Source organism: Magnolia sinica, chromosome 11, assembly GCF_029962835.1.
Source record: "Magnolia sinica isolate HGM2019 chromosome 11, MsV1, whole genome shotgun sequence".
Classification (NCBI taxonomy): domain Eukaryota; kingdom Viridiplantae; phylum Streptophyta; class Magnoliopsida; order Magnoliales; family Magnoliaceae; genus Magnolia; species Magnolia sinica.
In genome coordinates, this window is record NC_080583.1 from 11,475,170 (window position 1) to 11,581,154 (window position 105,985).

A 105,985-nucleotide genomic window follows, 5' to 3' on the forward strand; every position below is an offset into this window, starting at 1 on the left:
TACTTTGTAACTTTGGTGGATGATGAAATGAACTGTATATTGTTCCACTGTATTTTCAGTTTGTCTCGCTCAATTTCCAGTTTGGCCTACTCAATTTTCAGTTTTTCCCGCTCAATTTTTAGTTTGTCCCGCTCAATGTCCAGTTTGGGCCGCTCAATTTCCAATTTGGCCTGCTCAATTTCCAGTTTGTCCCGCTCAATTTCCAGTTTCGCTCGCTCAATTTCCAGTTTGTCCCGCTCAATTTCCAGTTTGTCTCACTCAATGTCCAGTTTGGCCCGATCAATTTCCAGCTTGGCCCGCTCAATTTCCAGTTTTGCCCGCTCAATTTCCAGTTTGTCCCGTTCAAGTTGCAGTTTGTCCCGCTCAATTTCCAGTGTGTCCTGCTCAAGTTACAGTTTGTCCCGCTCAATTTCCAGTTTGTCCCGCTCAAGTTGCAGTTTGTCCCGCTCAATTTCCAGTTTGTCCCAGTTAATTTGCAGTTTGGCCCGCTCAATTTCCAGTTTGGCCCGCTCAATTTCCAGTTTAGCCCGATCAATTTCATGCTTGCCCCCCTCAATTTTTACTTTCTGAAATTCCTCCATGCTACAAGTTCTCCAGATGCAAATAACTGAAAAATGATGAAAACATGTCATTTGACATAAATTGCTATTCATGCTTCAAAAAATCAGTACAGTGCAAGGTTTCTCTTTACATAAATCACTATGAAGGCCAGGTATTGTTGTCGGTCGCAGAATTTGGTCAGGTGTTGTCTTTATCTACTACTTTAAAGATTTTCTTTTCTTTTTTCATATTCTTTTTAGGTGTGGACATGAGCTGTCGGTCCTTCATTATTTAATCGAGTTTTGTCATATGGCATGGTTCCATTGATTTACGATTCACTGATAATGAGTTATTATATTGGTTTTCAGATAATGGTTGCAAGAATCATGTGCTCTTTTGGCGGGGACTTAAAATTTGAAAACAAGCGATACTCGTACACCGGTGAAACATCAAAACAAATGACGCTACGTCTCGAGACTACGTACGAGGAGCTTCGATCTAGAATTTACAAGATTATTAAGAGCAGACCAGAAGTGTAAAACCCATATTCTAACCGTACTGTTCCGTAAGCCTCCACGGTCTTCCCGATCGAATTTCGGTGACCCGCGATCTATTATCGGCGTTTGCGCGCGATCGTGAGTCATGTCCCATATATCAGAGTCGGATCGACTCAAAACTTATACCCTTGCGACCGCGCCGTCGCCGCGGTTCTGACGCCGCATATTACGCGCCAAGGCGAGACCCGGTCCAGGAGATGTCGGCCTGCGTTCAGTTGGAGGAAAAACGCCGCACGTTGCAATACCGATAGATCTCTACAATAGGTCAAATCAATCAAGTACATGTCACTTACCCAAAAAGCCGCCCAAAGTCAATTCTCCCTCCTCCACCCATCCCTTTTCAAGTACACCCATCACTCACCCCATCACTCATCCATCCCTCTCTTTCTTACATCCTCTCTCTCTCTCTCTCATCTCTCTCTCATTTTTCTCTCCCAAGCACCATGAGAGCACCCCACGTCCATGGCTCTCCATGGGAGGAGCTTTGTGTGGCCCACTCCCTATCATCTAATTCAATCCTTAAAAGCCGATCTCAACCGTTGAATCACACCCATTCGAGCTCTAGATCGCATTGGCGGAAGAAGGAAGAGGAGATCTTAGGTGGGTGAATCTTCATTGTTTTTTTTTTGTGGGTGTTTTCTAGGAATTAAATTGTGTGATTTTAATGGTTTGAGGGACCACATATGGTGGGACCCATTTTGATGCATGCATCCGATTTCTCTCTCTCTCTCTCTCTCTCTCTCTCTCTCTCTCTCTCTCTCTCCTTTCTTGTCGGGGTGGCCCACCTATTATGTGCATGCATGATTCAGACCGTCCAGACAATGGGCCAACCCCGCTGCCCGATCTAGATGAAGGGAAATCACAAATATCAGCTTGATCCCGGCTCGATGGGCCACCACGTGGACCCACCAGATTGTATTTAGTTTATTCGCAGAGTTCATTAACGTGGGACGCACCATGATGTGGTGTATCACTACCATCCACCACAGGCAGGTGGAACCCGCCATGATTTTTATCGACTCTGCCCATCTGTTAGATGAGCAGCAGATTGCTGCCGTACTGACGCCAGCAAGTACCGGGTCCCACCTTGAAGTATGAGTATATCCATGCCGTCCATCCATTTTGCCCAAACATGGGGCCACCTGGACAAGGCACCACCCAGACCGTCCGTCAAATGGACGTCCAGGCTTGGACAGTGGGCCTGCAACCCTCCTAGCTGCTGGATTGACGCTGCAATTTATGCAGGTCCATCACGAGATATGTGTTTGGTACGCACCCCGTCCATCTGTTAGGGTGTGGCCCACCCCACATGTGTGGGTGGGATCCACCTTGATGCATGTATTTTTTTAAATCCCCACCGTCCAGAGATGTCTGGACGGTGCAGTGGCTATAGACGGTGTAGTGGAAACCCCCACCATGATGTGTGCTGATGCGCACCGTCCAATTGTAGAGCCTCACACGTGAGGTGAGTGTTTTATCTATGCTGTCTAACAGCGTAGGCTCTACACACGTGGAAACCACGTGATGCATGTGATGGGGCGTGTGGACCCCACCTTGACGTTTGTACAATATCCAGGCCGTCCGTCAGTGCTCCTGGACGCTGGACTTATACAATATTTTATTTTATATATATATTTTTTATAATATTATGGTGGGCCCTGATGTACGTGGGACCCACCTCATATGAAAGCAGATTGGCTACTGTAACTCACACTAGCTGCATGGCTGATGTTTTGACATCAGCAGGCCAGTGGGACCCACCCACAGTGAGAGATGATTGGCTGGTCTGCCACCATTCCAGCACTTAGCTTATGTGTTTACCTCAGCTAGTGGCTCAAATCTCCACCATCCATCTATTAAATCCAAACTGTCCGTCCATTTGTTCTTCATCCAGATAGACGGTGGGCTGGTACCCGCAGCAAATAGTTGTTGTACTTGCGTCAGCAAATTCTGTGGGTCCTGCTTGGGATATTTGCTTCATCCTGGCCGTCCATTTGGATGGGACCCACCATGAAATGTGTGATAGATCCAGCCATCCATCAGGTGGACCACACTGTAGAAATTGGTGGGGATTGATCATACACCATTGAAACTTCATGGGAGTATAGAAGTTTTGGATCAATGATATTTTTTTTCCTCCTTAAACAGGTCTTTGTGACCATATGGTAGGATTGGATGGAAAATAGACATTATGGTGGGGGCCCACCTTGCCGTATGTATTTTGTATCCCCACTATCCATATCTGGACGGTGCTGATGAGGCCCCACCTGGATTTTTGTGTCTTATCTATGCCATCCAACGTGGCCCACCTTGATGTATTTATTCTATATCCACTCTGCCATCGGTCCACATGGGACGTGGGACCCACGTGATGTATGAATCTCCACCGTCCAGTCCTTGGACGGTGGGACTTACCTTGATGCATGTGTGGGAAACGGATTGGCTGGAGTACCCTTGCACCAGCTACATACCTGTTATGATGTAGCCCACTTGATGTGTATAAGGCCCATTAGTGCGGCCCATTGATGAAGCCCACTTGATGTATGTAAGGCCCATGTGTAGGGCTCACCTATTGTGGATTTGAGGCCCATAGGCGGGGTCTATTGTGACGTATTCATGGCCTATGGGCAAGGCCTATTGTGATGTATTCGAGGCCCATGGTTGAGGCCCAATGCGAGGTATGTATGGTCATTGCGTTGTGTGTGGATCCTTTGTATGGGCCACTCCTTGGGAGCAATGTTAATTGAATGTCCACCTTGATAGGCAATGACGGTTAGATGTCCTCATTATGACCTTCCCTTAGGCTTTGTTAGGTCGATTATCGTGATCGATTTGCCGACTCTGATTATCGATCGATCCCGATTGTCGTGACCGATTTGTCAATTCTGATTATCGATCGATCTCGATTGTCGTGACCGATTTTTTGATTCTGAGTATCGATCGATTTTAATTCTGATTGTGTGTGGATCCTTTGTATGGGCCACTCCTTGGGAGTAATGTTGGTTGAATGTCCACCTTGATAGGTAATGACGGTTAGATGTCCTCATTGTGACCTTCCCTTAGACCTTGTTAGGCCGATTGTCGTGACCGATTTGTCGATTCTAATTTCGATTGATTCCGATTGTCGAGGTCGAGTATCGACTCCGATTTGTCGAGGCCAATTATATAGGCTGATTCTGATTGTCAAGGCCGATTGTATAGGTCGATTCCGATTGTTGAGGCCGATTTCAATGGCCGAGGCCGATTGTCAAGACCTATATGAGGCCCATCGTGATCTATGTTAGGCCCATGTGAAAGACCCACTATGATGAGTATTAAGCTCTTGAGTGGGGCCTATGATGTTGTATATTTGGCCCTTGTGTGGCCATGAGTCCACTATACGTTGGACTATATGTGGGCCATTCCTTAGGGATAATGTTGGTTAAATGTCCATATTGTCGAGGTCAATTGTCGATGTCGATATTGATACCGATTATGAGTATGTGACCGCATAGCATCATGACACATGCCCAAACGCAGCATCTGCATGTTTGTTATGAGATGTGATTGACCATTGCATATGTCATTGGGCAGGTTGTTATGAGACTCCCTGATAGGCAGAGATTGTCTCACCTAAGCGCACGGTATGCGCAGGATTGATGCATGATTGGACTGTGTGACTCATGCATCTTGCATTTATGTGACATGACCACCGTACGCCCTAGCGACATCAGGGCTGTAGCCTCCACAGGTATCTCATGGATGGCTAGATGGGACACCGAAAATTTGTTCTACATGGGGTGCTATAGATATCTCTGGATGAAAGTCCCTAAACCCTCTTGGTTTCAGAGGTTGCTCCAACGTCTAGACTGAGTAGATACATGAGCGCATGACTCTGATTACTCTGATATTGGTTATTGGGCACTTACCTTGTGCACATACTTTCACCACCCACTAAACTTTCTATAAGCTTATGCACGATAGATGCGTGCAGGTGATGTTAGGTTGCAACAGCATTGAGCTTGGAGCGTGCAGCAGTCTTTCGGAGCTTTGATTTATTTTATATATGTATTTCCCTTTCAGTATTGTACTCAAATGATTATATTAGTGGATATGTGATGATGATGTTGCTTTTGTGATTTGGGTAATCTTGTGGTTATGCTCATTACGAGATAAATGTACGTTGAAAAATCCTCCTTGTAGGATCCCAGGATCGAAATCTGGCGTATATACGCTGGGAGCCGAGAATGGGGTACTACGGAGGCTGTCAACACCGGATTCAGTGATCGAAAATTTTGTGAGCCCGGTTTCCGAGTTTGGGGCGTGACAAGAAGATTGTGATATTAGAATAAAAGTATTGAATCCTTGCACTAACGAATCAATGCCTTCAATCGAAATCGAAGATGACGATGACATCAAAGACTTCTTGTCTTACCAGTTTGAGCATTCGGATAAATTCATCCCGTTAGTCATTGAAACAATGCAACACATCAATACCACAATATATGTAGACAATGTGGCTGAGGAGTATGGTGTGGAATTCAATAACAATCCTTCTCCATTACAAGTGGTAGTAAGCAATGATCAATTACCCGAGCCACCGCAAACATCAAACGTTGTGACTAGCCAAGTCAGTGGTGCACTTGACATTAACAGTAATTATGAATACAAGACACCGCCGTTAGCATCAACAGCAGATTTTCCATCATCATCCACCATCCCATCTGTGCATGTAAGCCACATTCTGCTTCGAGACCTTTCCGAAACATCAAACCTCATGACTCGTCAAGTTCTCGTGTCGTTTGATGATGATGCACTCACCAATGCAAAAATGCTGGAATCTACCGATTTGTTATGTGAACCGACTGATATAGCTGTTGGGCAAACATTTAAGGACAAGAGTCGGTGCCAGTATGTTTTGAGCCAATTTGCACTTCAAAATAATTTCCAGTATAGAGTAATATACTCAAATTCGAGCAGATTTACTGCGGTGTGCTTCGAAGATGCATGCGAATGAAGAGTTTATGCATCTCGGGTGAATGATACGGGTATATTCAAAATACAGAGTTATACATCAAAACACACGTGCGGCATGGCATGGATGAAGAGTGTTCACTGGCAAGCCAGCAGTAAGCTAGCATGTGATCTGGTTATTAGTCGCATTGAACAACGCATAGGGTTGAGGCCACGTGATATTATCTTCGCCATGCAAGAGAAATATAATATTCGTATTAGTTATTGGAAGGCATGGAAAGCTAGGGAGCTTGCAATTAATCACGTGATGGGGTCTTATGAAGACTCTTACAATCAACTCCCTTTGTATTTGCATGAGTTGAGGAGGCCCAACCCAGGGACAGTTACTGTCGTTGTTAATCAACAGACTTACAAGTTCGAGAGATGTTTTCTAGCAATCATTGCGGAGGGTATTGGCTATTGACGGGACACACTTAAAGGGCAAATACAAGGGTGTTCTATTCATCGCTACGGCCTTAGATGGGGACAATCATATATTTCTAGTTGCGTTTGGCATCGGGAAATCGGAGAACAACAATAGTTGGAATTGGTTCCTTACCCACCTTAACAATGTGTTAGGGTCTATGGAGGGTCTTGTCATTATATCCGACTGACATAAAGGTCTAATGAAAGAGGTTCCCCAAGTCCTCCTATGTGCAATCCATGGGTATTGCGCGTACCACATCTACAGAAACTTGGTGGACACTTTTAAGGACAAGTCGTTGGAGATGTATTACTGGATGGCTGTGAAGACTTGTAGGAGGGCCGAATTTGAAAAAATAATGCATGATATCGAAATGGCCAATCCCCCAGTATATGCATGGCTAACAGAAATTGGGTACGAGAGATGGACATCTTTGCACTTTCCAGGAAGAAGATTCAACTTGGTCACAACAAACATTTCTGAGTGCGTTAATGCCCTTTTCAAAGAAGCACGCGAATACCCTGTTACGAAATTGATAGAGGCTGTAATATTAAAGATACAAGAATTGTTTTACAAGGGACGAGAATTTGCGGCATCATTTGTGGGTCCATTGACACAATGGGCAGAGAAACAGTTAAAGGATATCGTGCAGAAGGCGCGGGATGTTCGCTGCCATGCTATTTCTCGATATGAGTACTATGTCGTTGGAGATTATTGTAAGTGTCATAGTTTATAGCCCTGTGTGTTGTTAAATTTGTGGTGCCAAAGACACTACTATGAAGCTTGCATATATGAAGAACAATGCTCTACTCAAGATCAATTTCGATTAACAATCACTGTTCACAAGTCAAGACTCGAGAAAGTGAGATTGTTATCAAGATCTCAAGATGCATTCAAGTTCTACCTTAAGATCTTAAGAAGCTTTCAAGTTTGAGCTCCATCAAGACTTCAAGCTTTACTACTTTCAAAGATCACTTATCTCTTATATTCAGTGTCCTTACTTCACTCTTGAGGTATGACTGACCTTAGGTTGACCTTTAGAGTAGGTCATTTTGGATACATAATTCATATATTTTCTATAAGTGAGTTTTGGTCTATTCTAAGACTAGTCTTAGACTTTGTTCGACTAGTCCTAGCACTGCTTCGACCTGTCTAAGAAATTCCTGGATCAGTCATAAGTTTGTTAAAAAAATTGAAAATTTTCTGTTAGGCTTCGACTAGTCCTAGGGACTGTTCGACCAGTCGTAGGTACAGTGTCGACTGCATCTTCGACCTGTTGTAGATGACTCAAAGAACAGCGTTCAAATTAGACAACCTATGACCAGTCGAAGGGATCCTACGACCAGTCGAAGGAGACCTACGACCAGTCGTAAAACTGCCAAATTTTATCGCGCCCAAATTTTTCAAATATCTGTTGGTTCTACGATCAGTCGTAGAAGTCCTTAGACCGGTGGAAGGTGTGATTTGCTCACCTATAAATAGAGCACGAATCTCAGAATAAAACATGAACTTTAAGCTAAATTAATTCGGTCTTCTGAGAGATAAGTCGGTGCTCCATATAAGCTAAGTGTGCATATTTAATATTCTCTTTCTTTAGCTTTGTTAATTGATTTTGTTTCTTGCATTCCAATCTAATCTGAAAAAGAGGAATTGTTGTTTTCCTTTTTCTGGAATCAAAATCAATTAGAGCTAGCCCTTTTGTTTTAATTTAAAATCTATTAGAACCTAGAACCATTATAAAGTGAGTATTGGACATTGAACTTTGACATTCAAATCTCTACTCCGACTTGGTTCTTCTGGGCTGCTACAACGAAGGAGAAAATCAGGTATTTTACAATTTGTGTAATTTATATTATTTGGTTTTGTTTGAGGTTAAGCCAGAAAAATCTCAAAGTTGTTGGTTATCTGAGGAGAGCCAGAAAACTCAAAAGTGAGGTTTTTGAATTGTATAAGCCCTTTGAAAAAGACACAATTGTAAAGGTTTTGGGTGAACCTGTGAAAACCTATTTGATAGTGAACGCTAATATCCCCTATGTGAGGATATTAGGAGTGGAGTAGCATTCTTGTGGCTGTTGTTTAACAGTTGGTGAACACACAGGCGAACCACTATAATTCTTTATGTTGTGGATGTGTGATTTATATTTCCTATCTTTTATCATTCAGAATTGTGGAATGTATGTGTGGATGTGAATATTGTAAATTTTACATTTCAAGCACAGTGGAGAATGTTGTAATAATTTAGATTTACATTACAGCATTATATTTTTGCTATCTCTTTATTACGTTGTGCTTCTATTTCTCTATTTGTTCTAGAAATAAGGTTGTCCTATCATAAACTTTGGTTTTTGGTGTAAGGTTGTCCTTAGAACAATTTGTGTTTCTATTTCTCTATTTTAGGTTGCTTTTCATTCATATTCTGTGATTGCTATCTATTCTTTATTTTATATTCCGTTGTATTTATTTTTAATTTGGCATAGTCCTATTCACCCCCCCTCTAGGACATATAGCTTGGCTATTTCAATTATAACGATATGGTGAAGCTCAGTGAGTTTTCATGTACATGTCGTGAGTTTGGCGTTATGCATGTCCTGTCAGCCTGCATAAACTACAATATGGATCACTATTCATACTGCTCCTCATTCTACACGGTGCATAATTACCTGGCCATGTTGTAATGACCCGAAAAATTTTGTGCCAAGACCTGAGTATTACCTCTATTTTCCTTAGAAGGTATAGCGAATCGGTGTATCCAGTACGCAACAATAGCGAGTGAAAAATTTCAACGAGGATGAAAGAATATTGTGCGCAGATTAAACCCCCAAGACAGGAGGTTAGCTGGAAGACCCAAAAAGCTTAGAATTCCATCGCATGGAGAGGAATTGAAAACAGTAAGTATGGGTGATGCAAACAAACCGGGCATAATCGTTGATCGTGCAAGTTTTCAATACCCGGTGTATAGCATATCGTGTAATTTATGTAATTTATATACTTTGGATGATACATAGTTTGTAATTATGCCACATATTCAATTTATGAGTAATTTCTAACAACCTGTGTACCAAAGTACCTGTAGCTATGGCAGCTTACTCGATAAAGCAATAGAAGTTGTCCAACGAGTAGCAAATAAAACAGGTATCATAATAAAAGAAAGGAAGGTGAAAAGGGGTTTCCATCATCAACAAACTCAACATTTCATAGTGATTGCAATGAACACAGACTTACCGAGATCATTTTAAAAGACATCCTTCAAAGATTAAAGTTGCTAAGGTGGAGAAATCCGTTGGAGATGAAGTGGAGGGAACGTTATAGAAGGAGTGTAAAGAAATGGGTATGGAGGGTAATAAAGGATGGTTGGTGAAAGTAGTTAATGCAGGTTTTTATTCAAAACTGATATTTGTCGATAATATCGACAAGTGACATATCGATAATATCGATAAATTGACAATTATAACCGTAGTTATAGTCGTATTCCTGTGCAATTTTTTTACTTGTAAAACTTTAATCGCTACGGTTATAATCTGTAGCCATAGATCGGGGGTGGAATCGTGGAATTTGCGATTGATTGCTGATTGGAACAGTGACTTGCAGTGGAATCGCGGGATCCGCGATTGATCGCCGAATTACTGTTATCTATGGCTACGGATTATACCCGTAGCTATAGCCGTATCCCTATACAATTGTTTTTTCTTTTTTTACATGTAAAATTTTATTCTACCTACACTTTTTCTCTAACACATATTTTATATAAATATGTATATATAAGCATATAAAAATTTTTTATCTCTTTTTTTTATGGGCCCCCCTTCTGAAAATGGTCGGTCCAGCGAAGAAAGCACGCACCAGAGGTATATTTTAAACTCAGTTGGGCCCACATTGAATGTATAAGTATAGGAAATGGATTGGCTACTCCCCCTGACACTAGCCCCGTGGCTGGTGGTCGGTGCTCTGTGGGCCCCACCATGATGTATATGTTTCATCCATTCCGTCCATCCATTTTTAAAGTTCATCCATTTTTAAAGTTCATTTCAAGGCTTTATCCTAAAAATAAGAGGGATATAAATCTTAGATGTACCACAATACAGGAAAACAATAGTGATTGGATATCCATCATTTAAATCCTCTTGAGGCCGACTGTACTATTTATCTGAAATCCAATCTGTTTATTACGTCATAAAGACCCAGATGAAGGCTAAAACAAAGATCAGCTTAATCCAATACGTTTATGGCCACCAAAAAGTTTTTAATGGTCGATGTTCATTAAACATTGTTTCCTGTAATGTGGTCCAATTGAGATCAGGATATACCTCATTTTTTGTATAATATCATAAAATGATATATAAAAAAAGATGGACGGCATGGTTGAAACACACACATCATGATTGGGCCCATAGAGCACCGAACACCAGCCATTGGCTGGTGGCAGGGGGAGTAGTCAATCTGTTTCATGTAATATATCCATGCTGTCGATCTGTTTTTCTATCTAATTTAAGGGGTTGAGCCCCAAATTGAAGCATATCAAAATATCAAGTGGATCATATCACAGGAAACAGTGGGCATAATGATTTTCTAGTTTGCCCCGCTGATTTCATGTGTCCCCCGCTCAATTTCCAGTTTGTCCCGCTCAATTTCCAGTTTGTCCCGCTCAAATGAATATTCCCAGGACTACTAGTTGAGTACTAAAATAAATCCCCAACTAAAATGAGTAATATGCATGTGAAAGAATCTATTTTTTACATGAAAAAATAAACCATGCCTACATAAAGAAAACATAACAACTTGCAGTTTCCCCATCAGTTATGGTAACAGACCCACTGGCTTGTCTTCCAATAAGACTTATCTCAACCACTATCTGCAATAATGAATAGGCGCCACGTTTACATGCTTGGAATGCGCATCTGATAATGATATGGACCAGCAGTAACGATTGAGGAATTCTAGTAATTATATACTTTCTTGATTTTCCAGCAATAAAAACATAAGATAAGCTTACCAGAAATAGATAAAGGTTTCCAAAAAGTCAATCAAGTTTCATGGCAATTGCTTGAAGATATCTAGCTCTAGACTCTTTTGATTAGTGCTTTTTGCAATTTTGCAGATATCATGGGGAAATAAAACCAACTTTTCATAGGAATCCATGATGAAGAGCTTGAGGACCCCACTTTTCAGATATCATGAGGAAATAAAACCAACTTTACTTAGGTGTATTTTATGTAAATTGCATATTTTGTTTGATAAATACAGTCACTAGTCTTTCCTTTCTTTTAAAGCTTTTCTACTTACATAGAAAATGGGAACCTTTTAATGAACATCCAACCCCGCTCAATTTCCAGTTTGGCCCGCTCAATTTCCAGTTTGGCCCTGCTCAATTTCTAGTTTGGCACTCTCATTTTCCAGTTTAGCCCGTTCATTTTCCAGTTTGTCCTGCTCAATTTTCAGTTTGTCCTGCTCAATTTCTAGTTTGTCCTGCTCATTTTCCAGTTTGGCCTGCTCAATTCCAGTTTGTCCCGCTCAATTTCCAGTTTGGCCTGCTCAATTTTCAGCTTGTCTCGCTCAATTTCTAGTTTGGCCCGCTCAATTTCTAGTTTGGCCCGTAGTATATCCACGCCGTCCATCCATTTTTCCATCTAATTTAAGCGGTTTAGCCCCAAATTGAAGCATATCAAAAGATCAAGTGGATCATACCATGGGAAACAGTGGGCATAATGATTTCCACCGTTGAAACCATAGTTGGAAGGATTTCATCTTTCAAAATTCCCTGATAGCTGGTACTTTTGGAGAGATGCAGTTGATCATATCATACAAAAATGTTGATTTATTATGGGCCCTATTGTCGATGGAGCATAAATATAAAATCATACTGATTGATCAATCTTTGTTATCTAATCAATCTTCTTCTTTGTTGTCTATGATTTTTCTAAGATTATGTTTTCTACAAGTTTTGGTTTCAGTTGATTGTGGCCTTTTTTGGGTCTTTTCTTATTTTTATATTTTTAGAGATTCAATTGTGTTTTTAATAGCTATTGGTTGAGCTAATCTAGTATGCTTCTCTCTCTTGTGGATCTTTAGCCAAACATGGGGCTGACTTAATATGAGATAATATGACAAATATTAATATGATATAGTGATTTAGCTATATGGGATTGAATTCTATTTTTGGGGTTTTTTTTCTTTTTCTTTTTTTCCTTGTAAAGGATTGAAAATTTTTTTTTTTGGTTATCTTGAAATGCATAACATTTTTTGGAGTTTGAATATCGTGTTCTTAATATCTTGCATTACTGTAACTGTTGTGGGCTTTGTTTGGTTTCTATAGATTATAATTGAGTTGTGAAGAATATGATTTTTTTTTTTTTGTCTTTCTCAATTTTGATTTGTGGAAACGTTGCTAATGTGATCTTTGGCTTGTTTGGGTTGATTCCCATGTTTTGATGTTTGAAGAATGTCATTTTTATTTTATTTTTGTATCTTTGGCTTGTTTGTGTTGATACCCTTTTTTTTACTTTTGAAAAATGTATATGTTCTCATAATATTTAGCTTGTTTGTGTTGATTCCCACATTTTGATTTTTGAAGAATGTGTATGTGCATGTGTTTACATCTTTGGCTTATTTGTGTTCATGTCCATGTTTTGATTTTTGAAGAATGTGTGGTGTTGGGTATATTTGGCTGTTTGGCATGTTCTGTTATGCCATGTTCTGGTTTTTGAAGTATTTATTAAAGCTTATACAACATACCATTCAGGTTTTAAGGAGTTCTACATGTGGGGGCCATTGTTCAGTTATCCAAACTGTTAATGGTTGCCTTTAGGACCCACGAAAGAGCTTAAGATTCCTTAATTGCGGCCCTTCTATTTGTTGACCACCCACAAAAATGTTTGGAATTTAAAGCTTGTACAACATACATTTCGGGTTGTAAAGCTTGTACAACATACCATTCAGTTTGTACAACATACCATTCCTTAATATTTGTACAGAATACCATTCAAGTTTTAAAGCTTGTACAACATACCATTCCTTAACATACCAGTTTGTGGGATTTCACATAACCGTAGCCAAGATGAAAAATGGCAAATGTAGATTAATGATATCTAGATGGATATCTAGATGCTTCACAGAGATTTCAGTCAGAAAAATGAGAAGAAAACCCTTCATACTTCAGTTCTTCGTTCCAAGAGAGTGTAGGGTTGGAAGCACCTGTTTTTTCGTTAAGGGGAGTGAAAGCAACGCTGAAAGCAATGCAATGAAAAGAGTGAAAAAAATAAGGGTATTTTCATCCTAAAATTCGGTCTCCGCACGTGCAGGTCTAAGTTCCAAGACTAAATTTGTAGTGTTTCATAAAAACAGCTGGATAAAAGGTGGGGTCCACCGTCCCAAATTTCTCAAATATTTTCCGTTTCCAGCTCATTTTCCAGTTTGGCCCGCTCAATTTCCAGTTTGTCCCGCTCAATTTTTAGTTTGGCCTGATCATTTTCCAGTTTGGCCCGCTCATTTTCCAGTTTGTCCTGCTCATTTTCCAGTTTGGCCCGCTTAATTTTCAGTTTGTCCCACTCAATTTCCAATTTGTCCCGCTCATTTTCCAGTTTGGCCTGCTCATTTTCCAATTTGTTCCGCTCAATTTTTGGTCAATTTGCTTCACTTGACGGTCATTTCCATGCATTTCACGGTCATTCCCGGCAATTCCGTGTTGATTCATGGTCATTTTCGTGCATTTCATGGTCAATTCCCTTCACTTCACGGTCATTTCCACGCATTTCACGGTCAATTCGCTCCACTTCACGGTCAATCCCGGCGATTCCGTGTTGATTCACCGTCATTGCCCTTCACTTCACGGTCATTTCCATGCATTTCACAGTCAATTCCAGTGATTCTGTTTCATTTCACGCTCAATTTTCAGTTTGGCCAGCTCATTTTCCAGTTTGGCCCGCTCAATTTTCAGTTTGTCCCGCTCAATTTTCAGTTTGTCCTGCTCATTTTCCAGTTTGGCCCGCTCATTTTCCAGTTTGTCCTGCTCAATTTTCAGTTTGTCCCGCTCAATTTTCAGTTTGTCCCGCTCATTTTTCAGTTTGGCCTGCTCATTTTCCAATTTGTCCCGCTCAATTTCCGGTCAATTCGCTTCACTTGATGGTCATTTTCATGCATTTCACGGTCATTCCCGGCGATTCCGTGTTGATTCATAGTTATTTCCGTGCATTTCATGGTCAATTCCCTTCACTTCACGGTCATTTCCACGCATTTCACGGTCAATTCGCTCCACTTCACGGTCATTTCTATGCATTTCACGGTCAATCCCGGCAATTCCATGTTGATTCACGGTCATTTCCCTTCACTTCACGGTCATTTCCATGCATTTCACGGTCAATTCCAGTGATTCTATTTCATTTCACAGTCAATTCTCTTCACTTCACCATCATTTCCATGCATTTTTTTCTTTAAAAAAAAAAAAGCTAAAATATAGGACTACTCCATTAAAAGTCGTATTTTGTATCAAGCAATTTATTTCGGAGAGGAAAATCCAGCATATCTTGTTAGCTTGAGGGGAGGCATTGGAATTTCCTTTGCCTTCAACACAAATGATTTGCACTCAATTATAATTAATTTATAAAGAACTTATATATTAATCGAGTTCGTGTTGGGTCAGGCAACCCAAGACCTTAATCCTAGCTCAACCCAAGTTTTATCAGGTTGGTGTTTGTATGGCCCAACCCCAAAACCAAACTCGATACATCCTGCCCAAGCCCAACCTAATGTCAAGTTGGCCACAGGTTGGTCGGGTTGAGCCTGCCCAAATTTTAGCTCTAAAATCATATATGGTACGTCAAGTAACTAATTTTGGTTTAGAAGATATTTTTGTTATATGAATAAAGAAAGAAATGAAAAAAAGAGATAAAAAAATTTTATATGCTTATATATACATATTTATATGAATATGTGTTAGGGAAAAATGTAGGTAGAATAAAATTCTCCATGTAAAAATAAAAAATAATAATAATAATAATAATAATAAAAAGAAAAAGAGAGAGAGAAAGAAATAAAGGATATGGATACGGTTGTTGCTACGGTTATAATCTGTAGCCATAGATTGGGGGTTGATGACCGCCGATTGGGACAACGACTTGCGGTGGAATCGCGGGTGCAGTGATTGATTGCGGAGCAACCTCTATAGCAACGGTTATAATCCATAGCTATAGGTTCCCATTTTTTTGTTTTTTATTTTGTTGTTTTGTGGGTCCCATCATGAGGTCTGTGTTATATCCAAACCGTCCATATATTTTGTGACCTCATATTAAGGTTTGAGACGAAAAATAAGATAGATCTAACTATCAAGTAGACCACACTGTAAAAGGCATTGGGGAATTGAACATCTACCATTGAAACTCTTTTAGGGGTTATAGAAGTTTTGGATCATTATGAAATTTGTTTTTCTTCTTCACCCAGGTCTTTGTGACCCTATGAATGAAGTTAGACGGGGAGGATTTCTCACAGACATCACAGTGGGCCCCCAGAAAGTTTTTAATGGTCGACACTCATTCGGCACTTTTCCCTGTAATGTGGTACACTTGAGATTTGGATATACTCATTTTTGGTCCATATTATAAAATGATGTGGAAAAATATATGGACGGCATGGATGAAAAGAATACATCATGGTGGGCCCACAGACCACCGACAATCCGCCATTGGCTGGTGGCAGGGGAGTACCCTATCCGTTTATGTGAAAGGAGAGGTATTTTCATCCTGAAATACGTAATCCGCACGTGCAGGTCTAAGTTGCAAAACGAAGTTTGCCTTCTTGCATAAAACGCAGCTGGATAAAAGGTGGGTCCACAGTCCTAAATTTCTCAACGCGGCTTACTTGAAGAGAACGAGAATTCTACAACTGTTGTACAGAGCCCCGTGCAATAGAATGTTACGTGGGGCCCACTATGATGTCAGTGTGATATCCGGTCCCTTCATCATCTGTGCCAGGTGTTTTTAATATGTCAACTGAAAAATAAGGCTAATCCAAAACTCAAGTGGGCATACACAATATAACAATGGATATAAGGACTCCCACCATTGAAACCATTACAGGGCTCATTTTGATGTTTTTATGCCATCCAATACGTTACTAAGGTGATTTCAACCAGGATGGAAATGAAAAACCAAACATCAACCTGATCCAAACTTTGGTGGGCTTAAAAAAGGCTTAAATGGTATGTGACAGTATTTCGCATTTGTCTGTGGTGTGGCCCACTTAATTATTAAGTGGGACTTTTTTTTATTGTGTTGTATGAACTAAAGAACATGATAGATGGAGTGGATGTCATTGAAATATCATGATGGGCCCTTAAAAAATTTTGTTGCACGGCTCCCTTGAATAGTTGATTCGCATGGTCTGGACGACCTCAACATGGCCGAATCAAGCTGTTTCCAAGCTAGGCCCGCATAGTCTGGACCTGGCCTGGGCCGTAATGTTAATATGGAGCCCGACCAGAGCTCGGCGAGGCCCAAGATGGTTGGTGTTTAAAGGAGCCAATTACGTGTGGCCCTTACGGCCCACTTTGATGTATTCATTCTACATATACGCCGTTCATTTATTTTTCCAGATCATTTTAGAACATGGCTAAAAATTAAAGTAGATCCAAATCTCAAGTGGATCAGATCATAGGAAAACGTCATGATTGACTATTAAAAACTTCTTGTGGGCCACAAAAGTTTTGGATCAACCTGATATTTATTTTTTTGAGTTTATCCAGTTTTGTGTGACATTATCAACAGGTTGGATGGATAATAAACATTACGGTGGACCCTAGAACTTGTTTTTATAGTGGGACATTCAATCAACATTGTTTCCAACCAGTTGAGATGTACTTCATTTTTGGGCTCATTCCCTAAAATGATCCATCACAACGGATGGACGGTGTGGATGTAGAATAAATTTATCAAAGTGGACCCCAAAGTAAGGATCGCACTTAGGTTAGGCCTAGGAGGTACCTAATGTGGTTCCTTATTTAAATTTTTCTAGAAAAATTTAAAAAAACCAAAGTAAACTCTTAATTTTTTGAGCCACATTGGGATGCGTACGTAAGATCTACTCTGACCGTTTGATGTGTATTCTAAAATATGCTAATGATTAAAAAATTAGACTAATCCGTGATTAAGGTGGACTATGTAAAAAAGAAAAAGGTTGCCCGAAAGATGTCCACACTTGATTCTGATAAGTACCACCATGATGATTATATAAAATCCACTCTAATTATTAAATGCCACACCACTATTTAGACACATGGCCCAAAAATTACATATATCCATGATTCAAGTGGACCACACTAAGTGAAACAGTTTGGAGGGTGTGCATTGTCTAATATGCTATTTGTAATTGTGTGGCCCACTTGAATTACTGATGGCTAGATTTTTTGGTCATGGGCCTATCATGGTGTGATACACGTTATGGTCGGGGTGGATTTCACATTAACACCAACGTACTCTCCTTGAACTGCATTGTTTACCTTGCCATGTATTTGAGATTCACCCAAATCATTGCATGTGTAATCCTATGTTATGCCTATGCTAAAAAAAAAACTCGAGATGATCTGTGATTAAGTGGGCCACACTAAGGAAAATAGTTAGGAAAGAGATGTCTATCCATGATATTTACAGGCCTACGAGATGCCTATATAATGTGAAATAGTTAGGAGGGTGATTGTTGCCCTACATATTATTTTTAATAATGTGGTCCACCTGGAACACAAATGTGGCTGATTTTTGGGCATTGGGCCTAATGTCGGGTAACACACCTGATTTTTCGCATAAACACCATAGTGGGGCCCACCTTAGGCGGCAACCCTTATACTTACATAAAATAACTTTTCCATCGTAAGACTTTAAAATTGAAATTTCAAATTCCTCTTTCAAAATTAACTCTGGGTGGGCCAGGCGGGCCAATGGGCTCTTGGACATCTTACTCTAAGATCGACATGATCTAGAAAACTGGCAGTAGATTTAAGCCCTCGGGCCAGATATTCAAGTTCAAGCCCGGCCCAGGTAAGCAGGCCTGAAAGGCGAAAAGCTCAGCGGGACCAACCCGGCCCATTGATACCCCTAAGCCTGGTCCTTTAGCTCATGGACTGGGTTGAGTTGGACTCACCTTCCTAGCTCATGGACTGGACGCTTCGACATGCTTTGGTCTGACCCACTTGCCTCCCTAGGACAAGCTGCTATTGAGGCCCGGTAGATGAATGGCCCAGATCTCCTGCCCATTTGCCACTTTTGGCACATTTGGAAAGATGAAGGATTGGGAAATAATTTCTCTTAAAACATAGAGAAAAATGCTTCAGTGCTCTCACTGTAAGTTATGGTGCTTCTAGTTTCATCAGTTCACTTGGACAGTCCAATCGAATGATCTGAACGGTCCATTAAGTTCAAAACACATTCACTGATGGGATGGTTACGATTGCCTACTTAAAGTGACTCTTTATAATCATAAGCAATCCATGATGGTCCCTAACAAATAGATGGATCAAATTGTTGTTTAGACCTTTTTAGTGTAAATGATCTTGACCGTCCATATCTAAGGGCATTGATGAAATAGTTAATATTTAACAAATTAGTGTGATATTTTTACTATGGTCAATGAAATGTGGCTGGACCTAATGATGAACGGTTTAGATGAATCAATTGGACTATCTAAGTGTCCCAATGCAATTACGAGTACTAGGAGCATTTCTCCAATATAGATTAATGGAAAATTAAAACAAAATCTCTATTAACTTTCGATGCATCGATGATGTATCAACGATACAAACCAATGCAAATGACGAAATGCGGTAGTGTCCTGATCTCCCAGTATGGTACATCCCATTTATATCTTTGTACATGTGAAACGTGTACAATGTCTGTACCGTTATCTTCTGGGCTTGTTGTAACTTGTTTCTTGATGCTATCACAGTGGCCCATTTTATGTGGACCACTGCTTGGACCTTTTCCAACCATCCATTTTTTTTATCGCAAAGTTCTCTGATTGGGAGCTAGAGTAATCCCATCTGGATGATTTATTGGGTACAACGCTTAAGGTGCAAAAGCTGAACGGTTCAGATCATACATACGTGGGCCACAATTAGGGAGATAGGATGTTAAATCACGACCCAGATATGTGCAGGGATGCAATGGGCTGAGATGTTGGGCCTATGATCGAATCTTCCATGTACTGGGCCCATGTGCAATAAGATTTTTATTAGACCCGGTCGAGACGCGGACAAGGAATGGGTCCCAATGAGAGCACTGTTGATAGGTAGATTTGTACGCCGAGTCCAGTTTAGCCCAGCTTGGCTCAACCAAAAGGCTACCCAACTCGAACTCCTCAAACTTGATTGGTCAGCTCGGACTCAACTAGATCAGCAGCTCAAGCTAGCTTGGGCCGAGCTTTAGCTCATCTTTCAAGTCGAGTTCAAGTTCAAACCCACAAGCTGAGTTCAAGTTTAAGTTTTAAGGTTTTTAATATATATAATATCCAATATATGTTATAATATATAATATTATACACACACACACACACATTAAGTAAACTCAGTCTAAATCGAATCGATTCGAACCGAGTCGAGTCAAGTCTGATTTAGCTCAGACTTGGCTCGAAATATTTTGGAGCTTAAAAAATCAGCCCAACGTGGCTCGTACTTAATTTTGGGCCAAGATATTTTGAGTCGGGTTGAGTCGAGCCGAGCAAGTTAACCTAGCTAATTCAGTTCGTGTACAACTCCACTTATAAGTCTATCAATGGACTTGCTGGTCCATTGGGCTTTCGAGCTTGCCCGCTTCAAGTTGGATTTGGGCTTAAATAATATGCCCAAGGGCCACACGAAGTCCTAAGTTTTAAGCCATTTATGAACCGTGCCAGGCTTGGGCTAGCCCATCAGCCTGTTTGTGGTCTCAGCAGATTTTTGTCCATATCATGCATGATCGGCGTGCCAAATGAACGGCCTGGATCTTGCACAAAAGAGGGCGGCTGGGCACGCTCTTGGGCCGGACTCTACCTGGGCTATGCATAATCATCACAGCCTGTGCTCGGGCCTTCATCTGTCCTCGGCCTAGACGGATGGCCGGGCTTGGACAGACCTCGGCCCGGCCCAACCTACAGTCCTTCAAATGGGCTCCCTAAAGGTAAAAGCTTTGATACTCAGGAAGTGTGGTTCTTGATACACATGCACTCCAGAATTAGATACCTGGTGTAAATTTAACTCAAATTAAACCACCCAAATCGTGGGTCCCACTTTAGATGGATCATTATTTACGAAGTGGTCTAAACCGATTCACGAGTAGCAATTTTTTTTAGCATCTGATGGACGGTTTAAAACCGTACCTTCTCATCTGTGAGGTGAGAAGAAAGTTTGATACTCCGGCGGAGTATGATACTTCCAACACATGCACTCTGAAAATAGTATACAATTACATACTGCAAGATCGGTGTGTGTCTGCTGCATATTTTTTTGGCATCTACTGGACAGTTTAAATGATAATTCAACTGTCCAAATCAGATTTTTTTTTAAAAAAAAAAAAACCAGAAATACATAACCGTCCAATCAATCTGATTTAGTTCCAAAGGACGGTAGATGGCTTCAGTGGATCCGTGACTGTGGGGCCACTGTAATGTCTGTTTATTAAATCCATTCTATCCATCCGTTTTAATAGATCATTTTATGGCATAATCCAAAAAATGAAGCCAATCTAAAACTTAGGTGGTCCACACCACAGGAAACAGTGGTGATTGAATAAGCACCATTAAAAACTTCCAAGTGATCACTGGAATTTTTATTAACCATCCAACCTGTTGATAAGGTTACAAAGACCTTGATGAAGGTGCGACACAAATATCAGCTTGATCCAAAAATTTTGCGGCCCACAAGAAGTTTTTAATGGTCAGTCACCACTGTTTCCTGTGGTTTGGCCCAAATGAGATTTAGATCTGCTTCATTTTTGGGATCAAGCCCTAAAATAATCTTTATAAACGGATGGACGGCTCGGATGTAAGTCAAATAATCACGCTGGGACCCGCAGTCAGGGATCCACTAACCTCGAGTGGATCCGGATCCATCGAAGCGGCGCGCCTTCGTCAACCCCGAATCTTTTCATTTCTCATATTTCACTTCTTTCGGACGTTCCCAATCAACCGGGCGGAGTAGAATCCGGTACATCGCGGGTGTATGTAAGCTCCCCACTCCCCTTTCTGTCTCTCTCCGTTGACATTTTTCCAGCATTGTTTCTTTCATGGATAGTTAGATTCTGTTTGAAATCTTCATATCTTTATTGGGTTTCTGGTAGATTTCATCTTCTCACTTATTTCCATGATTGGATCTTGATTTTCTCTGTGTTTGCTTCAAACCCATCAGAGAAAGGGAATCCAAAAGAGACCTGTTTGGATTGGAAAATAGGAAAAAAGAAGAAGAAATGAAGCTTCTTGGATGGTGGTTAATGCTCGTTGGCTCGCTCCGTCTTGCCGCTGTTTGGTTCGGCTTCTTTGACATTTGGGCGTTGCGGCTCGCCGTCTTCTCCAATTCCCAAAGTGGGTTTGCAATTTCAATCGATTCTCCTTCAGCTTTGTGGTTTGAGATTGTTGTCGTTGTTCTGCATTCTAATTATTCGAGATATTGTCACTAAGAATGCTTTCTGGTTAGAGTTACGTGGTCTTTGGATCTTGATTCTTCACAAGTAAGGTCCACCATTCAGTGTTTTGGACCATTGATATATGCCATCATCCTCTCAAGAAAGTGACGATGCAAGGGTGTTGAATTGAAGAAGAAGATAATAAGAACGAAGGAAGAGAGTATGAGTGATGAGAGGGTGATCTCTTCGTTCGGAGATTGACCCACCTTAGACAAACTTAATAGAGCCTGGATCCAATACAAAGCTTTGTATGTGTACAATGTGCGTATAACCACCCGGCGAAAGTGCGTCTAAGTGAATTGAAGTGCATTTGAGTGCGTCTTAGTGCATCCAAGTATATTGCACTCAAATGAACTTAAACATCCAATACAAAGCTTTGTACATTTACAATGCGTGTCTAAGCTTGCTTAAGTATATATATAAGGTCATGTAAGTGTTTCTGAGTGTGTCTTAGTGCATCTAAGTATATTGCGGTTAGATGAAAAATATCCAATACGAAACTTTGTATGTGTACACTGTGCATCTAACCTTGCTTATGTGTGTTTGACTTTGGTCTAACTGCATCTAAGTATATTGCACTTAGATGAACTTAAACGCACTTACAAATGCTCTTAGACAATGCTCAAACATGCTTAAATGCACTTAGGCACACTCAAGCACACTTAGACTCACATACATGTATAGAGCTTTGTATTGGATATAGGCTCAAAGTAATATTCTTCTTATTGCTTTCCTCCTTGGTTTACATATTTAAATAGAGAGAAGTCTGCCAATGCATCAAATTTTGTCTAATTCCAGCTTTTACATTATTTAAATCAAACCAATTCCTATAAAATCTATGTGACTTGCTTTATTTGAAAAACTTCCTCTCCCCTTAAACAATTCTTATCCTTAAGGCCATGTTTGGGATTGGGATCAAGGAGATAAGAATGTGAATTTGGTAAATCCGTGAACTTTTCAAATTCATGGATTTTGGATTTGGCAGACTCTAAAGTCCATGGGTTCGGAATCAAATTATAAATCCATGGATTTGGTAAACATTTATTGCAAAGGAAATACTTCAAAAAAAAAAAAAAAAAAACTTTCACCAGAGTTTCGCATTTTGACAATTTGCAAAGTCTTTAGTTTTTTCTTCTAGGGTTTTGGATTCGCCCCAAATTGATGGACTTATGGAGGTGCTGATTTGGGAATCCATGGATATGGCAAATCCCCAACAAAAAACGAATAGGGGAGATTTGCAATCCATGGATTTCACAAATCCTTGCCCAAAATCTGATGCAAGACATGAAAATTTAGATATGTTATGCAAGAGTTTAAGCTTTAGATCATACTAGTTCAAAAACAATCACACAAAATTCCACATCCCACAAAAAGTCAAGCATTCAACAAGGGGAATCTATGCGGGTCTAGGCCTACACATGCTAGGGCTGGATCAATTAAAAATATAGACCAAACAATGATCAAAGGCGAGTAGATTCATCAACACATGTAAAAGATTAATTCCCCAATCTAAGGGATTCACATGTTTCAATTCAAAAAAACCTAGGGTTAAAAAAGGGCATAGAAATTGGGATTTAGGACAATCAAGGGTTAGGGTTAGGGAAATTAGGTGAGAGAGGACTGAAGGAGAGGAGAGAGAGCACCCATGATTGGCCCGCACAAGTGGACAGCAAATCGGCCTAACGCACGTGCGTGGATGGTGGCCCGCACATGTGTAGGGCCCACGAATCTGGGATCGGCTAGCTAGGCCTGGTCGGCCAGGGAAGGGCCACCTTCCCTCCAAATTTCAGGTCAAACGGATGATCAGTTTGAACACGGTGCTCCGTCGAAGTTTCAACCCTTCTGTAGGGCCAGATTCTGGAAATCTGTTGTAGGAGAAAGATTAGCTGCAAACGTGAGTGGATTTGATGATGGGATGGCTGTAAGAGATGAAGAATATGGATGGTAGGAGATGGGAGCAATTTGGGATCGATGTGGCTTCGTACCACGGTAGTTAGCCCTTCGAAGAAGGGAGGATTTCGTACCCAATTAGGCTTCACAACTTAGAGAGGATCAGGAAAACGGAGAAATTTTATTCAATCTTCAATGAGAAAAAAGACTACAAGGGGTGCCTATTTATAATAAAATTCTATACCCCAAAACTCACACCATGTGCGCAATCTATTACTTAGAGATGAAGTAACCACAATTAACAACTAATCAAAATAATCTAAACCGTCCATGATGTTCCTAATAACAATAATAACCAAAACTCAAACTACTAGATCGTTTGAAATAGTGGGCCATGATCATGAGAACCCATGGTGGGATTCATATGATGATCAGGTCCACTCCAAGGAACCAAAACGTAGTCCTCTAACTAGGGGGTCCTCCCTGGACATCGTCATCGATCCAGATCGATGATGAGGCTCTCCTCCTCCTTGCGTACGTGCGTGAGGGGTGGGGGGTGCATGTGCGCAAGATGTCGCATCAAAATCCCTCACCCTAAACAGCCCCGAAGGCTTGATTGTATTGTGCCTTGGATTCTTCGCCGTTGTACCCTTACAAGACTCCCCCACCCTTTTCTTGTCTCTCCATTAATGTAATTATATTAGCATAAAAATAAACCATAAAGAACCAAAATTTGAAGTATTAGATGATAAAAGGGAGGAAAATTGATGTAGGATGTGGATCAAGCACGTTCCTGGCATGCACAAATGGACTAGAAGAATTACAAAAGGAATTCAACAAAATTCAGCATAGTTTAGTTGATTGAGGTTGATTAAGTCGACCGATCGATTGATCTGGGTTGATCGATTGGAACTCACATAATTTTTTAGTTTTAGTCTTTGGACGTTTTTGGGCCATTCCAATCGATTGATCGATGGATGGCGGAAACTTCCGCATTTTTCATATTTTATTTCCTTATTTGTTTAGGTCTCTGCTAATTGTGTCTTAGGATTTGTTTAGAGTTATTTAAGTATGCAAACTCGTTTATTTTAGGGAGCTATAAATAAAATTCTCAAAAATTTTCTTATTTCTCTCGTGGATTCGAGAAATTTCTCGTGAATTCAAGAGGGCCTTGTGGATTCAGGGTGTTATCGCTCGAGGAAGACGGTTATCATCCTCATCGTGCCCTTCCCTACATCAAAAACTAATTTGAATTACAAGATGGTAACCACCTATTTTCAAATACAAGATGATGAAAGATAGGAGAGTGTTTTGAAACATGTTAGTTGACTATCCCTAGTTGAAGTCCATGTTCTATTCCACTAATGGTATGACTTATGAGGATAGCTAATCCACGGAAGATGGGATTTGATGGGAGTTCAATTGCTTTGATTGTTATGGTACCATTTCATCACCGTCATCACCATTTTCGTTGGAAAACCATTTTCAATCACGAACCCATCCACAAAACTGTTGTCCATTACTTCCATCGTTGGAAATCACTAGATCATCAGCTGACCTCAGCCATTGCTGGTCTACCATAGCCATCTTGAGACACACCGTCCCCTCCTCTAACAACCATTATTTCCATCGTGGCGTTGCACATCATCACCCTCAGCTTGCATTAGTGTCACAACATCACCCTCGACCCACACTGGAAACCCAGGAAATCATCACCCATCACTGGCCATTACCACTGTGAACCGGCTACCCATCACCTTATGTTCCCATCCTAACCATTCTCCAATCACCTTAGATCTCCATTTCACCACCTCTACTTGAACCCGTATCGGCCGATACGGGCCCGTTACGGGGTGTAACGGCCGTAACGGGCCCATAACGGTAACTTTTTTTTTTCATTTTTAGCTCATTTTTTGATGTTTTTTGAAATCTCTTGCTTCTAAACTATTTTTCACTCCTTCTACTACTAATTTCGACCAACCTTAGCTAGGTATTTGAGATGAAAACACATTATATCATAGATTTTTTTGAATCAAAGCTCGGTGGGCCATTTTTCAGAAATTCGTCAAAAATAGGTATTTATACTTTTTTTAATATGTTTTGCTGTTTTAATCATGTCATATGATGTGTTAATCATAGTAGAACATGTTAATGTACATTTTACAGATTTGGGGTGCCATTTAATAATTTTTTAATATTTTTTTCTATTTACGCATGAATTTTGGCCCCTTTTTTTAAAATTCGAAAAATCAAATTTTAATGGTTGTTTTGCTGTTTTAATCATGCCATTTGATGTGTTAATCATAGTAGAACATGTTAATGTGCATTTTACAGATTTGGGGTGCCATTTTATATTTTTTAATATTTTTTTCTATTTACGCATTTATTTTGGCCCTTTTTTGAAAATTCGAAAATCATTTTTTAATGATTCTTTTGCTGTTTTAATGACATCATATGATGTGTTAATCATAGTAGAACATGTTAATGTGCATTTTACAGATTTGGGGTGACATTTTATATTTTTATAATATTTTTTTCTATTTACGCATTTATTTTGGCCCATTATTTGAAAAGTCGAAAAATCAATTTTTAATGATTCTTTTGCTGTTTTATTGAAAACATATGATGTGTTGATATTATTAGAAAATGTTAATGTGCATTTTACAGATTTGGGGTGCCATTTTATATATTTTTATATTTTTTCTATTTACGCATTTATTTCGGCCCTTTTTTTGAAAATTCGAAAAATCATTTTTAATGATTCTTTTGCTGTTTTAATGACATCATATGATGTGTTAATCATAGTAGAACATGTTAATGTGCATTTTACAGATTTGGGGTGCCATTTTATATTTTTTAATATTTTTTTCTATTTACGCATTTATTTCGGCCCTTTTTTGAAAATTCGAAAAATCATTTTTAATGATTCTTTTGCTGTTTTAATGATGTCATATGATGTGTTAATCATAGTAGAACATGTTAATGTGCAATTTACATATTTGGGGTGCCATTTTATATTTTTTTATATTTTTTTCTATTTACGCATTTATTTCGGCCCGTTTTTTGAAAATTCAAAAAATCATTTTTAATGATTCTTTTGCTGTTTTAATGATGTCATATGATGTGTTAATCATAGTAGAACATGTTAATGTGCATTTTACATATTTGGGGTGCCATTTTATATTTTTTTATATATTTTTTCTATTTACGCATGAATTTTGGCCCTCAAAAATAATTGCAAACACCTAAATGTAAGATATTTTCATATTACATTCATTCTAATATATCTATCATTGATAGTAGATAGTTAGAAAATTAAATATATGAATTTTGTAGTCAAATTCAGGTTATCCGGTTGATAAATTCATCCGATAGTCCGATACAACTTCTCACCAAAGAGTGGACCGTTACACCACCATAAACATGTTCCAATTTATAAATGAATGCATATTTGGAATGCTTAGAATATTCCGGATTTAATCCATATTTTTTCATATTTTTGACAAAAAATTTTTTTGCCGTTACGGGCCATCACCCTCAGCTTGCATTAGTGTCACAACATCACCCTCGACCCACACTGGAAACCCAGGAAATCATCACCCATCACTGGCCATTACCACTGTGAACCGGCTACCCATCACCTTATGTTCCCATCCTAACCATTCTCCAATCACCTTAGATCTCCATTTCACCACCTCTACTTGAACCAACATCTCTCAATTTCAGTTTATGTGTTGCTGTCGTCTCCTCCATTCAGATTCGACATTGCTATTGTCTTCTCCTTCAATTCAACATCACAACCACCATCGCTGGTTGTGGCGTTGCACAGGCTACTCCACCACCATCGCTAGTTGCAACATTGCGTAGGCTACTCCACCACCTACAACCCCTTTGCCAGTGCATGTTTGCCATTCGGATCTGAAACCCACTTTTGCATCGTATCAACCAATGGAATCAACATCCGTTTCAACCAATTGAATTTGCTTCGTCCAATTGACTTGGTGTATCCCAGAAGCCGATCGAATCATTTTCGAAGGACCGATAAAGTCAAATTCTTGAAAACCAGTTCGCAAGAAAACCAGATCACCTCTCTTCTTCCTTGTTGCCGTTGAATCCATCACACATTGCCGTCGTTTCTAGCATCGCCGCTGTATCCAGCATCTCCAACATATCATCAAATCCATTAACGCAACTACATAAACTGCCTCCAGCAGCCTACTGCAATTGCCACCACCATCTTCTACTACACTCGCCGTCAGCCACCTTGCTAGCAACCCAAAATAGACCACCGCCACTCTCTTCCTGCTACCGATTCACACCTGAAATTGGCTCAGATTGGCAATCCATTGCCCCTTTTACACCACTTGGAAGCAACCAGATCTGACCACCACCATCAATCTCTACCTTAATTAGTTTCCAGCCCTTCCAATCTTCTAGTCTTCTCCAAGATCGAGACTTTGATCATCTTCAATACTTATCATACTCTCTCCAGCAATCACCCCTTGATGTTTAGCATAAAGGTTGCACCACCCATCTCTTAATTCTTTCATATGTGCGCCCAAGTTCGTGCATCTTCTGCTGAGGACATCAGACCCTTCAAAGTTTATTAAAGACGAAGGCGGCCCTGACGAATACATCTTTATTGCTCGATGATAGTTCATGTCACAACCAAGGAGGATTTTGAAGACCTTATACGTGTCTCTGGATTAATTGAAGGCCCCATATTAGGAGGACACACGTGTAAGATAGGTTAGAAGACTAATATGTTACGCATGATTTTTATTTTTTTTAAAGAAAGCTTTGTTTTGCACGTTTTCTTCTTTTGTTATAGGGGTAGTTTAGTTATTTTCTTTTAAATCTGAATTTTATAAATAAGGCGCTTTCTACCCTAAACCTAATAATGTTTTTTTAATGAAAGCTTGGAGCCTCCTTCCCCTTTCTCTTTGTGGTAAGTTCTTCTCTTCCCCTAATCTTTTCTCTTCTTCTGAATTCTATTTCTAGCCCTCCAACCTTCTTCTTCTCTTTCTATGCCTAGTATTTTTTTTATTGCTATTGACCCTGAAAATCCGAGAATTGATCCCAACCCTCTCGCAGATTTTATTGCCGTCCATATTCTAGAAATTCTTTGATTTCCTAAACTAGAGAAGCTACATGGATTGTTGGATTGAAACCATGCAAGATCGGGAGGTCCCATCCCTCGCCGAATCCAATCCACTCATGATTTGAATACAGTACCATAGGATTGTGATGATGGTCTGCAACCATTGCATGTTTCCTTTGTTATTATCTTTACTATGATGTGGAATGTGAATATTTCAATTGATTTGCTTAGTTTATTTCGCTGGATAATTTCTGTGCTCACACATGCATTCTAGTTTAGATTGTCCTACATCAAATTTGGTATCAAAGCCAAGTTTTGCATGGTTTTTGTTAGATTGAGTTATCTAAACTTAGGATCATCTGCTTTCTTATTTAGGATTTTCTAGATAATTCCAAATCTACATCCCGCAGAAATTGTGAACCCGAATTTTCAAATTCACAGTCCTATGAGATACAAATCTGAATTTCCATATTTGAGTTTTCATTCTAGTTAAATCTGAAAATCTACAGCGTTCATACATCGTATAGAAATAGGATCATACATTCATATTGAGGTCTGTTCAAACCTTAAAGTTGGGCTTAGGAAAATCGAGTTCGAGTTTTTGGTGTATGCCCACTAGAAGTGGTAAGGGTTTTGGCCAACACCCCATCATGAGTAACAAGCAATTAAGCGATCACCTCGCTCAATTACTCCAAAAGATAACTGCTATATAGACATCCAACAAAAATATCGAACGAAAACTGACCGCCACAAAAGTTAGACTTGAGCGATTAGAGGCATCCCAGAGGAAGAACCCCACTATTGGGGGAGATGTGCAGTCGCAGGCAAGTGGTGTTGGTGAGGAGCCAACCCTTAGACAAGCCCCCCCACCAACGGCAGGCATGTGAGTAGAGAACAGGCATATCAGAACCGCTTTGATCCTAATGAGAGAGTCATGAAGAATGTCATGATTGATGCCCCGAGCTTTGATGGTCGCTTTGATCCCAAGGCATTCCTTGATTGGTTAGCTAACCTGGACCACTATTTTTGAGTGGCATGAGATGTCAGAGAACCGACAAGTGCAGTTTGCCAAAATGAAGCTTGTGAGGCAAGCGAAGATGTATTGGACCAATAAAGAGCGCAGGATCGAATGGGTGGGAGGAGCTCCCGTTACCCAATGGAGGGAGATGAAAACTATGCTAAGAGAGAAGTATCTCCCTCTCTCTTATCGCCAGAAGCTCCTAGAACAATGGCAATCTTTACGCCAAGGATCCATGCCTGTCACGGAATACATTGCAAAATTTGAGGAATCAATGATGCGGTGTGACATTGAGGAAGACCCTCTAGTAACGCTCACGTGTTTCAAGATGGGCCTTCGATCAAATCTTCAGCGTAAGCTTTGGGATCATCCCGTGACATATTTGGACGAGATGTACCAAGTGGTGCAGGAATTAAAGCAATATCTGAAGACTCTTGTCACAAGACGGTCCCGAGACTCTAATGTTAGGATTGGTTCTTAGGGAACTAGATCCAACATTGGTAATCAACCCAGGGCACAGGCGAATGTTCCGCCTAGGCAATACGGTACCATAGGATTGTGATGATGGTTTGCAACCATTGCATGTTTCCTTTGTTATTATCTTTACTATGATGTGGACTGTGAATTTTTCAATTGATTTGCTTAGTTTATTTCGCTGGATAATTTTCGTGCTCACACATGCATTCTAGTTTAGACCGTTCTCCATCACCTTTAGTTTAATTTAAGCGATCATTTGATAGCATTGTCTTCTTTTTGCTCCATACACCTTCGACAATGTATCTTTCCCATAGCATACCTTTTGATAAGATGTGTTTTTCGTTTGTGTCGGCCATTTGAACCAGACTCGTTAATGTGTCGAGCATTTGGACCGGACTTCTTATTGTGCCAAGCATTATGGAGTGAACCCTTTTTCTTTTATTTTCTTTGTTGTTAGAACATCTAGAGGCATTGGAAATGTGTATCCACCAAAAAGCAATGCTTGAAATCCTAGCCACCTGGAGTGTGTATCCACCAAAGAGCAACGGTTAAACTCACAGTCACTGGAGGTGTGTATCCATTGGAAGAGCAATGGTTGAAATCTAGGCCACCAGAAGTGCCGCTAGATCATTCGTCAGTTGTTAGAAGTGCTAGATATCCCATAAGTCATCAAAAGTGCATGCTCGCTTAATGTTACTCCTTGTTTCATCATCGCACGCTACTCGTTGTTCGACACCATGTTACCGTTGAATTTTTCTTTTGCTCTGAATAAATTTTCACTGTAGTTTCAAACTCAAGTTACTCTTTTTAGAGCACCTTGAGTTTGAAGGAGAATAAGAGTATAGGATACTTATCATATATAGCTATTTAGAGGGATTCGTGCTATCTATTAAAATTGCTACTAATTTCTCATAGATCTTCCACCTCTTTTATATAGTTATTCTCATTAAAATAAATAAGTTATAGTTTCTACGATGTGGTCTTGTGGTTTAATAAGTGGCAAGGATTTTGAAGGATTTGGATACTAGAGGAATCAAAATCCCCCAAGCCTTTTGCATTCCTACCTCAAAGCCAATTTGCAATATCCACTCGATTTCACAGGATTTAAAATCCATGCTGCCAAAGGAGACATGAAAGAACTTTAGCCTGGAAAATAAAATATTTGTACTACTTGGCTGAGTCGTATCAAGAATGTATTTGTTTCTTATTGCTTCATCAAGTAATTTTCATTAATCCTTCATGTAAAATGCATCTTCCAGGGTAAGCATTATGCAATGTTCAACCTGACAATACACGCATTTAGTTCTGGTTTTTAGTTTGTACATGAGGGATCCAAGGTACAGTGATCCAATCTGTTGATATGATGGGCCCCATCTGGATGACCTAACAAAAATTCTCTCCATTGGAAAGATACTAAACTTCAAATGGGTGGGAACAGATAGATTGGTAAGAAAGAAAATTTGGAAATGGTCCCCATTCATCTGAGAAAAGGCCAAACATTCGATGATCAGGATCTTCCAACTTGAGAGATTTTCAGCACACGGGGTATGGTGGTGCCCACGCACTGATAATTGGGATCAATGAACCATGGCCCCCACTTGTACAAATTGAAAAAACCTGTGCAAACTGTACATATTCTCGGGCCGAGCATTGTCTCTCAGCACATGATGAGCCTATTGTAGAAACGGATTTTGATTTTCTTGTTAGAGCCAATAATGTCCCATCATCCATCATGTGTTTGCTTGTTTAAATGGATTCCTCTCAGTTCGTTTGTGGGCATATTGCATTTTATGAGGTTAGTTTTCCTAACCAATGGCATGGGATTTTCTTATAGTGACTGAAGTTCATGGAAGAACATTTGGAATTTGGACGCTTCTGACATGCACTCTCTGCTTCCTTTGTGCCTTCAACCTTGAGAACAAGCCACTTTATATTGCAACCTTTCTATCATTCATCTATGCCTTTGGTCATTTCTTGACTGAATACTTGATATATCGGACAATGGTCCTTGCCAATCTGACGACTGTTGGCATCTTTGCAGGTATTAATGTTCTTCCTATAACTTTACATGTTGTTTTGAGGTTAATTTATGTTGCTACTCAACTCCTTTGTGTGTGTGTGTGTGTGTGTGTGTGTGTGTGTCTCTATATATATATATATATATAGACACACACACACACACACACACACAAACACTTTCTATGATGAATGGTGTTTCTCATTCCATATAATTATGACATTTGAATTTCAATACCTAATTGGGAGGAGATCCAGTCCACTAGGGAGGGTATATTTTGTCTTCCCAAGTGTATACCATACATGGCATATGTCTATCATGATCCAAATAGTTCATTGTTAGCCTCCACAAATGGACCATACAGCAAAAGTCACGATCATCAAGTGCCAACCATGTAAAAATGTCATCGCAAAGTCACAGATCAGCAAGGTCTTGAATATGAGTTTCAGGTTCAGGCGTATTGTATTGACTGGTTTGGACCTGTATCAGCCCCCTTTCTTGGCCCAATGTTTTTGAAAATTTTACCAGAAAAATAGGGAAAACGTAAAACACTAGAGTCGGTCCTCTTTCTTCTTTTTTTGTCCTTTTAAAAAAAAAAAAAAAAAGGTGTTCCGTGGTGTATCAGACTTTTCTTTGATAACAATATTGTCTGTTCGCATGACCTGCCCAAAGTCAACTAAATATGCTCTTATCAAACACAAATCCAACAAGATTTGATGGATTATGGCCCATTACATTGAAATATAAAATTTTGAAAAAATAAAAAATAAATAAAAAATGAAAAAACTGAAGAAGGTGATGTTTACTCCTTTTTCCATTTTTTGCCAAAATGACCCATTCTTGTATTTTGATTCCCAAAATGGGCCTAGATCTAGTTTGAAATGAGTTTCTATGCTTACTCTAGGGTTGAAATGAGGAAACAGTGGAAAATAATCGAAAAATTGAAAAAACAAAGGGGACCTTTATGGCCGTATTGACCCCATATTGAACTGGATATTCTCATTTGGGTGAATACAGGGAAATTTTATTTTATGCGGACTGGATGTTTAGATGTCCTACCTACTAAGAAGTGGTAAGATTTGGGATCGTGCCAAAATGCTTGTAGGTGGTGTAAACTGAAAACAATATTTGTAACATCCCTAAATATACTCAGAACTTGGTCTCGGATCCAGCTGAATAGATTTATAGATGCCTAACACCAAAGACGATCTTCTACCACTACATTAGATGTGCCACCTAAGGTTGTGACTTGGGTTGGGGTCAACCAGAACCCCATTGACCCAACCCGATAATGCAAGGGCATTTTCACATCGGGCTCGAGTGGGGTAGCCCGTGGGATGCGAGGACACACTCAGGGTGGGTGACCTATGTAATTTGGGGCACACGGGGGAGATCTTGTATTCGAGACTCCTCACCGGAGGTGATTAATGCGCATTTCACACTGGGCTCGAGTAAGGTAGCCCATGGGATGCGGGGACACGCTCGGGGTGGGTGGCCCATGTGATTTGGGGCCCACGAGGGGGGTTCGGCCGAGGTCCTAACCCATGAGATGTGGGGCCTGGGCTATGAGATAAAGGGATTAATTCGTCATGCTCTAACAGTTCGAGCTTTTAGAGCAAGTGGTTAATTGTCCTACATCAAATTGGTATTAGAGCGGGAGGTCTCGTGTTCGAGACTCCTCACCGAGGGTGATTAATATAGGGGCATTTTCACACCGGGCTCGAGTGGGGTAGCCCGTGGGATGCAGGGACACACTCAGGGTGGGTGACTCATGTGATTTGGGGCCCACGGGGGAGATCTCCTGTTCGAGACTCCTCACCGAGGGTAATTAATTCGCATTTCACACCGGGCTCGAGTGGGGTAGCCCGTGGGATGCAAGGACACACTCGGGGTGGGCGGCCCATGTGATTTGGGGCCCACGAGGGGGGTTCGGTCGAGGTCCTAACCCATGAGATGTGGGGCTTGGGCTATGAGATAAAGGGATTAATTTGCCATGCTCTAATAGTTCGAGCTTTTAGAGCAAGTGGTTAATTGTGCTGCATCACCCGAGTTCCATTCAGGTTGGGTCGGGTTATCAAGTTTCTCGGGTCGGGTTCAGGTTGGAAAATGCTAACTCGATTTGAATTGGGGTTGAGAAAATTCGGGTTGAGTTAGGTCCGGTTGGGAATAATCATGTGAATTTGGGTTAGGTGGATGAAGTATAAGCTTCAGGTTGGGTTCAGGTTGGGGACCTTAGGTTGGAATTCGGGTCAGGTTGGCTTGTGCGTTTAGGTCCTCATGAGCTCGGGTTGACCCAATCCAACCTCCCTGAGTTGCACCCCCAATGCCACCAGTTTTCATGCCACCAATGTCTAGACCCCATATTGAGAATATGGGTGTTCTTATCAATCTACATCTTCTAAACACTTGCAAATTAACAGTTTGAAAGAGCTTGAGCTTTATCCATATTTATGAGCTTCCTCCATCCTTCACAATAATCGTGAGCAATGTTTTCCGTATCGCTATCGATAGATGCATTGCACTCCTAGGATTTAGAACCCATATTGAGCATATGGATGTCTCGATACATTGGGAAACATTGGTCGAATTTTTTGTTGAAACAGGAGATGTTAAAAGAGACATCATTGCACTTAGAAATAGAAAAATCACAAAAAAGAAGTGCACATAATAAGCTTCCTTTTATAGGGTCGTAAACTATGCGCTATCTAATAGAAGTGATGTGACTATATTCAAAATTAATTCATATAATTTATAAATGAATAGAAGAAATGAATGAAGGCACAATCAATTAATTATTTTTAAATTTTGCACATATGGCATACAAGTAATTGAAATTAAGTTGTCTAAATCATGTCTCATAATCCAAAAATTAGGTTTATTTCCTCGTCCAAATGAGATTGGTGGACATTTATTGGACAATTAAAATGAAAAATATCCAATGGTCCTGTTTCAACAAACAAATGTCCATGAACGAAATGTCAGGATCGTTTAAACAATTTGATTTTGGGACCGTGACCTAGCCACAATAGGTTCCACAATTAATTTGAGTGCTGTCATATGTGATTGCACAAGCATTTATGCCATTGCATATGCCATTTTGGACTAGTGGACCGCTCATATGCGGTTATTGTGCTGTTAAGGCTTATGCAGTCACACAGAGAAGTATGCACTTATGCGGTTATACCATCGTGTACACAATATGTGATGGCATAACCTCCCAATGGTTACTTTTTTTCCTTCATTTTCTTTCATTTTTTGCCTATAAATAGTCACTTCCACCCCTCTATTATTCTCTTACTCTCTCTTGCTCACACTAATACTCTCTTCTCTCAATCTCTCTAGTCTCTCAACTCTCTTACTCTCTCTCAGACTATTACTCTCACTCTCACTTAAAATGACGTCAATAATATTTATATGTTGTTTTATCAAATGTATATATGCATTCATTTAAGTAGTTGTCAGTTGAGTTGATAGAGTTTAATAGTCTAATAAAACTATAAAAACAATTCCCTTCACTTAAAGTAATTTTACATAGGTCTTTTTTTCTTTTTCTTTTTTTTTCCACGAAAAAATTTGGGGGGCTATGCATCACATAAGCACACAGCCCCCTTGGGTCGCATAGGATCGCTTATGCCATTTGATAACATTGGAGTTAGTATATGCTACATGTACAATTTCATAGTGCATGCACATCAGTGTCATGCGTGTTAGTATTGTCCAAGTTGGGAAAGTTAGTGAGAAAGGGGTTGTTGCTCAAGTGGGCCCTGCCATGATGTTTATGTGAAATCCACCCTGACCACTGGGTGCGCCACCCAATGTTAGGCTCATGACCCTAAAATCAGCCCGATCCATGATTCAGGTGGACCACACAATTGAAAATAGTGCACAGGGCAACACACCCTCCAGACTCTTTCCCTTGGTGTGGTCCACCTGAATTGCGTTTGGGCCTGATTTTTAGGCCACACCCCAAAATTTTGTTTTGGCATCTAATGGTTGGAGTGGATTTCATATAAACATCATGGTAGCCCTGTAAAAATAAAGGGTAGACGTCTCTCTCCAAATTGTTTCCTTTGGCGTGGCCCAACTGAATCACAGGCCAACCTGAATTTTTGGCCCTAGGCCTAATGTGAGATTGCACATCTAATGGTCGGAGTGGATCTAGACGCAAATTCCAATTCAAAAGTATGGGGTGGAGGGCTTGGGGTGGTGGCCATTAGATGTGCAATCTCAACAATGGTTTCTAGAGAAGGGTGGCCTTGAAATCCTCCTGTGTTGTTGTGAAATTGATATTGGGAATTCACCACACCAAGCTAGCAGGGGAAAAGTTCCTTAACTGGCCTGTTTTGGCCCACTCAACATTTATGTGCGGAGGGAGGGATTATTTGATTGGAATTCATGTGTTTGGTGAATGTTCTTTGCCAAAGAACTTGGTTCTCTGACTTCTGTTGTGGTTGTTGTTTTTGAATGGTTTGTCTCAATGAATTTGTGGTTATAACAACCTATAAATCTTTAGGTGTCTTGGCTTTCGTCTCACGAAATTGCATTTTGGTTTTAATTAGGCACATCGATCATTTGGATGCTGCTGCAGTGGAATGCTCATGGACCTCAAGCATCCTCAAAACAGGACTGAAACCTTTGGCATTTTTCTTTTTTCTTTTTCCCTAATACTGATGCTAATCTCCACAGTGACGTTTTGGGCCCGTTTGGATACCACCAAAAAAGTTCCTTTTTCTACTTGAGATAAATAACTCATCTTAAAACATGAGTAACTTACAATCCAAACGCTCCCTTTATGTAACTCCATCTTACCTTTCTACTCCATGGCTAGTTGATTTTCTCCCAAGCTGTTATTATCATGTTCCTAGCATGGTTGGACCAAAAGAAGGCGAACTGTAAGTTGGCCATAACTTTTGATCCGAGTATCGTTAATTGGCAGATAACCATTCAATCTTTATTGAAATGGGCCATCCGAGGTGAACCAACCCACAACGTGGGTTGCGTCTGTCCATTTCGTCAAAAAAATGCACGCTTTCAGCTAAAAAATGAATTTTTAGGAAAAATTACTATTTTTAGTAATTCCAAAATTTTTAATATTTTTGGAGCTTTAGATTTTCTTTCCTTTTAGAAATAACTTTTAGTTATACTAGGACTCTTCTAGAGAAAGTTTATTTGCAATTTTTATTTTTAGAAATTAGGTTTTATAAGAGTTTTATTAGAATTAGGATTTTTATTAGAGTTAGAATTTTGCTATTTTTAGTAATTACGAATTTTAGTTTATTTTTTTCCTATATTAATGGTGTAAGGAGACACATTAGGGAATTATCAATTATTCATCAATCAATTTCGAATTTATTAGAATTTATTTCTATTTTCGCTTTCTTTCTCGTGGATTCGAGAAGTCTCGTGAGGAGTCTAGAGAAACTTTGTGGATTCGAATAGTTATCCTCTTGAGGAAGATGGTGCTCGACCTCACATCCTCTCTTGCGTCGGTTTGGTATCAAAGTGAGGTTTTTCCTGGATTGATGGCTTCTAACGACGGGTCGGCAACAATCCCATGGGCGTTGTTCCAGAATTTACCTTTAACGGCGGCGACTTTCAAAGCATGGCGAGAGAATCGGCAAGCCATGCAAGGGCTGCAGGCTTCCATCGATCGCATGGCGGATCGTTTGGCGGAGGCCCTAGGGCAACTCCGTGTTCATGGTGGTGATCCACCATCAACAATTGCTAGAATTCGTAATCATATTGATCGTAGGGCGACGTTATCAGTGAACCACAGGATCACTCCTGATAAAGTGAGATCTAGCGACATGATTTTACAGCATCCTAGACGAGCCATTGATCAGATGGATCGGATGGACCAAGAATTCAAGATGAAAGTCGATCTTCCTAATTTTAATGGTCAACTCTACTTCAAGGACTTCCTCGATTGGTTGCTTAAAGTCGAACATTTCTTCGACTACATGAACATAATGGAAGAAAAGAAAGTTAAACTCGTGGCCTACAAGTTGACGGGCAGAGCTTCAGATTGGTGGGAGCAACTTCAACTCGAGCGAATGAAACGGATGAAGGTGCCAATCCGCATGTGGTCGCGGATGAAGAAGTTATTGTGCATGCGATTCTTCCCTACCAATTACGATCAGGTATTATTCCAACAAAATCAAAATTATTGGCAAGATAACCAATCATTAAAGGGTTATGCAGAGAAATCCTATTATTTGTCGGCGAGAGGTGACCAAGTCAAAACGAAGTTACAACAAACCACAGGATTCATCAGTGGAAAACATGTGACCCCTATGGGAACGAAGAACCAACCCAAGACTTCTAAAGTGGAGAGATAATATCTTATAACTGAACAAGCCTTTGTTAAATAATCTGAGGAAACGAGAGATATATATTCATTAGTTGAAAAGAAAAAATATATGGAGCCTGTGAATATCCCAGTGGATTTGGAACCAGTATTGCAGGAGTTCAAGGAGGTTGTACTCGATGAACTCCCTAATAGATTACCTCCCACACGAGATATACAAAATTACATTAATCCTATCTCAGGGGCAAGTCCGCCTAATTGCTCACATTATCAGAAAGAATATAAGATCTTGAAGGCAGAAGTGAAGGAACTGATTGATATTAGTCAAGTCAAGGAAAGCATGAGTACATGTATTGTGTTAGCTTAAGAGCTTAATGCCAAGTACAAAAAAAAGTCTAATGAACATCGGCATCATAAGTAATTCAGACTCATGTGCCAAGTCTCTTGCGTAACTCGAGGACGAGTTTTTTTTTTTCAAGTGGAGGGGTCTGATGTAGAACCTGTCACAGACACGTTCCTAGCATGGTTGAGCCAAAAGAAGATGGACCGTGAATTGACTATAACTTTTGATCCGGTATTGTTATGGGGTATGCAACCTATCAATCTTTCTTGAAATGGGCCATCCGAGGTGAACCACCCCACAAAGTAGGTCGCATCTGTCCGTTTCGTCAAAAGGCTTTCAGATCAAAAACGAATTTTTAGGAAAATTTTACTATTTTTAGTAATTCCGATTTTTATATATTTTTAGAGTTTTAGATTTTCTTTCCTTTTAGAAATAACTTTTAGTTATACTAGGACTCTTCTAGAGAAAGTTTATTTATAATTTTTATTTATAGAAATTAGGCCTTAGAAGAGTTTTATTAGAATTAGGATTTTTATTAGAGTTAGAATTTTGCTATTTTTAGTAATTACGAATTTTAGTTTATTTTTTTCCTATATTAATGGTGTAAGGAGACATATTAGGGAATTATCAATTATTCATTAATCAATTTCGAATTTATTAGAATTTATTTCTATTTTCTCGCTTTCTTTCCTCATGGATTCGAGAAGTCTCAATGAGAGTCAGAGAAGTTCCGTCCATCTTACCTTTCTACTCCATGGCTAGTTGATTTTCTCCCAAGCTGTTATTATCATGTTTGTAGACCTTTGATTTACAGATGTATGCTGTCAGCCTATCCATCAGATGTGTTACCTCATATTACACCTAGGTGCCAAAAATCAGCCCGATCCGATGCTCAGGTGGGCCATGACACAGGGAACAGTGTTAAAGAGGACACTCACCTTTGATTTGCACAGGGGGCCTACCTAAATTGCAAAACAGCCTGGCTTTTGACCCGATCTTTCATCCAGGGTCAGAACAGCCTAAATTCCATGTACACAAGTGTGGCCCACCTGATTCATGGATCAGCCTGATCTTCGGATTTTTTAGGGTAACATGTGCTGATGCATCTGACGGATGGGTTGGATTTCATTCCTGCATCACGTAGGGCCGTCATCTCTTTGGTATTAGGAACTATACATTTAAAGATGGTAGAATGTGGATCAACCATCTCTACCATCTTCAGTACACATGCACTCTTGGATGGGGCAGTAATACCCCAAGAATTATAGACGGCATGAGATCCTAACCATTCAATCTTTAGATTCGCAACAAAATCGCCAAGAACAGTTTTCCATCATGTGTTAAATGCCCTAAATGTGCCACATGTGTGGCCATCCGTGTTCAAGCTCATTTTGTATCCAAAATATAGATTTGCATCCAAACAGACCCTTAATTTGGATAAGATCATCCAATTGGTGTAATCTTAGGCTATGGCTTCTCCACCTGTGAGATGAACGGTCTGGATCATGCTCATTGCATGCGGGGGACAGGCATTTAAACCATTTGGAAATTGACATCCGGTGGATTGTTAGAACGAAAAATAGTCAATGGTCCAAAATTCAGCAAATAAATGTCCATTAATCTGCAGTCAGGATCATCCAGGCAATCTGATTTTTGGGTTACAACTTATATCTGTAGTAGTTGATTTAGACGGTTCAGATGAGTTGTATAGATGTCATGTTTTAATTTTTGATCAGGAAAGTATCAAATAACAATTCATGTTACCAGTGATTCACAAAACACCTTTTACTCTTTCATCCCTAGGAAGAACTCACTTGATGAAATGTGGCAAGCCTTTAACCGATCTAGACCGTCCATTCCATAACCAACATCATTTTTGAACCTCAGGGGTGTTTGACGCAGGAATTAGATGGTTTAAGTGGGATGGAATTGTTTTTTTGCAATAAATGCACTTGTGGGCGGATTCTCTTAATGTCATGGGACTGAGCTATTCACTTTGATGTTTGGATCATGTAGGATGTATAGCTTAAATACATGGTTCAATTCATGTAGTGATTGGTTATCTCGAAAATCGTGTTTGAAAACTACAATGAGAAGTAAGGTAGGGCCCACCTTGATGTTTGTGAGTAATTCATCCTATCCATATATTTTGTGAGATTATTTGAAGACATGCTACCAAAAGTCAAGTAGATCCAAAACTCAAGTGGGCCATATGAGAGGAAAGATTGGGGAAAGAATTTCCTACCGTTGAAACCTTCCCCAGCGCCACCTTGATGTTTATATGTCATTCCAACCGTTTACAAGTTCATTCCCGTTGGGATGAACTACAACACAGAAAACTTTATCGTTATACAAAACTTTTGTGACCATATGAATGTTTCAATGGTGGTCATTCAATCCCCACTGTTTTTTTTTGTGTGGCCCACTCGAGTTTTAAATCTACCTCATTTTTTGGTCGCTTACCTTAAAATGATCTTGCAAAACAGATGGGTAGAGTGAATTCCTCACAAATATCAAGGTGGGCCCCACATCCCTTTCCCCGCGTGAGAACTTCCTAGCTAAGTTTTCAGGTGGATTTGTAAAAACCTAGTTAAACCTAGGAAAGCCCTCCCTGATCCTCTCTACTCCGTACACGGTATCCAATATTGGAAACCTATAATGAACGAAACACGATGATTTTTCAAACCAATGGATTTTTGATAATATATCCACACCGTCCATCCGTTTTTCCAGATCATTTAAGGAAATGAGCCAAAAATGAAGCAGATCTAATTCTTAGGTGGGCCATACCATTGGAAATAGTATTGATTGACGATTAACGGGACACGATAATTTTAGATCAAGCTGATATTTGTTTCTGCCCTTCATCCATATTTATGTGACCTTATCAACAGGTTGGATGGTAAATAAACATTACCGAAACATTACAGTGGTCCTAGAATTTTGTAATGGTAGGGCATTCATTCATCACTTGTTTCCTATGGTAGTCCACCTGATAATTGGATTTCTTCAGTTTTGGGCTCATGCCCTATAGTCCACCTGGAAAAGCGGATGAACGGTGTGGATATAGAATAAATACGTTAAGATGGGCCCCACTGTAAAGCTGCACCGTCTTGGGTGAGGACGGGGCAGCATCTAATCTGCTCCCGTGGTCCGTGGGGTGCCCTAGCCTGATCATCTGGTTCGCCACAGAAAAATTGGGCTGATCTTTCTTAGCCGTCCATTTTGGATTGTACCGCTTGGCAGGTGGATGGGGCTTGATTCTTAAATGGACCATCTGCATTGCGGGCCCTTCACGTGGATGCCTCCGATCACGCACGTGTGCGACGTCAGCACGCTTATGTGGTGGAGAATTAGAAATTCTGCGACTATGCCACGCAGCTTCTGCGACGGACTCATCGTGCAGGTGCATTCTTGGAGATTTTCTCCGATGCATCTCGACGGATTGTAATACGATACGTCGGGAATTTAACCCTCTGAATTCGGTGCGGGGCTTTGGTAGATCCCCGGATCCATCATCGTGAGTGGAGCCCAGACCTTGGGGGCCACATTTATATATATATTACTTACATCCACACCGTCCATCCTTTTTTACAGATCATTTTATGTGATGATCTAAAAAATGAAGTAGATTAAAATCTCAGGTCGAACACACCACATGAAACAGTGGTGATTGACTATTAAAAAGTTCCTGTGCGCCAACAAAGTATTGGATCAAGATGATATTTATGTGGTCCTTTTATTCAGGTCTCTTTTGACCTTATCAACAGGTTGGATGGAAAATAAAATTTTCGGTGGCCCTAGAGAAGTTTGTAATAGTGGGTATTCAATCACTCTGTTTGTGGTGTGGTCTACTTAAGATTTGGATTTGGTTCATTTTTAATATCATGATCTAAAATGAGTTTTCAAAATTGATGGACAACGTGGATGTAAAGAACATACATCAAGGTGGGCCCAATAGTCAGGGATCCACATGAATATGAGTCATCTTCCTCCGAAGAAGATACAAACCGTTTACATGACGACACCCAGATCCATAGCTCAACTAGCAGACTAAGTGGAGATACCTCGATTCAACACTTGAGGTCATGGTATCGATCGATCCCTAGTCGGGGTGGCTAACATGGAGAAAGATCACACCGTCTCCCTTAATTGATTGAAACCTTGAATTCACGAGGTATTTTCTAGAATCCGCAAGAAGAAGAAGAAAATTCAGAATTTTATTAATCAATAATTGTCTAAGGTGTATGTGTCTCAATTATACCATTAATAAATAAACTAAAATTCGTAATTACCAAAAATAGCAAATCTCTTATTCTAATAAAAGTCCTAATTCTAGTAAGACTCTTTTAAAGCCTAATTTTTAAGAATAAAACTTTCAAATAATCTTTTTGCTAGAAGAGTCCTAGCATGATTACAAGTTATTTCTAAAAAAAGAAGAAAATCTAAAACTCTAATTTTTTTTAAACAAAAATCGGAATTACTAAAAATAGTAATTTCCCCCTAAAATTTTGTTTTTGAGCTGAAAGCACGCATTTTTGGCAAAACAGATAGACACAACCCATGTTGTGGGTCGGTTCACCACGTATGGTCTATTACATTAAAGATCGATAGGCTGTGCGCCCTGTAACGATACCAGGATCAAAAGTTATGGCCAATTTACGATTCACCTTCTTTTGGTCCAACCATGCTAGGAATGTATCTGTGCCACGTCCTACATCCGCAGGGGGGGAGGGAGGGGCACATGGCCTAAAGCGGAAGCGCGATGCACAGTCCAAGGGTTGCATCTCACTTCCTGTTGATCAAGGTGCCTTCAATCTGGTGAAATTCATGGTCTTCGATCGATCGATAGCCTAGTCAATTGATCGAGAAAATCCTGAATAAATCACCTTAGTCTCTGGACAGTTTTGGACATGTTCGTTCGATCAAACATCGGGGCTCAATCGATCGAGATAATTCAAAAAAACCAAGTTAGGTCTCTAGACACTTTTGTCCATGTTTGATTAGATCGATCATGTGGCATCGATCAATCGAAGATCCATCGATCGAAGGATTAATCGACAGTGTACGCAACTTCTGCGTAGGTGTGCAGTTTTGTTTCTAATTTTGGATCTGGGTTATATAAACACTGTTATACGTGAGATTAGAGTAAAGGAAAACATTGTGCCAGAGAGAACTAGGGTTTTGAAAGGTTCTGAGAAGGGGAATTCATCTTGAAAGACGAGAGTTTCAAATCTATAAGTTGTCCATCTCTTGTAATTCTGATTTCATAGTGGATTTGTTTGTCGCTTGGTGCCGTGGTTTTTTTCCCGCAAGGGTTTTTTCACGTAAAATCGTTTTTTTTAAAAAAAAAATTAATTAATTTACACATGCACCCACCACACACCCACACACACCATAGTGGGATTTCACCACCTATGGGTTTCGAACCCAAGACCTCGTGTTGAAACTCCTCAGTGTCTACCACTCGGTTGTGTTTCTCTGTGATTGCTCGATTTTTATTTCTCTATTTCCGTGTTTGATTCGTTCTAAGGTTGATTCTGCACCTAATGTGTGGTGGCTACGCACAACACTTCCAATGCAAATATCAAGAAACATCATGATATTTTTGCACCAAATTAGACTGACTAATCATGAAATTCATGAAATTTGTTGCAACCAAGCACAACCTTAGATTTTAGACAATTCAGTTGAAAGTAAGCTCATTTTATCGACATGAGTGAAGCATGGAATTCTTACAAGATGGCCTGATATTGTCTTATTAGCTCTTCAATGGTTGTTGGTCTATGTCCTTACATAGTCTTTTCCATACCATGTTATAGTTCTTTGATGAAACGAACACCATAATATATCTACTAAATTTATAGTTTACAGACTGACTAGAATTTCAAGCCAAGGGGATTGGTGATTATGGACTAATGGCATTATGGAATCTCCTATTGCAAATGGTTTTTCTGATGGTGATTGTATTGTTTCTTTTGCCTAGATGTGTACCTCTTGCTTCCCATTAGAAATGCCAGACATATGTTCAAAGATATCCCATCTTGAAGAAATCCCTTACTGAAATCACAATTATCAAACCGTGCTGATGAAGTTCATGTCATAATTCAAAATAGAACTGATGTCCTACAACTGGAGGCAGGCTGCAACCCTTTTTCCTCGTGCCTTCTGAAATTTCCACTTTTTCCTTAAACATATCAGATATTTTCAGGGGTAAAATGCTTGTAAAATGGGCGTGTAACAGTTGTAGGTGATCAGTTCTAATTCAAATAAAGTGTGGGCGAGCAAATTGGAAGAAAAGCTTGTTGGAAGGGCCAATTTCTCGTTTTAAGACACCAGTGTGATTAGTCACACCTTGTTAGAGAACATATCGTGAGTGGGGATCTCGGTGTTATCTTCATGTGCACCAAAGAACAACTGGCTGACATCTTCACAAAAGAACTTCCCTGTCAGAGTTTCATTCTATTACATGACAAGCTGATTCAAGACTGACCCGTATCATCTTGAGGGGTAGTATTAAGGGACAAGTGTTGTAGATTGAGACACTCAATCAGTTGTAACAAACCTTGTAAAGGGGATAAGGCTAAGCTCATTTTTAAAATTCCTGTAAAGTCTTTTACGCGCGTGCACACACACATGGTACTTGAGGAAGAAACTAGAGAAAACCCATTTATTTATCTCTCCCTCTCTATCTCTATATTGTGGAATATATTCACTATACCCATTTGATGTTGTCATGGCATGAAATGTGGACACTATATGCCGTGCTCTTATAACTAGTTTATAGATTTGTACTATACATCTATATCGTGTATGTGCATGCGATGAATTGTCTAACTAGGGAAATTGTTTTATGCTGCGGGATATACCACATAAACCCCACCAAGTCAACTGTTTAAATCGAGCAAAGTGGAGTGCACATGAAGGATAGGGATGTAGGGTTTGCATGCATAACTCTTCTAGTTTGTACATGTGCAGATTGCCACTATCTAACAATGATGTCATTCCATGCCCTTTGGGTCCACCTCAGTACCATCATTTATAAATCGACACTTGTTATATCAACAAAGTTCTACACTTTTCTGTACTCATTGAAATTTTTTGCTTGAAATTCTCCGGTCCTAGATATGCATTTCCATAGAATTACGGCAGCCTTCCTGATACATTACAATACAATATCCATGCAGGTCCCAGGAAAGTCTGCACAAGAATGCTTCAACCGAGTGCATGCCAACCTTTTAACTCCTCAACTTCAACCTCATTCTAGGACATACAGATCGAATTCATCTCCCCTGTGCCATTGCACACTATCCAGTAGCAAACTGCTTCAGAATATAAATCCAGATGTTAAAAGGCCAAGGAAGATCAAACAGAAAAGTCTACTTGCACAAAAAACAGTGAGAAACATGCTGAGGAAGCATCATATAATGGACCAAGGCTTTGAAGCAGATCTATTTTCAGTCCTGGAAACTACCACAAACATATCCACTCAAGATCTTTTACAGGCCAAAATGCCCTCGACACCAGATTGTTTATTGAAGCCTCTCAGGTTTCTCCAAAAATGCCAGGAGCAGTCGTCATCGGCTCATAAAAAGAACCTCTCGAAGTTCTCAACCGCAAGTCGGGCAAATCTTGTAATTCCCCCGGTTCTGAAGCAGGTAAAGAACATGGCCTTGCATGAGAAGTACATTGACCAGCTTCATAGTAGAGAGGCAAGGCAAAAGAGGACAGCATCTGCTCCGATTGCAGATAACACAAAGGGGAGCAGAACGGATGTGAAAGCTGCAAGGACTGCTCTTGTTTCTGATGCAGTAGATGTTATCTGGCAATTTCAAGGCATGCAAAGTATTGATACAAGTGACTATCAATATTTTGAATATGATGATGATGGTGGAGATGATGACTATGAGGATGGTCCTTGAGTATGTCGACTTGGTACTTTGTATCGTATCTGAAGTCTCGTGAGGTTGGATGCATTTTTGTAGTGACTAGAAAAGAAGCTTCTGTTGCGGTAGGTTTCTCCATTAACCCATTTCCTGGAAATGTCATGTTAGATTCATAATTTGTTGAATTTCTCCAATCCTAGTACTCTTCTCTGTATATGTTATCACTTTGTTGATTGATTTTCAATTTGTTCCATATTCATTGGGGTCTCTTATTTCATCTATGAGAACCACACACATCTATGGCTATCCAGACAATCCAAATTGCAGGTCATGTTGTGGGTGGAGCTTAGCTTGAAAATCAGACTGATTGCGCAATCCGAACCACCCAATTGGTGGCTGTCAAATGGATAGTTAAGAGCAAAATAGTGAGTGGTACAATATAATAGAAAAATTCGGATGGTTTTTTTTTAATGAACAGGCAAATTCAGATAGTTTTCATCATCTGCTCAGTGTAGTAGTTGTGTAATGCTCCATCCACAATTGGTTCTGTGATTTAGTTGTTCTGGATCAACTCATCCACATGGTAGCCCACCAGATCAACAATCCTAATCACCACACGCGATGTGCACCTTCAAGATGGAAGTAGGACTTCTATTGTAACGACCTTGGAATTTTTGTGCTAATCTTTCCTTAAGTAGTTGTTTTTGGGGTAATTAGCCCTACTTGATTGCTTGTGAAATTCGCATCAATCACTTTAAATTGTATCTGCATGGCTCTAAACGTGTAGATTAGTGAGCGCTACGTTACTCTGAAATCTGGGATCCATCGCTAAATCCAGTTGTTCTGGGGAATTTTTGGAAGATCTGGATCGGACCTAGACCGCGCGTCGAAAGTCCGATGGCGATGATCTTAGGCTGTTGCGGTCACTGAGTTGGGCTTGGTCTTCACCTCGAAAATCAAGTCGATCTGATGTTCTGGGTCGATTTGGTTGAGTTCGGAGTGAAGAGTGTGAGAACGGTTGGAATTTAATAAGCTTTTTATGAAATCTGAGTCGTGCTTGCGCGACGATTTTAAGCTATCTGACCGTTGGATTCTGACCCAATTTCACCCTCTGATCAGGATGGTTGGCCCAGGCATATCCTAGTGCTTGTGGACCTGATCGAGATTCCGTGACCGTTGATTTGAGTGTGGTCCGCCACGGCTGATCTGAAGAGCCGGTCGGTACGAAAACTCAGCCTGACCTAGATCCATGGTCAGTGAGCTTAAGTCCGACCTTTCGTGGTTATAGGCCCACCAGAAGTGCTTCGTTGGATCGAGAAAGGCGTACTTTGGTTATAACCTAAGTATACCTTGACCCTGGGGTTATTTCCATCATTTTAAGGCCTATATATAGTCCTTAAACCCTAGCTCTCATTTCCATACGAATTTTCTCTAACCCTAGCTTGGAGAGAGAGTGGAAAAGAGAGAGTTAGTGAGAGAGATTGGTTGGTGAATCATCTTGATTCTTCCTTGTTCTTCTTCACCTTTGAACCTTTGCTTTGAATCGTTCCTCTGACGATTCTGAGTTCCTTTGGGGTAAGTTAACCTAACCCTAACCTGTGTTAGAGCTTAGATTAGACTTGGTGTTGTTGTATCTCATTTCTATCCTTATTTTAGGGTATTCTTGCGCCGTTGACGAAGACAACTCGTCTAAATCAATTCGGCTATTCTTTCCTCGCTTAAGGTGCGGACTTTAAGTGTATAGGTTATGGTTTTCAAGGCTTTCAATCCCAGGATAGTGATTTATTCTTGTTATGGATGAGATTTCACATGTCAAATGTTATGTTTACATTGCTTTCCTGATATGCATGTGCTATGTTGAGATTTGTGTATTCTAAGTGTATTTATAAAGTACCGTATACGTATAAAATACGCACCTATGTTTGCCATGATTTTTGGTCATGTATGTATGCTAGATGCATGTATGACAACTCCTTGGAAGAAGGAATTGTCTAAGTGCATGTATTTCAACATGCGTCATGTATGTTGTTCCATGGATGCTAAGTGTTTGTAGAGATGCATGAATGACCTACGTGTAACTGATTACACTAAATGCAGGCGTTGAGAAGTGGTTCTCAATACTTCTATGGATGCGCATGATTTCCCTTATGCATTTACATTCCAAGTTATTTAAATTCAAGCATTCCTATGCTTACATTTATGTTAAGTTGATATTCTTCAGATGTGTATGCACCATGATTTGAGTGGTTGTTCCATTACTGTTTTACATTCCATATGAATATCTGTCGTAGTGTAGGATGTTTGGGACTATGCCTTAGTCCAGGAAATCGGTAATTGACCCTTTGGTCGTGGTTGAGATTGCTTTCGCCACGTGAGACGCATTAGACGAACCCAAGTCGTATTAGAGTTGGCGGCAGTGGTTTGGCCACGCGGAGTGTTTGCGCACTCTATGTCGTTCAATTCAACGTGCGCTCGTGCTAGTCGAGTTCGTCAACTAACCCGATTGTCCGGTGTATGTTAACCATGTATGGACGCTCTTGCTTGAATCTAGGGTACCGAACTTACCAGTGAAATCCTAATAACCATGGTACTTGATCCGCTAAGACTCATGAGCCGGACATGGTGGTATGGGACACCGTGGTCGAGCCTTGGCCACGCTGGGTGACGAGCCTCCCGTAGTGACCAAAGTGAGCAACTAAACTCGTGAGCCGATTATGGTGGTATGGGACACTATATTCGTCTTTGTCGGCCTACATTGATTGGTGACGAGCCCTTTGTAGTGACCTCGAGCATACCGGATACCGCAAGGAGGTGACGAGCCGATCTGTGGTAGTAAGGGCATGAAAGGCGTGCATTGATTGGTGACGAGCCCTTTGCTACGACCTCAACTATATGATCGTATGAGATGTCTAGGATTGACGACCCTAGTATGGATCACTGTTGGATGGTGATATGAGGAAGGTATCTTAGCTTCCCAATCTGCTGTATGAATTGGACTAATAACAACTTGGTAATCATATCCATGCACCGCATTTGCATGTGCTTTGTAGATGTGGCGCACTTTGAGGCGATGTCATGCGTAACGTAAGATGAAGACGCGAGGGTGTACGCGTGAGGGCACGCATCATATTGCATTCATACTGCATTAACAAGAGTACTTAGGATTTATTTAATTGTCTGCTTTATCATTATTGTTTGATTGAACTGATAGCATGTTAACCGTGCCTTATTGTTCCACCGAGTTGATCACTCACTCCCACGTTTCGGGGCGGTGTTTCACACCCACCAGACTGTCTTAGGCCCCGATGTTGCAGATGTGGATGCGACGTCCGAGGCAGAGGGAGCTGGATGACGACGAGGCCGCCTTCTCCTATATGCGGTTTTGAGACGGGTTCTAGCGAGCCTCGTGCTGGCGGGATCTATGGGATGACTATTTTGGGAACTGAAATGATGTAACTTGTACTTATAATTTTGATAAATAACACTTTTACACGATCTGGTTGTATATGTAATTCGAGGGACTTACACTTGTACACATATTTTACTATAAGTCTTCCGCTTGCTTTATTCACTTATCCTTGAATCATATCTGCGTTTTGGCTTAATCTATCCCGTTTTATGTACTAATACAGTCAACATACATCCATCATTAATTATGTTGCATAAGTGATGTTTTGGAACTCGGGAGCCGAGTTATGCTCGACCCCCGAATTTCAGGGCGTTACAAGTTGGTATCAAAGCATGATCTGGATTAAACCGGACCTGGGTTATGGTCACACACCGCACGTTGTCACCACTATAGTGTAATTGGGTGCGGGTCTATCATCGCTTTGTGTTTGTGCTCCGTAGTTTCTATCGGCGAAAGTTTCCTGAAAACCTTTACCGAGATCGAGTCTGTACCCTTACCTGATCACACACAGCGACCCGAAACCTGTTCTAGACCCTCTATTAATGAGTGTAGATGGTCTACCCTCCCATTATTCATTTTTAAACCTTCCAGAACTCGCTGTTGGTATCAGATTTCTGTCAGAATGACCCGAGAAGCTTCACATTACACAAGGGGCCAATCGGGGCATTTTCTGTGGGACCCAGGGGGGGAACCACATCATTTGGACCAAGGAGGACCAGGAGGACCTCGCCAAATCGGCGAGGCATCGCCGATATGTCCAGAGACCGGCGATGCCATCGCCGGTTCGGCGAGGAATCGCCGGTCGGCGGGCCGGGCCGACGCGGGCCGATCGTCCATGAGGCTTGTGTGGCCCACCCCTCCACGGGTTTCACTTTAAAACCACTCCTTTTCCCTATTTCCTTCACAAAACCCTCTTCCAAGCTCTCCTTTTCTTCAACAACCTCTCCAAACTCTCTCAAATCTCTCCCAAATCTTCATCTTCCTTCCATTTTCGTGCAAACCCATCACCCCATTCTCAAATCTTCTATTCCATTGCTGATTTCTCCATTTTTCCCTCTCATTTGAGCCCTTTCATTCCCTTTTTGGCTCATAGTTGTGTGGAAGCTTCACCATCTTCCTATTTCTCTCTTTCTCTCATTTCTCATGGCCCTCTTTGAGATTGTGACGGCCATCTTTTCCATTTCTTCCCTTCTTTCCTTGATGGGGAAGAAGAGAGCGCCGTGGATGAAGCCGGGCCGAGCCGCCCAACCCGTGCACGGAGGCCGAGAGGTGCCGCCGCTAGCACGTCCGCCACGCGCGAGTTCCAGACGAAGCGAGACCTCGATCCTCGAGCTCTCGTCAATAGGACCTTGTTGGCGGAATTGTCGCATGGAGTCTATGAGGGGCGTAGAGTCCTTTTTGAGGCTCATGTTGATCCGCGGCTCTTTGGTGAGTTCTTTGTGTTGGAGCGCCTAGAAGGGGCTGGTTGGGGTCCCTTGTTCAAAGGCGAGTATCGCGCGAATGCTAGCACTGTTCGGGCCTTCTATGCCAACATTCTGGAGCCTTCGCTGGATCCTCTGCAGTTCAAGATTTCCTGTGGTGGCGGTCGAGTTGGAATTGTCAATGTTGCTTTGATATCCTGACTCTTGAAGGTGCCAGTTGGGGAAGTGCATGCCAGCGAGAAGAATGTGGACAGTGTGGCGAGAAGGATCGTCGCACCCGATCCTTGTGTGGTCGTCTGGTTTGAATGGCAGCCGAATAGGAGTCTTTTGGCTTCTCACATGACGGACGACTTCCGTTTGCTTCACCACATCTTTACGTTCAATGTGTATCCGAGGTGGAGCAACCGCAGCGAGTGTACGCGCCTGATGGTAGATTTTCTATATCAGGTGGGGGGAGGATGCGAAGGAGAGTGTGCCGACCTACGTCCTGCATCAGATTATTCTCATCGCTCGTTCGAGTAGACGGACCGAGTCTCTTCCCTTTGGCCGCCTCATTTGCAAGATCGCACATGAGTTTGGCTATAGGCTTGGAGCTGAGAAGCCGGTCCCTGTTCGCTATATCAACTTGAGGACCCTTAAGCTGATGGAGGTTGGTTCTGGTCGGCTTGCCTCTGAGGGTGCGGCCGGGTCTGAGAGTGATGATGAGAGTTATGCTGAAGGTGGTGCGGAGTCTGAGGAAGAAGCAGAGCAAGACGAGGACGAGATTGGGGCACAGGATTCGAGTGATCGCTCTCCTCCTGTGGTGCCAGAGCAGGGCGCAGAGCAGTTGCCAGAGATGCCCGTCTTACACGGCTTGAAGAAGGGCAAGCTGCTTTACACCAAGAGATGGTGGATCTTCGAGGCTTGGTTAAGCACAAGTTCAAGAAGATGTCCCGGACTTTGAAGTCTATCTTGTGTTGCTTGCAGGATAAGGGTGCTCCGCCTCCGTCTCCTGACTCCGACGAGTAGCATCGTCGTGGCCGTCTTTGCTTTGTTTGGTGTTTCTTTATGTGTGTAGCCGTTGTTGGCTTGTAGTTGGAGTTGTTGTAGTGTGGTAGCTGTTAGTGGTTGTAGTAGTTGTGGTTGTTTGTAGTGTTAGATGTTGTTGTTTCCATGCTTTCCTAGTCGTGATTCATGTATTGCTGCACTACTTGTATTGCGACGATTTTGGTTAATGGAATGCATGTTGTTTGTTTTTGGAGTTGTGTTGTGATTGATCATGGAAGTGGATCGATCCGTGTTGATTTGCTAGTCGCACGGCTTTATCACTACGATGTTATTATGGGTATGGATTGGCTCACGAGGATGCGAGATGAGATTGATTGTGAAGCGAGTTCAGTGACGATCCATGGACATGAGGGCGAGTTTGTTACTTTCCCAGTTCAGGTCCTTTACCCTATTCGTATTGATTTTTATTCTTCTCTGTTGGTGAGTTCGGCCGAGTCGGCGTTGGTTAGTACGCCGTTAGTTCAGGAGTTTGAAGATGTGTTTGAGTCGATTCCTAGATTACCTCCTCAGCGTGAGATTGATTTTGCTATCGATCTTATGCCTGGTGCGGCGCCCATTTCTTTACCCACCTATCGGATGCCTCCGAGTGAAATGGAGGAGTTGAGGAAGCAGATAGATGGTTTGCTAGAATTGGATTTTATTCGGTCCAAAGTGTGTCTCCTTGGGGAGCACTGTCTTGCTTGTGAAGAAGAAGGATGGTTCCTTGCGATTGTGTATTGATTATCGCAGTTGAACTTCTGGTAATCGTGAAGAATAAGTACCCCTTGCCGAGGATTGATGATCTGTTGATCAGATGAAGGGGGCCCGGTACTTTTAGAAGGTTGATCTGCGGTCAGGGTATCATGTTGCGCGTCAAGGATGGGGGCGTGCAGAAGACCGCTAGGACCAGCTCCGGTCATTATGAGTTCCTTGTGATGTCGTTCGTTGACGAACGCACCGGCCGTGTTCATGGATCTCGATGAACAGGGTATTTCGGCCTTTCTGTTTCGATTCGTCATTGTATTTATTGATGACATCTTGATTTATTCGGCGAACCGGCAGAGCACGAGGAGCACTTAAGAGCGGTTTTGGGTACTCTTAGGGAGCATCAGCTTTTCGCACAGTTCAAGAAGTGTGATTTTTGGAAAGAGGAAGTCAAGTTCCCGGGACAGTTGCAGTGCAGGACTGGAAGCAGCCTGGTTCAGTTACTGAGGTGAGGAGTTTTCTTGGCCTTGCAGGATATTATCGACGCTTTATTCGGGACTTCTCGAAGATTGCCGGACCGTTGTCGCGGTGACACGGAAGGATTTGAAGTTTGCTTGGAGTGAGCGGGCGGAGTAGCGGAAGGACAAGTTGACGTCCGCCTCTGTATTGCCGAGCAAGGGGTTAAGTATATTATTTATCCGACGCCTCTCGCGTTGGTCCGGGTTGTGTCCTTATGCAGAAGGACGGGGTGATTGCTTATGCTTCGGGTCGTTAAGGAAACACGAAGAGAATTACCCTACGCACGACTTGAAGCGGCCGTCATCTTCGCATTAAAGCTTTGGAGACATTACCTTTATGGTGAGGAGTTCGAGCTCTTTGCGACCACAAGAGCCTTAAGTATATTTTCACGCAGGCGTGATTTGAATTTGAGGCAGCGCAGATGGATGGACACATTGAAGGACTTCAAGTTCGATGTTTCTTACCATCCGGGTAAGGCGAACCGTGTGGCAGATGCGGTGAGTCACACGCAGGCTGTGGAGGTGGCGGCTCCGCGGATGATAGCCGAGTGGGCTATGGTGGAGGTCGTGCGCGATTTTGAGCAGAAGCTTACGGTGGTTGAGCCGTATGAGGTTATCGCCCACAGGCCCGTCATCGACGAGAGGATCGTTGCGGCTCAGGTAGATGATGAGCTTTTGGTGAAGATGAGGCGGGGGTTGGTACAGATGGGAACTCCGACGGAGTGTTAGTTCGATGGGGGCCTACGCGTGGCGGTTATGTGTTCGACATCCCCGACTTGAGACGTGAGGTTCTCGAGTTAGCCCATAGTTCTAAGCTTGCGATGCATCCAGTAGCACGAAGATGTATCAGGATATGAAGAGGTCTTATTGGTGGGACAATATGTAGGTCCAGATTGCTGAATTTGTTTCTCGTTGTCTCACGTGCCAGCAGGTCAAGGCAGAGCATCGCCGACCTCCGGGGTTGTTGCAGCCCATGCCCATAGCTGAATGGAAGTTTCATCTCTATGGATTTTATTTCTGGCTTGCCGAGGACGAGAAAGGGATTTGACTCTATTTGGGTGATCGTCGATCGATTAACGAAGTCGGCGCATTTCTTACCGATCGAGTCACTTACTCGAGGAGTTGGCTAGGTTGTATATCAAGGAGATAGTGCCTCTGCATGGAGTTCCGAGATTGTGTCTGATAGAGACACGCGTTTACATCTATCTTACGGACTCGTATCCGGAAGCGATGGGTGTGCGAAGTTCAAGACCGCTTTCATCCGCAAAGATGGGCGACGGAGCGCGTGAATCAAGTCTGGAGGATATGTTGCGAGCTTGTGTTTTGGATTTGAAGGATATTCCTTATGTGGAGTTCGCGTATAATAATAGTTTCCAGTATCGGCATGGCTCCCTTCGAGGCGTTGTATGGTCGCCGTGCAGAGCACTTGGGCATAAATTGGTGAGCGTAGTTTGCTTGGCCCGAAGTTGGTGCGGTGACTTTAGAGAAGGTTGACATCATTCGCGTCGACTCACAGAGCAGACAGAAGAGTTATGTCGATACGAGGCGTCGACCGCTTGAGTTCGTAGTGGGAGATCATGTTTTTCTGAAGGTCTCTCCTATGAAGGGAGTTTTGCGGTTCGGTAAGAAGGGGAAGCTGACGCCGAGATTTATTGGTCCATTTCAAGTTCTGGATCGAGTGGGAGCGGTAGCTTACCGCCTTGCTTTGCCCACACCTCTTGCGGGCGTGCATAACGTATTTCAATCTTTGAAGAAGTACGTTCCCGATCCTTCGCATATTATCGTTGGGAGCAGGTGCAGTTAAGTGAGGATGCCACTTATTTACTGCAACCAACACGTAGATAGGAAGGAGCAGGTACTGCGAGCAAGGTTATCCCTCTCGTGAAGGTGTTATGGTCGCATCAGGTGTTAAAGAGGCTACTTGGGAATCAAGCCGAGGTCAAGAAGACCTACCCTCCGATCCTCGAGGCTTATATGAAGGTATGAATTTCGAGGACGAAATTTTCTTTTAGGGGGTAGATTGTAACGACCTTGGAATTTTTGTGCTAATCTTTCCTTAAGTAGTTGTTTTTGGGGTAATTAGCGCTCTACTTGATTGCTTGTGAAATTCGCATCAATCACTTTAAATTGTATCTGCATGGCTCTAAACGTGTAGATTAGTGAGCGCTACGTTACTCAGAAATCTGGGATCCATCGCTAAATCCAGTTGTTAGGGAATTTTTAGAAGATCTGGATCGGACTGACCGCGCGTCGAAAGTCCGATGGCGATGATCTTAGGCTGTTGTGGTCACTGAGTTGGGCTTGGTCTTCACCTCAAAAATTAAGTCGATCTGATGTTCTCGGTCGATTTGGTTGAGTTCGGAGTGAAGAGTGTGAGAACGGTTGGAATTTAATAAGCTTTTATGAAATTGAGTCGTGTCGCTTGGCGACGATTTTAAGCTATCGACCGTTGGATTCGACCCAATTTCACCCTCGATCGGGATGGTTGGCCCAGGCATATCCTAGTGCTTGTGGACTGATCGAGTTTCGTGACCGTTGATTTGAGTGTGGTCCGCCACGGCGATCTGAAGAGCCGGTCGGTCTGAAACTCGCCTGACCTAGATCCATGGTCGGTGAGCTTAAGTCCGACCTTTCGTGGTTATAGGCCCACCGAAGTGCTTCGTTGGATCGAGAAAGGCGTACTTTGGTTATAACCTAAGTATACCTTGACCAGGGGTTATTTCCATCATTTTAAGGCCTATATATAGTCCTTAAACCCTAGTTCTCATTTCCATACGAATTTTCTCTAACCCTAGCTTGGAGAGAGAGTGGAAAAGAGAGAGTTAGTGAGAGAGAGTGGTTGGTGAATCATCTTGTTTCTTCCTTGTTCTTCTTCACCTTTGAACCTTTGCTTTGAATCGTTCCTCTGACGATACTGATTTCTTTTTGGGTAAGTTAAATTAACCCTAACCTGTGTTAGAGCTTAGATTAGAATTGGTGAATTTGTATCTCATTTATATACTTATTTTAGGGTATTCTTGCGCCGTTGACGAAGAAAACTCGTCTAAATAATTTCGGCTATTCTTTCCTCACAAAAGGAACGTACTATAAGTGTATAGGTTATGGTTTTCAAGGCTTTCAATCCCAGATAGTGATTTATTCTTGTTATGGATGAGATTTCACATGTCAAATGTTATGTTTACATTGCTTTCTTGATATGCATGTGCTATGTTGAGATTTGTGTATTCTAAGTGTATTTATAAAGTACCGTATACGTATAAAATACGCACCTATGTTTGCCATGATTTTTGGTCATGTATGTATGCTAGATGCATGTATGACAACTCCTTGGAAGAAGGAATTGTCTAAGTGCATGTATTTCAACATGCGTCATGTATGTTGTTCCATGGATGCTAAGTGTTTGTAGAGATGCATGAATGACCTACGTGTAATGATTACACTAAATGCGGGCGTTGAGAAGTGATTCTCAATACTTCTATGGATGCGCATGATTTCCTTATGCATTTACATTCCATGTTATTTAAATTCAAGCATTCCTATGCGTACATGTATGTTCAGTTGATATTGTTCAGATGTGTATGCACCATGATGTGTGTGGTTGTTCCATTCCTGGTTTACATTCCATATGAATATCTGTCGTAGTGGAGGATGTTTGGGACTATGCATTAGTCCAGGAAATCGGTAATTGACACTTTGGTCGTGGTTGAGATTGCTTTCGCCACGTGAGACGCATTAGACGAACCCGAGTCGTATTAGAGTTGGCGGCAGTGGTTTGGCCACGCGGAGTGTTTGCGCACTCTATGTCGTTCAATTCAACGTGCGCTCGTGCTAGTCGAGTTCGTCAACTAACCCGATTGTCCAGTGTATGTTAACCATGTATGGACGCTACTGCTTGAATCTAGGGTACCGAACTTACCAGTGAAATCCTAATAACCATGGTACTTGATCCGCTAAGACTCATGAGCCGGACATGGTGGTATGGGACACCGTGGTCGAGCTGTCGGCCTACGCTGGGGTGACGAGCCTCCCCGTAGTGACCAGTGAGCAACTAAACTCGTGAGCCGATTATGGTGGTATGGGACACTATATTCGTCTTTGTCGGCCTACATTGATTGGTGACGAGCCCTTTGTAGTGACCTCGAGCATACCTGGATACCGCAAGGAGGTGACGAGCCGATCTGTGGTAGTAAGGGCATGCAAGGCGTGCATTGATTGGTGGCGAGCCCTTTGCTACGACCTCAACTATATGATCGTATGAGATGTCTAGGATTGACGACCCTAGTATGGATCACTGTTGGATGGTGATATGAGGAAGGTATCTTAGCTTCCCAATCTTGCCTGTATGAATTGGACTAATAACAACTTGGTAATCATATCCATGCACCGCATTTGCATGTGCTTTGTAGATGTGGCGCACTTTGAGGCGATGTCATGCGTAACGTAAGATGAAGACGCTGAGGGTGTACGCGTGAGGGCACGCATCATATTGCATTCATACCTGCATTAACAAGAGTACTTAGGATTTATTTAATTGTCCTGCTTTATCATTACTGTTTGATTGAACTGATAGCATGTTAACCAGTGCCTTATTGTTCCACTGAGTTGATCACTCACTCCCACGTTTCTGGGGCGGTGTTTCACACCCACCAGACTCTGTCTTAGGCCCCGATGTTGCAGATGTGGATGCGACGTCTGAGGCAGAGCGGGAGCTGGATGACGACGAGGCTGCCTTCTCCTATATGCAGTTTTCAGACGGGTTCTAGCGAGCCTCGGTCTGTTGCGCGGGATCTATGGGATGACTATTTTGGGAACTGAAATGATGTAACTTGTACTTATAATTTTGATAAATAACACTTTTACACGATCTGGTTGTATATGTAATTCAGGGACTTACACTTGTACACATATTTTACTATAAGTCTTCCGCTTGCTTTATTCACTTATCCCTGAATCATATCTGCGTTTTGGCTTAATCTATCCCGTGTTTATGTGCTAATACAGTCAACATACATCCATCATTAATTATGTTGCATAAGTGATGTTTTGGAACTCGGGAGCCGAGTTATGCTCGACCCCCGAATTTCAGGGCGTAGGACTTCTATTCAACATATACTGCATACTAGCATTCCTCTATTTGATAAACATCTCCAATCAAAATAAACATATTACATTAATCAATCAGGGAGCTTGGTCTGCGGCTCTAGTGATTATCAACCCTTTTATTTAGAATCGTTACTAGAACCTTTAAAGGCTTCAAGAATTGTAATCTCTCACATGCCACACTCCTTAAGCTTACTGAAACTGATTGAAATCCATAAGCCTTGTAGCGACTAGACATTTTTGTTTCTTCACTTTTACATACATGTCCCTCTATAACCTGCATTCTTTTCTTGAGTAGTGCTTGCTTTAACTCTTCAGAACTCCGTCTTGCTTTCTGCTCCATTTCCTAACAAATGGTTAAAAAAATAATAAATAAATAAATAAAGGAAGAAGAAGAAGTCGAAAACCCAACCAAAAAAATGAAAATAACACTACAAGACTATGGACCTTTACCGGCGGCCACAACCACCGGTAAAATCCCCAAAACGCCGGTGAAATCCTTCACGGAGCAAAAGGTGTCGGCAAAAGTTTTACCGGCGCTAGGTCCGCCGCTAATTGTGGATGCGCATTTCATACAGAAGCGCTGGCAAAGTGCAACAAGCGCCGGTAGAAGTCTGTCCTAGAGCCGGTAGAATCCCTGGACACTTCAATATTTGAAACATAAAAAATGTTGCAATACAATTTAAACTAAATGTTAAACAATCTATAGTACTTCACAATAAAATATATATATAATATTTATTACAATAAATTGAAAATGGTCCTAAATAATTTTTTATAAAAAAAAGAAAAAAGAAAAAATCCTCTATATGGTACTCCCAACGCGAGTGGCGTCAGAAGGGTGATGTGTTAGTTTGGAGGCCTAAATTTAGGCACAATTGATTAAAATCCTGCACACAAGGAAAAAAAAAAAAAAAATCAAAAAGTAGCATTTAACAAGTCCAAAACATGGCTGTCATCACCCATGTTTTGAAGTTCATTATTATTTTTTTTTCTTGATCAAGGGAAAAGACTTCTAAAATATTTTTCTCTGATCAAGAGCCATAATTTACATAATTCATTATGCATAAAGATATAACAGGAAATAATTTCCCAATAAAAGCATAGAAATCCCCAATAAAAATATATGAGTATGTATATAAAAATAGTGGGACAGTTCACTTGATCATACCAATTGGAGCAACTATCGGTGCGAAAATCATGCCTGAGATGGCATAGTCCAACGCATCTACAATGAAATCTGCATGTACAGAAATAAAAGTCATACTCAAATAGCATTTTGACTTGACGAAGATAACTCCAGCTTCCCCGTGAATGTGCCATGTCAATCAGACAAATCTGAGGGCTGCAGCGGATGTTCCAAGTGGGGAGAGAGAGAGAGAGAGAGAGTACCGGCATCGTCTTTGGTGAAACACATCAGCGGTTTTATTCTGAAAACATTTCCATGCAGGCCTCCTTTGCCAACTAATACTCCCAGATCTTAAACCCAGAAATAATGTATTAGTGGATGACGTAGAAAACAAGCTCATATGAGAAAACTGTTAGTTGGTGCTTTTACCTTTCAGTTTCTCAAATAAAACTGCAGTTTCAGCCTTAGCAGGTGTCTTCTCTTTCCTATCTGTCACAAGTTCTATCCCCACCATTAATCCCCTGCCTCTCACATCTCCTATGACTGAGGAAAAAGGGATTTTTTTTTATTTTTTTTTTTAAGAGGAGAAAAAATCAATGATATGTGGGAAGCGATCAAGATTTCCATTCTGCAAATGGTAATGCCGTATTAGTTCCCACTTCCCACCAACAGTAGAGATATCTCTTCTTCTTCTTCTTTTTTGAAAGGTAACGATTTTATTCAGAGGCCGCCAAGGGCAGAAAAGAATACAAAAGCCCAAAAACAAAAACACAAAAGCAAGATATATTGATGGGTGAAAGAGATATCTTGATGCACTCAAAAGTGAATTAGCTCTAAGCTTTTTATGGGGGAAACATTTTTATGATCATAAAAGCTTTTTCCCTGTGTTAATGAGCTTATAAACGGTTTTGATGGCATATAAACATCAAGGCGGAGCCTAGGAAGGTTTCAACGGTAGGTATTTCTTTCTCCAATTTTTCCTTAAACGGTTTTGATGGCATATAAACATCAAGGCGGAGCCCAGGAAGGTTTCAACGGTAGGTATTTCTTTCTCCAATTTTTCCTCTCGTGTGGCCCACTTTAGTTTTGGATCCACCTCGTTTTTGGTCGATTTTCCTAAAATGAGCTCGACAAACAAATGAATGGAGTATATTTCCTAAAACATGGTGGTGGGCCCCACCCAACATCCTTGCGCAGGAACTTTTTATTAAAGGCTTTCACAGGAAATCAAATCTGCCCCCTAATTACGCACGCAATTTGCAAAGTTCGTTGGAAATCTAGGTGGGGCCAATGTTGAGACTCAAATATTGCATAATTTTCCCCATTTATATCTTGGTTTTATGAACATGAATCAACTTAATGTTCTATTTTACTCATGTATGTGTTGCAAGATGAATTTAAGAGCTTGGATTGAAAAAGAGTGCTAAAAAGCATGGATTTGACGCTCAAGAATCACCAAGGCAAGGGATGGATCTTAGGAGACCAAGATTGAAGAATTCACATGCTAAAGATCCAAGAAAACCAAGCGAGGAATGAAGAGAATCGAAAATTTAAGTGAAGAATCCTGAAATCGTCCTGAAAAAGTGTATTCTAAAGCTGTGAAGTTTATTTTGAAAAACTGCGCAGCAGGAAGTGTGTTTTAAACGAACTATGCAACAAGAAGTCTATTTTGGTAAAATATGTATATTTGAGGCGGTTTCTAGGGTTTTTCAACTTTGTACGAAAATCGAAGTTCCCTACTTATAAATAGGGCTTCCTAGGGCATTCCTTAACATCATTAGAAGCATTCAAGAGCAATATTTAGGGTTTTTAAAGGATTTTCAATTTTATAAGTTGTTTTTTTTCCTTTTAGATCTTTTTTATTTGCATTTATTCTTTCTTGTTTCTTTCTTTCTCTGTTCTAGTTATGTTTTTCTAAGTTCCTTCTAGCCCAAGCTAGAAGGGAAGCACATGGGTTTAATAATTCTTTAAGATTATGATGATGATTGTTTTAATGATGAGAAGAATGGTATATGCATGTTATCTATTATTTAGGTTTTGTTTTTTATCCTCTTGTGAGATCCATATGTTTCCATCATATGAGATCGACATTGATGGATAGGCTTACCCTAGATCAATCAGATTTTCTAAATAGGAGAGGTTCTCAACCTGTTATATTTCTTTGATATTCATTATCCTATAGATATTGAATACTTAAAATCACTGACACTTGAGAATATATATCAATGGTGCAAATCCATGATTTTCTAATATTTTATATCACTTATTAAAATATTTAAACTGTTTTATTTTCCGATTAGGCTAACCATAGTGCTCAGATCCTAATTGTGTTATCCAAGTCATCATGATTTTGGAACATTAACCTATGTGTGGAACTTTGAAGCTTGGGTGTTATTTTATTTAGTTAAATTACATCCATTCAAAAATTCCAAAATCAAATCATTAGTTTAGTTTTTATTACTTAGTTTGTTTTGCATTTGATTTTTTCTCCTTCTCGCAATTCATCTCCCTGTGTGATCGACCCTGTATTCACAGGATATTACTTACGAACCTTTGCACTTAGAGGCAAGCAATCAGCCAACCATGATGTTTTTGAGAAATCTACCCCGTCCATCCATTTTTCCTTATCAATTTAGGGCATTATCCCAAACTGAGGCAGATCCAAATCTCAAGTGGACCACACCACAGGAAGCAGCGGTGATAATGATTCTCACCGTTAAATATTTTTTAGGGCCCACCATGATATTTGTTTGACATCCAACCTATAGATTAGGTCATGCAGACCTGGATGATTGAAAAAAAAGCAAATATCAGCTTGGTCCAAAATTTTGGTAACCCTAGGAAGTTTTTATTGGTGAGAGTTCAATCAACACTGTGTGGCCCACTTGAGAATTTAATCTACCTCAATTTTGGGTTCATACCATAAAATTATTTTTAAAAATGTATGGATGGCATGGATTTATCATTAACATCTTGGTGAGACCCACCTAGCATCCCAGCGAAAGAATTTTATGTGAAAAGGCTTTCGCCGCATCCTTCGGAGAGAGGGTGAGGAAACTCGCTTTTTTAAGCTCGTGATAAGAGCGCCTTCATCCAGACCGTCTACCTTATCCGATAGTTGATAGGAAGGTTTGCACGTAATGACGTGCGAACCGGTGCGTAGCTGAGCGTCTCTCTCTCTCTCTCTCTCTCTCTCTCTCTCTCTCTCTCTCTCTCTCTCTCTATATATATATATATATATATATATATACCCCAAAACGGTGGGCCACTTTTTTCTATAATGGTTGTTACGGCCGGTAACGTGGAAAGGTTCCCACTGTTACAATTATGTAACCGTTTTTAATACCTTGACTTCAAAGGCTGAAAACGGACCAAAATTTGTGAATCCCTGGAATTCATCCCACAAATGTTTCTTTCTAAACTAGATGAACAATTTCCCTCCGGAAATTTGAGGGAAAAACAAAAACAAAAAACAAAATAGAGAAGATGAATTATTGTACATGGTTACTAATCAATCTTCCGAAGTGGCATTGATCTGTGAAAATCAAGTATAGGCCCCAATCGAACATAAATCAAGCACAATTTGGTAGATTGGGGCCTACTATGCTTAAATCTAACAACAAAGTTTTAAATCTAACTGTGTTTTAAATTGGGCGTAGCGTATAGCATAGCGTTTGGCCCTCTATAGCATGTAGCATATGTTGCATAAGGTGTAGCATATGCTACACAATACTTAATATTTTTAATTAAAATAATAGAAAATTATTATAAATTTTACAAAATGCATAATTTCTATGAGTTTTTTTTGTGTCAATCACATATTTCCATGCAAATGTCCCTTTGCCTTTAGACATCTAAGTGTTTGTGGCCTCTTTTTTTTTAATTGAAACATCACAAATTCACAATATGACCACAATTGGAATGGTCTGGATTGATCTAAGTGATCTATCCACGATATGAACCACAGTTTGGATGGTCCAAATTGATCTACTGTAGTGCCACGTGTGATCGGGATGAGTTACCACCATTTTAAAATAGGAGTTGAATTAGCATAGAAGAAAAACTTGAAAAGAAAAATAATAATAATAATAATAATTTTTAGGTAGCATACGCTACCTGCGCTTACATGCTACGCTATGCTACATGTAGCATACACTACACACTTTGTAGCTTATGCTATGGGGGAGCTACGCTGCCTCCATAGTCCATACGCTATGTAAGTGCTACCGAAAACGCTCTAATAAAAAGAAGCTTTAAAAAAAGGCGTTCGTTCACCAAATTTTTTGACTTTCCCCAAAACGGATAGAACTGTCAATGGGCTCAGCCTGAGGTTGGCCTTGGCCCGGATTTTGAACTGTTTCAGGCTGGCGCATTGGGCTGGGCCTATTCAAAATTTTGATTTTGGCAGGCCAAAGCCCGGCCCATTGACAGCACTAAAAACAGATGAAAACCACTTCAGCCGTCAGGCCTACGATTCGAATTCAAATCCCCTCTTGCAATCTTCTATTTAGGCAATAATTTGATTGAATCCAACACCAGCAACTCTTGCTTTTTTCTTGTTGGAGAAAAGAGACGAAAGAAGTGGAAAAAAATGAGATGAAATCACACTTGTTTATGTGCATAAATGAAAACCAATAGGTAATACCTTAGGAAGTTTGCAGCAATGTATCCCAACAAAGAGCCAGATATATCATTTAGAAAGTTTGCAGCAACGTATCCCAACAAAGAACCGGATATATCATTTAGAACACACCCACCCACGCGCACACACAGAATGCATATGTTCTCTTCCTCTTCTTCTTCCCCTTCTTCCCATATGACAAGTCAATCAAAAGAGAGAGAAAAGTAATTGAGATGGAGAGAGGGATTGAGAGGGAGAGAGGAGAGGGTGAGACACATAGGTTTAGGGTTCGCAGTTTGCTGCTTGTAAGGGCCAGAGAGGAGAGGGAGGTTGAGGGAGAAAAATGGAACATATGTCGAGGGTTTTGCCACAGTGGCGTACACACGGTACCTCACGCTTCTAGATGACAAAGTCAAGAATTGTGGCCCCCCAAATGGCATGTGTATGACATCCAACCCGTCCAAACAGTTGTACCCCACTAAGACAATCAGATGAAAAAAAAATTGGGTGGATCCAATCATTAGGTGGGCTGCACCATAAAAAATAATATATATATATATATATATACCCAATAAATCCAAATTTTCATGTGTAACTGACCCAACGATTTGATCAAGCCATATTTTTGTTCGAGTGATCATCTTCTTGGGGTGTGTATGTTGGACAGGTTAGATATCATATAAATACAACGTGAGCCCCATGATTCTCAACTTCATCACTTTGTAAAGAAAAAATCTAGATGACGGCATTTTGGCTATTCTTCCCCTCGGAAAACACTTACTGGGTATTTTGATTCATGTAGGCATTATTTTGTTGACTTGGAATTCTTGAGGAACTTTGTCGTAAAAATCCCATCACAATATTCATTTAGTGTTTAGCATAAAAGAATAACATCTACGAAACCAATACCCAACAGACCTTTTGTTGTAACATAGACTAAAATGACTACACCAGAGCAACTACATAGTCCGATCACCTGAAAACCTCAGATTCTGAACACCAAATGCAAGGCTTTGAAGTGGCACCCATGTCACATTGGCTGTGTGGCCATGCAGGTGGATGACAAGAGCTAAAAGATGGCAAATCTTTGGGATTCACATCAATGTAAATATGTAACACATATGAAAGAAATTATAGTCCTGAGTTTGGATACAAGATTCCATACATGTGAGAGTACCACTATCAGTGATGCCCCAAACTTCCCGGTTGGATGATGCTAACCTTTTCATTGGAATGATTTCTAATGAATGTGGATTGCCCTGGCCTTTTCTTGTTGACTATACATTGCAGTCACAAAGGGATATTCTAATATGTGAAATTTTGGAGGTATCCTAACAGGGTGATGAGCAAGACCATGTAATCTTCCCATACAGCAACACCATTATATCTAAACTATAATAATGTATTTAAAAAATAAAAATAGAAAAGCATGACAAACTGAAATGTTAATACCAAATTAATTGCCCCATTTTCAAGCCATGATTAACCCTTGATGTATAGGATACTTAATCACCAGGGCCACTTTGATTTGAGTCCCAACTTCAACACTTCTCTTGTTACCAAGTATGGGCCTTGTCTACTACATGTATTGGGAATGGCCCAGGCTATGCCCCAAAGACTAACCTACCCATCATACTAAGCTCTGCATTAATGATTCTGATTATATAGTCTCTGGGTTAAAGCATGAAAATGGAGAGATTGAGAACAATGTTGCCCATAGAATACAAGCAGGGTGGAAAAAATGGAGATGTGCATCTGGAGTTTTATGTGATCATTGTGCACACTCAAAACTGAAAGGGATTTTTTTATAGGATGGCCATAAGACCAGCCCTGCTTTATGGGACAGAATGTTGGGCAGTTAAAAAACAACAAGTTCATTAGATGACTGTAGCTGAAATGAGGATGTTGTGATGGATGAGTGGCGAGACAAAGATAGATATAGAAATTAATACATTCAAGGGAATTTAGAAGCTCACCAACAGGTAATAAGATGAGGGAAAGTATCTTGGATGGTTTGGTCATGTGGATCAAAGACCAAGAGCTGTGCCAGTTAGGAGTTGGTACAAGTTGAAGTCTCTAAAATGGCAAAGGGAAGGCCCAAAAGGACATGGGTGGAGGAAGCAAGAAAAGGCTTGAAGACCTATGGTCTAACTGAAGTCATGGCCCTTGATAGAGTGGAATGGCGCAAAAGGATTCATGTAGCCGACCCCAATTAGTTGAGATAAGGCTATGATGATGATGATGTTTTTGGGTTGAATCCTCTACAGCTTGAATCAATTACAGGTAAAAATAAGAAAGAAAAAGGAAAATATAAAACCCTTCAAGAGATGAGCTACAATTAGCTCGAGCACAAATCAAAACATGTCAACTGATCATCTCCGAGTAAGAATGGATTTGTATCTACAAGTTCTGACTATAACACCATGGAACAAAGGTTTTGAATAGCAGTATCGGCAGGCGTATAGGCAAGGCCCAAAACCAATACGATACAAGATGTATCAGTCCCATATCAGCAGATACAGGCCCATATTTGCCATTTTTTATTTTGGCCCAAAGTTTATTGGCAAATTTAGGCAAAAGAAAATTGTAAAACACAAGAATCTATCTTTTTTTATGTATTTTTAACATGTATCAAATGGTGCATTGGATAATTTTTTTCACAAGAATGTTGTTTGTAGGCTTGACTTTCTAATAACAAACTGGGCCCCAATCTAACGCAAACCAAGTATGATTTGGTGGATTACGGCCCATCCAATAGAAATACAAGAAAAAGAAGATTAAAAAATGAAGAAAAAAAAAAATGCTGATGGTTTACTCCTTTTCCCAATCTTCCTCAAAGTGGTCTGTTCCAATTTGATTCGTCAAATCCCACCCAAATATTGTGTTTTGATTCCCAAAATAGGACTCTACCTAGGCTAAAATAAGTTTCTACCTCCTATAGGTTGATAGGAAGGAAAAAGTGAAAAAAGAAAAAGAAAGGAAGAAAGAGGACCCTTATGACCATATCAGCAAGTATAAGCCCATATGAGGCATATTGGTGGTGATACGGCCCGAATGAAACCGTAAGGCAATCCACCACTGTATCACGTGTGGGGACTAACAGTACAATAACTTTTTTTGTAAACCCATGCACAGACCCATTCCAAGCTTGAAGATTTAAGTCGCTGCATCTTCTCGAGCCAAAATTGCCGCACATGGGGTATTTTGATATAGCATAAATTATTAGGAAAACTTCAAAAATGATTATGGGTAAACTTACTAAAACATCAACAATATTTTTATCAGAAACTCTTCCCTAACTTGTGTGGCGTAAGCTTACTAAAACATTAACAATTTTTTTTTAATCAGAAACTCTTGCCTAACTTGTGTGGCACGAAGAAAAAGAAGAAGAAGCTAAAAACTCTTTTTTTATGACGTTAGGGTGTCCCCGGCCATTTTGAGGCGAGACTATTCCCTACTTACAAGAAAACTTTCACCTGTTTACAAGAAAAACGCCTCCCATTTCTTTCCCCTCAAATCACCCACCAGGTGGCTAACATAGCTAATCTCCAAAATAGTTGTCATTTGCTTCCCAATTCCAACGTCGTGCCCATTTGAGAGCAACTCCTCAATCGTTTCAGGCAACTCTACACCTCCCGCCATGCACAACACACACGTTGGAGTGCACCAAAGATCTTCTTTGAAGATTGTCGATGGTCAAAACTCTTTTCCTACCAACACACCAACCAAAAGCCACAACTTTCAGAGGGCCCCATAGCGCTACACATGAGCCATGTGTGCACGTTGAACAACCCCAAATGAGTTACAAAGCATCCCATACAAGGATCAAACCGAAGAGCAACTTGATTTATCCCTTAACTAGATCATCTTGACCCCACTCTTATCTCATTGGTGAATACAAACGTAGGTGGTCAAGAAGCCTCACAAACTCCTCCACTTCCTTATCCAATATATTTCTTCAACAAGGTGAGGACTTCATTTCCACTAAATGAGAAGCATTTAGACACCAAGATGTTCTTTCGATGGAGAGAAGAGCAATACTTGGGAAAGTGGCCTAAAGAGGAGAATCCCCAACCCGCACATCCTCCCAAAAATGGATTTTCTCCCCATTGCCAAGAGAGAAACCGACCCCAACTATGAAATGCTCCTCCAGAGAAGAAATCCCTAACATAACCCTTACCTTGAAACTCGTCCAAAACCAAGGGTCCCGATAAGTGACCAAGGTCGGGAAACCTTGTGTTCCATAACCCAGAAGCCCTGTAAAGGGAAGAATCTTTGACTAACCATTCCCCTACTTGGCACCCATATTTTCCAACAATGGCGCCTCTCCATAAAGAGTCTTCCTCCTCCCTGAACTACCACAATCAATTTCCTAAAACAGTTCATCTTCTCCAAATCTCTAATCCCCTCCGCCCCCCTTCCTCCAACGTTTTGCATACCTTTTCCCGCCCTAGAAGTTGAAGCTTCTTCATATCATCCGATCCCTGCCACATTATTTAAAAAAAACATATATATATATATTTTTTTTAAAAGTCTCTTCTTAGCTTCTCTAACCTAGCCAGAATTTGACTTTAGGCATCTGAAGGGTGACAGAAAATTCAATGGCAAGTTCAATATAGAAGATTTAATTAGAGTAATCTGACGACCTAGGGATAAGTGATAAGTATCAACTCTTCCATTTGATAACTTCCTTTCAAACTGCTACACCACTATGTCCTACAAATGCCTTGCCAGCTTCCCAGTACAAAAGGGGAGCCCAAAATAAGATGAGGGAAAATCCCCCGCACAACAGCCAAAAATCCCCACCATCAACCTCCCCTCTAGAATTTGCACCCCCAAAATCTCACTCTTGGTGATGTTTACTTTAAGGCCCGAACCACTTCAAATAGAAGATAATCATTGTCAACTTTTCCACCATAGCGTCATTTGATCACAGAAGAGGAGAGTGTCATTGGCAAACAAGATGCAAAATATTGAGGGATTTACCTTATTCACCCTAACCCACGAAGACCTCCCTCCAGCCCTTTAGCTATCATCCTTCCCAAAGCCTTGGCACCACCAAATACAAATAGGGGGAGAGGGGATTGCCTTGCCGAATTCCCCTTGAATGCTTAAAAAACCCTTTGCGGGTCCAAAATAAAGAAGCAAATTGAACTGATACACTCCTTCACCCACCTCCTCCATCTCAGGCTGCAACCCATATACCTGAACATATAATCCAAGAACTTTTGGTGAATGTTTGCTTTCTCCAAGTCCAACTTACAAACTTTGCATTTAACTCCATCATTGTGCCAAGAGTCGACACTCTCGTAAGTCAAAATAGAAAAGAGAGTTGAACTGATACACTCCTTTATCCACCTCCTCCATCTCAAGCCACAACCCATTTGCATTATCATATAATCCAAGAACTTCCGGTTAATGTGGTCGTAAGCCCTCTCAAGTCCAACTTACGAACTATGCCTTTAACTTCTTCCTTATGCCAAGAGTCAATGCACTCGTAAGCCAAAATAGATAAGCAAGTTTAACTGATACACTCCTCTATCCACCTCCTCCATCTCGGGCCACAACCCATCTACCTTAGCATACAATCCAAGAACTTCCAAGTAATGTAGTCGTATGCCTTCTCCATGACCAAATGACAAACTGTGCCTTTAACTCCTTGCTTGTGCCGAAAGTCAATGCACTTGTAATCCATTAGTGTGTTAATAATGATATGTGATGCAGGATAGTTAACCACTTGCTCTAAAAGCTCGAACTAATAAAGCATGGTGAATTAATCCCTTTATCTCATAGCCCAGGCCTCAAATCAATGGGTTAGGTCTAAGGTCGATCCTCCTCGTGGGCCCCAAATCTATGGGTTCCACCTCACACGAGCCACCCGCCTCACGCGGGCCCCAAATCCATGGGTTCCGCGGGCCACCCACCCCGAGTGTGCCCTTGCATCCCACAAGCCACCCCACTAGAACCCGATGTGAAAATGCTCCCGCATTAATCACCCTCAATGAGGAGTCTTGAACACAAGACTTCCTGCTCTAATACCAATTTGATGCAGGACAATTAAACACTGACTCTAAAAGCTCGAATTGATAGAGCATGGCAAATTAATCCATTTATCTCATAGCCCAGGACCCAAATCGATGGGTTAGGTTAGGAGAGGGGGAGATGGGAGCTATAATGTACACATATTTAGAGAGAGTGTCATTAAGGGAGGGGGAGATGGGGGGGAAGGGAGCTGCAATGCTCCCTTTATAGAAGATTTTCTAAAAAAAAAACTAGCCGTTAGGCCGAATCCTATTTACAGGTAAGTGAAAACATGACTAAAAGTCAGGTTTTCAATTTCAGATCAAAGCTGTAAATGGTTTACAACCTGTAAATCATTTATAGGAAATTTCAGCATCCAAACAAGCCCTGCAATTCATTTACATATATTTCATTACCACTTGCCTATTTTATAGGCATCCAAACGACCCCTCAGAAAAAAAAAATAATAATAATAATAATACTAATAACAATTATTAAAAATATATATTTAAAAATATATATATATAAGACAAGAAAGATGACATCGAATCTCATTAGGGTTAACAAATCGAAAAGAATAAAGCAAAAATATAGCAAGTAGGTGGGCCTTCAGAGCGATAAGCCATGAGATCTTACCGCGATTACTCCATCACGAGGCCAGAGGGGGGAAGGGATTGATGGTTGGAGTTGGAGAAGAGAAAAAAGAGGCCGAGCAACGCATCTTTCAGATTGAAAACTAATTAAAAAGCCTTCATGATCAATCAATCGATCAGTCAGGGTGCTTGTCTATCTACATAGAGAAGGGCCACTTCCAGGACCATCTTTCCCTCTTCCCGCTCCAAACCCTCCTCTACCCTCCCTCTCTGGGCCGTTACGGGGGGATCTCCTTTTAAAAGGCGCTTGATAACTTTCTCTGCGGCCTGTGACCCGCGCTTCATCCAAGACGGTGCGGCCCTTACCATTGGCCCACCTTGATGTATGTGTACTGTATCCACGCCGATTCATCTGTTTTGCCATATGCATTATCCCAAGAACGAAACAGATCCAACCATCAGGTGGACCATGCCATGAGAAACAGTATTGATTGACCATTAATAGGCCACCAAAGTTTTGGATCAAACTGATATAATTTTTTCAGTGGATAGGCCTTCCCGTTGGTGTTTCCTAAACCATGGGCCCTACCTCGAAGGTATATTCACATGGTCCATCAATTTTTTCCAGGGCATGGTCCCAAAAATGAAATATCCAAATCTCAAGCGACAACCCAATGCAACAGTGGCCTTTGCGTTAATAGCAGGGAAAAGTCATCAAGGAATTCAGCAAGGAAAAGTCATCTCATACCAATCCAATCAAACTCAATATATATATTTCAATTATCATTTCAATTACTAATCAATTACATTTCCTAATGTAATCATTTACTTTTTCGCGTTAACTAACATTATATAGTGTAATCCGTAGTGTTAATCAAGTAATTGATAAACTTAGCTGTAATTTGCGTCTATGCTCATATACTGGATTCAGTTCTTAATCTAAGAAGGTGCTTCGCAGTCGTTCTCCGTGACCGACTATAAAAATTGCTTTCTCGTTTCTCTTTTATCTGTATTGAAAAATCATTTCCTACGGGAGGTAAAAGAAAGGTGTAACCCATCATCAGAGTACGAACCCTACCCTCTGAATACTGCCTGATCATATTTACACATTGAGTGAGTGGCCAAATAGGCGGTCGATTTTATTCGATCTCAATCATATATTGGGCATCTACCTATCTCGCGCTTGGGGTCATAGCCGTTCGGTTTGAATTGAACCGCAAATTCAACTCTAGCACACCCACACTTATCACATGACCAAATTGCGGAAAACAATGAGCAACAAGTTTTGACATGCCTGATGGGACCCTGTCTTTTAACTTACCGGTGTAATATTGTCAATTGGAATTATGAATAGAAGGAGCAATCGAATTGTTGGGGTCAAACCCTCCACACTGACTACACCACTTCCAACCGAGGTCGTGCTGGTTCAAGCGGCCACTGAAGTATTAAATCTGAATAGTAGCTCGATTCTTGCTATCGGAAATCAAGAAAGGGTGTCTACCTCTTGGACCTTTTCTCCTGAAGAGATAACGGTCACACTCCGGGACGTACAACTGAGTATTCAACATGTTTAGGAATATGGAAGAGCCTAAGTCGAGCAATTTCGTATTCAAACCAAAAACACTCCTCTATTACCATAGTAAAGACCTTAAAACACTTAAGGGGACCATCTTGGCCGCTCCAACCTTGAAAATTCAATTCAGGATTTTAACTCTTCAAATACGTGATAACAGGTCTTATTGCAGAAACCATACCTTGGGAGTGTTCCTGACTAGGATTTCATTTGGTTTTTTCTCCTTGGAAGCGCTCGATGGATTCAGCTAAGTCGAACCCACTTGAGTTTCTTCTTGCAAATTCTTGATCTTGTCTAGGAGTTCCTTCATGTAGTCGATGGAATCGCTAAGTATAGATGTTCTATCCATCTGTTAATTGTCATTTCTATCAGCTATTTTTCTAAACAATTTAAAAAAATCAGATCTTAATGTGAGTGTTTTCAAGAGAATAAAACTACCATATTAGAGGCATTGTATGATCCTTATCTTGATGATGTGCATGTTATCTGTGTTTTTAGGTATGGAAATGCAGGGCCCATGGATTGGTGATCAAGACCACTGATATGGTTGGTTCCATAGTGTATGGACCATGCTTTGAAAACTCCAGAATTGAATATCTCAATATTTGGCATTTTTATCAGTTGCACATGGGCTGTTGATGTATTCTATTCTTAACTATTTATTTGGGGCCCACTAATTAATGGTTTAGGATTGTCCAATTGAGGAGTGAGGACCCATAAACTATAGAGCCTATTATATGGGCAGTCTGGACCAACAAAAGTTGGACCACTTGTACAATTTGGACCAGAGAATGCTATACATAGAGAAAGACTTTTAAGGGCCTGTTTGGATTCATTGAAATATAAATTGAGAACACATTATTTGTGCGAAAATGATGTTTCTATTGTCTATTCTTGTAAATTTCTTGGAAAAGCCATTTCCATTTGCTTCTCATTCTTGAAAAATGCCTCTTTTTTATTTCCCTGCCTACATTTAATATTAAAAAATGTCTTTCTAGGAAGTCGAGGGAAACAAGAGGAAATGACATCTTTTTACAAAGTTTCTCACATAGTAGTCACATGTACCACTGCCTCTCTTCTAGGTTCCTGTCATGTGAAACCGCCCATCTTCAAGTACCCCACATGTGTGAATGTGCCACATGTGCAGCATGTACCACCATCCACCTTAAAGTGCCATGTGCCACGTGTGCCATAACTTATCTTTTAGTGACCCATGTTCCAATGTGCCAACTGCCATAATATGCCATGTGCAACATATGCCATCCTTATCTTCAAATGCCCTACATGTGCCACATTGCAATCATAAATTTTTTAAATGCTTCACATGGGCGACATTTACCAATCCCCCATAAATGCAAATGTTCATTCAAGTGCCCCACATGTGCCACAATCCATTATAAAGCACTATACACGTGCAATATGTACAACCATTGTTTGTCAAGTGTGTCATTGTGTCAAATACCTCGGTGTGCCACCCTCATCTTCAAGGACCCACATGTGCGGTCATCCATCCTTAAGTGCTCCACATACACCACACGTGTCAACATATTGCATGTGCAATATATGTGACATGTGCCACCATCCACCTTTTAAGCATCCCACATATATCGTGTTTCATGTGCGATAATGTGACACGTGCCACAATCCATCTTTAGAACATGCACACATTTCACCTTTGAGTAAAATTTTCATGAAAATTTTTTTTCTTCCAAACAACATATTCAGAAGTAAAGAAAAATTTTCAAGAAATTCCTGTTAAAAAACAAGCAAGGGAGAGTTTTTGGTATTTCTCATTGTTTTCAAGCAACAACATTTCTTGAAAAACACCATTTTCCTCAAAAACATTCCATGAATCCTAACAACCCTAAATCGAACATGCAGTAAAAATTTTAAAACTTTCATCCATCATCGAGAGATTAACTTTGTTACCTTGCTAATCTTAGGAACCACTGATCGGAGCATTGAAAGCCAATCATTCAATCGCTTTCTTCTTCTTCTCTCTGCCATCAGATTCTTCACTGGTTGCCTTTCCAATGTCTTCATCCGATGCAAATCCATGTCGAAAACTAGAGTTTTAGCTGTTGGAGCCCACTCCACATCACAAATCCTCTGTTTCTTCTCTGAATTATAAACATTATCGCCAAGTAAGTCGAGCCCCTGCATGCTCCGCAACCAATGGGCAATCTTCTTGAATCGGAAATGGCATGGTGTTGTGTTTCTTAGCTGATGAATCAATCTCATTAGCTGAAAATTCATCATCAAGTGAGAAATACACTTGATTCGATGTATAATAGAAAGCAGGTTCATTTCACATGGAGAGTCCTTCATTTGAGGAATATGGAAAAATCAAACTTATGTTTTCATTAAAACAATCAAAGCTTTCTCCATTAGTGAAAAAGAACTCATTCCTTCCTGTTGGGAAGCTCTCCCATGTCTCTCTTCTAAGAGCAAGAAGCGCCTGTAAGAAACTAAGCTCATCAACTTCCATCTCTCTCTCGGCTAAGAGAATGCTATGAATGTTAAGGGTCGTTGCACAAAACCTTAAGATCTAGCCTCCCACAAACACTAGAATTATGGGATAATAAAGCAATGAAATAAATCAAAGCACAAACCACACGACACAAGAGAATTTTGCGTGGAAAATCCTCAAAAAGGTAAAAATCACGAGACCTCGTCCAGATCAATAATCCACTATGAAGTAGAACGTCACAACCAATCACAAGTACATACCGCTTGGATCAAACTTCTTCACTCACGCAGGAGTAAATGAACAATAAGATAATAAAGAAAAACGGAGAGATCTCACCAATTACAAAGACGTAGAAGCGCTGAGACATCGATTGCACAATAGATCACCTCTACGAGCATAACCCTCCCTTTCAGAAACTTCCTCTCTCTCTCCCTTATCTCTCTCTCACCTTAGTTGTCAAAAACCCTTAGCATAATAGCTTTAGAAAGCCTTCTCAATACTCTATAAAGACCTAGGGACCCATATTTATAGTTTAGGAAACTCTCTTCCGCACGTCTTACGAAACCACCTCAAATTTATACAATATGCACAAATTCGGACTCGAATTTGCGTAACCTCAACTGGTCGAGCAGAGTCCTCAATCGGTCGAGTATTTCCCTCGACTAGTTGAGCACCTCAGAGATCGAAAACCAAACGCTCGCTGGACTTTGAGTCGAGCACCACTCGACTGGTCGAGTAGCGCAGTGATTTGATTATTTGTGGCATTTGAACCGCACCACATCTCCTCTGAACTAAGGAGGAAAATTCCATCAAATCTTTCATTATTTCCGACTCAGGAGGAATTCACCTTCTTCAAGCCAGCCAGGTTTCTACAAACCTCAAACTTGCCCTTGAGCAAAGCCTTGGTTATCATATCTGACCCATTATCGTCTGTGTGGACCTTTTCAAGCTGTAACACCTTCTATTCCAAAGTATCCCTGATCCAGTGATACCGAATCTCTATGTGCTTCGATTTGAATTCTTACTCAAGTGTATAGCACTTTGACTATTGCAATAGACCACGTGCTCCTACTGCTTCAGGCTAAGTTCTTATAAGAACCTCTTCATTCAAAGCATCTCTTTACATGCCTATATGACCGCAATATACTTGTCCACTGTCGTCGACAATGATACGATCTTCTGTAGCTTACTCTGCCAAGAGACTGCTCCCCCTGCAAACGTGAACATGAACCCCGATGTAGACTTTCTGGAGTCTATGTCACCTGTCATATCTGTATCTGTGTAGCCCTCTAACACAGGTTTTCCGTCACTATAGCATAGGCTCAACCTGGATTAGCCTCTTAGACACCTCAATATCCACTTCACTGCTACCCAATATTCTTTGCCAGGATTAACAAGATATCGACTAACAACACCAACCGCATATGCTATGTCTGGGCGCGTACACACCATAGCATACATCAAACTTCCTACCGCTGACGCGTAGGGTATCTTCTGTATCTCATCCACATCTGTCTTCATCTTGGGATACTGTCTGTCGCTTAATCTGAAGTGACCATCTAGTGGAGTACTGACCAGCTTCGCTGCATTCATATTCAACCACTCTACGACTTTCTCAATATACCGCTCTTGTGACAACCAAAGCTTTCTGCTACTTCTGCCACGAGTTATCTCCATTCCTAGGATCTGTTTAGCCGAGGCCAAGTCTTTCATAGCAAACGACTTGCCCAACTCATGTTTTAGCCTGCTAATCTTCTTGATGTCTTTACCCATAATGAGCATATCATCAACATATAATAGCAAAACTAAGAAATCACCATCTGAGAACTTGCGCGTGAATACACAGTGGTCCGACTCCATTCTGTTATATCCATGCTTTAACATGAACGAGTCGAACTTCTTGTACTATTGACGTGGAGCTTGTTTCAGCCCATACAAGCTCTTCCTCAGCTTACACACCATATGCTCTTTGCCCTTGACTTCGCCCTCTAGTTGGTGCATGTAGATTTTTTTATTTCATGTCACCATGGAGAAAGACAGTTTTAACATCTAACTGTTCTATCTCCAGTCCATGCTAGCCGCCAACCCAAGCAACACCTGTATAGATGTCATTTTCACCATTGGTGAGAATATCTCCTCGAAGTCTATACCTTTCCTCTGACCAAAACCTTTTACCACAAGTCTGGCCTTGAACCCTGTTTGTGAATTCTTCTGTTTAATTTTCTTTTTGAACACCCACTTGTTGCTCAGAGCTTTCTTGCCCTTAGGCAATTTTACCATATTATAGGTGTGATTCTTATGCAAGGATTTCATCTCCTCTTGCATAGCTTTCAACCACTCCCTCCTTATGCTTGTCGGCTAGGGCCTCAGAATAATCTTCTAGCTCTCCCCCATTAGTGAACATAATGTACTCATGCGGCGAGTACCTCTTGGACAACTGTCTGTCCCTAGATGTCCTCCTCACCTGTGGCTTAACAGGTGGATCAGGCGGGAGATGCTCCCTTAGTCCATCTTCTGTAGGAACTCCCTCATCCTCTACATCTTGCTTACTCCCTGTCATTAGGCACCACGGGAGGAATAACCAGATCCATGTCCTCTAGCTGACCTGAACTAGGCTGTAACTTCTTTGGCTTACAAATGTCTTCAATATATTAATCTTCAAAGAAAACCACAGCTCTGCTCCTAATGAGCTTCTTCTCAATCGGATCTTACAATATGTAGTCAAAATTTTCATCACCGTACCCCAAGAACACACACTACCTGATCTTCGTATTAAGCTTGGACCTCTCGTCCTTTAGTATGTGAATGGATGCCCTGCATCCAAACACCTTGAGATGACTATACGATAGAACTTGTCCAGTCCACACCTTCTCAGGTACTTCTCTATTCAACGGAGCTGATGGAGACTTGTTTATCAAATACGCTGCCGTATGCATTTCTTCTCCCCAGAACATCTTGCGCAACTTCACATGGGATAGCATGCATCTGATTCTCTCTACAATGATGCGATTCATACGCTCAGCCACACCATTATGTTAGGGTGTCTTGGGAACCGTCTGTTAATGCCGTATACCCAGGGACTTACAATACTCATGAAAGTCACCAATGTATTCACCATCATTATCAGTGTGGATGCCACTTTAATGGTCTACCTGTCTCTCTCTCTCGACCATAGCATGAAACAATTTAAACACACCAAAGACTTCATCCTTAGATTTCAAAGCATAAACTCAAACCCTCCTAGATGCATCATCTATAAAAGTGACAAAATACAATGCCCCACCTAAGGTTTTTATCTTCATAGGACCATAAACACCAGAATAAATCAAATCTAATGCATGCACTTTATTAACATGAGAAGTAGATTTAACAAATGAAATTCTATGTTATTTTCTTGATAAACAATCAATACAGGCTTTGAGAGGTATACCTATCACGTATGGAAGGAGCCGCTTCTTTGCTAGTAGCTGAAGCCTTTTTCACTCATGTAGCCTGGACGTCTGTGCCACATGTCAATAGCTGAATCTTTCGCTGCGTTCAACCCACCCTTGCACACACTGGCACTTGCCTTGTAAAGGGTACAACACTTCTTTCCTCTGGTGGTGATTAACGAACCCTTGATGAGCTTCCAGCGCCCACCAAAATATCGGCTTTTATAGCCATCATCATTCAACCTTCCCATCGACATCAAGTTGAGGCAAAGGTCTGGAATGTGTCTCACATCCATAAAAATCAATGTGCAGCTCACATCGGTCTTCATACAAATATTACCGACCCCTACGGTCTTCGATATGCCAGAATTTTTCATCTTCACGGTCCCAAAGTTACCTGACTTATAGCTAGTGAAGAAATCCTCCGTGGAGTGGCATGAAACGAGGCTCCCCAGTCTATCACCCAGTCGGTGTCCTGACTAGTAGCTATGAGACAAAAATTATGATCTGCAGAAAGAATAATTACAACGTCACCATCTAAAGCGACCACAGTAGAATCTGATTCATCTTATTTCTCCTTTCATTTTTCTTTATTATCGTTCTTCTTATTACGACATTCATACTTATAGTGGCCCTTCTTGCCACAATTATAGCATTCAAAATCCTTCTTAGTACTCAACCTGCCTCTTGATTTATCTTGGACCTTCCCTTCCTTTTTGTTATTTCCTCTTCCTCGATCTTGTATCACAAGGGCCTCTTGCTGAGTAGACCCCTAAGACTTCCTCATTGTCTCCTCATCAAAGAGACAACTGGTTACCTGTTCCATGGACACTTTTCCATCTGGCACGGAGTTAAACTATTAGGCAATGAGCTAAGCAATAACAAAGCTCGTAATTTATCATCCAGGACCATCTTCATCGCGGAGAGCTGGTTCAATATATTGCTGACCTCATTCATGTACTTAGCCACAAAATCACCATCTTTGAACTTGAGATCCACAAGTCGCCTTATCAGAAAAATCTTATTGCTGTCTTCCTCTCATACAACCCTTGTAATTTCAGTCATAGGCTAGCGGCTAAGGTCTCCGTAGACAAATGGTGGAATACGGAATCATCCAACAGTTGTCTTATAAACCCCATTGCCTTCTGGTCCAACTTCTTTCAATCATCATTTATCATATCCTTTGATTTTGCTGATATGTCTTGAATTGGAGAATACAAGTCCTTGCAATAAAGCAAGTCTTCCATCTTAGCCTTAATCATCCTTGATAAGCCACCTTCCATAATTCAGAACTGATCCCACCACGTTCAACCAACTTGAACACTTTGATACCACTTTGTTAGGGGTTGTTGTACAAAACCTTAGGATCTAGCCTCCCATAAACACCAGAATTATGAGATAATAAAGCAATAGAATAAATCAAAGCACAAGCCACACGATACAAAAGAATTTTACGTGGAAAACCCTCAAAGAGGTAAAAACCACGGGACCTCGTCTAGATCAACAATCTACTATGAAGTAGAACATTGCAACCAATCACAAGCATACACCACTTGGATCAAACCTTCTCCACTCACGCAGGAGTGGATGAACAATAAGAGAATAAAAAAATGGAGAGATCTCACCGATTACGAGGACGTAAACGAGCTAAGACGTCGATTGCACAATAGATCACCTCTACGAGTATAAACCTCCATTCCACAAGCTTTCTCTCTCTCTTTTTTTCTCTCTCTCACCTTGGCCGTAAAAAACCCTTAGCACAATAGCTTTAGAAAGCCTTCTCAATACCCTAGAAAAGCCCCAGGGACCCATATTTATAGTTTAGGAAACTCCCTTCCGCACCTCTTGTGAAACCGCTTCAAATTTACGCAGTACGCACAAAATCCATACTCAAATTTGTGTAACCTCGACTGGTCGAGCACCTCGAAGATCCAAAACCAAAAACTCGCTGGACTTTGAGTCGAGCACCACTCGATTGGTCAAGTGGCCCACTCGACCGGTCGAGCAGTGCACTCAACTAGTCGAGTAGCACGGTGATTCCACTATTTGTGACATCTGAACTGCACCACATCTCCTCTGAACTGAGGAGGAAAACCCCATAAATGAAAGCCACACAGCTCTCTCTCTCTCTCAGCTAAGAGAATGTTATGAAAGCTGTTCTCTCTCTCATCCAGCTAAGAGAATGCTATGAAAGCCATTCTCTCTCTCTCTCTCTCAGCTAATAGAATGCTATGAAAGCCTCTCTCTCTCTCTCAGCTAATAGAATGTTATGAAAGCGTCTCTCTCTCTCTCTCTCTCTCTCTCTCTCTCTCACACACACACACACACACACACACCCCAGCTAAGAGAATGCTAATGAATGCCCCACAACTAAGATAATGCTAATGAAAGCAAAGAGCCTTGATATTAAGAAGTTGCAGCATTTTTGAAGGAATATATAGAATCACATAAAAACACTTCTTCTATTTAATAAATGCAATATAGTATGGAAAAGTCTAGTCTCTATGTTAGTTTTACATTGTCTAAAAAATGATGATCGCCTATCCTTCTCACATGTGGCACTGATGTAAAACGATCCACACCATTCAAATTGTGGGTCCCATGGTGGATGTAGCATATAACTAAAATCACACTGATCGAGCAATGTTCACATGTATCATCCTCTCTTGCTCTCTCTCTCTCAGGTGTCCTTCAAGGTGATTTCAAGTCCTTTTCACTGAAATCTGCAATCCAACATGACATGATATTTAAATCCCATGATCTGAGAACTTTGACCCACAAATCTATCAGAACCAAAAGGGTTGAGCATTGCTAACCACTGACCATGTCATGTTCTTTGTACTCCCTCTCTCAGACATGGAAATGGTGAGGTTGGTTCCACTTCTCGAGGCTCAAAAATCCACATGGGTGTGGCTAGATTCTTTTTTGGGCAATGATGGTGTTTTTTCAAACCTACATAGCTCATAGTTGTAAACTATAATGCAATCCGAGATCCCAGACTATCCAAGTCGCCATCCAACTGTGTCTGTAGCATGACAGGAAAATTACACTAACAACATGATTTTATCCTTGGAATTTAGATCACTCACAATTTCGCTTTTAATGATTGATAACCATTAATTGGATGGTTAGGATTGTTTGATCGGTGTAATTTTTTAGATATATGCTTCATCTTGTAGATTAGTGTTGGTTTTTTATGAAATGTCGGGGAGTAAAAGTTTCAAAAATCCCATTTTAATTATTAATTTTATGGATTTTCGTAGTGATCATGTTATATTTCATAAAGAAATATAAACTATTCATTGCAAGTCATACTTGCGCGCGATGAATTGATCAATGTGTTGCTGCCAATCCCCCGACTAAGCAAGTCTCTCCCCCATCTATTTCAGGTGTAAAGGAAAACCTTCATTAGAATATCATTTCAAGGCTAAGATCTAATACTATTTGAGGAGTAGACCACACATGTAAATGAAGGGCATGCAGGCGTAACGTCATCCTCCAACCTCTCTCTTTCTCTCTCTCTCTCTAACTCTCACAAGTTTGGGTATCCAATGGGGGGCTGGGACGTCTAAGGCTCCTCTATCTTTCTCTTCCTCGAATAAAATCTTAAATGGGAGGAGCTTAGAGTTTCAAGAGGAGCTCAAGTCCGATGCTCCACCACCCTACAAATTCTTATGTACCTTATTATGAAGGGAACCTGTTTACCTTCTTATTCATATATTCCAATTGTCAAAATATTTCACTAAACATGTTCACCAACCCTATTATATCCCATGTGGCCCCAAGGTATAGTTCCATAGATCTTAGCTATTGGATGTCTATTAAGTATGGTTTAAAACAAATCAATGCTTAAAACTCAAATTCAACAATTAAAAGCCCACGATAAATCAATCCGAAATTATGAAAGTGTTGGTCAACTTTTAAAATACTTGATAGATGGTCCAAACCCCAAGATCAACCCACACACTAATGTTCTGGACAAACCAAGTGGATCATATGTTGGATCATGCGAACTTTGATGGCCTGGTGAAACCTCTAGCTACTATTTTTAGTAGTTTCTAGGTAGTCTCATGAAGTGAGCTAACGAAGTATCAACTAAGATTTTGTAGACTGAGTGGAGATACCTTGTTTCAACACTTGAGGTCTTGGTATCGATCCCTAGTGGGGGTGGCTAACAGTGGAGTGTGTGTACTAACAAGGGTGTATACTAACAAGCTAAACAAAAAAAAAAAAAAGATTTTTGTAATGTTTCATATTTTTTTGATATTTTGAATATCCAAAAACCCTTGAAAACCTTTGATATGACTAGCTTATGTTATCGCTTATTAGCCCTTGATGCTCGAAGTGAGCCTATACACGGGTGGTACTAGTAAAGAACCGCACAAATCCGATCAATCAACCGTAGGAAGCCAACGAATCCGCCCGATCACTTAAACATCGAGCTTAGTCTCAGGATTTGTTCACGTAAGGTCCAAATCTAACCAACCTATCACTGACTAATCGAGATAATCGTAACTAAATAAAGATCTACCCAAATCCGAGACAAGTGGGGGTCAGATCTTAATTAACAAATCAAATCAATTCAGTTACTCATTTAGCCTAAAAACCAACGATTTAGGGTTATTAAGACTGAATCGCCGTTTCTACTGGCCACACTATAAACTTAAGTAATTCGGACCCTAATAATCGCAAACAAGAAACCTCGCTATCCAATTCATTCAAAAAATACCTCAATTACCTGAATAAGTTCTAGACCATTCGTTAGTGGGTCACTAGTTCCGAAACTATAGAATAAGGTCCGTCTCGCTGGGTTTAATGTCCATCGCGGCTGGAGAATCAAGACAGTACCTAGAACTGTGCAACTTGGGCTAGATGCCAAGTGCTTGAGATGCACAAATACCTTAGACTGAAGCCTGAAACTTAAGCAAAATAGACTTTCTGCTCTTTTCGAAAAGTTGTGGCTTTTCGACCGTTAGATCGCAACCAAACTTGAGGTATGAGTTAAGGTTATTTCCCTACTCATATTCGTATAGCCACAGCCCCGATCAATTACCGACGACCATCTATCATAACTGGAGCCCCCACGGTTGATCGAAGTGTCTGATTGCCGTTCGATTCTAACAAACCATAGATCCTATAATGGGGTACCTTTTCTTTGACGTGGATGAGCCAATGAGCTCCCAGAAAGAGCCTATAAGTGGAAAACAACCTCCCTTAGGGTTAATATAATGGATAAATGGTTATTAGGGCCATTTGCAGTACTTTTTGCACTATATAAGGGCCATGTGTTGGCACCCCCTCCTCCCATACGAATTACAATAAGAGAATAAAGGAGAAATGGAGAAGAGAAAGATGAGAAAGAGAGAGAGAGAGCTTGGAAGTGTGAGGGTTTTTGCGCACATTCACTATTTCATCCCTCTTTATAGCCACATAACCACTCTCAGATCCGTTATAGAGTTCTCTCAGCGGCGATTAGAGGTAAGAAATGGAATTTACTCTCCAATATAGTCTTTTAGGTTAGGCTTTCCAGTCCTTACAATGGTTTGTGTGATTGTTTAAGCTTTGGGGGATTTTCTCTATAACCCTAATCTTAAGAACACTTTAAATCAGACGAATTATTGCAAATGTGTGGACCATTATTTCTAGGTTGCTTTTTATCGACCCTTGAGGGTCTCGGTTAATGATGTCTCGTGGTGAATGGTTTGTAAATAGCTAGCATGTCTATATTTCAAGTTTGATTGCAATATGTGTCATTGGTTGTTTATGGATACTTACATGTTTTATAAAATGCCCAGGTGATTAAATGTGTTATTCTAATGATGCTCATATGTTTGGTTGAATGCTTGATCAGATGTGTTGATTTGTTGATGTTTACATGTTTGATTAAATGCTCTAGTAAATGTATTATTTCATAGAGGCTCGCATGTTTGATAAAATGCCTAGGTGATTAAATGAGCGTTGTATATATGCTCTCATGTTTGATAAAATGCCTATGTTGTTGTGTCGTAGAATCTATATTAATGGCATGACCAATTGTTAAGTTTGCAGTGATGCTTAGGTTGCTTATGATGTTGAGTCAATCGGTAAATCGGTCAAACCAAGGGGTGACCCTAGTTAGGCCGAGCACCCTAGGCTTGTTTGATCAACCTGGGTGAATACGAACGACCGATAGTAGCTAGACTACATGGGATGCTTGCACCTAATGCCAGTTGCGTCGGGGTTCTCCAAGGGCAATTAAATTAGTCCACTAGCCGACTGATTATGTATGTTCACAATGTATGACATGACTAAATTGAATCTAGCATACCATGTTCCCAATGGATGGTCCATTCATAACCGTTAGTGGGATACGATCCCCTTAAGACTCATGAGCTGGGCATGGTGGTATGGGACACCTTGTCTAAGCTGTCGGCCTACGCTGGGGTGACGAGCCTCCCCGTAGTGACCAGCAAGCACTGATGGAGGTGATAGCTCATTGTTCGAAAGGCCCCCCATCAAATTACCCGGCCGATGGTTCCGTGCCATAGTACCGTTCAAACGATCAGGGTGTGAATGGAATTGGGTGACGAGCCCTTGTGATAATTTGGTTTTATGTGATAAGACCTCACCTCCGTAACGCCCCAGCCGCTGTTCATCCAGGTTATGGTCCGAGCGTGGGTTGGGTGAGCCATTTGATCCGGACCCCTTTTGAAAATAGTGCTCTAGTTGGTCGGGGCAGCGTGTTGTGGGCTGTTATAACCTCGGAACTGAGTGGTCATACTTGGTTTGGGTGATGACCCATACCGAGTTGATCCTTATACATTTAGGTATCATACCGTGCCTTTGGAATTGTTGATTTATGAGAAAGACGGATGACACCTAAATTTGGATTAAGGGACACTATTAAGGAATCGCTACATGCGGCAATAAGCCATATGATCTGGATAAGAACTCGTAATATAATGTCGGTATCCTAGCTTTGCCAATATGTTAGATGAATGGAACTTAATAATTACTCGGCTAACATACGCATCTGTAACATCTCGAAAATTGGCACTCGAGTACATAGACTCTGATCCCGAGTTCCCAGGTGTTAACTTAATAAAATGCACATGTGTCTTCATTCTAATTCACATTAACTCTGCACACAAATAATCAGAATTGTGCAATTCAACTTAGCGGAACCAAAGCGAGGCGAAGATAACAAAAATTAATAAATATAGGGCAAACAGTCAAAGTACAATTGAAAAGTGGTGTCCACCCTAATGATAATTATACAAGCCAGAATATACATACCCAAGATGGTTAAAGTATAAAATTTTTAGTTTATTCTAAATCTTTCAGAACATAATGGTGGTGGCGCAAACTGATATAAGCCTACCTGCCGGAGGCCTTAATAGAACCTACATCAATAATATGCATGGTTGGTGTTTTAAAATACCGTCTCAGGTGAGAGTGAGTAGTTAACTCAGTGGTTTCATTAGTTCTAAGTTACACATATTATCGATATAATCAGCATAGTTAATGATAAACAAAAAATCATATAATTTCTAAATACACTTGTTATGTGTGGATATGAAGATATGACATGATGCATGTCCTTTCCAAACAACACTCTCTCACACGCAACTTTGACCACCTGGTTCACAAATGACAACACTTTCTCAACATGCGACTTTAACGCCTGTCTTAACACATTCTAAACTAATGCGATGTGATGAATGATCATGTTAGCCAAGTAATTATTAAGTTACATTCATACAATATATTGGCGAAGCTAGGATATCGGCGTTATATCAGGAGTCCTTATTCGGATCACATGGCTCATTGCCGCACGTAGCGATTCCTTATTAATGTCTCTTGATCCAAGTTTAGGTATCACCTGTTTATCTCACAAATCAACAATTTTAAATGTACGGTGTGATACCTGAATGTATGAGGATCAACCTGATATGAATCGTCATCCAATACTGGGTATGATCACTCAGTTCCGAGGTACGGACTTGTCATATAAAACCAAAACATATAAAGAAAAATGGCTCGTCACCCACTTCCATTCAAGCCCGAGTCGTTCGAACGGTACTCTAGCACGCAACCATCAGCTAGGTAATTTGACTGGGGCCATTCGAAGAATGGTTTATCACCTCCATCAATGCTCACTGATCACTACGAGGAGGCTCGTCACCCCAGCATAAGCCGATAGCTTGGACATAGTGTCCCATACCACCATGTCTGACTCATGAGTCTTAATTGCTCACTAGTCACTACGGGGAGGCTCATCACCCCAGCGTAGACCGACAGCTCGGACACAATGTTCCATACCACAATGCCTGACTCATGAGTCTTAGTGGGATCGTAAAGACCAGAATTGGTGTGGATATCAAACCAACAGTGTAAGAGCAATGATGGTTAAATCCATCCATCCATCAATCCCTCCCATCCATAAAGACAAGAATGATCTGATGGAAGGAGATCAATTATGTATGAAGCAAAAAGAATCAAATCATGTGGATCACAAATGCATTGTGCGCAAACTTTTCTAACAGCTAAACTAGGACTCGTTCGCATACGTACCATAACCGACTAAAAACTCCTATAAAACACCCAACGCAAGGGCGTTTAGGAATAGACAAAAATAGAGAGAGATTGTAGGGAAAACGTGAGGAGAAAAAGAGAAAAGAAAGAAAAAGAAAAGAGAAGAAATGGTAAGAGAAAGAGAAAGAGAAAGAGCAATTAAGAAAGAAGGAAAGAAAGAAGAAGCGCCGTACATCGAGTTCCATCAGACGGCAGCCGTAATTCAGGTCAGGCCAAACTCATCATTTGGTGAGAATCTTCCCTCCTCTTTTCCCTAAATAACTCTCCTTCAAATTTCTTTTACATATAATAATGGAGAACTCCACCATGGTAGAACCGAGTCGACTCGGTGGAAGATAACCTAAGTCCCAAATGACTTGGTTTATACATGGTTCAACTTAGAAAACTCTAGACTCATTTAGTCGAAATCAAAACAGGTGAATCAATATTCCAAAAAGTTACCCGAACGTTAAACCTTAGAAGACATCCAGACAACCAAGGTGAGAGTTTTATCCTTTAAGTTTACACTAATTTAAGTTATTATATTTATTTTGCCTTTTACATGCTTTCATATTACTGTGAATTCTCTCTGCAATTATATGGTTTACCATCAATTATTTGCCCTTTTGGGTTACAACATAATGTTGATTACAAGTGATCTTTATGAATTTATGTGGGGCTATGGATACAAGTCTTGCCCTTGCCTTTATAACTTTATTGAGTTGACCCTTACTACTCTCTTCTTTATCGAGTTGGTCATTACCACCCTCCTTATTATTGAGTTGGCATTGCCACTCGTTTATTTGTTGAGTTAGCCATTGCTATTCTTCTTTTATTGAGTTGACTATTGTCATTCTCCTCTTTATTAAGTTGGTCATTGCCATAATTTCTCTGTGTTGAATTAAGGTTGTGGGCCATAGACATCGTGTGGAACCCATGGATTTGGGGCCCACAAGGAGGGTTTGACCGTGGACTTAACCCATTGATTTGGGGCCTGGGCTATGAAATAAAGGGATTAATTCGCCATGCTTTATCAGTTCGAGCTTTTAGAGCAAGTGGTTAATTGTCCTGCATCATATTGTAGGTAGACATATCATTATCAACACACTAATGGATTACAAGTGCATTGGCTTTCGGCACAAGCAAGGAGTTAAAGGCACAATTTGTCATTTGGTCACGGAGAAGGCATATGACTACATTACTTAGAAGTTCTTGGATTATATGTTAAGGTAGATGGGTTGTGGCCCGAGATGGAGGAGGTGGATAGAGGAGTTGAATTAGCATAGAAGAAAAACTTAAGACATGTAACTTCAAACCACCTTTAAGAAATGATATATGTAATGCTAGCCCAATGCATTTGTAAGGAATTTCAAGTACATTGATGATTAAGTGTACATCACGATGTCTATGGGACACGGATGAAAAATCAGGCATGTGCGTACTGAAAAATCACAACCTTAATTTGTGACAATAGTCAACTCAATAAAAGAACACAAATCCTCAAGAGAGGTTTCTCAACAAAGGATGGTCTTTGACTAACCTTATTTTAGTATTGTCAGATTTAGATGGGAATTAACTATAGACAGACAACATATTAGAGGTGATTTTTGGGTTACCAGCCAATCGAGTAACTTTGTTGGACCAAATACTCCACCCTAGGATCATACTGCTGATAGCAATCCCAAAACTTGACGTGGTATAGACCCTGCCAAAGAGCTGGCAGGATTCATAAAATGAGATTTTTACATCCATGCCACGATCCTCAGCTACTTTTCCTTACTCATTATTTCGAAACTGCTCAGCAACTCTTCTTTTCTGAAAGATTACCCTGGAATATAGAAAAATTATCAGCAATAGGTCTTCTGTCTCTTCGTAATTTCTACAGTGCCTGGGCTCGAGTCGTCGCTCGAAGACACACCACCACCTTGGAGCAGATTAACTTCTCTGATGCAATCATAGCTATGTCAGAACATTTTCACGTAGATGCAACTATCTTCAGAGGTTTCCTCAGTCATTGGTCTCCAATTATCAACTCATTCCATCTTCCCTTGGGCAAAATGAGTATTACCTTATGGGACCTTCTTTGCATAGCAGGTCTTCCCATCATGGGTAATATTTTTTATGCATATATACCTTCTAATAGAGAATTCGCTCTAGCTTCCGCAAGGGACAACAAATCTGAGATTTCAAAGACCACGCTTGAACTTTTCAGTGCACTGGCTAATTTCCCTCAGCCCGATCGCATTACCTCTCTTGAATGGCTAGCTCATTTTTCTTGAAAGTTGTGGTACACTTTCTTCTTCCTACTCTTTATTTCCAAAATCTTGGTCTTGTATATATTTGTATTGTCTTGCTTTAATGACCTTGTCTCTACCTTAACAACTTTGCAGGCCATAACCATCAAGAACTCAAGACCATTTGCAAGAACATTAAGAATACCACCGAGTACAGTTTCTTCCTGTGAATTAGCCACTTTTCTAGCTTACTGGTTAAGCTTAGTAATATTTCCCGATTCAAAACAAACGAACATCATCAGACCATCTCTCTTTGTAGCCGCTGGTGCAGTGGCAGAGGGTCAGAGATATTCATTAACTCATCCAGTTCTGTGTTTATTATGTCGCGCTTTTGGAGATGTCATTTCTGGTTCTAAAGACCCTACCTCTGAATCTTTTCTTGTTTGTGCTCCATGACATTTCTTCATAGGCTGGCTAGGAATGTACTTCCTTTGGACATTTTCTGACTCTGGAAGAGCGTATTTGAATCTTGATCATCTTCCTCTTCAACATTATCAACTAAGAAAGATGATTGAGAAGTCGAATGGCTGGGTCACTAGAAAGATAGAAAGTAATGATCCTATCGACCTTCATCAATTTTCATTAATTTGTTAGCTCTCCCGAAGACGTAGCAGTTGTTGATGATGATTCCATCTCGTTTGGCGAGCATATATTTCTTGTCTCCATCCAATCCAGTACTCTTCCAATGAGGGAAGGTAGTGTATTCTGGCTTGAACCATACTATCCAAGTAGATTTGCTCGGCAGTTTGGATTCAATCAAACTGTACCAGAGACTTATGATATTATCACTAGAGCAATGAGGAGTTATGGCGTTGGGCCGTATAATTGGGCCTTGATATGGAAGCAGCTCTTGAACGTTCATACTGGATCGCATTTCATAATTTCTTGCTATAATAATCCAGTTAGTGCTTCTAATTACTGGATGCACTGGTGGGTTCATCAGTATTACTTGGTGGACAATTATTACCTAGTAGATCATCTTATATGGATTCTTCCTCCTTACCTAAAAGATTACCAGAAAGACCAAGGCATTGACTACTTTGAAGAAACAGGTCGTGCCCCCTCTTCGGGCCAACTTTGAATAAAAATTTCTTTTGCAGATAATATTTCTGAAACAAAGCCTGCTGATACTCTTGAAGGATGGATAACCTTTGGTACTCCTTTGAAGAATACATCTGAATCTTCAAATTCTCTAGCAGAGAATGATGATTCTTTGCAATTCCATCCTCCTCTGCCCTTGCAGATATCACGAGATAACTCTCCTTTACTATTAGAAAGGCGAGAGACAGGAAGGCATCGTCGTCCTCTTCATAAAGATAAACATATCATAATTGAAGACTGTAAGGCCAGTATCCTATCTCGTACTGTTCCGTAGGCTTCTGCGGTCCTCCCGGTCGAATTCCGACAACCCACGATCTGTTATCGGCAGTTGCACGCAACCTTGAGTCGTGTCCCGTATTCCAGAGTCGGCTCAACTTGAGACTTGTACCCTAACGACCGCGCCATCACCGCAGTTCCGATGTCACGTATTACGCGCCGGGGTGATACAAAAGCTAAGAGATGTATGCCCGCGTTCAGTTTGAGGAAAACACCATGCGTCGCAATTCCCAAGAGAATCTCTACCCTAAACATCACATCAATCCATCAATGAAAGTCAAGTACACAACCTTACCTATCCATCCCTTTTTCACCAACAAGGAATGACACCCATTCCTTTTTCCACACAAAAGTCAACAAAAAAAACCCATCACCCATCACACCCATTCCCCTCCTTTACAACCTCTCTCTCTTCTCTACCCACTTTTTCAAAGCACCAAAGAGCCTTTGGACGTCCAAGCTTGGAGACCTAACACCCCATCAAAACAACCCCTTCCTTGCAAGATCCCACTAAATCTAACCCTTGAATCGCCGTCTCCACCATTGAAGGAGCTCCATTGGAGCTTTGGAGTGCCAAGGAAGAAGGAATGTGGGAGCTTCTCTCTCTCTCTCTCTCTCTCTCTCTCTCTCTCTCTCTCTTCCTTTGTATGGTAATGATGATAAGGAGGTGTGTGACCCACCATGAAATATGTAATAAATCCATGTCGTCCATGCAATGGGCCCATCTTGCTGGACTGTCCAGCGGATGGGATTGCTACCCGTCTGTCTGGACAGGCCCAGATGTAGGGACAACACAAATGTTAGAGTGATCTTAAATGGGTGGGCTGCACCACATGGACCCACCATGCAGATATCATCCACACCATCTAGATCCCATGGACGGTGGGACCCTTGACACTGTCCAGGCATCCAGATGGTTAGACGCTGGACTCCTCTTGAAATAAAAAAAATATATACATTTATATGAATATATACATATGGGAGAGTGACCACTACGTGGGACCCACCCACATGCAGTGTGTAGCCGTTGGTCTGCTGGCACGTGGGATTAAACCACGCCGTCCATCTACCTGGACGTGGCCCCACACCAGCCACGTTGCTGCCCTAGCGTCAGCAGGCCAAGTGAGCCCGACCATGATGCTGGTTGCATACACACCGTTCGTCCTTTGTACAGGACCCACCCCACATGTGGATCTCATCCACACTTTCTAAACATTTTTCAAGCGATGGAACCCACCTTGATAAATTTATCCATCACCATCCGTTCAGATTGAACGTCCAGCAGCAATTGTTGCTGGACCGTTGGTAGAAAAATAATAATAATAATATAATTATAATATATATATATATATATTATATTCATATATTGATAAACATATCTGGTGGGTCCCACGTGGGAACCGCCCACCATGGAATGGGCTGGCTGGAACGCCTACACCAGCAGCATGCACTGCTGAACCAACGAGCAGCAAGCTCTGTGGGTCCTTTGATCCACGCCGTCTGATGGAGCCCACAGTGATGTGTACTTCAGATCCGCACTGTCCAGATTTTTTTTGGACTGTTAGCTGACCCTGAGGTGTGCGTCCAACCATCTGATGGTGGACCACACTATGATATATGTGTCTTATCTCCACTGTCTAGTGATCTGGACAATGGACACCATCATGATGTATGTATCCCTGCCGGCCATCCATTTGGCCATCTCGTCTCAAGCTTGAGACCGGTACTGAGATAGATCCAGTTGTCAAGTGGAGCACATTGCAGAAAACAGTGGTGTTGAACGTCTACTATTGAAATCCCTTTGGGTTACAGAAGTTTTGAATCAATATAATATTTATTTTCCCTCCTTGCTTAGGTCCTTGTGACCTAATGAACAGTCTGGATGGAAAATAAACACTATGGTGGGCCCCCTCTAAATTTTAACAGTGGAAATCCTCATCACCATTGTGGTTTGTGGTATGGTCCAGATGATCCTTTGGATATGATTTTTAAATAATGCTGTAAAATGATCTCTAACAATGGAGGAGGGGTGTAGTTGGTACGGCCCATTCGTATGGCCCATTTAACGTATTAGGGGCCCACTTGATGAGGCCCGATTTGATATATTTGGGGGCCCGTTTGACTAGGCCCATTTGTATCAGCCCACTTAATCGGCCTAAATTGACTTGGCCCATTTGATTTGGCCCATTGACTCGGCTCATTTATAGCGGCCCATTTGATCGACCCAATTAATTTGGTCCATTTGTACTGACCCATTTAATTTGGCCCATTTGACTCAACCCGATGTTATATACATTGGCCCATGAGTGAGGCCCAATGTGATGCATATATGCCCCATGAGCGAGGCCCATGATAATGTGTATTAGACCCTTGTATGAGACCATGGACCCATTATAAGATTGACTCTATGAGCGTCATTCCTTGGGAGCAATGTTGGTTAAAGGACCACATTGATGGGTAATGATGGTTGAACATCCACATTGTGACCTTCCCTTAGGCCTTGTTGGGACATTCTCATCGAGGTCGATTGCCGCCTATGATCATTGAGGCCGATTATTGATCGATCCCGAATGTCGTGACCGATTGCTAATTTCGATTGACGTGACCGATTTGTCGATTCTGATTATTGATCGATCCCGATTGTCGTGACCGATTGCCGATTCTGATTGACGTGACCGATTTGTCGATTCTGATTATCGATCAATCTAGATTGTCATGACTGATTGCCAATTCCGATTGATGTGACCGATTTGTCGATTCGGATTATCGATCGATCCCGATTATCGTGACCGATTGCCGATTCCGACCAATTTGCCGATTCTGATTTGTCTTGGCCGATTGCAGAATATCGATCGAGGCTAATTATCGATTGAGGCCGATTATCGATTCTGATTTATCGTAGCCGATTGTCTATTTCGATCGAGGTCGATTACCGATTCTGATTTGTCTTGGCCGATTGCCGAATATCGATCGAGGCCGATTACTGATTCTGATTTATCGTGGCCGATTGTCCATTATCGATCGAGGCCGATTACCGACTCTGATTTGTCTTGGCCGATTGTCGAATATCAATCAAGGCTAATTATCGATCGAGGTCGATTACTGATCGAGGCCAATTATCGTGGCTGATTGTCAATTTTGATTATCGTGGCTGATTGCCGATTCCGATTATCGAGGCCAATGTGATGTATGTACGGCCCGTATTTAAGGCCCATTGTGATGTGTATCCGGCCCGTATTTAAGGCCCATTGTGATGTGTATCCAGCCCGTATTTAAGGCCCAATGTGATGTATATTGAGGCTTAGGTGATGAGGCCCATTATAATGCATTTGGGGGCCAGGCGAAGGAGCCCATTGTGATGTATGTTAGGCCCATGAGCAGGGCCCGCCTGTTGTGTATATGGGTCCCTTGTGTAAGGCCCACTGTGTTGTATATCAGGCCTTTGTGTGAGGCCATGGGCCCATTATATGTTTGGCCCTATGTGGGCTATTCCTTGGGGGCAATGTTGGTTAAATATCCACATTGTCAAGGTCGATTGTCAATGTCAGTTGTTGATACCAGTTATGAGTATGTGACAGCATATCATCATGATACATGCCCATACGCATCATCTGCATGTTTGTTATGAGATGTGGTTGATTGTCATTGAGCATATTGTTATGAGACTCCCTGATAGGTGGAGGTTATCTCACATGAGCACGCGGTATACGTAGGATTGATACATGACTGGATTATATGACTCATGCATCTCGCATTATGATTACTGTACGCCCTAGTGACATCAGGGCTGTAGCCTCCACAGGCATATCGTGGATGGCTAAATGGGACACCGAAAATATTTGGTTCTAGCATACAGGCGCCATAGATGTCCCTGGGTGAAAATTCCTAAACCTCCGTGGCCAGGAGACACCCTAACGTCGAGACCGAGTGGATACATGAGCGCCCGAGTGCTGAATACCAGGAGGCCGCATCTCCCACTGTGTCGTGGTCGGTCGGGAGGGGGTGTGGCCTTACCCGCCCGAGGGTAGGGGGCAATACTAGGCTGAGTTTGACCAGCTCGTGAATGGGTCCGCTATCGACGTGCCGGATAGGTATTAGCAGACTATTGGCCAGGCGGATAATGAGGTTTCTTATGCTCATTTGGACTGTATGGGTGGGAGAGCGGCAATGCCATTTAGAGTGTACTAAACTCCGGTGATGATCCCAGAGATGAACTGTACTGATATGTGGATTTAGTGAGCAGGAGTTGCATACTCATTCATGCATTCATTCATTCACTATCCACTCGGGTTGGTGGTGTGCAACTATTTGTTATGTGTGCCTTCGTAATAGCCAGGATTTCGGTTGGGGCGCACGACTAATCTGAGATTAGGAGTTTACCACATTAAGTCTGACTATCCAAATTTAGGTATGAGACTGGTTTGGATAGAAGTCCCTTGTGGTGGACCCCATAGCCTGCGATACTACGTACTATCATCCTAACTTCACACTTCAGCATGGTCATTCCATTCGCACTGTATATTGTATTACATCTGCGGCTTATAGTATTTTGGATTACTGTGTTTCTGTATTTATATGGTCTAGGTACGGCTGACGCTATATGTGAACTCATCAGGAATTGTAGATTGCGTTGTATCATCAGCATCTGATATTTGGCTCCTCATTTGTATAGCTGACCTGTATTGTGTACATTGATATGGTTTGACTCATGGACTATTCAGTATTTCCACTTACTCTGTTATCGTATGATTTATGATCTTGTCAGTATTTCTGCTTACTCAGATAATTCATGATCTTATCAGTATTTCTACTTATTCCGATATTGTACGATTTACGGATTACCAGTATTTCCGGTTTGTATGATGATGGCATCGTATTGAATACTTGACACTTACCTTGTGCACACACTTACACCACCCTCTAAGCTTTCTATAAGCTTATGCATGATAGATGCGTGCAGGTGATGTTAGGGTGCAGCAGTGTTGAGCTTGAAGCATGCAGCGATCTTTCAGAGCTTGATTTTCGATTTATGTATTTCCCTTTTAGCATTGTACTCAAATGATTATATTAGTGGATTTTGTGATGGTATTCTTATGGTTATTGTTCGTGGGTTATGCTTGTGATTATGCTCATTACGAATTAAATTGATATTAGAAATCCTCCTTGTAGGATCCCAGGATCGGAACCTGGTAAATGAGTGCCAGGAGCCGAGAATGGGGTTCTACGGAGGCTGTCGGCACTGAATTCGGCGATCGGGAATTTTGTGAGCCCGGTTTCTGAGTTCGGAGCGTGACAAAGACTCATCGTTGATCTTGAAGACTCCAACCCCCAATACACATTGTAAGAGCAATGATAGTTTGATGTCTACATTGTAAGAGCGTTATTGCTCACCAAGAAACGCATCGACCAACCTTGTGACTGATGTTCACAACACCAAGTGCAAGGCCACGCTACAGTAATAACTTGATTAAATCGAGGTCGAATTCATACAGAATGGGGAACATGACCTAGAATTAATATAAGTCTAACTTGGTTGTCTAGGTTTTTAATCCAGCGATGAAGAAAAATGATTTTAAATAATAAAGATAAAATACTAAGGATCCAGGAATCCACTTATAGCAATCTCAATATTAATCTACTTGATTCAACGATAACTCAATTGGAACGAAAGTCCTATCTTATCCAATCAGATAATGGAACGGTTAAAACATAATGGAATTATGAACTTTCATTGGATTAGTTCCCCCATGAAGCACCAATGTAATGATCAGAAGGAATTCAACTATTAACCATGCCTATGAGACAATCATAAATCACGAATTTTACAGATCATACAATTGCAAATTAGATAAGAAGATATTAAAATCTTTTCAAGCATCTATTGTAATTGGAGTCACAATAAACCACAGAAAACTAAAAGTATTCCTTCATTCAAACTATAAATCAATGGAAGTTCAGCCATAAACTTAAATAAAAGTAAACTAAACATTATGCAGAATTATAAGCTTTATCCCTTAGCCTTAGCTAAAATATTATCCTAACAAGACTAACATCTTAGAAGAAAACTAAAAAGATCAACTAAAACCTATGAAGAAATCGACATAGTGTGTGAAATTGCGGTGAAAACCGCTTTAGTCGAAGTAGGAATATGTCAATATGTCCTAGAGGGGGGTTGAATAGGACTTTTTAAGGCTTTATGGTTTATTTAAAATCCTATTACACTAATCCTAACAACAGACACATGTTAAGATTACTTAAAAGTAACTCTACTGCCTTCCAAGCACGATAGTGGATCCAATCACAAACTATTTAAGAAGTAACAATATTCAAACTAGTTTATGATGGATATGACTGTGTAAGTGTGTGAGGTGTGATCACAGATATTCAGATATGAAAATATTAAAGCAAATCACACAAACAAAAGAATAACAATCTCAAACACAGTCATTTTTATAGTGGTTCGACTACTGTTTACTCCACTCCGAGTAACCGTACTCAACCCTTGAGTGTACCAGATTTCACTAAGGAGGTTTCACAGCGGTTCACCTCAAAACTAAGGTCTTAAATCAGGTTCACCTTCGACCTTTACAACCTACACTGAGGCTGACTGTTTATGCTCTCACGAGCAAGGGTCAACACAACGCACTCACTTTTAAGCACACTGGCCAAGGATTTTCCATAAGACCCTATCAGAGGTTTTACACGGTTTACCTCAAACCCAAGGTTTTAACTGGTTCACCCCTAACCAGATGTTTATGCTCTCCACAGAGCAAGGGTCCACACAACGCACCCACCATGTACACTCCTGCCGAAGGCCTCCTTCGAGGGCTTGCAAGGGTGAGAAATACCTTAGACCCAATCATACATAGGAATAATCAAAGGGTCCTCTGAACTCTAGTTACTTACAGATAAGTGGATGAGTCCTATTCAACACGTTGACGAAGATCTCCTTCTTTGTTGATGAAGAGTCTTCTGCTTCCTTGATCCGCAACTCAAGTGATGTATCAATATATGGCGACGGGTTGGGTCAAAGTTATGATGGAATCCTACTCTCTAAATATTTTCATATTAGGAAGATAAAGTGATTCCAATCATCTATGCATTCAAGGCATCCCAGCTTAATGATTTGTTATTAAGGTAATAGCTGGAGGATGCTTGAATGCGGAACTTCATTCCCCAATCCACTCTATTGAATATCAATGAGAAGGGTGGATTGGAGGATGAACTCTCTTGAGAGAAAGGGCTTTGGGTATATGATCTACGGTAAAACACTCAAAAGCACTCTCTTCTTTATTTACCAGTAACAATAGACAAGCTCTCTTTATATAGGCAAAAGGTTCCAACGGATATAAAACGGTCACATTTATGACAGAGTTCAATATCATTGAGCGGGGTTGATATCATCGAGTGTATACTCTCGATTGCATCGACTGGCCACTCGATGACACAAACTCAAATATCATACGCTTTTGAAACCTTTTGCCAGCTGGTCGAGAGAATCGAAACACGTATCGTTGTCATCGGAATTCGAACTCCGATATCATCGATGTGAGGTTCGATTCATCGATACTTGAAAATGAGAGAGACTTGCTATGAAATATTTCAGGTTTTACAGGAATGATCGAGGGACATTCGAGATCATCGAAATTTGAATGTCGATGATATCGATAGAGTGTTGAGGCATTGATAAATCCAAAGGATTTTCGTTTAAGCTTGCTGGACAATTTGTCCCTGTTCGATGTCATCGAAACCTTACCAATATTATCGATATTTGAATATCGATTCTATCGAGTGTCTCTCAATCTCAGATAATCAATCTTGAAATAATTGCTAGAGAACTTAGGTGCCCATGACCGATAACATCGAGAGCCTTCTAATATCATCAAGATTTGAACTTTGATAGTATCGAGAACGACTTCGATATATCGATGCACATGTGATTTTCTTAAGTAAGAACAGGGGTGCCGGATATCTGCCTGTCAATATTATCGAGTCACCTTCATTGGGCTCGAGATTCAAATATCGATGATATCGATACATCGATAATTCTGTCCAAATAAGTATGTGGTTGCTGGACAATTTTGTCCTCATTCCGATAAAATCGATTCGTTCATCGAGGACATCGACAACGCAGGTTGAGCATATCGAGATGTGTATCGATACAATCAACAGAGCAAGAAAACTTGAAGATTTTTTTATTTTTGAAAAAGTTTTCTCACTTATAAACCCTATAATATTGTAATTTGTTTTAAGGGTTTTATATACCTGGTGTTTTGGGACATGGGATGTGAGGTTTAGATTTACCTGAGATGAGCTTGCACACATCTCGGTTGAGGCAGAGCTTGAATTGATCTTCCTATGAGGCTCTGCAGTCTGTCCGACTCAACACTCACACTAATTGACAAACCAGGGCACTTTCAATCTCCCCCTTTGTTAATTATGTGACAAAATACCAAAACACCCTAGACCAGTATCTAGACAAACCCATCTTAAATTGTGTGTACATGCATTTTACGTAATTTTACAATTTCTAGAGAACCCATGTACACAACCCAGTATTTGCTCCCCCTAACTGCAAACTCTCCCTATCTTGGTGCAACTGCTCCCCCTAACACCTGCAACACCATTCAAGTAGATATATAATTTTCCATTCGGGGTGTTTGAACTTTTTCTCCCCCCTTTTGTCAGTCACTGATAAAGACATAGTAGTTGACATTGATTGAAGTTTAAAGTATTTGGGAGAAAAGTAAGTAGAGATGTGTAATGATTAAATCAGTTTAAGCAATCATCATTTTCAAAAACTATAGATACATATCAGACTAAGTAGAGCAGTGATATAAGCAGGTAGAATAATCATTAAAATCACATGCATTCCATGTCAGATGAACTAGGGGATCTAAACTCATAGTCTTGGCAGTAAAACTAGAATTATATTTAGCCATATCCAAACCAACTAAAAACAAAAATATCCAAAGCATATAGATATACTGCCCCAGACAGTAGTAAACTTCACCATTATCCAAAAAAAAGGCCCATCCTTGGGCACCCAAAGACAACTGATAGTAGCAAACCCACATGGGGTATATTCAACATACACAAAAAAAATGTCAAGCTGTTAAGGAGCTATCACATTCACTCATAAGAGCGTAAAGCATCCAAAAAGATACTTATGCTCATTTGCAGAGATAAGTGTAGGTGAATGTGGTAGTGTTTAGATTCCTATACTATGGTGGAGGAGTAGAGGTAGACGGTGCCGTATCGTCTCGATGACAGGTAATTATCTCAACCAGTTGTTGGACCGTCTACTGCACTCCCTGGACCAACTGTTCCAAGATGGTAAGCCTCTCATGCACCGAGTGGACATCCCTCTAAATTGCCCCAATCCTGTCCAGTTTAAACCGTTTGACATACCCGGGCGTTGACGTTGACGGTGCTGGATCGGGTCCAGGGGGTTCATCTCCGGTCATTTCAATCCCTTCCATGGGAGCGTCACCTGTACCTCAATCTCCTTCTTCTTGAATATCTTCCTCTGGGTCCTCAGAATACTTATGGAACTTCAAGTCCATTTTGTGGATGTTGCTTTTGTTAAAGCTTTGGAGAGGAAGAACCGGATCAGTGGTCGTTGGAAAGCCGATGGCATCGCAAACCATGTTTATGATCCATGGATGGGGCAGATGAAGGTCCCTGGATGTATGGATAACGTATACCAACTGATGGACAAGTAGGGTTGGAAGACAGATCTTTATCCGTTTGGCAATTGAGTACACTAGCATGGTCATGAAACCTATGAGATAAGACCACTTGGTACTTCTCAGATATATATTTGTAGTGAAGATACCGTGCAAAACCCGAAATCTTGGTTCCATGTACCTAGATTTGAACGCATTCCCTTGATACTAGGGGATGTCCTTACCATAATAGAGATAGTTAGTTACCATGGATCGAATTTCAACATTGTCAAGGTTCATTTTCAGGAGACCCTCAGGTGCCATTGTCAGTCCAAGGATATTTGCCATTGTAACAGGCGTGATCAGCACATTGTCACCATCCAAAGAGACCATGATGGAAGGAGGATCCGACACCAGTGAGTGACACGCGGCAAGGAAGTTGCATGTTTGTTCGAGTTGGCATGGCCCACCGAAATCTATAACAGGTAACTAATCGATTGTAGCAAACAGGGATTTAAGATTGCATGGTTTTAGACAATCCTTGTCTACCTTTCTCTCATGGATGAGCTTCCTACCCATGTATTTTGGTGGACGTGAAGTTACTCCAGCCGAAGGTGATGCCGGTGTTTCAGACTGGGACCCACCACGTGAAGTTTGTCGAGATCTTTGATGGGTGGGGGTCCCACGTTCCGGGGCCCTTGTGCTTCCTTTTGAAGCAACCACTTTTTGTCGAGTGGATTTTGATGACTCACCCGGACCGGATACTTTTCCCTTGTCTTTTCCCATGTGGACAAAAAAATAATTTGAAGGATTTGGGAAAGAGGGCAAAACCCAATAGAAACGAGAATACCACAAAAAAATAACTCTTGATGTTCAGAAAGGTATTACCGAATTTATGGAATAGTTGGGTTTGCCTGAGGAAGATCCGAGTGATCCGGTTGAGAAGAGCGAGCAAGGAAGAGGAAGGGAAACCCTGGAACAAAAATCCTTTTTTGGCACTCCACCGACTTATATCTGGCGGCATCTGTCGATATCATCGATTCTTATTTCGATGATATCGAGGGACCCTGATTGATTTTATCGATCCTGTCTTCGACATCATTCTCGATCACATGACTTTTCTTATTCCAAGGAGGCGTCAATGATATCGACCCTTTATTGATTAATCGAGAATGACATATCGATAGTCGTATCGAAGATGAATGATTTTTCATTTTCAGCATTCAGACAACCCTTCGAGTATACTTTTAGTATTTCTATGAATCAATAGTATATTCAGTAAAATTATGTACAATCACTGCACACAACAAAATTATAAACATTTGAATGTTTATATACAAAAGATTGAGGGAAGGAACCTCAAATATATCATTTAAAGCTCAGCAAAATTTGCATCATTTCAACAAATATCCAGATCTAGATGCATGATCTAGACTTGTCTTTCTATGCTTGTCATTTCAGGGTATAGAGTTCAGTTTTTCTTTCACTATCCATTTTGAGACAGAATTCTTTACTGCGGTAGATTTAGTTTTTATATTTATCTCACCCATTTGATCCAGTGATTCCTTCATTCTGTCTATCTTTTTAGGTGGTGATGGATGTGTGTTTCTCTTAGATGGACTTTTGACATTCTGTATTTCTTCGGCTGGGTTTCCAATATGATTTTGATTGGATTTATATGAAGTCCTTTTAGAAGTTAAGCATTCAAACTTATAATGACCCATATCACCACATAAATGACAAACTGGAGAAGTTCTCATATTGCTACCTGAAGCAGCAAGTTTTTCAGTTGTTGGGGCTTTATTTTCAGTTTTCTTTTTAGTTTTTTTATACCCTAGGCCACTCTTGTCTTTTCTGTCTTCCCATTCCTAACAACTTTTCTAGCTTTTCACCACTCTGGGAAATTTTGTAATTTATTTTAGCAAATTTTCTGGATTTCTCTAAGTCACAATGGAGTGTGTGATTCTCATTCTTGAGTTACTCATTTTCATCTTTTAAGAATTCAACCTGTTTTATAAGCTTTGATGATTCCGTTTTTAGGGATAGATTGGCTCTTTCTAACTTATCATTGTCTGAGTGAAATTGTTGTAGATCATTGATTAAATGTGTATTAATCTCCAAGGTTTTGTCCAAGTCTCTTTGCAGCAATTCCTTTTTATTTTTAGACATTCCAAGTCTTTTAAGTATGTGGATGCTATGAATATAGAGTTGATTATAAGCATCTTGCAGTTTATCCTTTTTTTATCTCTTTTTCTTCTCTAGTTTCTTCATTATCAGACGGAAATGATTCAGTGGCTTGCTGTTCTTCCTTGTTTTCAGATTCCGTGGGAATGATTGAAGCAGTGAAGACCATAAGAATTTTCAAGGATTTTTGGTCATCATCGCTCTTTGAGTCACTAGATTTTGAGTTTGATTCTCTCGTATTATCCCATGTGACAGTCATTGCCTTGCCCTTAGTTTTTCGATTTGGGTAATTAGTAGACAGATGTCTATACTTCTGACAGGTATAACATTGTGGTTCTTTGGCCTTTTATCAAATTTACCTGTAGAAGGTCTGTTGTCTATCTTTCTTCCTCTGGTAGGACGACCACGATTCTTCTGAAAGAATTTCTTGAATCTTTGTGCTAGCAACACCACTTCCTCATCTTCATCTTCCTTTTCACTTTCACTATCCTCATTCGTTATTTTCTTTGAAGTTTTTAAGACAGTTGTTTTGGATTTTTGTGTTTGTTTGATGTGTAGTTCAAAAGTTTGTAGGGAACCTACCAGTTCTTCTACTTTCATTTCATCAATATTCTTACACTCTTCAATAGTTGTTACTTTGGGATTAAACCGTTCCGGCAATGATCTCAATATTTTCCTACAGATTTTAGGAACCGGAACCTTTTCTCCCAAACCACCCATGGAGTTGCAAATGATATTCAACTTTGTGAAGAACTCCATAAAGGTCTCATACTCTTCCATTCTGAGACTTTCGAACTGTGAAGTCAGGAGTTGAAGTTCAGATCTCTTCACAGTGCTTGTGCCTTCATGGGTTGTTTCCAATAGATCCCATGCTTCTTTGGATGTCCCACACATACTTATTTGATTAAAAATATCTTAGGACACGGCACAGTAGATGGCGTTCATAGCTTTAGCTTTAACAGTTTATTTTTCTTTATCGAACGTCGTCCACTTTTCTTTAGGTTTGAGTTTTGTGATGGTTGTGCCACTGTTAAGTACAACTTGTTCAGATGGTGGCACATATCCACTTTCAACTATATCCCAAACATCATGATCCAAAGATCTCAGAAAGTAGTGCATCCTAGCTTTCTAGTATGCATAATTTGATCCATCAAACACAGGAGGTCTAGTGACCAATGAGCCCTCTCCTTTGGCCATATTCTCAACTTCAGTCAAGATCACTCCCTAAGCAGTGAAGCCCTTAAAGAGAGACCCGCTTTGATACCAATTGAAATTGCGATAAAGACCGCTTTAGTCGAAGTAGGAATATGTCAATATGTCCTAAGGGGGGGGGGAGGGGGGGGGGGTGAATAGGACTTTTTAAGGTTTTATGGTTTATTTAAAATCCTATTACACTAATCCTAACAACAGACATATGTTAAGATTACTCAAAAGTAACTCTACTGGCTTCCAAACCCCGTAGAGGATCCAATCACAAACTATTTAAGAAGTAAACAATATTCAAACTAGTTTATGATGGATATGACTGTGTAAGTGTGTGAGGTGTGATCACAGATATTCAGATATAAAAATATTAAAGCAAATCACACAAATAAAAGAATAACAATCTCAAACACAGTCATTTTTATAGCAGTTCGACTACTTGTCTACTCCACTCCCGGTAACCGCACTCAACCCTTGAGTATACCGGATTTCACTAAGGAGGTTTCACAGCGGTTCACCTCAAACCTAAGGTTTTAAATCAGGTTCACTTTTAACCTTTACAACCTACACTGAGGCTGATTGTTTATGCTCTCACGAGTAAGGGCCAACACGACACACCCACTTTTAGATGCACTGGCCAAGGATCTTCCATAAGAACCTATCAGAGGTTTTACACGGTTTACCTCAAACCCAAGGTTTTAACTGGTTCACCCCTAACCAGATATTTATGCTCTCAACAGAGCAAGGGTCCACACAATGTACCCACCACGTACACTCCTGTTGGAGGCCTCCTTTGAGGGCTTGCAAGGGTGAGAAACACCTTCGACTCAATCCTACAGAGGAATGATCAAAGGGTCCTTTGAACTCTAGTTACTTACAGATAAGTGGATGAGTCTCATTCAGCACGTTGACAAAGATCTCCTCTTTTGTTGATGAAGAGTCTTCTGCTTCCTTGATCCGCAACTCAAATGATGTACCAATATATGGCAACGGGTTGGGTCAAGGTTATGATGAAATCCTACTCTCAAAATATTTTCCTATTAGGAAGATAGAGCAATTCCAATCATCTATGCATTCAAGGCAGCCCAGCTTAATGATTTGCCATTAAGGTAATAGCTGGAGGATGCTTGAATGCAGAAGTTCATTCCCCAATCTACTCTATTGAATATCAATGATGAGGGTGGATTGGAGGATAAACTCCCTTGAGAGAAAGGGCTTTGGGTATATGATCTAAGGTAAAATACTCAAAAGCACTCTCTTCTTTCTCTATCAGCAACAATGGATAAGCTCTTTTTATATAGGCAAAAGATTTCAATGGATATAAAACGATCACATTTATGAAAGAGTTCGATATCATTGAGCGGGGTTGATATCATCGAGTGTATACTCTCGATTACATCGACTGGCCGACTCAAATGTCATACGCTTTTGAAACCTTTTGCCAGCTGGTCGAGGGAATTAAAACAAGTATCAGATGCCATTGGATTTTGAACTCCGATATTATTGAT

General features: G+C 40.8%; 2 protein-coding genes and 1 pseudogene across 8 annotated transcripts; 1 reads left to right on the top strand and 2 right to left on the bottom strand.

Moving 5' to 3' along the window:
* The first annotated feature begins 21,526 nt into the window (after positions 1 to 21,526).
* LOC131218811 (ergosterol biosynthetic protein 28) lies at positions 21,527 to 37,390 on the top strand. Of its 4 annotated transcripts, none has more exons than XM_058213632.1 (5): positions 21,527 to 21,680; positions 21,869 to 21,892; positions 21,925 to 22,041; positions 32,463 to 32,669; positions 37,205 to 37,390. In XM_058213632.1, exons 3-5 carry the CDS (start codon positions 21,927 to 21,929, stop codon positions 37,273 to 37,275), a joined length of 393 nt encoding a protein of 130 aa, XP_058069615.1. In that variant the 5' UTR covers positions 21,527 to 21,680; positions 21,869 to 21,892; positions 21,925 to 21,926; the 3' UTR covers positions 37,276 to 37,390. The 4 variants fall into 4 exon arrangements, with proteins under 4 accessions (XP_058069615.1, XP_058069614.1, XP_058069613.1 ...); XM_058213631.1 differs by having other exon boundaries at positions 21,528 to 21,684; XM_058213630.1 differs by having other exon boundaries at positions 21,530 to 21,680; positions 21,869 to 22,041.
* An 8,896-nt stretch (positions 37,391 to 46,286) lies between these two features.
* On the bottom strand, positions 46,287 to 61,044 carry LOC131218812 (alanine--glyoxylate aminotransferase 2 homolog 1, mitochondrial-like). Of its 4 annotated transcripts, none has more exons than XM_058213633.1 (4): positions 60,919 to 61,044; positions 60,753 to 60,839; positions 60,532 to 60,600; positions 46,287 to 46,617 (listed from the first exon to the last, which is right to left on the bottom strand). In XM_058213633.1, exons 1-4 carry the CDS (start codon positions 61,001 to 61,003, stop codon positions 46,559 to 46,561), a joined length of 300 nt encoding a protein of 99 aa, XP_058069616.1. In that variant the 5' UTR covers positions 61,004 to 61,044; the 3' UTR covers positions 46,287 to 46,558. The 4 variants fall into 4 exon arrangements, with proteins under 4 accessions (XP_058069616.1, XP_058069618.1, XP_058069619.1 ...); XM_058213635.1 differs by lacking the exon at positions 46,287 to 46,617 and adding an exon at positions 59,392 to 59,637; XM_058213636.1 differs by lacking the exon at positions 46,287 to 46,617 and adding an exon at positions 59,392 to 59,694.
* A 9,091-nt stretch (positions 61,045 to 70,135) lies between these two features.
* On the bottom strand, positions 70,136 to 75,808 carry LOC131219168 (uncharacterized; annotated as a pseudogene).
* Positions 75,809 to 105,985: the final 30,177 nt, after the last annotated feature.

Bases quoted from the DNA above. Each gene is read 5' to 3' on its own strand.
- LOC131218812 (XM_058213633.1), bottom strand. From the start codon at position 61,003: ATGGTGGGGATAGAACTTGTGACAGATAGGAAAGAGAAGACACCTGCT. The intron at 60,840-60,918 runs GTAAAAGCACCA...TCTGGGTTTAAG, and splicing joins TTTATTTGAGAAACTGAAAG to ATCTGGGAGTATTAGTTGGC. The intron at 60,601-60,752 runs GTACTCTCTCTC...CTGTACATGCAG, and splicing joins TTTCACCAAAGACGATGCCG to ATTTCATTGTAGATGCGTTG.
- LOC131218811 (XM_058213632.1), top strand. From the start codon at position 21,927: ATGAAGCTTCTTGGATGGTGGTTAATGCTCGTTGGCTCGCTCCGTCTT. The intron at 22,042-32,462 runs GTGGGTTTGCAA...ATTTTCTTATAG, and splicing joins CGTCTTCTCCAATTCCCAAA to TGACTGAAGTTCATGGAAGA. The intron at 32,670-37,204 runs GTATTAATGTTC...GGTTTTAATTAG, and splicing joins GACTGTTGGCATCTTTGCAG to GCACATCGATCATTTGGATG.